Source organism: Lepidothrix coronata, unplaced genomic scaffold (genome assembly GCF_001604755.1).
Source record: "Lepidothrix coronata isolate B3197 unplaced genomic scaffold, Lepidothrix_coronata-1.0 Scaffold48, whole genome shotgun sequence".
Lineage (NCBI taxonomy): Eukaryota > Metazoa > Chordata > Aves > Passeriformes > Pipridae > Lepidothrix > Lepidothrix coronata.
This window is the reverse complement of record NW_016690228.1, coordinates 4,153,055-4,297,233: the sequence shown is the minus strand read 5'-3', so window position 1 is coordinate 4,297,233 and position 144,179 is coordinate 4,153,055. Positions and strand designations below refer to the sequence as shown.

The 144,179-nt window shown below is 41.3% G+C and overlaps 2 protein-coding genes across 2 annotated transcripts in view; both read right to left on the bottom strand.

The window, feature by feature from the left end:
• Positions 1 to 33,051: 33,051 nt before the first annotated feature.
• FOXO1 (forkhead box O1) lies at positions 33,052 to 98,195 on the bottom strand. Its single transcript, XM_017815084.1, has 3 exons — positions 97,581 to 98,195; positions 37,626 to 38,979; positions 33,052 to 37,238 (listed from the first exon to the last, which is right to left on the bottom strand). The coding sequence occupies exons 1-2, from the start codon at positions 98,178 to 98,180 to the stop codon at positions 37,639 to 37,641; spliced, it is 1,941 nt and encodes a 646-aa protein (XP_017670573.1). The 5' UTR covers positions 98,181 to 98,195; the 3' UTR covers positions 33,052 to 37,238; positions 37,626 to 37,638.
• Positions 98,196 to 125,068: 26,873 nt separating this feature from the next.
• Positions 125,069 to 144,179, bottom strand: part of MRPS31 (mitochondrial ribosomal protein S31) — a 22,582-nt gene continuing 3,471 nt past the window's right edge. Inside the window, 6 exon segments of the mRNA XM_017814992.1 lie at positions 125,069 to 125,537; positions 130,411 to 130,554; positions 134,784 to 134,857; positions 137,872 to 138,018; positions 142,500 to 142,658; positions 143,357 to 143,641. Of these exon segments, the coding sequence (XP_017670481.1) occupies positions 125,326 to 125,537; positions 130,411 to 130,554; positions 134,784 to 134,857; positions 137,872 to 138,018; positions 142,500 to 142,658; positions 143,357 to 143,641 (1,021 nt within the window). The 3' untranslated portion in view covers positions 125,069 to 125,325.

Genomic DNA, 144,179 nt, shown 5'->3' with positions numbered 1-144,179 from the left:
CAAGCTCAGAGCTCATTAAATGGAGATGACTGAGGAGGAGAAGAAGCAGAGACCATTAGGTAATTATAGGATGACTTAAGCTACCAGGTGATGCAACTATGAGAAAAAGCAAATGTGATCCTACGATATGTCAGCCAAGATATTTCCAGAGAAGACATACAGTGGTTGTCATGACATAAAGCAGTGGTGCAGCATGGAATGGTAATAACATAGAAATGGCTGTACTAATTCAAATCAAGAGTCCTCCTAGCCCACTACCATTTCTTCAGCTGTGGCCAGAGTAAGAACAGGAAGAATAAGAATAGGACAAGCACGTTTAAGACTTCCTTCTGATACTCTCACAGCCTTGAAACATTTTCAGCTCAGGGGATTTCCTTCGTTAGGAGGGTGGTTTGACTATTAAGCAACCCACAATGGTTTTTAATTCCAAATTATTTTCAATCTACTTGTGAGCCAATGTAAATTACTTGAATATACTGTGTCCTTCTGCAAGGACTTCCTCACATTTACTGCTTATGACATGGAGAATCGCTCCCTTTCTTTTCCTTTTGACCTTAGTTCCAAAGTTTCATAATGTGCCCCCTAATTCTTGTTCAGGATGAAACAAGGAACAGTCAATCCCCATCAACCTTTTCCCAAATTTTTTAATCTTCTCTCATATGTTCCCAAGTGGGCTCTCTTCCAGGCCAAACAGGTCCCATGTCTTCAGTCACTCCATACTCCTGATCATCCCTGCTGCCCTACTCTCAGTTTAAATAGACCCTTTCTGAGCTAAAGAGAGCAGGACAGATTTCGACAGTGTCATAAAGATGTTGTGTTCTCTTTCTGCTCCTAATAGTTCCTATATTTGATATGGATGAGGATTTTTCTTTTGCTTTCTGATGAGTATAAATCTAATGTTTGTATGTCTAGCCCACTCATTCATGCCCAAGAAACGTTAGCTTCACCTTGAAGAGGAACAGAAGTACAAAATCAAGCTAAGATAATGAGTGACATGAAGATTTCATCATATGTGTTGAGTTTAAAAGAAAAGTTATGACTCCTCTCTGTACATATCGCTGAAAGTACCAGGCAAGGAGCAGAGTTATTGGAAACGAAAGGCAGTGTTAGGACAAAGACGTAAACTGGGTTTAGATGTAAATGAAGCTTGGATATAGTCAGATTGGCGATTAGAACAAAGCCTGGAGACTGGGAGATTCTGAAACAGCCTCTCAACAGAAAAGGATGTAAAAAATTAAATTAGTTACAGGATGGGGCAGAGTCAGTTTGTGAAAGGATGGTTACCTACAGTACCGGGAGATTCATAACACAGGAAGGCCCCACCTAGGTATGCATTTAATAACATAGGAGGTACTTCACACCAGCTCTCTCTGTGGCTGTGTTTAGGCCTTCCCAAGGACAATGCTGCTTGCTTGCCTTGTAGGACAGAGTACAATTCTTTGCACACAGATATCCAGAGCTCTACTGAAAGCATTCACAAAGAAGTAAAGGTAGACAAAGGCTGTAGAGCTTGCTGCTGGTTAGGGTTACAAGCCATTACAAGATGAAGAATTAGCATGAGAAGATTCATGAGAGTAAGAAACCTGCATTAATCCTACTGCAGAGCAATGTGGTGGGAGGAGCAGGCTACATAATACCTAACCATTTAAATAATACAGTACTTATTAAACAGTTAAATCATTTAAGCAATTATTTATGGATTGACTAATCCCCTCATTTATTGTTCCTTGTGTAGACAATCTCAGAGTAACCATTACTTCAAATATACGAGTTTATAATGGGTCAGGTAACAGGAGTGTGTAGCTAGGTATTGGATGGACAAAGAAACTGATTTGGTTTGGGATAAGGGGCTTTTTGGTAGGGTTTGGTTTTTTGGGGTTTTTTTTTTGGTTGGTTGGTTGGTTGGTTGGTTGGGGTTTTTTTCACCAACCTCAGCATTTATAAAACCTCAGACTACTACCACATTAAAGAGAAAAAAAAAAAAAAAGACAGAGCTGCCAGATGTCTTCAGGATCACTGTTTTCCTTATCACTTGATATATGATTAAAACACTAGAGGATACATGCTGGAAAGATAACTAGTCGAAGGTGTTATTGTATACACTGGAATAACACAGGCACATTTCAGAGAACTCTAAAGCAATTTTAAGACATTTATTTCTCTTACAAAGTCAGAAAACTTAGAGGATCATTTCCGTATGCTCAAAGAGATCCTGTCTCACAGGCAGGAAGATTAAAAGTCTTCCTTACTAAATTACCAGTAGAGATGGCAACCCTGATTCAAAAGGGTGAGATTAGTCCTGTAAAACTCTCTTTACCTCAGCTGTCAAACAACTGCTCTTTAATGTCAGAAGATTCAGCCTAGTGACATTGGTTGTAATGGTCATAATGCTATGTTTTAGTGCCAAAGTCACCCAGGCAAAACCAGTGACTAGAGGGACAAAGATTTAGAGCTGGTAGGTCTGGTTAAATAATCTTACAACATGAAAATATGAAACGTGAAAAAATAATGTCACTTTTCTATAAGGTACTTGGAAAAAAAGCATGTAAAGGTTGTTGAAAATTATTTATTTCATTACTTGGTGTATATATAGGCAGTGCACAAATTATTCTTTTCCCAACAAAAATACATATTGCCTCTCCCAGAAACACACAAATGTGATTCTAACAATTGCCCTCTCTATTGTTCTTTAAAGAGTAGAGGAGGGGTGTATCACAAAGGCAGCTGCAGAATTTTGGAGGTAAATATTCACTTCACCCAGCTATTGACACCTCACAAAGAAGATCCAGCTTGCACATGCATAGAGATCAGCAGAGCACAATAAAACCTCTCTAAAACACAGTCCCAGTAAATCAAAATTCTTGAAATCTTGTTTGGAAAACAAACAAAACAAAAAAAAAGGGGGGGGGGGAACCAACCAAACAAAACAAAAACCCTCACAATTTCTGTTCTATTCCCACTGGGATTGTGTCATCTCATCATCAAGAATAACAATAAAATCAATTCATTATGTTCCATTGAAGGCAGCCTCAGGAGAGAGATCAAAGAATGACAGGAAATGAAAGATGACCGACTTTATCACCTTTGGAGCCAGTCCCAAAGATCTCAAATTAATTTAGATTGGTGGGGCAGTGCATAAAAGCTGGCAAGCCCTTTACCAGTGCAGAGTCTGTATACAAACCAGTGAAGTGCTGTTGTCTCTGGGGTCTTTCAGCAAGCAAAACCTTTTTGTGAGTGCTAAGTGCTTTTTCCTTTGGTCATTTCAAGTTTATTACTGGATACGGGGGGAATACTTTCACGTTTTCCTCTCGAATTCTGCAGGGAGCCATCTCTCTCTCCTGAAAGACCCAGTTGTAACATTTCTGCGAGAAAACCCTTCCCCTGTGGGAGGCTGCCGGCCGTCGGCCCTTTCTGCTCCCGGCAGCAGCCCTGACTGGCCAGCGACCCTGGGAGAGCATCCCAAGCAGACAACGGCGCCCGCAGGAACTGGGGGCTGCCTGCAACGAGGCTTTCTCTCTGCTCGAGAGAGCAAAGCAACTCCTCAAAGCTGCAAGTCACAGGGAGCTTGCCAGGGTTGCTGCGGTGCAAAAACTCTCTCTGGGACACTGTGACCCGAGGGTGCTGCTCACATGGGGAGTGGGGATCCCCCCTCCGCCGACTACAGTAGGCAGCACAAAACCCCAACCTCCCTTCCCTCATTCACAACAGGTCCTGGAGATCCCTCACCTTGCTCTTTATTTTTGTCACTTTCCCACAAATTTGATTTCAGATGCTTGAGAACAGCCCTCTGAGTACTAGTTTTCCCTCCGGACTTTCCTTCCAATGCCTTGTTGTGTTTCATTTTCAAACCAGGTCACTATTTCCTTTTTAGCCTTTGATTTATTACCCAGGCCTTAGACAACTAGACATGATACCAGCTCTGTGCAACTGCCCTGCCTTATCCCAGGCCAAATTTCACAGCATCTGTGGTACCACATGCCAGAGAGAGAGAGAGAGAAGATCCTGGCAGATACCTTCCCTTCCCTCTCCTCATTTCCTTGGCAAACAGCTGCTTCTTGGAAACACCCAGTTAGTCAGTGGATCCCATTAACCCCAGTGATTCAAAGCAGTGTCATCTGCAGCTGCAGACAGGCACTGCCTTTTCCCCCTCCACTGCCAGCAACTGCCAGCAACTCTCTGAATGGCATGAAAGTATTAAGCATCTCTGACCTGATTTCTTAGCAGCCCGCTACACGGAGTCTGAGCCTACAACGCTGGAGCATCTCCCTCAAAATAAGATGTGTTTGATACCTTAATACATTCTACATGAGCTATAGGATGCTTTGAACTGCATGTTTTAGAGAGCCTTCCAGGTAGCTACACATTCCTCACCATGTGATAGAGCCCCACCACTAAACCCAGGGCCCTATGAAAGGATTCTTTTTCATCTACTCACTGAACATTCAACAAAAGTTGAATTCCTTCATTCAGTCCCAGTTCTACTTTCAGAAGAGGTAAAACCTCATGAAAAAAATGTATTTTATGGAATAGTTCCTGAATTCCAACTTAACTTACCACCTGAGGACTCCCACAAGGAGCCCCACAGAGACCGTACAAAGTTTACACATCCTACTGCATCAGCCAATTTTGAAGACTCAGCCATGAAAGAAAGCCGCTATGAAGAGTTAAGAAAAGATGTATTTATTGCCATCAAAAATCTCTACTCTTCACAACCAGCTTGAAAACCAACACTTTCTTTTGCTAGTCCCCTCACCATGTTGCCTCACTGGAGAGCAGCTAATATTTGTGGAGGGTCTCCTTGCCTGTTATTCCCAAAACATAGTGGAAATACATCATGAATAATCCTTGTCATGAGCTGTGTGCTCCCATAAGAGAAACTCTGTCTTGAGTCCATCTCTTGATCCACAGGCATTCAAATCTGTGTGCAAATAAAAAAAAAAATATTTGAGACTTTTTTTTAACTGTCTGACAGCTGTTCCTTGACTTGAATGCAAGGAGGAGTCACTTGTCTCAGAGTAGCTCCTGATGGATATATGCACATGATCAAAACCAATTCCAAAAGCAAAGGGTACTCAGGCTGCTGGCAAGCTCAGAGGACAGAAGGGAAGAGAGACAGAAGGACTTTTCAGCTGCTTTTCCTGGTGGTCAGCTGAGTGTCAAAGTACAGTGACAGTCTAAGCAGAGATGCTGTCACTGGCGCTTGCCTGCCTTGCCTGTAAATAAATAAAAGGCATCATTTTCCTCTGCAATGAATCTGGCTCTTTTCACCAACACTAAATTGATTTAAAACCTTCCAAAGGAAAAGCCTCAATGTTTAATTTCTCTGGCTAGCCTTAGATTCTTGGCCCTACTTTTATTTTCCGTAACATCCAGTTTATTTCTTTTGACATTTGTTATCCTTCAAAAATGCTATTGTAATTAGATCATGACACTCTACAACTATCTCCAAACTTAAATATTCCCTTTCAAGACACTTCATGTGTAAATTTCATGAGATTTTGAACAATGTTATCTTGAAAGTACACTGTGTTCAGAGCCAGGGCGAAAGGAAAATAAACTCATAGAAAATAAAAAGCAATTCTTTTGATCCTCCAGAATAATTTACTTGATTTTATTTATTTTCCCATTCTTCTTTGCTTCCTCTGTTCAGACTGGGAGGGAAACACTGAAATATGGCATGAAAAAAATTATTTTTTACTGTATTTTCAGCACAGCAGAGACTGGAAAATTAAAGAGAAAGCAGTGTGACCTGAAAGTAATCTCCATTCATTCACCTCAGGAAAGTTGTCCGACTAAGGGCTGTTATGTAATAAATTATCTGAAATATGGATCTGTCCATTTCAAACCGGTGTGATTCCACAGACTCACCTAAGGTCAGTGGCTGGTACTGCCAAACTCATTCCTCCCCAAATTACTTTGAGTTCATCCTCACATACTTCAACATCAAATAGTTCTCTTTTTTTCAGAGTGGCTGTGGCCTAAAACCAGAAGACTGCTTTCTTTTCCCAATTAAATTAATCTGCTAAGGAAACCTCTTCAAAAGCAAGCAAACTAAATTGGCTATGTTTGAAAGATGAAAGATTCATGGTCAGCCTCTGTTTGTCTCCAAGTGCATACAACTGCTTGGAAGTTTGGCTGGAACCTCTCTCTAACTGCTAGCTATCAGCCTTGAGGGCCCCTTTCCACACCATCATCCAGGGGTGCATCCATAAATTCCCCCTTGAGTTTATGTATGGGCCAGAAGCAGGTGCTGGCCTTGACTTGGCAAAGCTGCATGACCAGTCACATAAATACACCCTCAAAACACTGAATACGAATGAATGCAGGGAGAGGAATCTCTGAGCTGCTCTCAGGCCAGGTGAAAGAAGGAAGAGGCAGAAAAGAAAAAAAAAAAAAAGCACGCAAGAAAAAATATTGGAACCGGGTCCAATAATGTTCCCACTGCCTTTGTATGCTACTGGCACCAAATTTCTGCAAACTAGTGATCCACCAAAACAAAGAATGATGTTATGGGTAGGGTTATACAAAGATCCCAAAGCCTCAAGACAAGGAACAGAGTCCTAGAGGTGGCTCCTTTTACCACAGACACATTATGGGATCCAACCACAATAACCAACAGACTATCTGACCTACTTGATCCTGATGCTACACAGCAGCCCACTGTGCTGGACAGGACTCAGATTTTATGTTCATGCTCTGGGTATACAATCTCTACATAATCTGCTCAAACTGCCATTTAAATCACAGGCTTGCCATGTAGGTTTGGTTTCCATGAAGTTTCTGACTACACTCAGGCTCCTAACTCTCCCACCCAAGCCTCGGAAACAAATCCACTCCATGACACGGTATCTAGAAATTAGCATTTCTAGAGCCTGAAAGGATACCAAGCTCCTTTCTTAACATGTTAAGAAGAGAAGAGACCTCTCTTTACCATCGATGTGCTCAGCTTTTAGGAGCCCAAGCTTCTAAAATTTAAGGCGCTTGGCTTTGGAGCAATTGCCGTAGAAATCTGGTAATTTGGTGATTTGTTTCATGTTGATTGGTAGTTTTCAAAGCAGATGAAGATACCTTTCTGGCACATTTTGTATGTGAAAAGCATATTTCTTGGGCCTGCCTGTGAGGTCATCCTTCCCCTTCCAAAGCAGACTGCCTTTAACAGCTGGGCTTTGTTGCCCAGACCATGAGCTGTTCCTCTGAAATTGTTTCTTCTCCCTGTAAAACTTCTTAGAGTATATAAAAAAAAAAAATCCTCAAGCATGTTAAGTAATCAGTTCAGAATCATTAGGATAAAGCTGTCACTGAAACCCACAGGCGTTTTGTCTCAAGGGTCAAAAGGAGTGACTATTACTAGGTTCTTCTGAAGGCTTCCCCTTTAAAACCTCTTTGTCATAGTCCAGTCCAGTCCCTAGGAGCAAACACATGGTAATAGCATTAATCCCCTTCTCTGCCAAACAGGTTTGTTTCCTTCCTTCACTGATATGCAGTACAACTCCTAACATCAATTCACCACTAGAAGGAAAGGTTGTGAATGAGCGGTAGCGTCAGAGGTTTCAGCTCCTCTCACCTTTCAGGGCACTGGGGTACTCTTCAAAACATAGTTCCACACCTCCCAGTTTGAGTGCCATCAGAGGGTATCTTACCTCCTCTCTTACTTCTCCTCTTCTGAAAAAAAAAAAGCAGTTCATACTGGGAGGAAATTCATTCAGGCTTAACGCCCTCAGTATAAAACTTGATAAGACTTTGGGTGTACTACGAACAGATCAGAGGGACTAAAAGTGTACCTTGTACAATTCAACTAAGTGCAATTCAAATTTTAAAAATGTGTGAAAACAATACAAATGCAAGTTCCTGGGATAAAACTGGCCTCCTTCTTCTGCTGTTAAAGGAGTTAAAGGGGCTGTTCTTTCCAATTAACAATGGTAATACACTCGGTGTGTCCTAGGGTCAAAATTCTCCTTCAGTTCCTGCAAGTACAAGATGGAAAGAATTTCATGAGACATTATCAGAAAGAATTCACAGTGAGATAAACACTTACTTCTTCCATTTGTTTTCATTCAGGCTTGACTTGTCACCAGTAATTATGACAGAGGATGTGATAAATGTCCGCTCAACATTCGTAAGAACAATATGCTTTACCCAAACAAGAGAACAGACAGGAAAAAAAGGCTAATCATAAGCTAATTATTTCTTTCACTAATTGTTACTGTTCTGAGTCACTGTTTCTACGAATTGCCTCACTTTTTTTTCCTTCAGGAATGAAGCAAAGGAATATTTCAATCTTGTTGTGTTTCTTACCTTGCATCTTTTTCTTTTAATGATATGTATTTTATTTCTCCTTGTCAAGAGTTTGTTGATGTTCCAAAACCTACATTTGAGTTTTACAGCCTTCAAAAACCTATTTAATGGCCAAGAAAAGCGAAAATACCAAAATGCTGTGTTTTCTTTCATCCAAAATGTCACTCCTGGGAGCTACACTCTTTTCATGGACTTGGATGGAGCTTGAATGACAATTTAGACCTTTAATTCAGATGCTTTACTCCTCTTTCACCTGCCACTTTTCCAGGGGGTGGAAAAGCTCTTTTGGCATAGAGATAAGACCTGTTCTTATTTTGGGCCTCTGCTTTGGATTCATACCTTAACAATAGGTGAAACATCTTGAGCAGGCCACTTTCTCACCATTTCTGAATGAAAAATACATATGATACATTCAAAGTCTTGACACTTCCTGCTTCCAGGAGAATGAAAGTCATACCAACAGCCTTGGAGAGCAGGTGCCATAGGTAGGTGGTGAAGAAAATGACACAGGCTCTGTTGGAAGATTACATTTGTTGAACCAAATGCATTTAGGAAAGTTGACATTTCACTGAGTTGAATATTTCCTTCAGGAACTGTTGTGGTTCTTTCATCAAAGCAACTGTGTAAAATAGCAAAACTGAACAAACATTTTGGGGTCTTGTAATTGCCAAGAGAGTTTTACAGACACTGATACTTGCCCTTCTTCTAGGTACATTCTATGGAGCCTATGTGGACTCTCAAACCCACCATCACGCTGTCCAGAAATGAAACCAGGTATGCTGTTGGACATCTCCAGGGTTTTGTGCTGCTAAACAGGTTTTCTACGTATCTTATTGTTTCTTCTTAAATGACAAAGTCTAGATTCTGCAACTAACTGTATAGCTCCTGTGTTACTGAGTGCTCTCACCTTTTCTTGGCTTCCTAAGAAGTGCAGGATTCGCAGTGCTTTACGGTGGATTCTCAGCAACCCGCTGGATTTACTCCTCAATAAAAATTTAGGAAAGTCAGGTTTGTCGTTTACTTAACATTTGAGAGATGTGAGAAGTTCTGGATAGTCCACAGTCTCCGGGGAAAAGAAAAAAAACACCAACCACCAACAAATGAACTGGGGAAAAATTAACATATTGCTCTTTAGAAGCTGCACAGACTGACAATTACATAGCAATTTGGAGTTATTATCAACAACCCTATCACCTTGGAGACTGGCTGACGCTGCACAGAAATATTAGATGGGAAATTAAGGTTAACAAAGGGTTTCCTACTGTTGTTCCTAGTAATATAAGCACTTTACACAGCAGTTCTAATTCTGTTGAACTGAGAAAAAGGAAATGGGAGAAGACAATTTAAACAAAGACCACCGATTAAAATTAGAGGTACCCTGTCCTCAATAGACTCACTTTCCCACCAGAAAATCACAGCTACAGTCTTACTTTACCTTGGTTGACTTCTTCAGAGGCAGTCTTTTGATTGCAATTGCTTTAAAGTTCTGTGATTTTGCCATTAACCCAAGTTCAATAGCTGTTCTTCAGCAAGGTCTTGATTCTGTACAGGTAGAAACATGATATGGCAATGCCCTCAAAGACAGTACAGATTGTTTATCCAAAAGCTATGTCAGGCCTGATGCTGAGAGGCAATGGCAAGCCTGACAAGCGGTGCCATTGATGCAATGCTGTCTCAGCACTGCTCATCACAGTGTACGTCAGATGTTCCAACTGAATATGAACTCAAGTCTGTTGATAACAGCTGTGTTGTGTTTTGCTTTCCAGCAAGACTCTGGTGTGAATCAAGTGAAAGACAAAAATTCCCATTTCTCTTACATATATGCATCAGCACTAATAAAAATATTTCAAGAGATCTAGGAATTCATTTCCAGTTAGACTGTCTTTTCTGCTGTTTTCTCAAAGTACTGTAATGTTGCCATCTTGCACTGAGAAACCCTCAGGTGTTCAGAGATCATACTGCCAAATCCACATTAATATGAGTGGTTATGGTTCTCCATGTTCTCACATGCTTGGGAAAAAAAGTTGGTTATTTTGAAGTAGAAGTAGCACAGCATGCCTGCTTAGTGCATCTTTCATCAGGACCCTGAGATGGAGCAAACATTTCCCAGGTCAGAATCCTGTCCAAAGAGAAAAGCCTTTCAGCTTTCTCCTCATTTACGTGGAGAAGAACACATCCAACCTTGGACACTGAATGTTCCTAAGGCACCTGGGCCAAATGGACCTCAAACATCAAGTCTTAAGTTCTGCTCTCACTCAAAGACTCATGGCCATCCTGAGAGTGCTGTTAGTTGCACTCTCAGGAATAAAGATGTTTGCAGAAAATCAGGACAGGGAAAAAACAAAACCATATTTGGCCTGTGAAACCTCTGTCATCCCTGGCTGCAGTCGCTGCTGACATGTAGTTTCCTGATCCTTTTTGTTGTATTAGCCTCTCACTTCATTTTACCTTTGGATTGAAAGAAATTTGGAGATGGATCCATCTATTTGTACAGTATAGCATATGCCAGGTAGAGAATTACACACAATAAACTTTCAGATAACATCATTATAATTTAGAATTCATGATACTGGAAGTCTGAAATTTTTTAGAACTTTTACTTCTTTTGAACAGTATAAACCTGCTTTAAAAGAACTGTGACAGAATGGAAATCATGAAGACTGGATAGCACAGAAATGATCTGCCAGTAGCAAGACAGCTAATAAAATTCAGGCATTCTTGATACAGACCTACAGCAGGTTTGTATTCCTTACCCCTTCCTCAAGCTACATCATGTTCAGCTACCTAGTCCATGCCTCTGTAACCTAGTCTATATTCCAGACTTCCTCCCTCCACTTGACTCCAGTTTTCCTTGTTCAGTCAGTCCCAGCCTCCTCTTCTCTTCAGTCACATATCTGATTCTAGCTGCCTTCCCATCTACCTCCCTCTTTGCTAAATCCTTCATCCACTTAAACTGAATTTATCCCCATTTAACCTTTCAACACTGTTTCTCTTCCCTCTTACCACCTTTACCTGCTGAGATCCTTATAAACCTCCCCATAATTGGATAAGACAGCTTTCTCCTTCATGCTACAGGGGCATCAGGAAAAGATCATGTGCAGAAAAGCTGTTCTCCATTTTGTTCTCACTTCCAGCAGCTGCTCACAGCAGTTCAAAACACAGTCACAGGAGTTGCTTTCCAGCCCACCACAGACTCAGATGGGGGATGGAGCACGCACATGAAACAAGAGCATTAAAAAAAAAAGTCACTATAGGTATAATAAATTTTAATTTTTTTTTTATCTTGAATTCTTCTTTGGGGAAAAAAAAATTTAAAAAGCCATTTTGGCATCATCTGCCTGTTATAGTTACCTTATGGCAATATACTGCTTTGAAAATTTCAACCTATGTGGTTGAGAACGTGAGCAATAATTAAAAACAGAATATTGAGCTGCTAGGCATCACATGATAATGATAATATAAGGATAACCAAAGCAACCAGCCCCACCTGTAATCACATTTTTAAAAGAATAGAAATGAACCAGCCATTTCTAACATCTTTTTGTTCATTATTACTACACCTTTATTTTTTTTCCCATCCGCCATTCATCTCCAGCTCCTCCCTCCCAGCCTGAGTACGTTGTGAAAAGACCAGTCACAACCTGCAGGCTATGATTGTTTTCTAGGACATGTACACAAAAGATTTCACTACATCTGGCCATTTAATGCTACAGCACATTGTACAATAACATCATAATATTTTCAAGCAACTGTGTAATACTCTGTTCTTTCTGAATCAGTCAAGAGTTTCATTATCTAAATCCATGTGAGAACACAGGAAGCTGTGTTTCCCCACCTCCTGAAATATCTGCCGCAGGAAGGAAGGTATATTGTCTTTTTGATGCCCCTGTTTTGCCTGTGAGGTGGTTCTGTGTGCCTGTTTTGCAACAGTACTACAAAAGCAAACCAAATCAAATCTGCTATGGAAATGTCATGTTTGCTAGACACAGTTTGCATCCTTATAACTCAAGGGTGACTGGATCTTGAGCATATCTTTAATGTTATCAAAACCTCTATGATTTGGGGAGCTCCAAAGTGTGATCATTTGAACAGCAGTGGGAAATGAAAAATATGAAAATTATACCCTGCATTTCAATCACCGCTTGTTTTTGTTTTAAGAGAAGGAAACATACTTCCTGAAAGTCTTTTGCTAAGTCTATGACAAAAAAAAAATACTTTAATCTTTCCTTTTACTGTGTGAAAAATAATATCTGTGGCAAGGGATGATTTTTATGACCTCTGAAGGCATGAAAGCAGAGCTGAAATAATAATGATTATCCAGACTTCAATCTTCCTCATTCTTTGCCTAAACAAATCCTACTTCAGGATTTTGATCTAACTAATAAAAAATCATTCACCAGGATTTTGATCTAACTAATAAAAAATCATTCATGGCTAGGCTCCGCAAACGAAGATTTAGGAAGGCTCTATAGTGTTGTCTACTCTCTTATATGGTTCCAAATCATGGGTTGTTTACTGCCACCACCTGCGACTCCTAGAACGCTTCCATCAACGCTGCCTCCGAACAATCCTAAACATCCACTGGTCAGATTATGTGACCAATGCATCTGTTCTAGAACAAGCAGCAGTCACAAGTATTGAGGCCATGTTGCTGAGAACACAACTGCACTGGGCAGGACACGTCTCCAGGATGAAGGACCACTGCCTCCCTAAGATCCTGCTCTATGATGAACTTGCCACTGGCTGCTGCAAGAGAGGAGCCCCGAAGAAAAGATATAAGGACTCCCTGAAACAACATCTCAGCCTTGGCCATATTGATCACCATAACTGGTCTACTCTGGCCTCAAATTGGAAGGCCTGGAGACACACCATCTATAACGCTGCTGCTTCCTTTGGGAACGCACGCAGGATCACTCTCGAGGAGAAAAGACAACGCAGAAAGAATTGTGTCTTGCTGAATACACCACCTAAGGAGTCTTTCTGCTGTGCCTTTTGCAATCGGATATGTCTGTCTCGTATTGGCCTCATTAGCCACCAGCATGCTTGTAACAAATGTGGAATAAAAAGTAAAGATATAGAGATTCAGCACAGCGAGGAAAGTTATACTAAGCAAGTGCAAGTCTCTGACATGATAAATCTCAATTTGCAAGTGCAAATCATCAAAATATCTCTGTGAAGTTTAATTTCTTGGACTTAAAAGAAGACTAGCTTTATAAGGCTTCAAAATAGTTTTTGAAAATTATCCTCTTTTTTCTACTCTCTGGTCTTCCCTCCCTATGAACAAGAGACATGATTCAGAGAAGCACTTACACATGCATGTACAATGAGACACCATCAAGCCCCACTATCAAGTCCCACTACTGGGAAATGAATTGGAATTTGCACAACTCTAAACTACCCCTTTGACTGTTTCTCTTGCAGCCTTCTGTCCTTACTGACCATTCATGTCCACTCCTCAGGCCTTGACCTGCAGATGCTTCAGTTTAGCTGCAGGAATAAATGAAGAGAGAGAGAGAGAGAGAGAGAGAGAGATGGATTTATTTCTGCAGCTAAGCTGCAGTAGGGATGGATATAGAAAATATATAAAACAGAAGGCTCACAGGCTGCTATTGGCTGTAGAAGCTGTGGGTTTAGACCTGGGAAGACTACCACAAATGCAGGCAGAGACAAGCAAGCTTTGAGAGAGTTGTCATAAAAGGCTGGCAGCTCCCCTTCTGGGCATCACTTTGGTCACAAGGGAGTAGCAAGAAGAACAGATAAGTGCCCAAGAAATAGGACAGAGCAGGTAACTGAGTCCACCAAAGAGATATCTCCCATGACAAAGTGGGATGTGGTCAGAAAAAAGTCAATAGTCAGAAAGAATCTTTACACAAGGAAAAGGAGCACTGGAGATCCCGAGCCATACTGCAGCCTGCCATACAGATTGGCACTTATTCTTGTGATGAGAACACAAGACAGCTGTAAGCAACAGCTTAGCCTTGTGCTCACCAGTAATTCAGGAAATTTCATACCACATTTACTGTTCTCATATTTATTGGTCTAGGAGAGCTGGCATGTTCTAGCAAGGCTGGTGGGAAAGCATAATGCCTGAAAAAAGGTGAAGAAGGGGGGTTCTCCTTGGGCTAATAAAAGAATTTTTTTAGAAAGGCAAGTTGTTACTTAAATTTACAGGATAACTTTTACCTCCACTATTCATTAGATTGGATAAACATTCCACAGCAAGAAAATAAAGCCTAGAAATTGACCCAGTGGGCTCTGGTAGTCTACACCACTTGTTATTCTCTCTCTCTGTCAGCTTACAGAGACAACTTGATTTTTTTTTCATTTCACATATCCATCTTCATATACACTCAACATTGGTCTACTGGTATAAAATAGGGCAAAAAAAATCTGAAAGTTTAAAAACAGTGCTTTTGGGTCATGTATATTATTGACTCAGAAATCTTCCCCACAACAATCTATAGTAAGAAAGGAAGAACAAAAAAGAACACAAAAGGTTGCTGAATAAGATAAAACACTCATTCAGGACTCGATAATATATTCTCCCATGGATATAGTTGTACTTCATAATTCAGTTTCTCCACTGTCCAATTATCTACAGACAATTTAGTCTTGGGTGGATTATAATAGGTTCTGCTTCAGTTCAGCCAAGACAGAGTCATAGATGGTTGGTACAAGGCCAGCAGCAAAGTAGTAGAAGATTGCAGAAGTATTTTCAGGGTCACTTCTTATTCTGAGCTTCCTACAGTGTGTTCAAGCATATTGTAATATTAGCTTTTTTTGTTCAGCACATATCCAGCTCTGAGGTAGAAGTTTTTACTTTCTTGCTTAATTCAAATGTCTTTGAGATGTGAATAATTACCAGCTCACCTCTTGTGCAGGGCCCAGGTACAGCGTGCCTTCCCACTCTCTGTTCTTCTAACATCACTGTTTCTCTCATTTTTTCAAGATTGAATGCTAAATACAATGCTTTCTACTGACCAACATATCTGATGTACAATTAAGCATAAGAGCTTGGTTTTGATTATTTTGCTTCAACCTTTTTACTGAGGAGGACTGGAACTTGGGGAAAAATTCTCTTTAAGTGCTTTTTAAAATTACAAGTCTACACTCCACAGTTCAACCAGTGTTATACTCTATGTGCCTCTGAATATATTGAAAGAGAGATAAACTGAATGCTATGAGATCTCAGTTATTACACTGCATTAATACCACAGGCCTTAACTTCTCTGTAATTCTCACATGCAGCTTCCTGTAATGTCATAAAGTCCCTATTGTCTTGTACAGAACAGAGTCTGGTACTTTCCTCCTTCTTACAACATTGACATTTATAATACCATCAAAAGCTTTGAGGTTTTCTGACAATAGCTCTCAAACCCTTGCTTCCTGTTCTGATCTACAGGCAGATGTAAAATTCACAACAGAGCAGTATGTGCACAAGCAAGCTCTTGGTTTCAAGTGCTTGTGTGTTTTAGGTTCGGGGTTTTTTTTTCCATTTTGCCTCTCCCAACATGCATTATTGGCTGATACTCTATCTGAAAATCAGCATCAAGGTGGTCTTAAGCCCCTCTGTGAGTGAAGGTAAGCTTTCAAAGTATTATCTGCCAGACATCAACACACACTTCAAAGCAGATTTTTGGAGGCCCTGTATGACCTTTCCATTGCCCGGTTTGCTTTTTCCATTATCTCTTCATCAGAGCTAGAATCTGCTTTGGGGTGTTGATGTGGCAATCAACACTCTACAATGTGAGCTGGAAGAGACCCAGGTGATACAAGTTCTTACCCCAAGCCCATAGGCTCTCCCTGCTAGCCCTCGATCTTTCTGCCAAACCATCGGAGCAGTCCACCTGATTCATGTACACAACACAAGTACGACTTCAGTGGCTTTACTCTAGACTTGGAGTCCCCAGCTGGCAAGAACATCCTGCTGCGTAGGTGTTCGGGGTGACGAGCTTTAGATCCTGCCAGCAGAGACACGCCTGGATCCTCCCACAGAGAGCACCCAAGCTGTTCACAAATAACTATCCTGGAGAGCAAATGTTCCATTCCATCTACAGGTTTCTCAACATTTCTGAATTTCCTATTGTTCCCAGAGAAGCAACTCCTGGATTATAACCCTGTTTGGTGGAGTACCTCTCCCTAGAGGTAGGAATATGTTGATCACATGAATAATAGAAGTACCTTGGCAATAGCTTCCACCATTTCCTCCCACTAAACAACTCTATTTCCATCAAAAAATATCTTTAGAAGGATATTTTTCATTTAGATAGTTGTGCTGCCTCCAAGATCAATCAGTCAGACAGGTCTATAGGTTTATTCCTTTTTCTGAAAAATCTTTTTAACCTGATATATCCTTATAACCCAAAGGCACAACTAAAAAGCCAATATCCACAACATCATTAAATCCTTTGCAAAAGATTTAAGTTCAAGACAATAAACTAATATAGTCAGTGGGCTAGCATAAGCTTGGTTGGTTTCACTATCTAGCTTCTGGCAGCAACTCTGCCAAATTTATTTGAACTGTTTACATTGTAGATGGCCTCTTAATTATGTCTCAAAAAATCTAGTAGCTCATCTTGGTCCACAACTTTTTTTTATAGCAAGCAGCAATGCCTTTCAATGCCCATGAGTGACTGTTCTGTAATAATGAAGCCTGTTTTGCAGGAGGATCTGAGCTGCAAACAGCTAAGGAACCCTCAGCTCATTCCTCTCAAGAGCTCATCCCCAGGTTGGAGGACATCCCCAAGCAGCTCTTCCACATACCTAGGTTCCTGGGCATTTTTTCCTGTGGAGTATTTCATAGCCATGAGAAGTGTAGCAGCAGATTCCATCATATCCAGTGGTCTGAGAAGTACGTCAGAGAAGAAATTACTGTGCTGTGATCCTTTGCACAAGGGGAGATTGTGGTCAAAGGGGTTGAAAAAGTAGGGCTACTCCCAGTGTGCACAGAAGTCGACGCAAGTGGCAAATCTGATGTGCTAGTGAAATACAAAGTGTTCTTACCATGGTCTTACAGATCATTAAGATCCACAAACTGCAGCTTAAAAAACCACTAACAGACAGTCCAAATATGGCTTAAATTTTTGTCAAAACTATTCATCTTTACAGGTCTGCAGACAACTTTTCTTGCCATCATTACTCATGTTCTAAAGCCTGGTTTCCAATGTTCCCATCCAACATTTTCAGGTTACCAAAGGAAGAAAACCTTTAATACTACAACTCTTAAGCAACAACAATATTTGTTGAGTAAGAAAATCAAGATACACCAAATGCTTATATTTCTGATTCCTTTGTACCACAACTTCTATGTGACTACACTCAGAATATTAGTGCTTTGCTAGGCAAAAGCTGAAGACAGCTGAAGACAAGACAAGCTGAAGACAGACATGCATCAGGACTTAAAAAACCCTCAGCATTCAAGGATGGAAGAAAACTGGAAAAGAGGAAGAGCATGGACAAATTGTAATGTCATATTAGGAGCCCAGGCTAATGGATGAATAAATAGGTCAACTCCATTCTATCACTATGACACTGAACCTAGTAAAATGATTGGCAAAAGGATTGAGAACTATGTAGAATTATAAATAGAAAATTATAATCACCATATATTTATGGAAAATAAATCTTATCAAATTAAATTGATGTCCTAACATGACAGTTTTTCATACCAGTAATAGGCATGGTAGAACAGCTTAAATATATAAAAAGGATTTTGGTAGGCACTAACATTTGCACCAGAAAGATAGAAGATGAAGAACTCAATAAAATGTGCAATAAGTTTAATCAAAACTGTATTGGCAAAATGTCAATGGCAATAGTCATCAAGCAACAGTCTTAAGGGATGCTCCATAGGCAGAGATTCCCCTCAGGCATCCATGACTGACCGATCATGGGTCATGATTTGATAGCAAACTTGCAGTGCTGAACTTTGGCCAAAACACAAATGCAATCTTTGGATGTTTGAACAGATCTGTACTAAATCCATTGTGGGAATCATAGGAATAATTCTGTGTCAGTGTACCCATCTTTGATATCAAGGGGAACACTGGAAATCAAAGAGGAGCTCAAAGAATGGCTGAAGAGTTTTAAAGATGTGCCTTATGAAGATTCCAACCAATCACTCTAATTTGTTCCTCAAAAAGATTAAGGGATAAAATTTTATCAGAGAGTAGAAATTCACCCACTCTATCAGAAAACATGAGGACAAGATTCACAGGCTGAAGGCAGAGGTTAGGCAACCAGCACAGCATCTTCAGCAGGGTTGGTTACTTTGGACTCCGTTTATAGTCAACAGACAAAACTAGGGTGTTATGGGGTGCAGTTCATCTACACCCATTTTAAATGCCTAACTTCAGATGAGATACATCATACCCCAAAAGTGCCTATATCTCTTTGCTTACCAGAGAGAGAAACTGGAGTGGAGTGAAACAAGTTTGAATACTCCTTCTGCAGATATCTGAAGCTGGGAGTGAGATAACCCACACAGCCTAACAGATTCACTTTTGACAGCACTGGGACAATGTATCAGTAGTCAGAGTAGATTTCCTTCAGCGATGGCATCTAAGGCAGGGTCAAAAAGTGCATTGCTGTTATGACAAGTCCCCTGGCTTGCATTATGCAGGCGGTCAGGCAGTGCTATTGCAGTGTTTCCTTCTGGCCTTCCATCAATCTACACTAGGCTAATTGCTTGAGAGGTGACTTGAATTCTTCACATGAGCAATTTCATTTATGTAAACCATCAGTCTTTTTTCACTGCATATTGCCAGGTAACAATGGCTATATTATGCAGGCTTAAATAAACATTATGTGTACGCTTGTGTACACCTACATAAATAGATAACACGTGTGTATGCATACAAACACAGAATTTTTACTTTTATGTCTGGATCTTGACCCAGCAACGAGCAAGCTAGATATACCTGTTCACTACAGTATACTTGGATCTAGGCTGTTGGTGCCTTTCTGACATTTTCTTCGGTGACCAGCAGGTCAAGGGAGGTGATTCTCCCCCACTGCTCTTCTGTAGTGAGATCCCACCTGGAGTACTACAACCAAGTCTGGGGCCCCCAACAAAAGAAGAACATGGACCTGCTGGAGCAAGTCCAGAGCAGGGCCATGAAGATGATCAGAGGGACAGAGCACCTCTCCTATGAAGACAGACTGAGATAGTTTTGATACCAAGACCCTCAAGATTTGAATAGTGGTTTGAGTCAAACTTTGCAATTTTTTTTAGTTGTTAGACAGTTATGATTAAGAAATTGCATTGTGGACATCATATGCTTGGCTAATCTTTTGTTTTAAGGGAAAGGGAAGACAATCCCAAGATGAATAAATAGGCTGTCTGGACAAGAGCCACCAGGAGTGAAGTCAGCAGGACTGAGCAGTGACTGGGGAAACTGGCTCATTCAGGCGATGGGAGATCATGACCACCAACTCATTGACCAACTACTCAAAACAGACCCCAGACCCAAATGGAAGGAAGAACTGCACATGTGGGCTAATTAGTGTGAGAAGTGAGAGATACAACAACAAATAGGGGATTGAGTAATAATAATTAACAAGTTATGCAATATGTAAACAATGAATGCTGATACATTTGTTAAAATGTATAAATGGTGTAAAGTTTTGATGATCGGGGAGTCAGCCTTTTGTGGGTTACCACCAGCTCCCTACTTTGCAAAAACTAGGATAAAAAATTGAAATACCTTGCCTCGGTGTGTGAGTCAGCACTGTGCACCAGGTAATGAACCCATGTTCAGGACAACATTTTGGGCTGTTCAGCCTAGAAAAACTCAGGGGAGACCTTACAGCAGACCTTATAGTACCTAAAGGGGGGATAGAAGAAGGCTGGAGAAGGACTTCTGACAAGGGCATGTAGCGATAGAACAAGGGGGAATGCTTTAAACTGAAAGAGGCTATGTTTGGATTCGATATTAAGAAGAAATTTTGTACTTCTGAAGGTGGTGAGACATTGGCACATGTTGCCCAGAGAAGTTATGGATGCCCCATCACTAGAAGAGTTCAAGGCCAGGCTGAATGGGGCTCTGAGCAACCTGGTCCAGTGGAAGGTGTCTCTGCCCATGTCAGGGGGTTTGGAACTTTTATATCTTTAAGGTCCTTTCCAACCTAAACCATTCGATAATTCAATGATTCTATGATTCACCAAGCAGAACTCTGCTTTAGCACAGTAGAAGTTTCCATCTAGACACAGTGGTGAAGTGTCACCACTTTGTCAACATACAGTATAAAAAAAATAGGCAAGGTTAGTTGATACTGTTGATACAGTTGATACTGATCTCCTATGAAGCAGTGACCATTTTCCTCAGTCCAGAGGGAAATGAGCAACAGCAGAAACATACGAAAGAAGACCATTTAAATTGTTTTGCTCAGTAACTAGACATAGTGTCCTGCCAGCAGTTCTTCTTGGTTGGTCCCTGCTACTAGTAAAAATGGAGATTTTTTAAGATACCTAAAAATGCCATCCTAGCATCTCTACTAACAGCATTCACATCTCTCACTTGTTTTTCTGCTCTTCAAGTTCTGCCTTGGTGAGAAGCAGAGGCCAAATGAAAGGCAGGAGTTAGGTAGGCCAGTTCACATCTTGTGTTGCAACTTTGTGGGAAGGAACGCTTTCTCTCCCTATTGTAAATTAGGGAGAATAATTCCCTCATCTCTGTCTGGGGTGGAGCTGCCACAGAATTGCATACCTTTGCTTTCCGAAATCCAGCCAAGGGCTATTATAGTTCCACATGTGACCAGGAAGCAAACAATCAGCTTAACCTGTCCATGCTAGTTTGGGTCTGGGACTCTCCCTGTCCTGACAGCCCTAGGAACAATGATAATAAAGCAATGGGAGAAGAAATAGAAAGTGACATGGCTATTTTCAAACTATCAAGTGAAATCTGTCCTTTAGTACAGCACATAGCTTAGTTTTGTCGGATCACTGTTAAACCAAATAAGAACAGCTGCCTAACAAGAATCCAATCCACTGACAAATGGTCGAGCTAACACATGGAGAGAGGATAGTGTTACTAAGAAAAGTTGCTCAGAGTAGAGGGCATCTGGTCACTTTCTGTAGTACCAGGTGACCAAAAAAAAAAAAAAAGATTGCAAGATGATTTTTTCAGGCACTTTTTAAACCATGTTTGTTCTGAGTCCAAAACTCCAAGTTAGCTCAAACACCTGCTGTTTGTGGAACTGTCAGCTCAGTTCCTCAGAAATGTTAGGGGATGGCCAAAGGGCTCCTCCCATTTTCCTGTGCAAGTCTCTTGTACACACAGACTTTCTCTTTACAGCGTGCACAAAGGTAAGAGGGAAGCTCTAGCCTAAGTAAACAGCCTCTGTAGGAACAACATTTAGGTGTTCATATGTATTTTCATCTGAAGAACTCAAAATATTTATAAACTGTCATTAACTACCTTCCTAAAATCTCCTGTGAAATAGGTAGGTAGCCCCATGGGTTTGGGGACATGGTATAGAAGCTCTGGAGTAAATTTTTCTCTTATTTTTATTAAATTTTACCAGACCATTTCAGCTAAGTGAGATAGCTAGAAGCTAAACAAATACTGAAGCCGAAACCTTAAAACTGGAACACATTTTTGGATTCAGCAGCTTAAATTTTCCAACAAATGCAGGGGTTTTTTTCCAACGCTGAACATCTCAGACATAAAGACATCAGGCTTAACCTATGCTTAAAGGTCCCTCAGCACCTGATAGACTTCACAGCTGCTGAGTTTTATTGCTAGAACCAGACAGTTCAAACTGGGGACATCAGCCAGTTTAATAAAAGCACAGCAAAATATCTCAACAATGACCTGTTCCATGTATCATGTGTTATGGGCATGCTCATGCCTTATCACAAAGTCATGTTTGAACAGAACGTTGGACTGGAAGCAGCAGATTGCTACACCTGGTTGTGGAGCGCTTGTCAATTACGAGGAGAAGCTGAACTCCCTGGAAGTGAAATCCACTGTACACCAACACAGGCTCCGAAGGAACTAACACCACCACATAGTCCAAAAACAAAGGAAAGGAATAGGAGAAGGAAAAAGCCTGTCTCCTCCTCCAGACTTTTTTCTTCAAAATAATTATGAGATGAGAGTAAATTTGAGCACTGGAATATGTACATATAGTCTTTTTTTGCACAGATCCATCCATGTCTAAAAGTAAAGGGCCTCCTGGAAATCCTTCTATACTGCAAATTATGCATATGTCAGTTTCTGCTAGTTTCTCTGGGTGCTTAAACCACGAACGAGAGCCACCAGAGGGTGGGAGAGTGGATGGAGAAGACATGTCAATTGTTCTGAATTCTCTCATATAAGTGGGAATATGGTGGCTAGCACCATAAATGGGGCTAGACTTCTCAACCAGAATTGAAAAAAAACAGCACTGGGGAATTTTCACACCAGAAGTAAGTTTAGACCCCAAGTCAGACAGGCCTTTACTGCATTTGTTGGTAAGTTGCTAAATCCACAACCGTATTCCAGCTTTAAGGTTTCTGTTTCAGCATTTGTTTATCTTCCAGCCAGCTCACTTTCAACTGAAATAGGTTTGTAACAGGATAAAAAGAAGATATTATTCCAGAGTTCTAGGCCAGAAGCACTGTTTAGAGTTCTGTTAATCAAATGGACCTTGCTTTGCAGAGAAAAAAAAATGTAGCTGGCATGAACAAAATAATATTTAAAGCATGGTCCTTCAGGGCTTTCTCAAAAGTGAAAGCTTTCTTGCTTGGCCAGTGCTGTCTGTCACTTGTGTTCACAAGCACAGTCAGTGGTGTAGGTCCCACACTTGCCTTTTAGGCTTGATAGTAATGTCTGGGTTTCCCTGGGCCTTGCTTTGGAGGAAATGGTGACCTAGCATAGTTCCATTTCTTAGCCACAGCTGCTAACTCCTTAATTTCCAAGACCTCTTTTCTGGCAAGTTGTTTTTTGGCTGAATCAGCTCCCTGAGCCGGTTCCTTGAGCAGCCACCCTGCATGGTCAGCAAAAGCATCAGGACAAGTAGCCAGAGTCTCTGAGTCTCTGCAGTCACTAACATGTGGAGTTGCAAATGGTGTTGGGTTTGGCTGGAGCTGAAAGGCGTGTCTCAGCTGTTTGTTTTTGCAGGTGACTGCTGGTTTGCAGAGACAACTATTAGCCCCATCTCAAAACTCAGCACTTGGCTAGATGAATCCCATTTTCGGTTTCCCTAAAGACGGGCAGAAAACCAGCCCTGCATATAGCCTTGGCAACAGGTGTGCATGCATCCACCATTTTCTTGAAGCTGCCTGCCTAGACATCACAAATTCATCACCTTCAGCCCAATCCTGTGACCAAATAGGTGATAGATTTAGAAGCTGATATAGTAACCAAAGATGTATTTAGCAAAACCTGAGAACAGATTGGATGTCTTGGAAACGAAGCCCAAGGTATATCCCCGCTTGTAGCCCTAGGGGTTCAGGCAACATTTTGTCTTTTGAAGATTCCTTTTGGTTCTGAAAAATCTCCATTTCCATTGCCATCTGCCTCATTTTGATTCCACTGCTACCAAGCTTGCACTGACAATGGCTCTATCTGGTGTCAGGCTGTCCCAGTGACTGACAATGTGTTCATTTTATGGGTCACACTTGATCAACCACACAAATTCCACTAACTACTCCTCCTGGAGCTGAAAGTCCATGGTTCCCAGCAGCCTGGTGGCCTAGTCTAGACCATATGTAGTGTAGACTATTAATTTTATACAGGACTTAAAATACACTCCATAATATTACATAGGTATACATTCAGCTATCAATATCTCCATTAAGCTCATTGCTTTGACTTACTTTATCAACTTTGGCAGAAAGAGCATACACTGTCACACAGCACAAATTGGCTGAGAAGCTGCCTGGACACGTGACCGAGAACATGCTCCCCAGCAATGTTTGCTGGCTCTGCACCACAGTGACTCTTAAATCAGGTACATCCTGCCCAGCCGCTGGTTCAAATGACTGGTAACTCCTCCCCGTCTCTCTGCTCTGCACTGAGCAGCAACTGAGTCTTCTCTCTGCCATTTCTTTCTCCACCTGGCCGTCCCCTCTCCTCCCCAGTCCACTTTCATTTACCTCCCTTCCTTTTTGCAACTCCTGTCCTCTAGGTTTTCCTTCCCCTTGCTTCTCTCTTGCTAAACCCATCAAAATCAAATATGAAAGATTTGGATCATAATACTGGTTGCCAGCACGCTATTCAATCCATTTTTTGTTTTTCCTTTTCCCACCCTGCTTCCCTTTTCACAACAAAGACCATAAAGGCTGCAAATCAGAGATGACTTCCTGGAGAAGGTTTTTCCAACACCCAGCCCAATAGGACCCCATTCTGCCATATACAATGCTGATAAATAGGAGTATAAATCTCTTCGAAGAGCGGAAGACCATATAAATGTAATAAAAAACAGCCCAGAAGCCTCTCCCCCCTCGATTTCCATCATCTGTCAAGGAGTATGTTTATCTCTATGCTCCACATTATTGGATTTCTTTCGGACTGTGTCTTCTTGAAACCAAATCATTTATTTCTCCACACAAACCTAGTAACTAAGATATGCCTTGTTCAAATGTATAGATGAAATGTGTTTCAGTATTGTCTATAACCTAAAAGAGCATGAAGGAATAGAGACTATTTTTTTAATTTAAATTCACTGATCAGAGACATGTTTTTGTCTTGCCTTTAAAAAAAAAAAAGTCAAAATAAGTCATTAAACATCCTCCTGTTGGTATATCAGAATCCTTTCTCAACTGAGCAATAAGTAGATAATTTTCAAATATGGTTAATATATCTTAACCTTAAAAAAGTAACACTTAGGAATTTTTAAAACAGTACTGCCCTAAAAAAAATGACAGTCCTCTAGAGAAGCGGGTCACCTTTTCAACAGATAGAAAGCACCCCAAGTAAGCACAGATGCTGTTTTCATATGGTTTGCAGTGTCATTGAAGTTAGAGTCTGCTCTTGCAGCTGCTGAGCGCAATTTATTATGTCTGCACCACTAAAGCCTCTAGGAACCTGAACACACAGAATCAGAGATCACCATCCCTACATCCCTCCCAGATCATCCTGCCTTTGATGAGTGTTTTCCAACTGGGTAAACCAAATCCTTAAAAAAAACCAGAAAATCAGTGCCATTGTGAGCCCCACAAGGACCGCTCCCTTCATGCAGGGGGGGCTCAGGATTCTCAGTGGGCAGCTTAGAAGCACTTGCAACGCAGCAGTGAGTCACCTAAGCAGAGCAGCCTTCAGAGCTGGGGGCAGCCATGGGCTTGGCAATGGGCTAGGCAAGCCTTTCTTGGCCAGGGTTCATGTTCTCCCCTTGTGCCGTGGGTAGGAATCGCATTCCAGCAATTAGCACAGCAGCCCCAGGAACGCAGAGCGTGCAGGGCTGGCTGACTGAGACCCTGTGTCAGCAGATCTGCCAGCTGGATTTCATCCCCTTGGCTGCCAGAAACAGCTTTGTATCATCACTCAGTTAACTAATGCGCAAAAGGCAACTGTGATGTTGGTATGTAATTGCCTCTTAAATTATGGAATTATAAGGCCTTCCTCAGTCAGATTATGAGGATGCACAGTAACACAGTGAATAAAGGAGCTGTCAGGGTCACCTATGTTATGTGTTCTCTTTACCCAGCCAAAGGTGCAACAAGTCATAACTTCTCCACAAAGCTGCAGTAACTGATTGTGTAAGTAGCACCACATCATTGCACGTGAGGGGGGAAAAATAAATAAAAAGAAAAAGGGAGAAAAAGAAGTTAAAGAAAGAAAACAAAAAATTAATAAAAAAAATTGATACAAATCATCTCCAAATTAAGTTTATTCAGAGGGAGTAGGCTTACATGTTTCACTTTGCATTTGTAATAGCTTTAGAGTGTCTGTGCAGCTTCTGGAAAGGGTGGCAGAGAGCTTCCTGAAGTTCTCATAATGACCTTAACATATCTTAATGTTGCTAATGGCTAATGCAGTCAAAATAGGGCTCAGGACAAACTAGGAAACTTTGAGGAGAGACATGGAAGCCTTCAGAACCAGTCATACAAAACTATTGCTTACTACAAATTGTCAGTTGCAAGTTTTTTCAGAAATAGCATTATTTTCATCATGTTTGGAAAGTGCTACACACCTTGAGAACACTCCTAATCAAAGCAGGCAAAAGAAAAGCTGCTAAATAATAGCAGATGCCAATATAAACAGGAAGGAACTCTGGATGCCCAGTTTCGGACATTGCACACATGATTTGAGTGCCACTAAACCACTGCCAAACCTATCACCAATGAGAAGGTGGGTGAGAAAAGACAGGGAAGAGAGAATGGATCTGCTTGATAATAAAGCCTAACCAATGCTTTATAAAATGCATGGTTCTCTATCATCCAATTTAAAATATATTAAAACACCCAGATTTCAGTCAGTTGAGGTACCAAACATTAAGTTAATTTAAACACCTTACAGTTTGCATTTATGGAGATTTAGATATTTCAATTTTTTTTTAATAGTGGAAATTTAGAGAAAATAACCATGCAGTTTTGAAGAGGAACATATAGAGGTGACAGCTTTCTTAAAAATTCTTTTTGAATGTTTTGAGAAGAGTCAGTGTTGATCAGACTTCACATTTCAAAGCTTCACAGAGGAAGCAGCTTTGGACACAGATCTAAGGAAAGAAAGTGACGTTTGCAATGCATACGGTAGTCCATTAGCATTATATTTTCAACACGTGAGTGAAGTCTGTGATTTCCTGCATGTTGACTGGTGAGCTACAGCATAAATTCACTCTCACATGGTATTTATAGCTGCTGGCATTCAAGACTCAGTTGCAATGTCTACTCAGTGTCTCTTCACATGAAGTCCTATAATGGGCTGATTTAAGCTCCAGGCAGGATGACATTTACCTTTCCTTCACCTTTAGGTCAGCATCTCTTAATCAGTTACTGTGAGTTAACAAGCCTGGTGTCATTCTGTTAACATCCAAAGCAAAGAGCTCAAACTATCGATCTGACAAGAAAATGCTGTTTTGTCCTCCACTGGAATTCCATTATACATCATTAAAATATTTAAAAAGCAATAAAACTGTATATCTGACACACATTTCTCTTCTGGCTGACCCTGGCTATCAGCACTGGAGAAGCTCCTAGCACTGGCACACCATTACGTCTGGACCAGTACTGCTAGGCTCACTGTCCAGCATCACTGTTGAGTATCTTTGAAAGGCTTTCACATGCCCACATGAATTAACTTTAACCCCTTATGTAATGGTCTGGTTTTTAGGCCTTCCTTGGTGACCAGCTCGAAACCAAGGAAGTGCCTCTGTCTCAGTATTCCCTCTTATTTTTTATGTAAGTAAGGGTATAAATAAGAAAGAAAGAGGAGGTTCTCCCCTCATCTTTTCCGGTGGACTCGAGAACGGCAGGTCTCTGTAGCTGGTCTTGCTCATCTGGGAGTTGAGGCCCTGCAGGGCCTGTTGTTTTTGCTGATCCAGGAGGTGGACGGTGTTGATTGTGTATTCCTGTTTTTTTTTTTTTGTTGTTGTTTTTGTCCCTTGTTCCCTTTCCCTTTGAGGGGTGTTTGGGGTTCTCTTTTTATATGTACATAGTATTGTAACTGTATATAACTGTGATTTATGTAAATATATATATTTTGCTATAGTTCTGCTATTTCAGGTTTTTCATAGTTTTTTTCCTCTCGCTCTTTGCTGGAGAAGGGGTAGGGGGAAGGAGGTTTTTCGCTGGGTCCTGGGGACTTGGCGGGGAGCCAAACCAAAACTAAGACACCTTATCAGCCAACAAAATTAAAAAAAAAAAGCAGTGCTTTAGTCATGGGTGTGGGAGGAGGCATGGGATTTCTAACACACGGTCTTATCCTTCCCCTGACCACAGCTTCCATATAGCTGCTACAGAAGAGCTGCTTGGGATGAACAGAGATTTTGTTTCTCCGTGCTCTGTCTTCCTCTGACATATTTCTTTGCATTTTTTTCTGCCCTAAAAGCTTAAAAAATCTAACCGGCAATTTTGCATTTGTTACATCATAATTTATTATGGTGAGAACATAATTCCAGTTGATGCCTCCCAGTGAAAGGTATCCAGTAAGACTCTCAACACAATATCCATGATCACTGACAGAGAATTGGAAAGGGACACGTGGATGTTTGAAACCTCTTCATGGATGGGTGTCAGGCAACTGTTTCTGATTGTACCTATTCCCAGCATAACTAAGACTCTGAAGACAACTCTTGTAAGGTCAGATCAAAAGGTCCGCCTACAACAATGTCCAGTCACTGATAGTGGCCAGCAGCGGATGCATAGGAGAAAAGAGCACAAGGGACCGGCCACAAACTGAGTAATGCCTTCCCTGGTATATGCTCCAAGCTTCCAGACTTCCTGAGCTATGGGCCGCATTTGGACCACTGTATTTAACTGGATGGACATATCTTGTATTAACTTTTATAATCTTTTTTTTTTAATCCATTTATACTTTTGGCCTTCACTACATCCCATGGCAACGAGTTCCAAATTTTAATTATGTACTATGTGAAGAAGCAATTCCTCTTGTTCGTTTTAAACCTGCTGCCTGATCATTTCATTGGGTGCCCCCAATTGTGTCACAAGAAATACTGATTAATCACTTCCTATTCACCTTCTCCACAGCATCCACAATTTTACAAACCCCTATCACTTTACTCATCTATACCTACCCTCCCTCATCCTTTCTCCTATTTAGTCTCTGCTATGAACTCTGCTAGTCCTACTATTATTTCTACTGTGGGTTTTTTTGTCCACAGCTAATTGTGAGCTGAGATCTAGAAGAAATACTTTCAACGACTCCAAGATCTTTCTCATGGTGGTAACACCTCATCCAGAGTTCACTCTTCCCTCCTCCCCTGTGCATTATTCCACATTTTTCAACACTTAATCATATCTGCTGGTTTATCAACATATCACAAAACATGCTGAAACCCTTCCGCAGCTCTTGGCACATCCTGACATTTCACTGCTCTGTATAGCTGTGCCCTCAGTGATTTAGGTTATCAACTGCTTTTGCTGACTATTCAAACTCATTGAACAACACAGGTCCTTGAGGAAAGGCAAGGCTCCCTAGCATGGAAAAGCTAAGTATTACTCACATTTGGATGATCAACCCTTTAAATCAGGGTAGGCACTGAGGACTTCCATTATATCCCAGTTGTCTGAGGAACTTAAATGAGGAAAATTCTGAAGCAACTGAAAACCCAAACAGGTCACATTGATCACTCATGTTCCCATGCTTGCTAACTTAGGCACATTTGTGAAGCACAGCTTCCTCCAGCAGGAACATGGCTGCCATTTTCCCCCAGTCACTCCACACAGCTACTGAGTCTGTGTCACATGTTCTTTGAAGTTACCCCACTTGGAAGTCAAGCACAGCTCCTACGATTGTGCTAGCACCCCTTTCGAAGACCATCATCACCATTTTTTTAACTTAATTTATCTGGTATGAAGTCCTATTTAAGTAACAGATCACCTAGTAGTTGTGTTGGAGTCTAGCATATCCAATATCATTATATTATTATTCAATATTATTTTTGGAGTAAATATTAGCCCCATCTGCCTGGCGTTCCTCTCAGTCACCAGCAGGCTCTTGGCATTCTGTACCTACCACACCAGGACCACTGAGATGAGGACAAATAGCTGCTCAAAGAGTCTGTAGGCAAGAGGACCATACTTCCTATTTTTTGCTGAAAATAAACTTCCAGACAGATGTGCTTATACTAGCAGTGTTTGCCCATGGCAGAAGAGGACATGGAAACCCTACTCAGAAAGCCCTCTTCAGAAAGCCTTGCTTTGAAGATCAACAAGGGTATGAGAGTTAAAGGACACTGAGGCTGGGTGAGACAGGGCCAGTAGTGGAACAACTGAATGGCTCCAAGATAAGTCCCTTTCCCAGGGCCTCCCCTGTCATCCCAGGCTATTTTCAATTCAGAAGCCTCCCAGCAGAAGAGTCACAGCAGACAAAACTTCCCACCTCAAAGGGCTCCTGGTGTTATCCACTGAGTGAATCAACTTTGGCTTTGGGGCTCATTTGGGTGTTAAATTGAGAGATCTGTTGTATGGGCTGAGGAAGGAAGAGGCAAAGAACTTCCCTAGCACAGCTCAGCCATTGGCATTGGAGATAAAAGGAGGGCACAGGGCCTTGCCTAGTCCAACTCCTCTGAGCAGAGTGGAAAGATATTTTAAAAAGAAAATACAAAACCCAAACAGGAACACTCCTCTCAAGCGCTGTAAATTGGTGGGGTGCAGGAGGAAGAGAGGGAGGAGCAGGAAGTGGTAACTTATTTGGACTCCTGAAATGAAACTCCAGTTCTCAAAGGGTTTCACAGCTCATCACTTGTTTTCACCTGGTCAAAAACACTCAAGCAACAATTCAGGCCAGGATTTTGTGGCATCTGTGGCTGTTACTGGACACTTCAAAATCCAACAGAAAGGAAGCTCTTTTATTTGCTGCTTTAGCCCTTACCCCCGAGAGGTTCTTCGGCCTTCGAAGCAACCACTTAATGTGCATCGTCATCCCAGAATCTCTCACACATCCCCCTTTCCAATGCACATACGTTTCTATAATGGGCTTTTCCATTAGCTCTTCTCACTTGATTGAAGTTGATTGAATATTTCAGAAACAATTCAGACATTCCTGCCAAACACAATTCTCTGAAAAAATTCTAAAACTCTTGTGCAAGGTCTGGGTAGTTGCCTGCTCAGGTAGTGTCCCTCTAGGGTACTGAGAAGGAAATGTAACCATAGAATCATAGAGTAATTTAGGTTGGAAAAGACCTTTAAGACCATCAAGCCCAACCATTAACCCAGCATTGCAAAGTCCACCACTAAACCGTGTCCCTGAGTGACTCATCTACACAACTTTTAAATACTTCCCAGGATGATGACTCAACCACTTCCCTGGACAGCCTGTTCCAATGCTTGTCAACCCGTTTAGTGAAGAAATTTTTCCTAATAACCAATCTAAGCCTTCCCTGGGGCAACTTGAGGCCATTTCCTCTTTCTTCTTGTTACTTAGGAGAAGAGGCCAACATTCACTCATCTCACATGGAAAGACCTCTTCATTTAAGGGTGGCATGAGCAACTGTAGAGGAGCAGACAGGAAGGATGTAAAATGTTGAGGGTCCAAGTTATGAACAAACTCTTTGTCTGCTTCTTCACTCTACAGCCCTGTTATACCCATCAGAAGCTTCCTGTAATGCTCCTCCAGTTGTACTGCCCGAAGCCCTCATCCATTTTCCCATCACCTCAGTGATAAACACCCACACAAGAAGTTTACTTGCAAAAAATACATGCAAAATTTCTGAATGCCCCAGGGTCCAACAGCAAGTAGAAAAATATAAAATAAGATGAGGCGCTGTCCCTGCCTCCTCATTTTAGCTATCATATTGGCACATGCCAGAACATTACCCAAAGCAAAACATCACCAGGTAACAAACAGAGATTTGCATGCAATCCAGCACTGGGCATGACCCCAGCTCTGATCACTGCAAGTTATTCCTTCCAAGGATCTTCACAAACCACATCTTTGCACACCAGCTGCACAATAAATGGCTGCAAGATTTAATGTCATTTGTAGTTTTAATTGGATTATCAATTGGCATGACATAGTAGTTGATGTTTCTGCACAAAAACATATTTATTACCATGACGTAGAACTCACTCAGAGCACAAGTATGCTTTGAGGTTTCTGTGCTTGATCAGCAAATTCAAATCCCTTGTTGCCAGATTGGCATAAATTGCTAGCCAGTCCCTTCCCAAGAGACAAGCTTTGACTATCTCTCCTGGCAGCAGTAACTAGTCATGTACCAATTAAATGTGCATCCTTTCCAACAACAACTTCACGAACACCCAAATAGAGTCTCTTTAGATGTTACAACCCTCTCATTCCAGAAGTCAGCCTTTTCAAAATGTCAGGGAAGATATCCTCAGCTTCCCCTAAATGAAAAAATACTTCCAAAATGTGCACTGAAGAAAGAAGGGCGAAGCTAAAATAAAGATGGAACTGCAAAGTACAAGTAGAAATTATTTTTTTAGCTATCTTTAAAAATTTCTATTTTTATGTGCAATGCGTTCTTTCATGCTCTTTAGGTCTATCTCTACTCACTTTAAGATCAAACTGGCTTTTTTTGCCAGCAATTCACTTAAAGCCTGCTTTCTGCCACCACTCTCCCTCCCCACCTGCAGGCAAGCAGGAATCTGGGCCTCACAAGACAACTGTGGCGTGGGTGTTATTGGCTGTCTGTTTTGGCAGCCTCTCATCCTTTCTTCCAGCTCTGTTTTGAAATACAATCTAAATTAAAAAAAAAAAAATAGAAAAATTAGACATTCCTGCTCTCTCTACTCACATCAGCAGTGCTCCCACTGCCACAGCATAAAGCATGGCTGCCAAAGGAGCGGCACCGTGCAAGTTGGCCTATGTATCGCAAATGTTTGACAAAGAAAACACATACTCTGAGAAAAGGTACATACTTCAGGAGGGGCAGAGGAAGGCAAGAGGTGAAAACCAGGGCAAAGAGGGTCAAGAGGGCTTTGTGGACTGCCTTGCTTTAACAGGGGGAGTAGAGGGAAGAGAAAAATCTCGCTCCAGAGCTGACTCTCTCCCGCATTTAATAGCATTAGGTTCTAACATGTAATTTGCACTCAAAGACTAATTCTTTCCTGTGGTTTGATGGATGTTAGCATCCCTTTTTTTTCTTCTTTAATAATGTATTACATAACATTCTGATACACTAATTACCATCTCATGTCATAGCAATTTTATTAAGAGCTTATACTTACAAATACCCATTCTGAAAGGATTTCAGGACTTCTTTGTAATTTTCTCTGAACTACGTTTGTTGAAGCATTGGCAACATGGTCTGATGCCACCTAATGCAGCTTCCAGTAACAAATGACACATCTCTACACAAAAATCTCAAGAGCCCTAGGAGTTAGGCATGGATTCTTCTTGCGTTTAGTCTCAAAGACTTGTAAACAAGTTACTTTTAGCACACTAGGTTGTGATAGAACACTGGTAACACAGCCCTGTTAGGTTCCTGTACCTGCTACAGTTCCAATTCCACAAGCAATGCCAAAAGAGAAAAATTCCTTTATACCAAGTAATGGAAAATTTGTTAACTATTCTGCAGTTAGTGTTTGCTCATTAATATGTTATCATCTCACCAGGCAAAACTTGGTACCATGAGGTATTTTTCTGTATAAAATTGCTAATGCCATCAGGATTGTCCAAATGGGATCATCATCATTAAAAAGATTACATGGTAAGGAAAGTGATTACAACAAAGTCTGAGTAGAAGGATTACTAATCACAAGTAGAATACTGGTACAAATCTCATTCTCTGTATACAAGAAAGGACACAAAACCTTTTAAACATAATTTATATACATTTATGGCTTTATACAACAAATTGTCAGGGATTGTTCTCATGTGTCTGTAGAAGTACATCAGGCACTTTTTCTGAAAATATCCACATATGAATTTTAATTTTGCAATGTGACTAAGTCAGAGCAGTGAAGCGTTGAAGAGCTGTCACACCACTCACAAATAGAACTAGCAGTATGTACATGCCAATCTTTCATAATATTGCTGGTTTGTGGAACACCTTCAAAAAAGAGGCCAGTTTTAATGTAGAATAATTTGCTTTTTGCTTGCATAAACCATGCTGCATCTTACATTATGATTACCATAATAATAATAATAATAATAATGAGAATACCTTATTTAAAATCAGTCATAAATTAAGAATTCTAGCAATTTCATAATGAAAATAGGAATTTCAAATCAGTAAAAAAATAAAAAAGTACTAACATACATCCAGTGGTTTAACAAGTGCAAATTTTATACTGTTTTATAATTGGTCCAATTTTAACTTCTCAGGGATGCTCTGTTGATTTAAGCCAATAATAAGCAATACGATTTTTGCTTATAAGTGTAGGCAAACTGTCAGTTTATCAAAGCAGAGCTTTCCAATTAATGCATCTACTACCTAAACATATATCATATAGCTATATTATGGAAACCATACATCTTTATATTTAAAATATCTGAACAGCTCTATAATACAATAAACTTTTAATAACAGTACAAACCAGAGAAAAGTCAAAAACAAGGCTGCATAGATAAGATCATCTGCACAATTCACAAATCAATCATTTACAACAATTCTGACAATTACTCCAGAAACTTGGTACTTTTACTGAAAAAGGATTTATTACTAGAGGTCACATAATGTTTGTTTTCAAGGCAGACAACATGCTCCTTCACCAAACTTCACAGTATTCCAGAATTACAATTGCAAAATAATAGAATGGCACCACCAAAAAAAAAAAAAAATTGATCACACATCCAAACCTCTGATTACCTACAACTGTTTTCTCACAATAATTAAAAGGGCTTCCTACAGACTGTTGTAATTAAGGAACGGCTACATTTACGTTATTCATAGTTATAAAAGGAAATGAATAAAATATATGTTTACAGGAAGTTATACAGTAGCAGTTAATAATAAAAAGGAGGTATATTGTTAAATGTAGCATGTTCAGCTGCATCCCCATAGAGTACTGCTTTCTTTGCATGCAGATGTGAATTTTACGACTATTTTGGCCTATGTGTATCAGTGCCTATTTGGGAGCAAACATTTTTGCACACGCAGCAGAAAGAAGGATCTTCAGAAACCTATGTGAGACTTTTACTTGCTCCACTGCCAGTACTTACTATCACATTTCAGAGATAATGAATTTGATAGCGAAGATCCTACTAGAGATATTTGCCTGTAAAAGCAGGTGGCTTCATTGAGGCTTTGGCACTAAGAACATTTGATTTTGCTCAAAGCAAGTTCAAAGACTGATTTCACGCTGGGGGAGATCCTGTATCACAAGACAGCTTAACATCAGCCTCTGGAACTGCTGACAAGCATAACAGTATATCTAAAAAAGTAGGACCAGCTGTAATTAGTAGCAATTTAAGCCCAGCAGGGAGCTAAATGCTAGCACATCAATAAATACATTGCAGAGCCCTAGGAAAGTCATAACAGGATCATTAAATATATAGCTTGTTACTAAACTTCATTTACTTGGCACATCCTGTTTCTTTCTGCACCATACACCATCACTACAGGGAAGATAAATTTCAATTAGAACGTTTTCCAGTTATGAGCCATTTAGACAAAAGAAAATTCAGTGTAAAAATATTTGATTCTCCCCTTCATAAAAGCCAGGCCTAGCACAAAAGCTGTTCATCCTGTCAGGGCATAAAAAAGCTCCAAGGATTTCTATAACACAAATGTTGTGTAGCAACCAGTGAAAAGACAGGTGAGGCCTGTTATCCACACATCCATAAAAACTGCATCGTGCAATTACAAAAAATCAGAAGTCATGTATTCCAAGACCCACTCCTGAAAATGCTCTGGTAGCTGTCAGTGTGCCTACTCCAACAAGAGCAAGTTTTTCCACAGAAACAAGATGTCTCTCATTAATGCTTTCCCCTACCCTAAAGCTCATGCATTTGTATAAGTTTGCCACTTACTTTATCTTTCTTATTAAAAAAAAAAAAAAAAAGACAACATAATGTTTTGTCTTGCAATAAGGTGGCACGGAAATTTTAGCCTCCCACTCAAAGGTAGCATTCTTTCCTCTTCGAATGTACTACTTTACAAAAGAAACACTGATGAACCCCAAAACTAGTGCTAATTATGACAAATGACAATTTTTTTGTTAATTTTACTACAATTATGAATTTTCCACAAAAAGGTCCTGCTCTTGAGTGCACAAACATTATGAGACCTCCATGAAATAAATATAAATGTGAAGCATTGTACAAGCATCTTAACAATGAATACTTAACACTTTGTGGTAGTCAGAGTGAAAATGATAATAAAAGCAGATGACATTTCTAAAACTGCATATATAAAACTGATTAAATACTTTCTAAACATAAAGTTGTCTATATTTATACATCACACAACAAAAAAAGGGATGTCAAAACAGAAATGTTTTGTATTCAATATCCTTATTAAGCTTTTTCTTTATTAGCACTCCCAAGTGGTATGGAAATTTATAAAAACATGTACTTAATCCAGTTAAAATACTGTACAAAATTGAAAGGTTATGAATGCTGCCAGATCTCAGATTTATTTTTTTTTAAGTTGCCTACGTAACAAAAGTAGATTTTAATTATAAGAAAAATAGCTTGGAAAGTATTCCAAAAATTATCTTAAGCCCAACAATAAAGTCATTAGTCTGACAGTGAAATATATTCTTGCATAAATTTACACGAATACAGATAACTTACCAAATGGCATTTAACCTACTGTTTGCCTTGAAAAGTCAATGAGTTTAGTAGGATCATATTTAACAGGCTATTCTATTCCCATATGAAATGTGTGGCAATTTTGAGTAAAATAATGTAGTTCATACTGCTGCAAGGCAAGTCCACAGTTATCTCAATTCATCAAAACACAGGTAACATCAACAAAGGTTAAACTCACTTAGGGCATGAGATCATCACAGTATTCTTACAAAAGTTTATAAATTTTTCTTGGACCAAAACAGATAGTCTTAGAAAACAATTCTTCTTCTATAGATCACACTGTACAAAACCGAAAGCACGACATGATGTAAGTAAGAGTCTTTGCTGAGATTATATGGTGTAGTGAATTTGGCACTTCAGAGTAATGAAATTTCCAATGGCACAGTTCTTATCTACAGCAGCACATAACCTGCAAACCTTGGGCAAACATCCTGTACAGGAAAACACTCTCTCTGCTGCCAACTCTGACGAAAGGAAGAAAAAAGAAAAAAAAGACCCCCCCAAAAAGTCAGTGCATGCGCACAGCTTTGTCAAGAAAATTAAAAAGAAAGGTGAAGGACATCTTTGTACTGCTTTTCTCAGTTCCTGCTGTCAGACAAGTCTGGAGAATTTAACCATAGCCTAGGAAGAAAGAAAAAACAACAAAAAGAACAAATTAACATTCACACTAGAAGATTAAATCTATTAAAATATGCTCAAACTATATTTAAGATACCTTAAACAGGGGGAAAAAAATTAATCATTACTGGCTAGTTACCAGCAAGTTTTTTGTTTAAAACATCAATGACAAAACGTAAGTGCTCCACAAGAAGTAACAGAAGTTGGTACACAACAATCATAATGCACCAGTGGAAACCTGATTTTCAAACTAACAAAGGACTGGAAAGTGACTGACTGTTATAGAGGCAGTTCACATGCCAACACAGAAGACCTCCTAGATTTTAAGCATTTTGACATCTTTTTTCCCTTTAGCTCTTTTGCAGATTTATCAGAAAAAGCACAGCTTACCTCCTACTACATCCTAGCCTGACACCCAACTGTGTGTGGTTGTCTTTACGCTGTGCTGAAAACTTTGGTTAGGCAATACACTGTCAAAGTTAAAATCTAATGTTTCTCCATCCATAAGGTCATTACGGATAATCGACTCCATGTCACAATCCAACCGTTCAATTAACATGTCATCTAAGTCACTGGGAAGCTTCTCCTGGTGGAGGGAAACAATTCCCACCCTTCCGTAGCCGTTGCAACTGTTAACAGGGGCATACGGATTCATAGCATTCATCTGCATTGGGTGACTCATAGGCACTTGTAACGAAGTCTTCACTGTTGACAAGCGATTTAGACCTGAAGTGTGTGACATGGTGTTCACTGTGTGTGACAAGGCACGGCCATTAACTGCAGGTGTTGGCTGGTTATGTCCTTGGTGAGGGCGGGCATTAGGGTTCATCATTTTGTTGTGGGGTGGTTGGTTGCCATAAGTTGGCATCACCGAGTTAGTGACCATCAGCACACTTTGGCCCAGCACCCTGCCACCAGCCTGGGAAACACCAGTGTCTACTGATGCCAAGATATCATTGTGCGGTGGAGAATCGGAAGTCAGTAACTCCTTCAAAAGTCCAGGATAGTTATATTGGCTCATCGATCCATAGCTTGATTTACTGTCTTGGAGAGTCTGCATAGGAATCTGGGACAAAGAGTTCATGCTAGCTTGAGCGTAAGTAAATTTCCTGTAGTCTGGATTTGGTGAGCCTATACTTGTGGTTGAGGACGCAAATGAGTAACCTGGTGTTTGCTGCATCAGGGTAGCAGATGAAGACTGGGTTGACACAGTCATTGATGTATTAGGTGACAAGAGATTAAGATTATCCAAAAGATTTTCCATGTTCTCAGAATTACTCATCTCTGAAAGGCTGGGTAGAGTAGAAGTCATTTTGGTGGCTGATGATGGGTATACCACAGAGTGCACATCCCCATCTCCAAGATCATCTTGCTCCGGCAAAATAGGAGAAAGTCTTCCACTAATTGTACTAGCATTAGAGCTAGTTCTAGGTCGAAATGTACTCCAGTTATCAAAGTCATCGTTACTGTGAGAGCTGGGACTTGCAGGCCACTTTGAGAATTGTGATCCAGGGCTGTCACCATTTCCCTCTTGACCAGACTGAAGGGATGCTTTTTTCTTGGCAGCTCTGCCTCTGCTCTTGGCAAACTTGCTGTTGTTATCCATGGACGCTGCTCGCCTCCTAGGAGATTTGCCACTCTTTCCTCCTTCAGGATTGAGCATCCACCAGGAACTCTTCCCTGTTCCCTCATTCTGCACTCTGATGAACTTGCTGTGCAGAGACAGGTTGTGACGGATTGAATTCTGAAAAACAGAATGACATGTAAGAAATAGAGAAAATATGCATCTTTTATGGCATACTAATATTTGCTTTTGTAAACATACTATCATTTTGTTAGAAACACAGGAGTACTCATAAAATAAGAAAACATGCCAGTATGGAAACATCTTTTATCAGCTCACCACCTTGAACTGGCTGAAACAAGCTTACAAAGAGTCATCATGTCAATTTGTCTGTCATCTGGCCCGATCACATCTGACATTATAAAAAGTCAAATAAAACACTGAAGGAACTGTTCTGAAATAAAAATTCCTCATAAAGGAGACAAAATAAACCAAAAGACCAAGAAGATGACTGAAGATCTCATTATCAGCTTCACCCTAGCGAATTGAACCTGACTCCATTTATGGATTTTTTTAATTATTATTTTCCACTAAGTTCAGGAATGCTAAATCCTGTTCTATGGTCCTTATTACGGATTCTCATCCTGCACATCACTAAATCCTGCAAACCTGCAACATGCAAACTGTGACTGTTGCCACTGAGCATTAGTGAGGTTTATATTACCTGTGTTATATGAGAAAATACATATAGAAAACCAGTTGAGGCTTAAGTTCTAATTTTTATAAATAAACACAACTTGCCTAAGAAATCATAAGAGAGGAAGGAATGCAAAGAACACAGACATGTAAACATGAAAACCTCAGTCTTCAAACCATCTTTTTCTTTTAAAATCAACATTTTAAATATGCAAAATTGACTCTTCTAATACCTGAGGGCATCAGATACCTGGTGCCAAGAATGACCAGTGGTACTGGAGCTTTTTGTTACCTCCTCAGCTATAAGTAATGTTCCACATTTTGTTCTTAAATACAAAAAAAAAGAATAAAAAAATAAATAATCCAAAATGGAAACCCACAGGTCGACCTGTTAATAAGAGACTAATCTGTGCTTTACCAGGCTGTAGATGAACATATTTTTCCTCATATAATTTTCTGCTGAGCACATGTAAAAAACATTGTATCAACAGAAAAGCTTTCCTATATCTTGACACTGTGGCTAAAAAGGCCACAAGTTCACAGAGTGCTGAAACAGGCAGCCATGGATATTGGTAGAAGGGTGGGACAGTAGCATGGTCTACATGGAGATCCACCTGGATGGTCTGTGCTAGGACAGTGATTTATGCAGAACAAGTACGAGGGAACCACAAAACAACACATGAAATGTATAAACAAGAAATTAGACCTCAATGGCAGAGAAATCAGTGATTCGCTACTCGCCTTCCATCTATAGTAATTTTTAGCAACTTGTCCAAAGAAACTTTTGGGAGAGCCAAAATGGAAAGACTGTGTCTAGAAAGCACTAGAGTAAGGTTGATCTTCACCAAAAACCCAGTTGACCAATTATGACAAAACAACTAAATGGCTGACAGACCTACAAACACCCTGTTCTGTATTTTCTGTTTTCCTATCTATCTATTAACTCCCATCTATCTTCTCCTAAGTTTTTAACCTGACACCCAACGCCCACTACAGCACCAAACCATGAGGATGATACAGCTCATGGACCTTTGTATGCCTTGTGAGGCAAATCAGAGGATGAGGGACACAGCCACTGCTCTGGTCTGTGCTGAATTTGCTGAATTTTACAGCCCAGAGTGCTGCTTCTGACAGTAGCATCTTCAAAAATGTCTTCCTACCCTTTCATTTCTCTACATCTACTTTCTCAAAGATGCACATCTTTCCCCATACATCTCACTGACAGAAGAAAGGAGCAAAGACCATAAGTAAGCATGCAAGATGAGAACAGTTATCTCATGGGCCCTGGTTCAAATCAGAGACAACAGGCTCAAATTCCCTGCAAGAGGCATGACATGTTTTGGACCACAGAAAACCAATCAGCCAAACCAGGACTGGCCACCTGCAGAGCTCAACAGCAGAGATTACTCTAGGGTCAAAGATGAAACCTTCAATAGGTGAGGGCAGCAAGGAGCTCTTACAGTCCTGCAACACCTCACAGGCACCAGTGTCTTGAGACTACCCTCCCAAAACGTGCAGCTTCACCCCAAGCAGGGACACGAGACATTCCCTGACAGCAGATGATGGCAGAGCATGGCCTCAAGGCTAGCTGTTCAACCAGCACAGCAACGAGTCAAATCATGTGCCTAGACTCAGAAGCGTTTCCAACCTCTCCTCCAAAGAACCATCTTTAACAATTTATCCCAGTTAAACAAACACCAGAGACAAGTCCCTTTCCCTGGCAGTGTTCAAGGCCAGGTTGGATGGGGCTTGGAGCAACCTGGTCTAGTGGAAAGTGTGCCTGCCTATGGCAGGAGAATTTGGAACTAGATGATCTTTAAGCTCACCCAAACCATTCTACGACTCCATGATGATTCTATGATTTGAGCGCTTCCTCACTCAATTTCAAAAGGAAGCCATTCTCCTACAAATTATCAAGTAGGACTGAATCTCTTCCCTGCAGGTAACTCTGCAATCAATCCTCAATCTAGCAACAGGGTGTTAGGGAAGGCCTTGGAATTTTATTTGCACCAGGTGCAGCTAACACATGGAGAGGGTAAGCCTGAAAATCCATCTTTGGACTTGCCCACAGCCCCAGGGGCTGGCTGAGAAGCCTTGTGAGGCTGGCCTGGCTCAGCCTGTTGTTTTCACTCAAAGGGCCACAGCCAAATCCCTGGCTGACACAAGTCCAGCTCTAGAAATGTCGCAAGAAAGTTGTTCTGCACGGCTGTTGATTAAAAAACCTCCTGTGCCAGTTCATTTTTTTACTGTATTTTGTAAACATATCCAGTTGGCTAACGATCACTGTTTACTATCAAAATAGGCATATCAAACACACGAAACATCAGGCAGGGAAAACACCATGATGAGGTTCAGCTCCCTTTGCTCTGCAACACAAGTGTTAAATATTTAAGATGCTGTTCCTTAGTCATCAAAAATGTTATAATCTGGTATTATTGTACCGAGGACATTTGAGGTCGCTCTTTGAGTAACAGAGCTGTCTCCTACCTCTGCCAGCAATGAAAAAAAAATTTTCCTAACAGGAAAAGGTTTGCGGCCCAGAGCTTGTTACATAAATTCCTGTTTTTCACGCAGCCAGCAGGACATTAGAGAAGCTATGATTTACTAACTTGGAAAAAGTGTTGAAGAGGTAAATCTTGTGAAAATATGCACTGCTGTTAATGATGTTGTGTCTACAAATCTTTGCCAGATGTAAACACAACCTGATAAAAAAGTATAGTTTCAGCAGTGGATCTTGGCCGCCAGAGGAACAGCGTGGCTGTCAGTGGCTGGGGCACACGGTGGCACCATCAGCCCCAGCACACTGCAAGATGCCCTCAACCATGACTTTCAGTTGGACTTTGAAGCAAAGCCTCCCAAAACCTGGCCTGAATGACTCCAAAAGCAACCATCTGCATTTTGAGGTGGGTCTCTGCGCAGCAGTGATGCATGACAGATCACACTGAGAATAACCATGCTGGAATTTTATCCACATCTGGGTCAGGATGGCAGCAGGGCTGCTGCCGCCTGTGGAGTACTTCCTGGGATTGAGTTTCCGCCTCTGGGATAAAGTGAACCTACTTCATGCCATACTTCAGTATTCAGACCAGAAACTGTGGATATGCTTATTGTTACTCGCTGATTTAAGATTCCAAATATGCAAAACCAGTATCTGCTATGTGAAATGTGATGAGCCCATACCAGCTAATAAAACTTGTGAAGCCAAAAAAATTATTCCTTGAATCTACACATTTATATCATTCATCTCCATTTCCAACATTTCCAACAGCCCTACTGATATCTAATACTGCATTTAAACCCAATATTAATACTAAAACATGCAAATTCAGTTTAACTCAACTAATTGCTGAAAAAAATTATATCCCTATCACAATTGAAGTTAAGGTATTTAATTACTTTTTTAGTAAATTGTTTTGGGTTTTACTAAATATCCAAAAGCTTTTTTACACTTGAAAACATTGTACTTACTGAAGCAAGACCACACAGTCACACTGGCCATCTTTCCTTCACACCAGCCCTTGGAGCACCCAAAGGAGAGGGAAGCAGAGCAATGTTCTGCTGCAGAGCTCCTCTTTAACCCCACTTTAACCCCTGACTCTCATGCAGGATCTAACTGTGAGGATCTGTGGGTATCTGGGGAGCTGCAAGATCCAACATTTATTTGTAAAAGCACCTGTAAGTGCTCATGGTCTCTCCCACCCTCTCACCTGTGGGCATAGGCAGCACCCATTCATCCAGAGTGCCATGATAGCCACCAAAAGGGAGAGTGAAGAATGGATGCATCAGTCAATACACTTTAGAAAAACAAGTGGTTTTTCTATCAAGGTGCATATGCTGACAGCATTGCAATAAAGCATACCATGGTATCTCAGAAAGAGATGCAATAGTAATTAGTAACAAAGGCAGGAGTTGGTCTCCGGAGGCAGATGTAGCCATAACAAACTGGGAGGTCATAGGAGCAACACTGCTTCCGTAACACATAGGTCAAGGATTTCTATTAAAATTAAGTCTAATGACTGCCCACTAAGTTTTCATTTAGAAGACATCACAGCAGTCCACTGCTTTCTACACCCCATCCAAGGGGGTAGTCTACAGAAGTTGCCAGTCAGTTTATTTTACCATCAGCTGAAATGACTTCAAATACAGATTGGGTCACAAGACTTGACTGTAGTTCTCAGATCTCTTCAAACAATATCTGAAACAGATTTGGAGGTTGAAGAGAAACTTTCAGAGAACATGATACTCAAGACTGCTTCTGCAGAAGAGGGGAGGCTGCTTATTTATTTATTTTAACTGATAGCTGGAGGATACTGCAATAGGAACATGCTCAGGAAAGAAAGGGTTGAGGACGGGTAGGAGAGAAGGTCAGAGATCCACCAGCTAACATTATCACTGTTGAGATGTGTCTGCTGTGATCAGTGGTGACTGGCACATGAGCCAGCTGTCCTGATGCTGATGTCCTGATATTGACAGCTTACAGCAGGATTCTGAACCAGCAGAATCTTCCTGTGGAGATACCACCAAAGCAAAAGCTTTGCAGCAGAGAAGTGAAGACCTCAGGATTTCCATATGCTATTACAGAAGACAGCAGACCTGTCTCTAGGTCTTTGTGTGGGGACTCTACAGCAGATCCAAATGCTAAAATCATCCTCCTCTTGGAGCCTCAGTGGCAAGCACCACTCCAAAAAAGAAGTCATTAAAACTTCTAGGAAAGTGTGCAAAGGACAGGAAGTTGTCTAGCACACTTTCTCTGGGTTTGTTCAGCATTAAAAGCCAGATAGCAGCAGCAGGGGCTAACCATGGCAAGTAGCACCATGTAGCATCTATCCAAGGCTAAGTTAGACTGTGCCTGGCAAAACAGGCAGGTCTGCCTGCAACCATTTTACTGTGGTTTCCAACTATTCTGGCAAGTTTGCAGGGGCTAGGTGAAGAGGCCAAGGAGGAAAGAGAACATTGGTAACTCCAGACCTACCAGAATTCCCTTTGGTATAAGAGTCTGATGTAAGGCAGTCCTGTTTGTCTTATCTAATGACAATGAAATACAAGAAGTTCAGATGTAGATGCTGCACATGAAGTTTGGATTTCCCTCAGAGCTGGTGTTGGACACTCAAAATTGATTCGTCAACAGACAGCACAAAATATATTCATAAATCAGCCTTAGTGACATTTTTCTCGAAGAAGGGTTCCTGATACTACAATGTTCACCAACACAACCACACTTTGGCTGCTGTGTCAGAGGCTTCAAACGCTAAGGAAGTAGCTAATTTTGCCACCCAGTTGTGGCATACTTTGATTACCACTCAGAAGCCTTCTCTGTTGTCCAAGAAGAGCATGGACAGAAAGCATGATGCTTAGCCTCAGGTCAAAGAGTTGTATTTAGAAAGATGCTGGAAATTTGCCACCTGCAGCTGCATGCAGGTGGAAGGGCAGGATTTCCTCCCAAACAGGTCATGCTTTTTTGGGTCCTTTGTTCTTGTGGAGGTGCTTTTATTTTTTTTACTTCATTTTTTTTCTCCTGCACTGGTATATGATAAAGAAGTATCAGCTGGAAATGTGAAGAAATACTTCTGTCTTACTAGAGGGACCTTGCACTGTTTCTATGTGTTTTCCATTACAGATGGTGGCATAGTGAGAGTCTTTCCCAGACCACCACCTATGAAACATCATCTCCAAATATAGACATACTTCCATAAACTGTTTCACATGATAAGATTTTGGCAATGCATCCCTTATTTCATGCATGAATGTACAAGAACAGGACAGACTGCATCTTATCACTGTATGGTTGCTATACATATCTCCAGCACAGAGAGAGGCTTCCTATGACCAAATGTCAGTGGCATTAATATAAGTCCTGTACATTCTGCAATCAAGTCCACAAATTTATACTATCCCACATTTCCTTCTCATAGCTGCCAAAGACTAAAAAACTTTGAACATCGAAGGTGCTTGGCCATCCTCCAGGTTGCATCCTGCTGCCACATATGGCACAAGGGACACAATTACTGGAGTTTTCTCCAATGGAGCATGGTATGTAGTAACAGAAAATACATACCCAGCTGCAGACACTGATGTTTAAGAGACTTGGCTATGCATTCCTACATGTCAGAACTGGCAACCCTACTAACATGCATTTGAGTAATTTCCAATTTCTATCCCCAGATATCCTCCTCCTCATTCTAGGTAGACTCCTTGGAAGCACTTTTGCATAATGGCAGTTTGGACATTTCTACTGAGATGGTAACACCTGCCTACTTTCTCTACACAGGCATTTAGAAAGAATGAATGTAAAAAACGTGAACAAGGTTCATAGTATGAGAAGTATGCACACAGGGCAAGCACACTCCTGAATAGTGTTCCACATATGATGACCCCAACCAAAACTTCTTATGATCACTCTTATGTTTTCTGTACCTCCAAAAGAGACAGAGCCACAACCAGGCTAACAATGTCCTATGTCAATGCCAATACTATGTTTTATAACTACATTTATATTTCTGTGACCACAATATAGGTGTGGTATATCATCAACACAGTGTACATCAAATATATAAACATTTGCTAGAATTTCAAAGCCAAGGAAACTAAGTGACATTGACTAAGAAAAACAGCAGATAAAAATGCACACAAATATCTGAGGTTTGTTGGATGGACCTTCCTCCCTCTGGTAAAATCATTTGGGAAGCCAAGACAGCCAACAGGTTTGTCTAAAATCTATCCATTTTCAAGTGAAAGAAGGGAACAATAAGAAGGAAATATAGTGTTATTTTAAAAAAGGTAAATAGCAATCAGGATAAATGATAGCTTCATTTATCAACTTCATTTATCACAACTTTAAAAGTTGTGAAGTGTAAAATATTAGGGAAGAAATAAATATCAGATAAGAAAATTTAAATCTAGCAGGAATAACTGTATTTGGTGATCCAGAAAAATCCTAATGCTGCCTTTACAAAACTGATGCTGCAACCTTTCTATTCCAACAGACGGAAAACAAGTGTTTGATAAATATAGGAGTTTCATATTAGTAAATAAACATTTCTGTTTTCCACAAATATAGAACATATATATATGCATATATACATATATAGCTTATGACAAAGAAGCACTTCCCAAGTTCATTAGTGACACAGGGCCTCACTGAAGAGGAATGTTTCAAAGTCAAGATACCCTTATAACTGGGGCTTCTTCTCCTCTCTCTTTAAGCACTCACAGACCTCCAGCCTTCACAAGCAGCCATCCAATTACGTCAGTAATGCAAAAACAGCAAAGCAGGAGGACATATGCATAACCTGACTGACTGCAGTCCCAGGTCCTATCATAGAAAAGCTGGTAAAGGATTCAATTAATAAAACATCAGAGGTCAGGGAAATAATTACTCTTTCAAAACAGTCCCATGGAATACAGGCCATTGCATGTACAAAAAACTATCTTTTGTTCAAGAAAGGTAAGCGAGGGAACACCTGCAGTTATGCCAATGTCACACTCAATGAATGACAGGGCAGGCAAGATAGGCACCATGCACCGCTGCTAAGGTGTGCTCATCAAAGGAATTAAGAGCATTAGAAGTATCTATAGTGCAGTAAGCCATGAGGAAGGCTGCTGTGATTCATGACAGCCAGGTAGCCCTCTCACAATTATTCACCACGGGCTCTAACACAGCGACCAGGAATGCAACTCTAGAGGGATGCAGGCACCACAGCAGTCATAACAATTTGAGGCAAAGCTGTCCTGGAATGCAGAGTACAAGCAGGTTATTGCAAGGAAAACATTATTCACAATTATAAGTTAAGTTTACTAAAATTATTTGAAAAAAAATTTGGAGGAATAAAGTAGCAGTTCATCCATACAATGTTAGAATGACTAATAGCTTAAAATTTTATTATGGGACTAAAGCAAAGAGAGACTAAGGAGTATTTTTTTTTTTCAACCAGTGGGAATAATTATGATCAGTAGGACAAAAAATGTTAATCACTCATTTCCTGTTTAACAGAAAGCCTGTTTCACCTCTGCCACTCTTCACCGTTACACCCAATCCATCACAAAGACTACAGCACTGTTTATAGATAGCTTCAACCTCCACCCCCCTTTTTGTCTTTCTAAAGCTAAGCTGTCTTTTATTGACTTTCGTTAGCTCTAATGAAGAGGTACAAGTGTGTATACATGCTAAATATATCAATACTAATTAGACCAGCAGATCATCTTAAAACGAGCACTGGAAACACATTTTCACCAGTAAGAAGCAATAACTTGAGAAATAGGCCAAGGTCTCAGTGCAAATCACAGAGGTGAAAAACATCACAGGATTCATTTTTTGCATTGGCCTTTGTGGACACACAGAGACCTTTCAAATGAAAAAAACCCAACCAACCAACCAACCAACCAAACAAAAAACACCAAAAAGAATGGGGAAAAAAACCAAGACACCCAGATATGATTACTCCAAAAGCTTTAACAGGGTAAGTGAAATAACTAGAAAGATCCCTGCCTGAGAAGTCACATAAGCTTTACATGCTAAAAGCCCTGTATAATGACCAAAGCAGTCCTTTGCCACTTGTCTAGGTAAAGGCACAAGCAAACCTAGCCCTAAATGTTTGGTTCCAGTTGGATACTTTACTAGGGAGCCACACATCTCTTCATTTTCATGGATTAAGACTATTTGCTTTCACAACATCACTGATAACCTAAAGGGTTGGAGTGATTGTCATGAGCTGACGGATTTACAAACAGTGTGTTACCCACAACAGCTGAAAATAAGTTAAAACTGAGGCAGGTAAAGCAAAGCAGGGATGTGCTGGAGACATGGGCTATGTCCATGACACTTGCCCATTCACTGTAGTGCCTTATGGGCTAGCTACTATTGAGGACTTATTGACCTGCAACAATGCCTACTGCCTGACCATAGACCTCTCCTTAGAGACATGGTGAAGGAGCAGATGCCAGTTTGCAGTCATGGTTCTGCAGACAGAACCAAGGGTGCCTGCACTGCACCCACAGCTCCTATAACGCACACTCATCTGACAAGGGCAGCAGAGATATGTTTAGGAAAGGCACTAAGCCTGTCTGTATTTCTTACCTCGGGAAGTAATATACCAAGGGTGATGTACAGATCCAATAATATAAAAAGTTGTGTTGACTGAGCCTTTGCATAGATTGAAGAAAAAAAAAACAAGGAAATATATCTCCTTATTATCCTTATTACACCTGTATTGCCTTAAAAGAGGAAGTCTTTTCCTTTAGCAAACAAAGCACTAAAGCACTCAAATTCTCTGGACATGGATGCTACTGAATACTAGCTTTTCAAAAACAAAGAGTCAATGAAAGCAGCAAGCTTACTTTGCAGCAGGGTTAGCTGTGCCCCACAGGAAATCCCTGGCTTGAGGAAACTGCAAGTCTTGTAAAAAGAAGGGCAAAGCCTTTCATTTAGAGGCTGAATGATATCTTACGTACATCTCACTATGCATTTGATCTTTATTTTGACTGCAGCAAGTGAAAGGATAGACTACCAAAATTTTAGTGTAGTCCCCAAAACTACAAAAAGAATACTAAAACAGTTGAGTGGAACTTTTTGTTTGGTTTAGGGCATCTTTAGAAACCGTTTAGTGCATCTAGTGGTTAAGATGCTGAAGGTTTCACATTTGTAAGGGGATAGTGTCAGCTTAAAAATAAGAACCACCCTATGGATTTCACCTAATGGTGTAAATATCTGATATGGATGTAGTAACAAAGAGAAACTTAGGAAAGAAGAGATAGACATTCCTATTTCCTTTAGTTTCTTTTGTATGTGAACACAGTCCAAGTGTATAAGGCACTGTTTTACTATTTATTTTTTCCTCTAGCCAATTCACCCTTTATCTGTCTCATACATAAAAAGAAAATAAAATATAATTTTCTTGTTAACAAAATATTAGCAGGAAAAAATAGATTTCTTAAGTTTTTATTAAAATAGCTTAAACAGGATCATACTTAAGTTCTCTTTAAACTCCTGCATATCTACCAATCTGTAGAGGATGCTGCCTTATGCAGTCAACATTTGTTCATTTTCTTTGTGTTCTATTCTTTTACTTGTTCTTTACTGCAGAGTTACATGAAGCCATTATATATTTTCAATTACTCCTCTTTGTACATCCCAAAGAGGCACCACATAGACTAGGTATTGTGTTTTTTCTCACTTCTTTGAATGCAGTTTGCCTTGGTACTTTTCTCCCCCACCACAGAAGAAAGTCAGACCACCAGCACACTCTCTTTGGGAGAACACTTTTCAATTCAAGTCTGCTCCCACCGCCTAACAGATTTTACATAACATGATTTACTACTCCAATGCCAACAAAAAACCCTGATCCAAATTTCAGCAAAGCCTTGGGCTATATTCTAGTGTGCATTGCCCCTCTCCACTGTCTGGCCAGTTGCAGCCACCCTCTTTCAAAAGGTGTGGTTTACTTAAAGGGATTTTAGTTGATTTTCTAAGGACTCCAAGGACTCGTGACAGGTGGTTGCACTGTTCATGCCAGAGTTTTCCTCTTGAATGCTGCTTTCTGTGACGTTCTTCAGGCTGCAGTTTCAAGAAATGCTGGCGCTCATCACTGGTTTTTAAGACATCTGTTCAGTATTATAAAGCCAGAGTCATCCAATCTTGCAAAACATGTAGCACCAACTCTGAACAATGACCCCTGGACACAGTCACAACTTTCAGCAGCCTGTGGGAGGCAGAGTACTATTTCTCAAAGCAAGATGGGCAAACAGAGAAGGGAAATCTAAAGAGCAATTTCTCCCCTCACACCCATTTTGGAAGCATTCCTATTCCCTCGCTACTGGTAGGCTGTGTTCTGTACTTAACAGACCCTTATTAAATCAAAGGACTATTTACAATCTACATACTGGCAATTCTACATTCCCATAGAATGTCATCTGGCAAGAGTGACTTAAACCATCAGCTTTTTTTATTGCTTTCCTCCTTCCCAAGCAAGAAAAGTAAAAAGGACAAGAAAAGCTATGTTTTTAATGACATGAATGGAATTAAAAGAGTAAAGCCCAAGAGCTCTGGTGCACCAGCCCTCATCACAATACCCAAACGTGAGGGTTTTTTAAGCAGTAAAATATTACAGTGAGGACAATGAAAAGGAAGATTAGCAACACCATTGTGGTTTGAGATCTTTTACATTCACACCTGCTGCTAAAGGTGCAGGACCATGCTGGACACAGAATAGGACAGCTTCCAGAGTGGGACACTGTTATGCAAAAATGAGCTTTTTTTAGGCATTTGGGTCCTAGTTTTCTTGTGACAACTAGGTCTAATTATTCTCCTCTCTTTACTGTTTCCCTCCATTTGATATATGCAAGGAAACTGGCCTCACCATGGCTGCCCAGAGACCAGACCTCATTCATTCATTCATTCTCCCATTCCCCTGAACAGAGACTGTTCAGACACAAGGAAACTCTGGGTTTAAGGTGCCCATTGCCAGGTACAATAGGAGATGTCCCATGAAGGACATTGCTATAACTCTCATCAGTTCAGAAAAGAAAACATTGCTTTTGAAAAGCCTCCCCTCCTCTTTCCTAATCCCTTGAACTCAAAAAGCTCTTATCAATTTCAGATTAGGCTCCCTCCTCCTGGAAATCACAGCCTTCACTTGGTGCAAACTTTGCCATCATTGTTCCCATCCCCCCATCAATGAAAACCCCATGTGTAACCGGACAGCCCGAGCCTGCTGGCCTACTTATTCAAATTTAAGAACTGCAACAGCCAACTTCACAATCACAAAGCCTGCCATAGGCCTCCCATCCCTCCCATTCTTTTGCCCAAAGATGAGGAAGGTGAAGGAGCTTCCCTCCAGTTTTCTCCAGATATGCATTAGACTGCTATGGCAAAAGCACAGCTGACACAGGGAGCTAAAATGTCCTAATCGATTCAAAGGGCTGCAACAAGGAAGTCTGAAGATACTCTACAGGGACTTGCTCAGTATTTGTCTCCTTCTGACAGCTTTTGCTTCTTTCAAGTACTCCATTTTAGTTTTCCCTCCTGCAGACATTCAGAGAGAGAAGCAACACAGCCCCCCGTGCAGCTCCAAAGACACACAAGCTCTTTTCTTGAGTGGGTCAGAATGAGGCACTGATTTCAAAAAACAAAAAATAAAAATTACAGGACATAAACTTACATCAGATTAAAAATAGCAGGAATGTCAGCAGTAGGAGCTGTCATTTGTAACAGCTACCAAGACACAGGGAGTTATTTATTCTGCGGATCACATAAAGACCTCTTTAAAAACAAGGATGAAACAGAAAAAAGAAAGCATGTTTACTGAAGCATGTTTTCCAATACTATTTATCTAGCCAATTTTGTTTATGAAGTTTTATAATAGTTTGTCATTAATACATCTATGAGTTTATGTCCACAGATTTGTTAAACTGCTGGCAAACTCCAGCAGATACTGCAGCCCTTGCTAGTCTTGCTTAAATTTTTAATTATTTTCAATTTTGAAGATATTGCAGGGAATGTTTACACATTTTTGTTTGTTTTTAAAAAGAAATTAAAGTCTTCCCCCAGAAAGTCAGGTGTTTTCAAGTATTTTGTTTGGTGATTATTCATGTAGTCATAAATTATGCAGAATATTTGGCAGGCCATGTCTTTCTCTGTTAAAATATTTGTTTTTACTTTTTCAGTTATTGTTTAGATCCTGGTCATAACACGCTTCAGGTTGTTTTGAACAGCAAAGAGGAAATAAGCAATATTTTAACTTATATCACACTGTAACAACATTAAGTGCCTACGCAGCAATATGCTGCCTATTCAGTATTTTCAACTTTCTTCCTGTCCGCTGCTGACTTACAAGAGCAAGATAATTCACAATTTTACAGTTTTGCAACCTGTAAATACAGACTCGCAAGCATGCTCGGAACAAAACACAAATAAAAAGAAGCAAGAAATAGGACATCAAAAAAAGGGGCAGAATATAAAGTAAACATATTTGCTGAAGGTTGGTTTTGAAATCATAGGAAAACCAACAAAGCTCTTCTGGAGTCAGCTCACATGCACCCAGGCATTGAAGGTAACAGAGTTGGACAAGGCAGAGCCCCAGCAAGGCACTGTTTGCCTACATTCACCCTGACACTATGGCAGAGTTAGAAAAGAGACTTTGAACTACATGCCATCCCTGCTGCTCATTAGGATCACAGTCTGCAGTGTATGTGGTTAATAAACCTGTCACAACTCCTAAGAATACGCCCTATGGATTAGAAAAAAGAGACATCATTCCAAATGCCACACAGTTCATACAAAACAGTCTCTGTGACAAAGTAGAAATTACAGAACTACATTTCAAAAATTTCTCAAGGATTTTTTTTCTGTAGGTTTAAGTTGGACACTATATTTCAAGCATTCGATTCTCATGAAGAAGAATTTCCATCTCTCCTCTGTTAGAGAAGTCTTAGGAATTCCTCATTTACCTAGGAAGGAGAGGGAGGTGAAGAAAAGAACGTAATTTCTTCCAAGATTGGTTTCGTAAAAAGTCAGTTTTGGATCAATGAGTGAAGGAATCTGGACTAGTACCTTGAGGATATCTAAGTACCAATTGCAATTTTAATAAAGTTAGACACTCCTTTTAATGAAATTCTCAAGTCATCAGCTAAGTTCAGGACCTACCACCTAAAAACATATTCCTCAAATAATGGAAACTGGCAAAACAGCCATGGGCTCAATCCTCCTTTTTCCTCCTCAGTCAATTATTCAAGTACCTCTCATTCACTGATCCAATGCTGCCTACTTCTTTCAATGCCAGGCATTTCTGGGGCATCTGATAAGGAAGGCAGAGTTATCTTGCCCAAAGTTTGCCTAACAACAGCAGCCATCCCACACACACATATATATTCAATGTGTTTGACTGATTTTTCAAGGAGAGTAGTAGCTGACAAGAAAAAATACAAATCTCTGTGTTCTATAGCTCTTTTAAAAAAATAAATCATGTTTTAAACTGAAAAGATTATTTTTTTGCAATTCTCACCTATTTCTGTCTGTCTTTGTGTTAAGTTTTTAAATGTGGAAACATTCAAGACTGAGCGTAATCAACCAAAACATTAAGATCCACATTCACCTCAAAGGAGAATTGAAGAGAAGCCTACGATCTGTACAAATCCTCCAGCTGCAGTGATTTCTGTGCAGTATGTTGGCAAACAAACACCACAGAAACACGTTTAAAGCAGATTTAAAGGTCTATGAAAGAACTTGTCAGAGAGCAGCAGTGACAAGGAGCTCACTTTCTGGCACAGCTAAAGGTACACCATCAGCTTGCATGACTCCTCTACACTGCCACAGAGGCTCCCCACTTCTCAAATACCCTTAACCATATAGATTTCTATTTTTTAATTGGGTCTATTGACAAATTCACATGCTTTCTACTGTAGCTGTTCTCAGCCTGTAGTCCACATACTCTTAAGGGCTCCAAAATATTTGTTAAATCCTTCAGAAGGCAGCCAAGGGAGGTAGTGGCAGTCAAATGTCCCCTCTCTGTTTGCATTGGCTTTCCTGTAATCCTGGCTTAAACACACATGCACCACAGGAGGAAAATAGACAATTTTAAATTGCTGACTCTAGAAAATGAGCAAGAACCATCTAAGATTAAATCTGGACCCCAGACTTTGTCAAAAGGCTGACTTAAAGGATAAGGCCAAAGAAGATTAACACAAGTACGATGTCAAAGTACACTCAAATAGCAACAGCTTCTTGACAAACACTGACAGGTTGTAAAAACCAGAACATTTAAGAGGAGAATTCAAAATCCTGCAGTCTGTGTCTGAAGGAAAGCTCCCCCAAACCAGGCTCTGGCACCTTGTAAACTCCAGCAAATAGTTTTGGTTGCAGTGATGCAGCACAACTCACCAAGCCCATAACCAGAAATGCAGACAACCCAGATGATTTCAGAGTAAAAAAATCCTTCAAGAGACACACTGTCCAATGGAGGAGGTGACATTCTCCTTTCAGCTGCCAGTAGTCGAAGAGAGATGTAGTAGTGAAGAAGCGCACAGTTCAGCAGGGGACATCCGCAAACCCATCAGCAACGTTAGTAAAGTACAGGGAAAGAGGTGGATTCTTTGGCTGCCTCCTCTTATTCCTGCTATGAGGGGCACGAGGCTTTTGGATAACTCCTACGGAAAGACCTTTCGTCTCCTCACACAAAGAGACCAAGTAAGAGCAGGTCACAAGTTAAGAAACTGTACCAGTTTGTGGTTGTCTTCCCAAAAGAGTGAAAAGACATGATGGGAATAACCACCACTAACAGCATTAACAGAGATGGTTTTAAAGACCATGACCCGTATTGTACAGCAGTTTCATCATAACTGCTCAATAAGCCACAGTAGATACCAGTCACTCAAGTGACAGTGAGGGAAGGAGTACTGACTCCTGAAACAGGGAATACTTCCCTGAACACTTTGGGTTGTTCAACTGCTCTGAAGCAGTCATAGGATTGCAGGGTGGTAGGACAGATCCCTTCCTCTGGTAGGGATCTGTCACTGAAGTTGTTTCTACTTCAAATGAAATCAGGAACCTGCAACCTCAGCAGCAGCTTCAAAATAAGAAAGCTACTGCTTCAAATACACAACCAGAGAGCACCTCTACAAGAGCTTCAGCCAAACACAATACTGATTCCCAAGCACCACCCACTAAGAAACAAGTTTCTTGTCAATGCAATGAGTTTCCCCATACAGAAGATACTTCTCCACAGCTCAGCTGCCATCCCCTGAATCTGCATGTTACTGAACCCAAGCCTGTCACTAACCAAACTTTTCTTTCTCGTCCTGCCCACACCAAATTTAGCTTATTTCTACTGGAATGATGACATCCCAGCATCAGGACTGAACACTGGCACTTTCCCCAGTAAAAGAACCAATACCCCCACACCAATTCCCAGTAGCAAAAGCTGCCAGTAAACAGGTCTCGGTGATTCAATATACAGACAAAACTTATCCTACTCCAGTCCACAGAAACTTACCATTTATTTCTCTATGCCCAACACGTTTTTCTATTGATGACATTAAAATACTAAAATTAACATTGCTAGTTACAGAAGGCTCCAGGGTGGCCTCATTGCAGTCTTTCAGTACTTAAAGGGAGCTTATAAGAAAAGTGGAGAGTGGCACTTTACAAGGGCTGATAGTGGTAAGACAAGGGGGAACAGTTTTAAACTTAGAGGAGAGATTTAGATTAGATGTTAGGAGGAAATTCTTTACCCAGAGGGTAGTAAGGCTCTACAACAGGTTGCACAGAAAAATTGTGGATGTCCTATCCCTGGAAGTGTTCAAGGCTAGACTGCATGGTGCCCTGGGCAATCAGATCTTGCGGGTGGCATCCCTGCCTATGGCGGGGTGGTTGGACCTATATGATAGTTAAGGATGGTTGGAACTAGATGGTCACTGAGGTCCCTTTCAACTCAAGATATTCCACAATTCTATGATAGTTCTACCAGATGAAGATCTGCTCTGCTTTGGTGCTATTTTTTCTTTGCCTACATTATGTTCATTATACTTAAATCTTGTTGTTTCCTTTTTTTTTAATCCATTTATTATCCATTCCACGACCCCCAAGGTAGGAGAAAAGGCAGTAAAGGCAGTATAAAGAGTGCCTGTGAAGATTAAAGACCATAATGACAATGACAAGTCACACACATAGAAGAGGCTGACACCCTCGCTGGTATTCTGGTTGTTGACTCTCTTAATTGCTTTACAAAAGTCTGACAGACCAATAACAAGCAGCCATGAAAAATAACTTCCCCTCCCAGATGCAGCTCTCCCCAATGGGTTGAGACACAAAAACCTGTGACACACAGTAAGCTGACCTCCCTTATCTACAGCACCACCGCAAAAAGGCACTCCTGCCAGCCTGGTGCCTGCTTGAGTGTGCAAAGGTGGAAGGAGAAGAGGAGAGAGACAAAATGGTGCCTGGCACCTTTGTCAGACATTTTGGAAAACACCATTTTCTCTAGGGCAGAGAAGGAAGCAAACAGGCAAGCACTGCAAGCACCATCCCTCAGCCATGGCAGCACGCACGCACATGCACACGCACTTCCTCCGGCTTCAGGAAAACAATGAAGTGTGGGGAGGCCGGCTCTTATATAAAGTACATGCTGGCTATATATAAAATAAGGAAAGCAGCTGCTTCAAAAGCTCAGTCACCCTTTTATCATCAACAAGGCTTTAATTAGTACCCATCTGCTTCCTGTTTTATACTACAAAACTGACTTTCACCTGTTTCAGCAAAACACCCCTTCCCCCAAATGGAAGTGTGTGTACACACACGAACACGCACAAGATGTTAACAAACACCTTACGCTTAAGTAATTAACATCTGAAATCCTTATTCTGAGTGTGTGGGCTATATATTTGCTTATTTAAAAAAATTAAGCCTTGCACGATCTATCAAATGTCACAGCTCACACCTTTAAATCACGCACATTATATGCTTCACTACTAATATTAATTCATTGGCACTCAGGGACCCAAAGGAGACTGGAGCCCTGTTGTACTGGCACTGTACTACAGAGAGGCTGCCCAGAGTACTCACAATGGAAGTGTGGGTTTTTCCTGAGGTCCGTCACACACATGAAAGGATTTAAATAAACAATGGCAAGGCTGATAGTTTGAATCCATTCTTAACTCACCCCATTGTTTGAAGAGAAGAAACAACACATAGAAGAAAAATATTACTGAGGGAGGAAATAGCTTCACCTTTGAATTTCCTGACATTTTTCCTCCCACGCTTTTCCCCTTCACACGTCAATTATTTATTTATTTTGCAGGGAGAAGACAAGTGAAAGTCAAGTACACCAGCAAAGCTACGTGCTGTCAGACTTGCCCACCTCTCCTGCAAGAAGGAGCTACCAGCACTTGAAAGTTTGCCAGGCACAAGGTAATCAGAGAGCAAAACAAGAGGAAGCAAAGCATTAGGAAAAAGAATTACTTGGCAATGACTGAGCAAGGAGCACCACTTGCCCGCTCCTAGGCCCAGCTGTAGAAATGGGAAGAGGGGCAAGTGTCAAAAGAAGCAGTACTCATAAGGGCTCTATATAAATTTTGTGAGTATGCAAAGCCTTCTAAAACTTAAAGTCACTCATCATGGAAAGGAGCTTTTCTTAGCACACCTTTAGCATCAGCCACCACCTACAATGCCTATTCTGCCAAAATAAACCTGGCAACCACTCCATTCTAGCTCCAGTTTTGGAGTAGGAGGAGATCTTTCTCTCTTTACATTTAGAAACCTCATCTGCAACAGCTTTCCCAGATGCACAAAGCTGACCTAACTCAAATAAGAGTTTTCTTCCATAGCATCTTGGAACTGCTTCCCAAGATTTTGGATCTGCCTGTCTGCAAGGTTTATTAGATTCACATGCAGAAGGATATTTCAGAAAACTGAGATTTTTCTTTTTGTTTTCCATTCATTTGAAATCTTAAATAATTTGCTAGGTTGGGTATTTAACTTTTAAGAGATTGCCAACAAAGCAAGAGAGCCATGAGAACAGGTAAATATATACACTCCAGAATCAACCATGGCAAGTATATTTATTCCTCTTTCTTTCCCCTACAGTAACAAAACCCCAATTCTCCTGACGTCTTCCTTATTAGAGAATTTTTCCATTTCATTTTATGGGGTTGGAAGAAAAAGAGAGGGATAATTCAAACATCCAAAGACTGAAAAAGAAGGAAAAAAATAGTCATTCCAGTAAAGAGAAGCACAGCAGTTACCCCTTTGATGTGGCTACTCATGGTGCTAGCATGAGTAACCAGCATACAATATCCTCCTGTGCCCCCTACATGATCACCCGAGGGGAGATCACATTGTTGGCAACACCAGAAGGGTCAACACTAACAACACAACATTGTTGGTTGTAAGACTCATTTTTCAAGGAAGCCTCCAGGAAAGATGGAGATACACTAAGGGCATGTAGTGGCAGGACAAGGGAGAATGGTTTCAAACTGAATGAAAGTAGGTTTTGATTAGATACTAGAAAACGATTCTTTACTGTAAGGGTGGTGATGCACTGGAACAGGTTGCCCAGAGAAGTTGTGGATGCCCCATCCCTGAAGTGTTTAAGGCCAGGCTGGACGGAGCTCTGAGCAACCTCATCGAGTGAAAGGTATCCTTGCCAGTGGTTGGCAGGGGGGGTGGAACTGGATGATCTTTAGAGTCCCTTCCGACCCAAACCATCCTATGAGTCTATGATTCAGACTAGGAACCCTACAAAATTTATTTGTAGCATACTGCCATTTGTTATTAAAACAGCACGTCAAAGTACCATCTACCTCTGTATACACAGAGAGACTTGTGCAGTATCACACAAATCTCATACAGATTAATAATTGTCATTCCAAAGTAAAGATCGAACCTTGCTTTTAAATCTCCAGCTTCTGAAAGTTCTCAGTAACTCTTCTGCTACATCACTGTCTACCAAAGGTAGGATTTTGTATGCACACTAAGGGAGGTACTAGTAAAGAGAATGAGCTCTGTTGCTAGAGGAAAAAAAAAATCAAATGAAAAACAAACAGGCTTTCAAGCACAATGAATGCTCTGAGCATGTGAAATAGGTGACAAAGGCTGAAGCAAAATGAGCACCACAAGCGAGAACTCCAAATATTTCCTGGAAAAGAAAAGGTGGCTCACTTCTAACTCAATTGCTTCAGAGACAGAAAAAATAGGTGCACTAGTCTCTTGGTGTTTGTTTTGTTTGTTTTTTTTAATGTATAGATTTTATTCACTGGTAAAATTGAATAACTAATTTTTTCCTAAAAAAAAAGAAAAATATTTCTAACCTTGTGTTTTCACCTAGAAAATTACACCACTACTTAGATATTTTTCTGTGATATCTCAAGCAACATATTACAAAACTTCATCCAGGACTGAAACAACAGATTGTCTCAAGAGCAAATGACAAAATATTTGTACCAGAAATCCTGGCAATGTTGCATGCAGATGGGTTTCTGAAAAATGGGGTTCCAAGAATAAGTCACCCATGATTCCAAAAATAAGAGTTAAATTCAAACAAAAACTGGATGTTCACTTTGCACGGTACTGTAGTCCCTCCCCAAGGTCCCACCCTCGCCACACTCGAGACACTTGCTAACCACAAGCCTCTGAAGTCTGAGCTTCAGCTAAACACACAAGACTGGGGAAATGCAACTAAGTCCAACATCCTGGCTGTGTAAACCAGAAAATGGCACACTATGGGGTGGTCAGCCATTTCACTGCCAATAGACTCAAAACTGAGTATCGAGGCAGTCCCAAAATTCATGGCCACCATCTATAGGGGTCTGAGCTACAGCCAGCGTGGGATCATCCTATCAAGCAGAGCCAGGAACATTTCTGCCTGCAGCTGTGGGCATGCTGGTCAGGTCTCTCAGCCTGCCACAGCACAGCTCAGACAATCTCCACAACACTCACCCTCCCCAAAGCACTGGGGCAGGCACCCTGTGAACTGAGGCACAGAGACGTGTCATGCTTTGGTGCGGGGAGCACCGGAGCATGACTGCACCACAGCAGAAACAGATGTCTGACACTACACTTATAAACAGGGGTGGAGAAATTTAAAACGTGTAGGTTACTTCTCCCCCTCCCCTTTTAAAAGGGGAATGAGCAGCAAAGTTCATTGGACAGTACTGACCTTTTTTAAATTATTTCTGGGGTTTGGGACGCACTGCATTCAAAGCTCTGTTTGGTTTTGAGAACCTTACTCAGCCAAACAACCATGTTTACTGTATTTTTTTGTTGTTTTTACTGTCAATAGCTACTGACTTGATAGGGAATTCCAGCATATTTTGAAACAAGAGTAAGAAAAAGGATCCTTGATTTAAAAGACATATTTAGTCAATATGTTTCTGATCCCTATAATCTAGAGCCTTCAACAAACTTTTCACCACTAGCTTGTCTTCCTTAGCAATGGTCAACTTCATATATATAAATACTGTTCATAAAGGCTATGCAAAGCTAGTGATGTTTGGCAGGAGACAGGCACACACTATCAGTTCCAGCCTGATACGAAGAAGCTAATACAAATTTTATGAAATTTGGCACTCATTCGAGACCAAACTTTTCCGTTAAGATGACAAAACAACTGGCTTGATGTATTTTGCATAAAAGACTTAAAAAATGTAATATGGATATGGGGGAAGGAGAAGTGAAACAAGAATGGGATAATGACATTTCAAGATAACAGAGAGCATTACAGTCTGGTGCACATAAGCAGTGTCCTCCCTTTCCTTTCTTCCCCTCCACATTTCTCTCTATATATGAAATTAATGGAACTTTTTCAGCATAAAAATCAGAGCTTTAACTAAAAGTTTCATTGTACTCAAGAGAGTCCAAAGGAATGTGATAAGAGGAATACAAAAAAAATTCAGCATCTCATAACATCAGCAGATACAGTACACATCTATATTTTTTGTTATAATAATTACAAAGCCACACGCTGAATTTTATTCATTCATATGACATAGCATAAATTTTCAACTTAAAATCCTGAATTTTCAAAAAAAATCAAAGCTGTTGGTGTTACCACAGCAGCCATGTAGGTTATGCACAATTCTCAACATATAATTAGTTCAAATGGCAATTAGACCAAAACTTACTTTCTGAACCCCAAAAAGTCAACAATAATCCATCAAGCTGATGACTTTAGAGATTCAACCACTTTCCAACATTTAACTGGCTCTCCATCATATTTGTCTTACTTTGAACAAATACATTTACTCACATTGGATTGTCACATGCTGTGATTGTTGCTTCAACACATTTAAGACTTACTTAGGTCACATTGCAAATTTATCTTAAAAAAAGACACACATAAAGGCTTGAATTAATGTTAATAAATTATATATAAATTCATTTTGAGCAGGTCAAATCAGAGGGCAGATCCTGCAGATGACCATGGAGACTACTGCTACCAAGAGATATGCCTGAATTAAGGCCTATCAGAGCAAGGCACTCTGTCACAAATACTGTGTTTAAATAAGTGTTCATTGGATCTATTAAACAACCTGCTTACTTGGGACAAGCAGTATTACATGCCAATTCAAAGTTTTGGCAAACAAAAGTAGTCAAAACTTTCTATCACAGTTAATTTTATTGTCTTTAAAGATATTCTCTTTTATTTCTTAAAAACTTAGGTTAATGAGAAAAACAAAACATGCAGCACTGCAGAGTTCAAATAAGGAATAAGAGAACTACCTACATGAGCACAAGAAAACTTGCTGGGACTCAAAGACCAGTGATAAACAAACAACACAACTCCACCTGATATTTTTTCTTTAGAAGAGAAGCATGGGAAGGGCCGTTCAGTGACAAAACACAATCAAATGACAAGTCTGCAGTCCAGCTGGACCCCACAGAAATGCAAAGTCTGCTTCAGCAGCTCTGGATTTCAAGGGAAGTGGGAAAAAGGTTCCATGCTAAAGAGCAGAGATGGTAACATGATCAAGTCAGACCTCATTCCATACTGCTCCTTTCATATCGCACCTGGGGCCAAAGTTCAGCAAAACTCGATGAGGTTAAAAACTGGCAAACCTAAGATGATTTCCTTTGGTACAAGGAAAGGCAGAAGACAGACCCCTGAAGCCTGCATGTGAATGCAAATAGCAGCTGTAGGACACCAAGAGTTTCACACTCCTCCTGAAACCTAATGTCCATACAGTGGCGGAAGACAAGTGAGGTCCTATATGCTTGGTTTCTAATAGGAAAAAAATCACTCTCTACCATCTTTTTTAATTTTGCGTCTGGGCATTGCAGTAAGAACGAAAAAATAACAAGAATAAAGAAATTCTTAGAAATTCCTGCCTTCTAAAAATACTAAGTAAATTAAAACTAGCATTTCAGAGCCAGTGTAACATTCAGTAATCTGAATGATAAAGCACTACTAACCCTCGGTCCAGTTATTCCATCATGGAGAGTAACCCTTAAAAAATACCTCAGGTATTCAGAGCCAACATTTAACTGTCGCTGTGTCCCTGTGACTACTAATGTATCCTGCAGTTTGATTTACTGCTAGTAAAACTCTTAAGCACAGTTGTGATGAGACATCTTTCTGCATCCAACTATAAAAATCACATTATTTTTAAATTGATTCATTTAACTTCAGTGTCAGTTACTTCTGTAGTATCTCAATTATGGCAAGAACATGCTACTGCTTTAAGCCACAGATAGATGACACATTATAAGAAGGAAGAGGGAAAAATTAATTTTCTATATTAATGCAACAAGACCTCTCACTTTTTAAATATAGTGATGTTACCTATATTACACCTCTCAAAAGGGGGAAAAAGCATCTTCTAGAAACTATTACAGGAGTCACTGTACTCATAGACACCTAATCTTGCCAACTGGTGATTGCTTTACAAACACAACCACAGACAATATGGTGCCCAAATTCAGCTGGTCATGTCACCAAAGCCAACAGGACCACAAAAACCCATCAGCAGCTACATTACTTCTCCCTGCCTCCAACCCAACCACTGACAGCTTCTTGCCACCACAAATGCAAGGATGATTTGGGTAGTGTATTGCCCAAAAACCAGGGATGGAGTATGCTGAAGTAGAAACACAAGGAGTTATGTCAAAATTCCCAGCAACCAAACCCACTCTATTTTATTTTTTGTGGGTTTCATCTGGCTGATCTTCCTCGATAACCTCAATAACCCTACCTAAACTGATGTTGAGCAGCTTTGCAAAAAATAAATCACCCCACAACTGTTCCCCTCCCACCCAAACCAAGGCCAGGTTGTTTAAAGAGTTCAGACCTCTTCATCTAACAGAGGACAACCTACAAGATTACTTAAGATGTTTCTGTTGTCCCTTTTTATATGTTGTCACTTTAGTACTTAAACCTGACTGTACTCTTTGGACCATGAGACTCCCTGTACAAAGGAGCTGTTCATCCATGTTCACCTAACAAATCAGATCTCTACATCATAGATCCACCATAACTTTCTTTGTTGTGGATTATTCTATCAACACAGGTATTGCATCACATTCTACCAGTCCTTCTGCAGAGGAGGAAAAACAGTAGCCTCTCAGTCAGGATGGTACAACCTGAGACAGGAGAATACAGCCGCAGACAACCAGTGATATGGGAGAAGTGTAACGTTGAACCCGTGAGGAAACACGCATCTGGCAAGGGAACAGCATGAGCACACAAGCAGCCCAGCCTGTCACCAAGGTCTCTAAAACACTACAAATAGTTAAATAGACTTTTGAATAAGAATAATGAAGCAGTTTTGTAGAAAGCTTCTCTCCAACAAGAGACCACCAAAATTTAGGTTTTGTACAGGTGCATCCAGAAGGCAATGGAGACAGATACTGTAGGCAAACTAGAGGCTGGTGTGAACACCACAGGAGTGAGTAAAAGTGGAAGAGAAAACAACAATAAGTTTAATGGGGACCTAAAAGTTAGGAGGAGACACTCAGATCAGATGCGACAGATGCAAGGGAGGAGGAGGTTAGTTTGGCAGGATGCAGCATGGCCTAGTTAGGAATGTGGGGTGTTGACTTTGCAACCACACTGGGAATGGACACAAGTATGGTGCTTTTCTCATAGCTAGAAGCACAGTGCAAATACAGAGCAGCTTCTCACTTCTCAACAGTGATCTCCAATTTGTTTGAAATGTGCTTCAGAGCCTTTAGCAAAATAGAAAGCAGTCATCTGCTTTCATAACAGCACCGCATCTGGCACTATCTCCCCTTTTCCCTAGGGGATCGCCATTTCCCTGTAAAAGGGAAAAAAAACACCTTTACTCTGATGGTAGTCAAACAGTGGTAAAAGTTGCTCAGAGAGGCTGTGGAGTCTCTGCCCTTGGAGATACTAAAAATCTAGCTGGATCTGGTCCTGAGCACAGCCCTAGCAGATCCAGCTGTGGGCAAGGGGCTGAACTAGACAATCTCCCAGAGGTACATTCCTGCCTCAACTGCCCTCTAATTCTGTGGTCTCTCCCTCATTCTGTCTCCACTGATGGTCTTCTCAGAGCCTGGAAACTCTACACTGCCATGGGAGGGATGGCCACATGCACTGTCTTAAACAGCACTTTGATCCATGCTGCCTCTCTGCTCTTTTGACAACTTGGTTCAGAGCAATTCCAAAGGAATTGCACTCTCTGCATTTTATGAAAAGCATAAAAGACTTTCAAATACTTAAATGAAAGATTACAAGGGGCCTCACGTTCCCAAACTATCTTGGACACTGACTCACCACTGTCCGAGCTTTCCAAAACCATGTCACTGCTGCTCCAATGTGCTCTATTTACCCCTTGAAACAGAGCTGGCCCAGCACAGCTTTGATTTACACTGCTTTGGAGCAGGTTTGGGTGAGACAAAGGAATTTCCCTGCAGAATATAGTCATCAAACAATGACTTCTCCCTAAAACACAGGATGGATTGAAGAGCAGATGGGTTAAGGAGATATTACTGTTTCTGTGCTTTGGAGAACAGTGTTCAGATGCAGTCACTGCTGTATTTCAGCTACTGTACGGATAAAGTTTAAATCACCCTTAATAGGCCCAGACAGCCACAAGTGTGCATCTGAGGAGCTCTGCTCAGAACAGCAGAAAGCCTCTCCTCGCTCCCTCTACGCCCCAAAGGATGTCTCGGCTACAAGGCTGCTCTTAGAGGATCTGGGGTGCATTGTCAATGGGGCTGTCCAGCTCTTTTAGCTTCAACCTGCAAGGAAGGTGTTACGAGGCATCTGGCAGCTGGGAAATATTGTTTGTGATACTTTGGAGATGCAGGACAGCTTTATGGTCAGAGGCTCTCGTTCTGGCAAAAGAAAGAGTGTAGAGAAAATAATACACAAGTCAAAAAGATAAGTCATTAGCAAAGCAACTAGTGCTTTAAGTAAAAGAAGGTAACCTAAAGTTGTATCAAAGATTGCAAATATTAATGTTATTGATGTTTATACTTTTAAACTTTTTTTTGCATGTGAATTTCTCCCTCCTGAAGAAATTACAAAGGCAGAAAACGCAGAATGATTACAAAGTAATATCCTTCAAGAAAGACAGCCAAGCAACTTTCTTCAAATTAATTTGCATTAAGCACTCTGAAAGCATTTCTTTTTCTGAAGAAAATGTTCAGAGTAAATTCTAATTCATTTTCAGCTCATTACCTCCCGATACATTCAAGTGTCATCAACAAATAAAGACAAGAGAGAAGAAATATCATCTCCCTCTTCTCTCATTTATCATTATGGAAGCTTGGTACAAAGTCTGTCCTTAAAAAAAAAAAAAAAAGGAGAGGGGAAGAAGGAAGGGAAATCCAATACCACAAGCTGTAGCAGTCCCCCAGATCATAATACAATTCTCAATGAAAAGAATGCAAATAGTTGTCATAGTGGACAGCTTTCACAATGGACTAATTACTTTATTTTTAAAACAAGGCCATAGGATAGAAAAAGAAAATTCAACAGTGAAATGAATCTATATATCATTTTGATGAACCATAACTAAGACTGTAGTATTACTACAAATTTCTGAAAGAAAATTCCAAACATTCACAAAAATCAGACTATTTTGATTTTTTGCCAGACAGGCTACCTTCCAAGAATAAAAGTGTGGGAAAAAATGCTAGTACGGTGACAGAACAACATCCTTACTTCTCACTACTAAAAAAGAGACAAACTGAAGATAAAATGAAAAGGTTGACAACTACTGGTGGATCTTAAAGCTCACGTCTTCCAAGAACCAAAGTGTGATCATAAGTGATGTCATCTGGAGAAAGGGGATGAAAAGATGAAAAAGAGTGTCTAAAAAAGCACTAGGATTTTCCTGAGTGTTTATCAATGGCAAATACTAAAGGTAATGAAATGTATTGATAAAGGCATTTTTCAATTAATTACTAGGGATTTTTTTTAATTTTATTTTTTGGGGGGAGGTGGAGGGAGGGTCTGATTAATTAACTTCTCCCATTTCTTTTTCATGGACAATGAAGAGACATATTTAATATGCAGACTATGTAGGTTCCACCAACCTGCACTAAATGTTTTAAGTGTAATCAAATTAACATGGTCTCAAGCATATTAAGTCCATAAATTTTTAATACGCTATAAAGCAGGAGGCACTTAATGCAACTTTCTGTTTGTAAGGAACTGGGCAGTACTCGATGGTGTAAACACGGCCACCTGTCTCTCTCTAGTCTTCACATACTGCACAAGAGCCGGCTTGAACATTTGTTTGCCTAAAACGCTCGGCATATGGTTGAACTGACAATTTAATAATATCTCGATAAGGATGCTGCCAGATTTTTGGCGGTAGATAAGCATGTTTTATCATTAAATATTTGTACTGCAGTAGCACCCAGAGACCTTGAGCAGAAAGGGTCTCACTGTGCCAGAAGCAGAGGGTAACCGAGTCAGTGACCCACAGAACTGACAGCCCAGGACAACCAGGCTACAAGACTGAGCAGAGCATGTACTACACGTACGACACTGGAAAAAAGTCTTTCTCCCAAATTCACCTTCACTTACCTGTTAAGGCTTCTCCCACCAGTCATAATTGACCTGGAGACAGAAATCGGAAGGATCTACTCCACACCAACTTCCTACCATGCTGAGGAACCACAGTGACATTCATGGGGGAGACGACTTGTTTATCTTTGAAAACTATACCTCAGAGGCAAAATCAACATGTACATTTGTTTTCTGGACCTAACAGCTAGAGTCTTCATTAACAGCACCACACACTGAAGCTTTGCCTCCTACATAGTTTCCTTTAAAGAGCTGCACATGAACATTGCTCAGTTATTGAAGATCATTCTATCTGCAAAATTTATAGCATACTCTTATTCATGTTCCAGCAGAAATATCTCTTCCTACCTTGATTTCCATAAATACTTTTTTTTTTTATCAGAATATCTTCTATCCTTAACAACCAAGTGCAAAGTGAATAGAGGAAATGGATTATGCATGAAATCAGGCCTTGGGATACCTTCGCTCCATTCACACTGCTAAAGCTGACTTTGTGACGTAGACATTACCAGAAGAAGTTTTCCCAGGCTGGGCATTAAATCTAGTGGCAACCCTGTAAGAACAGAAAACAATCCCCTGTATACCACAGCTGTAGAAGTCTTATCCTTCAAACAATATTTCCTACACAGTTACTTCCTACAAAAATGGGCTTCATTAAACCATGTGCCAAGAGATTCAAAATAACTATGACCCGTAGTACAGAGAAAATGAGAGAAACAGAAGTTTCTATTTAAAAAGAAATGGTGTATGTGGAAACTTAGCAGTAAGAGTATAACAATGAAAGACCTCACTAACAGTAGAAATGTCTCACATCTGATTCACCTTAATCTTTAAACAACGGTACAACACATTTGCTCCACCTTTAAAACCACGACATGAAAATAGCTGCTGCAGAAACAGGATTTGAGCACATAAATGATGCATGTCTCCTAAAAGTTCTGTGCAATTAAAGCATCTGCCTTTGCAGCAGCACCAATATTCGTGTATTGGCCATTCTACACAGTTCTGTTTTTTTAAATATACACACATCATACACAAATTAGCAACAGAAACACTACTTTTTAAATATATAAGGTTTATACATAGGTATGTACTATGTATATATATATATGTGTGTGTGTATCTCCTTATATGTGCGTGTATATATATCTATCCTTAGATGTTAAGATGAGACAACTCGCAGTCTAACATTTCACTACAGCTGGTAACACCTCCTTTTCCCGGGCTTCACTCCCAAAGGAATAAGCAGAAACAGATTCAGATAATTTACTTTCATCCAAGGCTCATTCCAACACATGTATTCTTGAATACTTTTGCCTGGCATGTGTTTTTAATTGCTTTTTCTGTATTACATTTGCTCTGACTTCATATTTAACCAAAGGTTTAACTTAAGTGACCCATAGTACTTTAATGTGCCTTTACAAGCCCCGTTCACAGCTGACGAGTGAACTCTGTCCTTATTGCTATTTGCAGACATGTCTGCACGTGCCTCATTCTGCCTTCTTGCTCCTAGGACTTGGGGCAGCATGCAGAAGATATAATTTCTAAGAAAGTAGTAATGGTTTTAGTGGAAGTTATTCTAAAAGATCACAGAACCGCATTGCATTTTTTTAAGGTAGCTGAGGGGATTCACAGTTTTATTTAATATTTTTGTGATTTCTTCTTCTTAACAAGAAATGTGACTGAAAGCTTCAACAGTATCAAGAATCTTCATCAAGAAGATTCTCGGCTTGCAAAACTTAACAAGTATTTTATGCACATAAATAACAGTAATACTACATCATATTTTAGGAGCCCAATGCAACACCATCAGCATTTCTTATTCACTTAATCTAATATGATAAATTAAAAAAAATGAAAATGTGATATTTATGAAGATACATATGTAACTTGAAAATTCAGTGTGCTCCAGTTATCCATCTACTTTAAGTTATAAGTACATGCTTTCAACAAAATACATTCAAAGTCCTTGCTTGAACATGAAGGTGTTTCACTAGATAGATGCATTCCTTGATCTTGAACTCTAAATACAATAAATCCCGGGCAGAGAAAAGACTGGAGCAGAAGGATCTTAGGCCTAATTCCCTAAAGGCCATTTTTATATTCTGAAATTCACTTTTAAAACACCATTTGACTGCGATCAAGTAGTGAACAGAGCCTGTGGGCAGTGATAAGTGCATTCAGACTAATTGGGTTTAATCCTGGCATTAGGCCTGATAGATCAAATATCTCTTGTTTTCCCCAGCTCCATCTCAGGGATCCCCTGCCATGGGGTACCACCTGCCTCCTCCCTGTACATCACTCCTTCCCCCAGCAGGTTAGAAAGCCAGGCACAGCTTTCCCTGGACAGACAGCAGTAGTAAGGGGGGAGAAATCCTTTTACGACTGGACCTCCTCCCCACTCGTTCCTCCCTGCATTTGCTATCATTGTGCTGTAAAACAAACTGGAAGGGAGATGTCAGGATAACAATCACAGGAAGAGAGTTTGTGACAGCCTGGCCTCAGAATTATGGTGCCCCAAGACAGGAGGGCAAAGGTTCATGCAGGAAACGATGCTGAGACCAGGACCCTGCCCTGGCTGGCAAAAGGCCTCTCAGGGCTACAGGGTTTGGGAGGAGGAAATGTATTTTGCTCTTTACCATTTTAAAGACCCACTGTACAGTACAGGATGCAGGATGTTTGCATTTACAAAAGATCTCAAGGATTTGCAGTTAGAAAAGCTCACTGTGCACGGCTCTACGTGGCGACACAGCTCACACCATGCTCTGCTCCTCACCATCTGAGCACCACGCAAGAAATCCAAGCATCTCTCTCACTCGAGTTGTGAAAAATTTCAACATCTCCTCCCAGAGAGGAAGGACTTCTCTGGCTCCCAAGATGACTTCCAACAGTGGCAACAAGTTAGACCATTAAAGAAAAGCATCTGCCAAACCAAAACACAGACTTGTGGTTTCCACAGGACTAGGGTGCATTTGAAAGCTGCTGCAGTTTCCAACACCATTAAACACTGACTATAACAGAAATCATGCAATAAGGAATGCACAAAAAAGTATCTTTGAAAAATAAATACATTTATTTTAGATGACTCAGAGTACTGTGTGCTCTAAGTTAAAAAACTCCTTGTGAGAGGATTTCAGATTACACTAAACCAAGGCATACTAGCTTCTTTCTAGTGACTCTCCCTTCACCTTCTGCTGGAGGAGAAACAACAACATCACATGCTGCGCTGCAGGTCTGGGGTGGGATAGATGTTCATAAACACTCAGTCATGTGTCTCTCCTGTTTTCCACATTTGTAACTTCATGCCATTTATTTATATGTTTTGAAATTCCAATATAAACTTAAGCTTAGGATCCTCTAAAAGCTGCCCTTTCTGGCAATAACAAAGTTTCTAATTTGTTTCCCTAGATATATTTTTATATATATATATATATATATAGGAATAAAAATGCAACTTTCACTCATGTTTCTCTACCCCATTTCAGTCAATACTCCCATGTGGCCATTCACAGCAGAAACACTGGGTTTTGGCTGTGCATACTCTCATACTTCTGGTAACAGCTTCCCTTATATTTCACCGTCCCACTAGTGTGTTACTGCAGCCAGTGACTTCAAGGGTGTTCTTTGAACTCAGCCTGCCCACATAAATGCCTCTTTGAGAAGCTCTACCCTGGCACCACTTTCATGCTGATGCACGTGATAGAGGCTACAGTCTCAAAGCTATAAAACCCAGCAAGTTCAATCACCCACAGGAGCAGGAGGCACAGCATTCTGCCCACACATTGCTGTGGAAAAAAAAGCATACCCAGACGTCCTGATCCGATTAGCAATTCTGGCATCAAATCCTCACCCAGACAAAATATGTGTGTCTGATACTTGCCTAGGACCAGTTCAAGATTTCTCAACAGTGTAGACAAAATTGAATCTGGTGGCATTACCAGGTTCATAGGTGGGAAGTTGAGAACAGCCTCAAAAAAGTGTTGTCCACTCCCTGCAGCATGACCTCCTCCATCCACCTACTTCATATGCATTCATAGGCAGCAGGCCTATCCTCTATCTTCTGAAACCCAGATTCAACTAACCACATCTGTCCAAGTCTCATTCCTTCTACAAAAGCTATTAATCCTCCACCTTGTCCAGCTGCAATCCTTATTCATAGTCAGGCAATTTTCAGGCTGCTGCGGCAGGGAAGGAAGCACCAGCCAGGGGGTTTCTTTGCCTTGGGGAAAGGAGGCAGTGGGATTGGGCAAAACCACACGGACTCAGAGTTGGACATTTTTCTTTTACCACAGTCCTACAAGCTGCAGTGATGACTGATGCTGCTGAAGAGGGCTTCTCTCCCACAAATATGTGGGCTGCTCCTCCCAGTGCAGCAGAGGGTGGTGTGAAAGAGAAGTCAAATAAGCCATCTGGGCACCAGTTCCGTCCTCACAGGCTCTGGTTCAAGCAACACTGGCAGCCATCGCCCTGCCAGCTTCACACATGCCATAGTATGTTCCGACACCCTCCCATGGCACGCACAAGGGCTGCTGTTCAAGGATGCAGGGACATGTCTTCACCCTATGTAGAAACCATCATTAGAAGGTCCATTCCTGATCACTGTAAAGAAAAAGACACTAGATGCAATGGAGAACCTCTTTCTGAGAGCAGCTTTTTCAGGATGCTTATTTTATAACTGAGGGATGGTAAAAGGAATACTCTAACAAGGAAGAACAAGCCAGTATAAAATTTAAAAAACAAAGGGTATGGGACCCTGTTGTACAAAGCAGTGGAGATTAAGAAAAGCTCTGTGTGCAGGTAAATACACTTTAAAAAAAGGGATTGTTTCCATCTCCCAGAAAGGAAGAAGACTCAAAACCACACCTAAATACTTCCTACAATGCAACAGCTTAAAACCTCTTTGCTGCCTTCTCTGGTTTTCCATGGTTATCAGCTTGGGAGGCAGAGGCTTCTTGGCTGCATATTTAGTGGTTGGTTCACAAAGCAAGCAATGGCTTAGAGAAAGGAGATGACCAGAGACCCGGAGGCAATAAGGATCACACTATGGTTTATGACATGCTATGGTATGGGCTTTCTTTGCAACATGAGCTCACCATAATCTTTTTAATTAAATAACACGCTTCCTAGAAAGACCCTTCCTATTAAATATTTAGGATAACTACCACAAATAGGATCTAGCAAAATACTTCTCACAGAATTTGTTCAGTGTTAGTGTAGAACAAATTCAGAAGTGGTCCAATAATAAATACTTGTTCTTAGAGGAAAAATTCAAATTTTTACTATGAATGTTCCCAAGTTTTCCTCAGAAATATACAGTAAAATATACACATATATCCAGCTAGAGTTTCTCAACAAAAATTCTTATCGTAAAGCAAATGATGATGCACACATACTTGAGCTTAATACAAACCCAGCTCGATAAATTGATGGTAATTCATTCTTAGCCTTAAAGTAGTCTTTGATAGTAAGTGTGAAGCTAATAATACTAAATAACTGTAGTAGAAAGATGGTTGGCATATGTAAAGTAGAGTTAATCACCTATACATTCCTGTTTTATGATTACAAAGATGCTAATCATCCAGCACTGTGCATCTAAGGGGAGATGAAACCACTGTATGTTTCTTTACTAACCTGGATTTAAGTACTTAGAATTTAGTCCTGCAACTCTCATTTTTATTTCATCACTTTTTCTCCCAAAACATGTGCTATAACATCTTTGCTATTTCATAAATAATTATTTGCATGAGTCTTTTGAAGTTTAAAGGAAAGTATCAAGCAGAAAACTCTCTCAGCTTGATACAGTTTGCCTAGAAAAAGCCTTGTGGTAACAAACACCTAATGCAGTGCCACATCCAGACCAAGTAACAACAGCAGAGTATGTATTTTGACAACACAGTGATCTTACTTTAAAAACCCACCTTGTAACTCCCAAGGAACAGCTACTTATACTTTCTTTGTTGATACACATACAAAGGTAATTTCTTATTCTAAATTATCAGGCAGCTCTTCCTACTTACAGTCGCATGACCCCAGTGAAAGCACCTACCACCTACAATTCTATCTCCAAATACTCATTAATCCTGTTCTGGGAGAAGCTCTCTAGTTCTGCAAACAGCATAATCAAACTCTGTTCAAAACCTATGTTTTCCAGCTTTCCCTTCAACACAAGTTCAGGCCAAATTAAAAAAAAATATATATAACTGTTAAAGTAAATGACATTACCAACATAGTCCATATGATAAATAAAGGGTTAACAATACAAATTCTCCCTTGAATCTACATCACTTTTGTGTACTTTGTACAACATTTTCACATACTGTGACTTTTCCGATTATATATGTCAGTATTTTAGCCTAGAATCTAGTATTTCCTCTCCATCTTGGAAAACCTGTGCTGACCTGTGGCATTGGTAGCTGATAAGCCTACAGAAAACAGGTACAACTTTGGATCCTTGGACAATTTAAGGAGAACTACACCAGTTACATACTTCAGTTTCTCCTGCGTGCAAATACGGAAAGATTATTCTTACACACACTGGAGCTTCAGCATAGGTAATGAAAATTCCTGGGCTCCTATGATGAACTGTTATACCTCCGATTTTGCCATTGCCAAGGAGCCTGAAGCTATCAGACTCTCTCTGCTAAATTTTAAACCATGTGCTTTCTTGCATCCTGATTTTGGTAACACATTAAGTACCACATACTCCATAAAGATGATTTTAAAACAAAACACACAGCGAAATTTGCTATGGAAACATATCAAGCAGTTTTTGTGATCCCTTGTTCAAATCACTGCACAGCTAAGTGGGCAACCTGCATTGGTTAAGCAATAAATTATTGTTGCTTATTGTTGTTGCAACCAATAAATATCAGATTTTGCATATATCCAATATTGCAAGACAGAAATGCTGCAACACTGGTGTACTTTCTGAGCAACCAGGGAGAAAAGAGACAAAACAGTAAAATATGTATTGAATAGAGGATTTAATGGTTAACTACAGAATTCTGTTAAGAAGCAGTCTTCAAGAAGACAATGATGAGTAGTCCTCTCATGAAGAGAAGGTGGAAATATGCAAATAAAGGGCAGTTTAAGAGTGGGTCACGCAAAGCCTAACTTCTTCAGGAGAATAAATAGCAAAAATTTAGCTTTTATATGCACAGGAAAACTCATTGAATCTTGATTTAGTATTTGTACTCAAACCTGCACTCAGTATCTGGCAACCAAAAGATTATACAATCTCTGTAAGATGAACTCAACAGCACACCTCAGCATAAGCTGAACTTTGAGGTTAACTTCTCCATCTTCCTCATAAAAAAGCAATTCAAACTCTTATGCACATAAGACTCCACATAAAATCAAGGGGCTAGGATCTTCAGCCGTTCTACCTGCAGTTTGTCTTTTGCAAGTAACTTTTGCATGTGCTAAATGTGGAAGGGCACATCTGAATCACACTCCATTTGTTACTCACTGACAAAAACCAAGTCAGTACAAGAGTGTCTCAGCTCTGCAGCTCAGGGAATATATAGCCAGATATCAGATTAAACCAAATGACCAGCAAAAACCAACCTATAGAATCACCAGTCACTTCCTCTCTCAGAAGCACCAGACCTCAAGCCTCTGCTTGTTAGAGGAAAAAGTAACGAAATATTGGCAGAGCTCCTGTATGTGGAAGGAGTTACAGTACCCACCTGCATTCAGGACTGGTCCCTCTCATTGAGCAAACCTTCCTTCCTACCAATGCCCAGAGCAGGGCACTGGCTACACTCTTATTTTTTAAGACACTCTCAAAGTAGACATGATTTTCTGACCTACATTTCTACTTCTCTCATCTACTCTGTATGTCTGTGATTGAGTAGAGACATCCAGCCACAGGTTGTCCACTGTGACACTTATCAAAGAGCAAGAGGCAACCTAATGTGCTTAAATAGCTACATGGGAGGAGTCTTAGCTCATCCACTAATGAAGATCTCTATTCCTTTCCCAGTCATCTTTCAACATTTAGCTATCACAGGGACGTGAATTTCACAGATGCCCTAGTTATCAGTAAATGCGATAAATAGGTTGATACTGAAGGAGTAGAGGACAAGATGATGTCACACACGTCATAGGAAAAGGACCATTTTAGGAGTTGGCTTGGCCAGTCAAACACTTGAATTCTGGTTACTTTTATTCCCAGGCCATATAGTTTGAAGTTATTTATACAAGCATCAAACACAATGGGATAGATACTTTTACAAAAGAATGAAAAGCCAGGACTTAGCATCCACAAATGCACCCAAGCATTTCTCAGGCTACACACAAATGCAAGAATAAAGCCACTCACCCAATGGCAAAATACAGTTACCTCTAAGGTGCGATAAAGCAGCGGCTCCGCTTCAACACTGCAGGATTGTTTACAAGAAGGGAAATGAAGCTCAACTTCTCCAGCTCAAGCTGCAGAGGAATTCAAGGCAGGCAGAAAGTAATTATTCAGCTGGAGTTTGGCCAGGACAGTGGAGTTAGCACTGCTGTTCTCACAAACTGTGTTGGGGGACTATGCAATGACCACCAGCACCGTCTACTGAGTCATCAGTGCCACTTCCCGCAGAACCCAGGTTCTCCTTGGAAATCTCCCACTTCTGGATTGAGCAAGCCTATCCCTGGTCAGTTTGAGAACAACACTGGACAAGGAGAAAGGGTGAGAAGTATAACTATTAGTGTCACTTTCAAGAGCAGTAAATTTTACATGGATTAAAAGGATGAAATCTTTATATATAGTAAAAAAGATAATTATAATGAAGGCATCTGTCTAGCTGGCACCACCTACAGCAAGACCTGCAAGCAGTAATTGTACAATAACAACGTGGTGTTTAGTGTGAGGTTTAGGACATTCTGCCAGAAAACCTAAAGTATCCAGGTTGTAAAACACTGTAATAAGTAGGTAATCCCCAGCCTGGCGTCCAAGTTACTGCCCTAACCTGTTCCTTATGATTATAAAATGTCTCAGTGTCAGCAGGTTCACTGTGAGTCAGAGCTGAAATAATAAATGGCTTATTCTCCATCCTGATGGAGGAAATACATCACGGCTCATTGTGGCTCACTTACTGAGGCTTTTTTTTTAAACAGGAAAATGTAAAAATAACCAAGTCATTCCGCCTTATTGCACTTATTTTTGATTAACAAAGCCCTTATTACAATCAAATTAGAAAAGAAAAAACAGCATGTTTTCAATAAGGTCTGCAAAAACAATATCTTAGGAAAAAATACAGAAGAAAAAATACTGCACAAACAGCCAAAGAATATGAAATTTGTGACAAATAGCCTCTTTGCCAAAGTGATTCCACCACTTGGCTCCTGTAAACAACAGGTTGCCTGATCTGAGGTAAAGGTCTAGACTCTAACCTTGATGCCACTTTTTCTCCCTAAAAGCTGTCTTTAATCATGTCCCAGCGTTCACAACATGCTCACAACTCAAGTCATACACTTGCACACTCAGGCTCTCAAGCTGTAAACTCCAGAGGAAAACTGCTATCTCTTGCTTCCTGCATTGCTAGCAAGCAAACAGTGCCCTACTTCTCTCAGGTCTGCCCCAACACTACACACAAACCATACAAAATGTACCCTTGAAAGCTATTAAGAGACCCATGAAACACCAGCACCCCAAAAATACTCATGCTTTACCTAACACAGAAATATATAATAGCAGGAGTACTGTAAACAAGTTCTGCAATCAGTCCTTAAATCTTTTGTAAACTAAAAGAACAGTAATAAGTAGAAGAAAATAAGCATCATTATTTTATGGACTTAGCCAAAAAGTACAGACAGCTTAAGATGACTATTTCAAGCTCAAATTTGGAGCATATGTATTTTTATACACATACAGAGTGGCCTACATACATAGAACACTTAAAACAACAGAATAGTATAGAAAAAACAGATCAATATAGAAAAATATATGAGCAAGTTATATATAAATGTCTTAAACAACATCCATTTTCAAAAAAGAAATAAAAATACCTAAAATAGTAGAAAATACAAATAGACAGTATTTGCACAAATTATAAACGAAAAAATCTGGGGTGAATATCATGAAGACAGCCCTAGCTGTTTCCAGGGAAATATCTGTTTGAAAGGATTGCAAGTTCTGTGACTGCATATTCAAAAGACACAGTAATTGACATTAGACATACAAAGAATACAAAATTCTTTGAATTACAATAACATGCACTAAGACTATAAATTTTCCCCAATATTTCATGGTAGGAAAAAAAATCCTGACATCTTTTTGCATTATATGTAGAAAAACAAGTTATAAACCAATAATTTAGACTGGAGTATGAAAACCAAATGTTAATTCCCAGACTACTACTGCTAATAAACTGGTAATCAATAACTACTAAGTTATTTATGACCAATACTGTACCAAAAATGCAGATTAAAGTACAAAGTCACTTTTAAAGCACTGTGTCTTGACTGCAAGTTTTTTAAATGTACAGTTTAAATGAATAAATTAACAATTTCCTTCTCTTGCATATCCCTTTCTGCAGCTTCTTATACATGCCTTAGTAACTCAAATTTATCATGACCTTTAAAACCTCAAGATCCTGTGGGTAACAGTGGCCAGGACTCAGAGCTACAGGACAGGCATTTTCATCCTATGCATGTTTGGCCATGCCAGAGTCTGCCTGTGAGACACACTGTAGTGTTGGTTTCCACCCCATGCTGTTTTCTAGCTGAAAACCCTGAATAATTTGAGTTCTGTTCTGGTGCTATCCATCAACCCTAATTCTTGGCAGCTACTTAAAAGGACTAATGGTCTTGCAATGGAGTCATGGGACTTTGACTCATGGTCCCAGATTCAGCTCCTGGTTCCACCACCTGCCCCCACGCTGCTCCAGCCCTCTCCTCTGCCCTGTGCTCCTCCTCAGCTGCCCCACCAGTACCAGTGAGGATGCCAAACCTCCTCTCCTCTTGGGCCTCTTCCTAGGCTTTAGATGATGTTTTGAAGGTTCTTGATACGTTCAAGGTTGCCTTTGCTTGCAGTTGCTCCTCTCAGTTGCCTTTGATAGAAATGCATGTCAAAATATGTGAAAATACTGTTGTGTGAAAGGTTGATACACTAAATCTATGCAAGCACAACAAACCATGTCATAGTTTCCTGCAGATTTACCCACATCACACCCCACACCACCATGTTCCCCACAGCTTCCCATGGGCATAACCTCAACCCCACAATCTGCACCCCTCTTCCAACTTCGCTACTTTCAATACTCTATCTTTAACAACCCCCAAATACTGCAAGCCTCCAGTGAAAGGCCCCCAAACTCCACAGCATCCTTAAGCCCCTCCTAAACAACACCCCTTGGCGGGGTCCACCATGTCCAGAGTTTGGACTAGCCAGCAAGTTGCTATCCACCAGGAGGAAAACAGGAGATCCCAAGCATGGTTACTTAACTCTTGAACTGAACCTTTTTTTTTTTAATTATGTTTTATGACATTCATAATAATGAATATTCCAATGATGAGCACAGAAGGAGGATTCATTACTGCCTTGTGACTCATTAAAGGTTTTTTCTAAACTGAGTAAAGTTTCCATATTTTTTGGGCCACATCTCATATTAGAGCTACACTTGAAAAAAGTGTTACAAATCAAACAACTTCAGTGACAACACTACAAAGAACAAAACACCCAGCATTTGGAATGGCAAGAAATTAGGATTTATAAATATCCCCCAGATACATTTAGAATTTTTAATGCCTTTCACACTTTGGACTTCAACCCTTAAACATACAGGAAGAATGTTTCATTTTAAGCTTCTGGACTTTTTAATTTATTTCCGTTTTGGTTTGTGATGTGAACAGATCTGTTCAGTGACATTACACAGCACTGCTTCTGAAAGCAAAAGTCTGCTCTTTTCTATCCTACACCAGTAAGAGAAAAAAACCTCTTCCTTCTGACCCAAAGATCACAGAAAAGAATACATGTATCTAAAGACAAGACTTGCAGACAGTTGTCATAGCTTGTATTGAACAACAGAGTCAGAAAAAGCACATAAGTCTTGAATTACAGAAGCTTCTCCTTTAACTCTTTTCATTATTTTAATTTATTAATGGGAATATTTATTTTCTTAAATACCATTCATAACAAGTTTTCTTCCTTATTAATTGTTTGTAACACTCATTTAATACTGTATCTTTATCTTTTATTCTTATCTGCATTTACCATGTTAGTGAAGAATTGATGCTTCCAGGTAAAGATTGCGTTTTTGAACTGATAGGAAATCCTATAAGGTCTTACGGTTGTAGTTTTTCTCCATAACAAACCCTCCATTACGTAGCAGATTACCTACCTTTAAGATATTCCTTTTCTTTGTGACACACATTGTCTTCTCTTTAGAAAGTAAAACTTTCCTAACTAAGCCTCAGCAAGAGAAAGCAGGATTTTACAAAGCAAAAAACCAGAAAAACACAACTCATGGCACTTACGATTTAACTCACATTTCAAAGAGTTCTCATTTCCTCTCTTGCCTTTTCTTATAAACACCACAACCAAAACACATTTGTTTGCTTTGGTTTTCAAAACTCTTCTACTCCAAAATATGAGAAAATTTCTCTGCAACCCACTGAGCTTACTGGCAAGTTATAGCTTTTATTCCATATCAAGATCTTTCAGCCTTTACAGACTTTCTAGACAGTACAAAACTTGCAGTTCAGATACACCTTACATCTGTCCTGGGAGTTGGTAAGCCCAAGGCTGATGGATGTCATGACAATCTCTGGCTCAAAGAACATATTTCACCACACAGAACTGGGACACATGGCATACTGCTGTGTATCCCTGGTCTTGCTTTCAAAATGGAAAAGGGTGACGACCTTCTGGGGCTCCATAGGCATGGAAGTTATGCTATTTATTAGAAAAAACCCACACCTGTGCTGTGCGTGAATTGTGCGGTTGTGCTCAGCCTTTAAGAGCCCAGACTTCCCAGTGCTGGCAAGCAGGGAGTTAAGTGTGGGTTAAACCCCATGTATGACCATCACCTTTCTACCTCCTTGGAAGAGTAGACTGTTGCAACCACAAGTGAAACTCATGATTTCTCTAGTGACTAGAAGATAGTTGCTTTTTAATCCTTCTTGCAGAACCTTCTTCCCAGTCCTTTAGTGGCCACTGTGGTATGAACAAGATGTCCAGAGCTTGGTTGCCAAATCAGTTTGTCAAACTATAGCCTGTACAGAGAGAAACCCAGACGTTTCAATGTCTGCACAACATGGCAAACTGGGCCAGTCCCCTATGGAGTCAAAATGCAAAGTCCTGAGGTACCATTTTAGTCCCATGTACTCAGGACTATACTTAAACTCATCGTGTCTCCTAATTTGAGTCTAAAAGGAACTCCAGGGATGTGCAAAAGGGCTGTCTCCTTTCTTGGCAGTTATTCACTGTGCCTGATGAAGTTTCTCCTTGTGAACATTTAGAACAGGAACCTATTCTTGTTCATTGACTACCAATCTCAAATAGACCAGCCTCCTAAGCTAAAAGTAGACTACGTAACCCTCTTCATATCCACCTATTTTCTTCCCCTTTTACAGTTACCCAAGGGCTTTTTTTGCACGACCAACAGGTTCACTTTGAATCACAAAAGTCAACAAATGGATAGGAACCACGAGACATAAATAAAGGCAACTATTAATTCTACAGTTAGGAAGGAACCTGCAGGCAACCTCACCTGTTTGTTGTTCAGAAGAGGACTCTGGTGTCCACACCAGCTATTCACTCAGGGGCAAAGGAGAAACCTGTATTTCCTACTTTAAAGCTTCAATACTGCAGAGGAACCTCAGAACCTTATTGGACTCTCAAACAACTGGTTTCCATAGCAGTTACACACATGATCTTTAGGTTGCCAGTACAAAATGAAAAGTCAAATCTTAAACAATAAGCAAGATCTGTTTTTCTTATTGGTGCAAACTATGTGAACATTAACACAAGATTTACATGGAAGGGGAAAACAGGTGTTAATGGGAAGAGAAAATACTCAGTATAGATGTGTTTTGCTACTCTATTTCTATTCCTCATGTAATAAAATCCAGTGTAAGTGCCACTTAAGCAGATCAGCAGCACTAGCAATGAACTTGGTCAGAAGTTTCTGACAATAAAAGCATATTCTAGCCTCTGGGTTTTTTTCCTTAAATTTGGAAGGAAGTTTAACATTTCAGTGTAACTCAGTCCATGTTACAGACATTTCTGTGAAAAGGCACATGTCCTACAGAAAAGCTCATTTAACAGTCACTTCCCAGCAACAAACTTAAAGCCTTTGTTGGCAATTTCAATTTCTGCTCTGCATGATTCATTTATCCCTGGGATAGGCCTGAGCAAGGGATTCTCCCAGCAAAAGACAGACTAATCAAATTATTTCAACTCAGTCAGGTATTCACTTTATGCCATCCAGCCCTGATGGCAAAATTACTTGCCATCTACTTAATAGCAGATCTCCCAACGTTAGAGGAAAAAAAATTATCTTCACAGGCTAAACACTGGCTTAATCAGAGCCAAGAGGCAAAGCTCCTACAGTCAGAAAGAAGTAAATGTTACCTCTTTCTCATTCTCATTCCTAATCTTTTATGCTGCTGGAAAGTGGCTTATATACATATACACAAAGGTCTTTTCCAACCTAAACAATTCCATGTTTCTACAACATGCACCCTCATTTCAGACATGCACTAGACAGAACACAAAACTACCCTACATGCAAGGCAGCACTGCTACATTGCATTCCAGTGGCTGGCATGGAGAGGACAGACTTTTATAAGATGCTGAAAGATCCCAGCACAGTGGCCAGGAGTGAGCAAAAAACCTGAAAAGGCTTGAGGCTTTCCACCCCTCTTTCTGAGCAAATGGGCCATCCACGTGTATCCAAACATACGTACTCCAGAAGAGCAAAATTCTCCTTTCCATTTTCCTTGGCCTCCAGCAGGGAAGGGAGGTAGAACTCAAGTTGGTCACCCCAAAATTTTATAGAGGACAGCACAGTAAGGTCTCTCATGCCCATGTCCCCTGCCTTGTGTGCTGCCATTAGGCAGGGACACCAGCCACTGGGCCACCACAGGGATGCTGACTCAAGAGCCGGCTCACGAAAACAAAGCACCGCCCTGGGCCACAGCTGCGAGTTCAGATGGTGTGTTACTAAACCCTGTTGTTCAGGAGAACAATTGGAACAGTTTGGAAACTTCTGCCTCAGAAGAAATCTCCACAGCCACAGCACTGCCTTGGCTACCAGGTAGGTTAATGCAAAAGGCCTGAAGACCCTGGTGTAGTTATATTTCATATCTCCATCATTTGTTGCTACTTTTATACATCATGCCTCGCTAAAGGCACCTAACCTGGTGATTTTTTGTGTAAATTATCTCTTACCTCTGTCTCACCCTAAAAGATAATCTGAAAATTAAGAGGTTTAATGTACTTTCCCTTTAGCCTGGTTACTGAAGGACAAGCTGCAGCATTAGTTCATCTGCTGAGCACCTGCACAGCACGGCATGGCGGCTGGCTAGCAATGAAAAGCAAAGGAAAAACCAGCTCTTGCCCCAGGAGTAGACAGGAAACAGGGGCAAAAGATCAAGCAATGGTGCCAATAACTATGGTGGGTTATTCTCTTCCTCCACTCCCACCAACCCCTCTAAGCACCAACAGCTTTCATCTGTCTCCCTGAGGAGATCCATTCAGGCCTCCACCTCCCCTGGTGCCCCTTCTCTACATCTGCCAACAATGTTCTTGCTCTCATCATCTTTGAAAATGGAAATATTTCTTCTCAGCTATACAGGTTTTGATGTTGACAGCTTTTATTTCACACATGAAGAACCTCCTGCATGCCTGAAATCTTGCCAGCCTTTTCCCATGGTTCCCTTAGCCCTAAGAAAAGGCACTGCCTCCTATAAGAGCATCATGACGCCACCATCACCACTATTTCCAATGTTCTCAAATCCAATGCAGAAGGCAGTCACATGCTCCTGTTTATACATCCCATAATACAAGGCCGCTATTTATCAATAAATGCCTTGAGGTGCAGAGCAAAGCTCAAGCTAATAAAAATCTGCTGGGATAATCTGCTAGTGTTTCACATCAGCAACAGCAGTGGACAGGGAAAACTGAAGGGAAATTGTGGATGTAGCAGAGAGTGTCCAAAAAGTAAAGAGCAAAAGAAAGGGCTGCTGCAGGTATTTGAAGAGTTGGGGAACGCTATAGCAGGGGCACCGATTATTAGTGGGACTAATCAGTTTCCAAATCCTCCGATTATAATTGGTATAACTACAAAAAAGATTATTACAAAAGCATGAGCGGTAATGATCATGTTGTAGATTTGGTCACCTCCTAAGAGAGTTCCTGGTTGTCCAAGTTCTGCTCGAATGAGAAGGCTGAGGGTGGTACCAATCATGCCAGCTGGAGGAAAAGGCAGCAGAAGTAGAGGCCCAACTTTTTTTTCCCTTTTTTTTTTAAACTTAAATCCAAGGCATTAAAGAATGACTTAAAAAATACACAGCCAAACAGATATACACTATATTTTGCTCAGTAAATAACTAACCATTGGAACCAATGGCTGCAGGATAACTGCTGGAAAAATGACTTGCAGTGATTAAAAAAGGATTAAATGGGTTTTATAAGCAACAGTATCTGTTGTTAAACATGCTAAAATAAAATTACAAGAGTTAATAATCCGTTTGCTTCAGGGCATAAACTAATCCTCATCTAAGGGTAGCAGAGATCTGCTTGTATGTCAGCTCGATATCTGGTGCAACAACTCCCTTCCACAGGCAAGCAATCCTTGCTTTTAATTCCTGGCATTTAAAAATTGTCTTTCTTGCCTCAAAAAGAGAGCACACTATTGCTCAGGCCTTCAACTGACCTCACATGATTAAGTGGCGTTTACTAGATAAACCATTTCCTTGAGGGGTGGGGGTGAAGTGCATGAAAAGGGAGGAAAACAGTTTAATTGCTCCACATTTCAATATTCTGCTCTCAGTTGCTTTAAATACAGTTGTCAGGGCACTAAAACCAAGCACAAGAGCTAAAATTATTGTAAAAAGCTTAAAAACATGAACAAAGCATTAGTACTTTCTATCAGTACTTTTCAGTGCAAACAGTTCATCAGCCAAATCATTTTGTGAGAAAATTAGATGTTTGAGACAGGCAGCAAGGGAAGATTTTTAATGTCTTAGAACAGAAGAATTTACTCTGCCTGGTAATAATTAAAGCATTATCTAACATCATAGCTTGGTTCTCAAAGATGGAATAGGGTTGACGTACAAAGTCCTTGAGATTATGATTCCAGCCCTCTCCAAACCCAAATCTAAATTCATGAACCTTACTAACAGATTGGCTAGTCTCCCAGATAATTGCTTCTGGACAAAACACAAGATGGGACATGACGCGCCCAATGCTCCAGTGTGGTTATGAATTTTTGGTTTCAAATACCAGTTTGCACTTTCCCACAGGTAGGATGGCTGCACGCTGGGGACACTGCTCCCCTAGCTCAGGACAGCTCCTAGTAAAACAAGTCTTGAACATCAGCCCCACTGAACTCATCCCACAACTGACCTTTCCCTCTACACTGTCAGGCTACACCCAGCAGTTTTATCTCTCTGCAAATGTTTTATTATCATCTTTGATTGTTAGGGGGGGTGCAAATTATAGCTGGCTCGGTTTGATAACCCAAAAGATCAACATTTGAACTGTGATTTCAAAAAAGGACTTTGCAATTAATCACTTCGAGTCACTAGCAAGTCAGATCAAGCATGTCCAGTGTGCTTCTGCAAAGTTTGGCACTGATCACCCAAGAGAGCAGTATCAGTACTAGAGCCCCATGTTAAACTGATAACTAATGCAAGAAATATAAAATGCCTGGGGGGGGAACTAAAAACAAACAAACAAACAAAAAAACAACAACAACAAAAAACAAACTCTCTGAAACTTAAATTAGTTTTACAAAGAATGCAAACATACCATTTCATACCACTGTATGTATATATTCCCTCTCCTCCCCTACTGCTGAAGCAGCAAAGCATGCATGGCAGATGGCATGATTCATCTGAAAATTACTCTAGCAGCACTCTCTTAGCCTCTAAGGAGTAAACTAGGATAAAAATATTCTGAATGTTAACTGAAAGTAGGCAGTTGTCATGAGGAGTCGTCAGGTCAGTCTTCTTGCTTAGTTTGCAGAATTTTCCTTTCAATCAGCAACAAGCACTACACATGAAGATAACATCACTTATTTGTTCTACCTATCAGGAATTAATACAAAAGCAAGAGAAGCAACTGCAGGACAAAAAGGTTTGTTTTCCCACACATAAATAAAAATGTACCAGCCACAGTCAGGCCAAGAGCCTCAGAACATAATGCTAACCATGGCCCCAGCCATTTCTGGGGTGAGATGGGATAGATTCGGTTTCTAGAGTCTGCACATCTTAGCTAGGGGAGCAACTTTCCACAAGCCCAGTAGCTGAATGCAAATCTGCTCAGTTGAAAACATGGAAGGGACCTCGGGAAGTCTGTCCCTGCCCCAAGACATCAACAATTATGCCCACCACCCCATATGACACACAGAGTAACCTGCCACGGAAGTGACAAAAGGCCTGCATCACATTCAGTGTCAAGGCAGTCTTACCAAGCAGCCTGCCTTAAAAATTCAGTTAGAGCACTATAGTATCAGTCCCCCTGCTTCACACAAAAGACAGGAGTCAGCCGTACTGCATGTCTTCTCCCAGAGGAATTAAAAACCATAGGAAGTAAGTTATTGGGTTTCCAGATGCAAGGAATACTGAGCACTCACTCACTGACCTGTTGGACTAGCACAGGTTGCCTCCAACTGGAACAATATCACTCATTTGAAAAAGAGAAAGAAAAAACACACTTAGGTGGTTCAGATTATGCTGACAATAAAAAACTCATTACAGTGCAGGATACTGCCCCAGGACTGACCACTGTAATTGCCTGGACTCTGGGCCCCAAGCTAAAAATCTCCTTCCCATATAAACAGTCCAAAAGAACTGATTTATTTTTCTGCTCCATCAACAATAATCCTCAGTCAACAGAAACAGAGTATTTGGTGGGTTTTAATATGCAGGTTAACCAACCAGGGGGTGAAGCCAGTAACAGCTGCCCTCATCTTTGGAGCGAAGGTGGTGAAACTGTGCTTAATGTCATCTCTTCAAAAAGGTGTTTTCTACATATGTATACGCTACCACGTCAGCCTTGTTGCATAACCAAGTTGTGCAATCATTGCAAATTCATTTACATCTTCATTTTTGTTCCAGAGCTCCAGAAAGGGGAAGGAGAGATCTCTCTCAAGGGATGGTGTGGACTTTGCAGCAGTCCTTGGTCACAGGAGGATAGTCTGAAGAGGGGTCAGAGGCAGTGGGAGGACACCAGGACACCTTCACTAATGCCTCTACTGCTCACCCAGAGCAGATGTTTGGAACAGAGTTTTAGTTAGAAACCTCAAAGCAAAGAATGACTTCATAGCATCAGGGGATGACTAGCGTTGGCTTGGGCTGCAAGCAGAGAAGATTATGGTTTCTCCTTTTAATGCTTATTACTATGTCATTGCCACAGAATTGTAAAGAAGAAAATGGCAAGAGTGCAGTATCAAGTTTTCATAGACTGAACAAACTGGATTATTCAAGAGTGACTCAAGTTTCCTAACGAGCACAGAAAAGTCGGCATTAAGATAGTATCTCTTGATTTTCCCAAAATCAATTGCAACAGGCTGCACTTTTAAATTCTGCTTTAAACTCCTACCCTTGTTTGTATTTCAAGAAGGTATTTACTGGGTTTGCTACATTTGTATATAAGGAGGAGACAGTACATCAAAAGTACCAGAGACCAGACCCTAGATCAGCACTAAAACTCCATCAGCTAGAATATATATTCACACAATGTTGACTTTACCTTGTAGTAAAGGTAAACCCTCAGCCAGAAAGATCTGACACCACAGTTTTACTTGGAGGTTGTGTATATTCATCAAGGAAAAAGGAGAAATAAGGCAAAAAAATTAATCCCCCAACTTGACCCAAAAGTGAAAGCTCCTGGTTCAACCCTATCCATCCAACTCAGAGGTTTACAGACATCGTGCCACCTGCATTTAAAATGCGGAACTGCCTTCCAGCTCTGCCTTAATTTCCAATTGAATGACAGCAGGGACAAGATACTATAACAGTTGTGAGAAAGTAAAGCTGCTCTGAGTTAAGCATGCAGTCACACTCTGGGTTTTCACATCTAACAAAAAAAAGTATACTTTTTTGGTATTGCTTCCTTCACTATAGATTTCTCAATATTAATCAAGATCTAAATATATCTAGCTAGATAAAAATATATAGTGCATTTTTATTTATGTCTAAATTATATAACACAATTTGATCAGATCACATATGAGGCTGCATCCTCATCCTGAATTTCAAATACCTTCTGGTTAGAGCTGCAGACCTGTCTGCCGAGCAGAGCTCAGCTCAAAGAGTCCGGGCTGAAGCAGGACAAGCGTAGCAGTGTCAACAGGCAAACAGCAACTGCAAATACCTTAGGAGCCTCACCTGGCTCTGGCAACTGAACCTTCCTAAAGGTCACTACAAAGTTCATTCAAAAAAAAATAACAGTAATAATAATGAATCTAAAAAAACCTAGTAGTAATAACGAATCTACTCAATAAACATTTACCTGGGAACAACATTTCATAGAATCACGGAATCATAGAATGGTTTGTGTTGGAAGAGACCTTAAAGACCATCAAGTTCCAACTCCACTACCACAGGCAGGGACATCTTCCACTAGACTGGGCTGCTCAAAGTCCCATCCAACCTGGCCTTGAACACTGCCAGTGATGGGTCATCCACAACTTCTCTGGGCAACCTGTGCCAGTTTCTCATCACCACCGCCGTAAAGAATTTCTTCCTAATATCTAATATAAACCTACTCTCTTTCAGTTTAAATCTTTCACTTTAGCACAGGCATTGGTTTCCTCACCTGAACCTCCAGAGACATTGAAAGACATTACTGAGGAATAAAGCCAGCAGCACAGTATCCTCCAGAGAGGCCAAGGGATATACCTTAACTGATTTAAGTAGTGAGGTATCTATTTAGTGAATCACTACAAACTTCTCTGGTAAGTGCAAAGAGGAAATGCGATTCCTTTCCTTGACCTCCTCTACACACCTGAGCAGCAAGCAGAAAAGTACCCACAAATGCACCTGGAAGACAGAAGCATTTCAGCAGGACTCTGCTGGCAGGCTTGACTCCTGCACGAGGCAGCTGCCAGGTCACAACTCACTGAAATCTGCACAGCAGCACCCTGCCAGCATCGAGGCAAAACCCAGGCTCTAGGCTTTCCCAAAAAGCCTCCTGCTCACACCTCCCCACACCTCCCAGTGCTCGCACATGAGAGGACGGCTGCTAGGGGCAGTTGGGAGCCCTCAGCCCCACAGTCCTTGGATGCTGGAGCTTCATAGGGCAGTCCTGCAGGGGAAGGAGGGTGCGAAGCGACAAGGAAAGAAGAGAGGGACTAACCAAACAGTTGCAAGTTACACCTGCTTAATTACACTTTTCCAGGTATAGACAACAACAGCAGGTATAATTCGTCTTCCCTCAGAGCACCACCAGGATGCCTTCAGAGAGCCAGGTTTTCTGGAAGAAGGGACTTGGGGGGTGGCAAATAATTATATTTAATTTGAAGGTTCACATTTGAAGAGAATATTTTTGGAAAGAGAAATCAACACATTAACAGTGAGCAGGAGCACAGAGCACATAATCCTTTCACATCGTGACAGGAGAGAACTGCGGAGGCCTGCTATGAAGCATGTCTGAATAACAGCATCTTCATTTTTTGAATATCTAATTAGGAGTTTCTATATATTGCAAAGCATTGCTATAAGATATAATTTAGTTGGCAAACATTAAAGATCTCTTAGTCTGTAAGTATGCTTTTGGCAATCAAAATTCAAATCTGGATATATATCCAAGATATGTATGGCACTGGTACCTTTTTTTTTTTTAATTCTAACAATTACAATCAAATTAGCAGATTAGTTCAAATCAGTTTTAAGCATATACAAGCTACAAGCAAATGAGCCTACACCACCGCCACAACAGTATATTTTTGGATTATTAGTATCCTTACTCCTGTTAGCAGCTCCAAATACATTTAACACATATTAAAGGGCAGTAAAAATCTAAGAAGGTTACAGATGCCAGAACTTAGCACCAACTTGAAACTCACATATGCCAAAAAAACATTTGCAATTGCACTAATTCCCACTGTGGGAACCGAAAGGCAGATTCATATAACACAATGGGCAACAAATCCATTCCTTTAATTTCAGTCGCCAAATTTTAATTAATTTCCATCCAGGCAAACATTTCTGCTGATCTTGCAGGATGTAAGCTCATTTGCACAATAAATGCGGTCTAACAAGTCACCACATTTATAGCAAGTTGCTTCAGTCTTATCTAACTGCATAGTTTGAAAAGTCAGTGATGGGTAAGTGAAACCCCACCCACGTCACAGTTTCTGGAGTTAAGCACAAGAAAACTGAAGAAGTTGCTACCTTCCCATTGCTAGTGAGACCGCCAACAGTATATTGAAAATTAGAGTCCATATTCTGAATTATGTGTATACTCCTTATTCAGGACGGGAAAAAAACATGCACTTTGATTTTCTCCTACAAAATTAATGTCCATATTCCAATGCCCCAGAGCTCCCTTTTCAATAAATCAATCAAAATCAAAGACCCTCTGCTGTATAAACTTAAATAGGTCAGCATATAAGCAAAATGGCCACAAGTTCTGCCTGTGTCAGGAGGCACATATCACTACAGCACTAAAGCAGACACCACCAGGAGGTGGATCTGCCAGCAGAATGGGTAAGTGGGGCAGCTCAGGACACAGCCTGTGCATAGCAGCTGCTGCCCATCCACACGTGGCCAGCTCCAACACGGAAACTTACGGCCAGGTCCAGGCAACCAGGAGTGGTGTGGAGACCTCCCTGACACAGTACTTTTGCTCACTTGCTGCCCTCCTCCTCTGCAGCATCAACAGTGGAACAAGAGAGCAGTGCCAATAGTGCACGGTTACCAAGCTTGCAGGTCAGCCTCACCAGCAAGCGGCTGCTCTCTGCATCTCCTGTCCTTATGAACCTTCAACTTTGCCCAAAACTACAGTTTCCATGGAGAGCACAAAGGCTGCTCACACATATCGCTCCATATATACACACCATTCATTTCATCACAAAAGGTTTTAATTTCCTGATTTCCATGCATGATGAACATTTCATTCTGGTAGTAGCTAAATTACAGGAGGGGTGTCTCTAACATTTTCAGAGGGAGACACCAACACGCAAGAAGCAGAGAACAGCCCACTTCAACATTTCACATCCTGGCACAGAAGCATGGAGGCCTGGCACTAAGCAGCCTCTAAACAATAATTATTTAAAAAAAAATTAAGATGCTAATTAAATAAGAAAACTTATATATTACAAAGCACAGCTAGAAGATGTAATTTAGTCAGCAAATACTATGGGTTAAAGGCATCTCTGCTTTCAAGCACTTTTTTGGTAATCAGTCCAAATTTAAATCTGAATATGTACTATTTCAGAGACCATATCCCCAGTACGTTCTCTCAAGTACGCATGTGCCAGGCCTCAGAACCTACACCTCTTAGACCTCTGTAACAACAGCCTTGACAAAATTAAAAAGGAGCCCCTCATGCTCACATCAACACAAGCCTAGATTGCACACATCAGTAAAGCACTTGGAGAAACATAGGCTATTTAGAAATGCAATCACAGCCATCCCTGGCATGCTGTCTTGAAGCAGCAACAGGACTGAATGCAATTCCAGCTGCATGGATTCCTAGCATTCCCAAAAACTAGATTTCTAAGATTAGAACAAGAGAAGACTTGTACCTTTAAGTTTAATTAACTCTAGAATAAGATGTCTTTTCAAACAGAACTATAACATCATTGATACTATGCAGTGATGCAAGATGCCTTTAACAAAAGTAAGTTGTCTAAACAAACCTAGTGTTGCCCTCTGCTACTCCAGCGATTCCTAATCTCTGTCTGACACGGCAGCTGTCCCAGGAGGTTTTAAGTGACTACATTTTTAAAGCTAGAGACACTTCTGGTCTCAGCATTGCTAAACCTTTACCATTCGTTACAGAAGTGCTTCAAAACTTAACACATTTGCCTCCTTAGATATCACTTTAAGCAATCTAGTAAAGACCAGTATCCACTACTGAAATCTAGAACAAGTATGAGGCCTAATGAAGTTCTTAGAAGATAATCATCAACCCAGTAAAAGCAGCTGACTTAGTTCTTTTTATTCCTCCACCTTCTACGTTAAGAATGAAGACCTACCAAGAAACCTCATGATACAGCTGCTGCACTGCTCACTTAAGACATCTGCATATTACAAACTACACAACAGGAATAAAGCACCTTTGTTGGACGAACACAAGTGATTAATGTTTACTAAGTATATTTAGAAATAATAGTTAAATGTGAATAGCACGTGTCCTCAGATCAATTCAATTCATGCTGAAGCTCTCTACAGAACAGCAGAGATGCTGTTCTTCTAAATGTGAGTCTTCCCGGTGCACTTTATTTCTGAAGTACAACCTGTCATCATGAAGAGCAGTGTTTCCCCAATATTTAAAACCCATTTTTGCAACCAGACTTACAAATAAAATGCTAAAAAATTCATTAAAATATTAGTATGCACTACCATATGCTTGACTATGACTAGCTGCAGCCAGCATTCGTGAATTTGAAGTTCCTTCCTCACAGGAGTTGACAATAAAGTAAATATATCCATCTTCTATATATTTCTGAAAGAGGAAAACAGTAAACTATTTATCAGGTTATCTTCATTATGTCTTACTTTATTATTCATTACTCAAGGTTATAAAATCATTTCCATTAGGAATCCTTGTTTCATATATGAACTTTCTCCCAAAACAGAAGGTGTTGAGGGTTGAATCTCTGTAGCCACAGCCTTACATATTTCACAAACCTGTGGCTGCAAAACGTATCTGCATTTTTACTCCTAAAGCCAAGCACTCATTTTACAATATATTCACCAGTTGAGTAAACAGAGATCAACATATTTAGATAGCATTATGCTTTGAAACTGAAAAAAGCCTAAGTAGACATCTCAAGACTACGTAATTTCAGGAGCCTTATTAAAAAACCCAAAAATTTTATTGTTGATCATTGTATTTAAAAAAAAAAAACCCCAACAAACAAACAAAAAACAAACCACCTCACATACCTCACCTAAACATTTTGTATCTTGTACCACACTGCTTCCCCTTTCCATCCCAGGCAACAAAAGCCCCAGTTCCTGAAACCACCAACTTCACCAATAACTTGTAAAACCATGTAAGTGAAGCAAAAATAATGTTAATAAGGAAACAGCTGACTGTGCCACAAAGAATACATGGTAAAGAGAGCAGTTACCCCATTTTTGTATTGAAGTTCTTTAAAGTCAGGCACTTCAAGAAAATTTAGTTCATTATGTCAGTATACGAAGCCACTTGCATGTTTTGTTTTGTTTTGGTGTTTAGTCTTACTTATAATCTTACAAGTAAATGAACAGATATCACAGCAAATAGAAAATGGGCAAAGAAAATTAAAAGACAATTAACACATAATTCAAGGCCCTGATGGGAAGCTCAAAACCACTGATGAACGCTGGGGCACATTGGACCAGATGGCACAAGCCACTGGCAATGGGCGTATCTTGAGCATCCCAGCTGCTGAGAGGTGGCTCAGTCTGTCCTGGCCTCGGCCTGCCTGCAGGACAGGGCCAGGGAAGCCCACCCCCTGCCCCCAAAACCAGGGCAGCATCATATAGGTTTGAGGCCAGAAAAGACTTTTTCCTTCAAGCAAGAGCTGAGGTCAAAAGGACAAATGTAACAGAAGAAACAAAATTTAAGTTTAAAAGGAACAAACAGTTTGTTTCAATAAACGTTGTGATATAGCTTTGCCATGAGTTACTCAGGCACAAGCAAGGAGATCACCTTGCACCTGCAAAGACTAAGTTGAACTTTCATATCTGAAACTAAGCAAAGTGCAAGCTGGTGACTCACAGACAACGTAGGTTGCTACAAGAGACATTTTGTTGGCAGCAAGCAGGTATGCAGGACACGAAATAGTTTTCTCCCAACAGGGTCGGCAGAGGTTGGAACTGGCGTGGCCATTTCTCTGAGCATGCCCCAGCTGAGGCCAGGTGTCATGGCAGAGCAAACTCAACTACAGCTTCCAGCTGTCGAGGCTATTACTAGCACCACATGTAAAAAGGTATGACTGTAATAGCATTTACCTTGACAGAATCCATAAACAGAAAACCAAACATACACACTTGTATCTGCATATGCATGGTGCTGGGGGGGGCACAAATCACCTAGGGAAACATCTAAAGGGACAGAGGTAAATGACTACAGGTATGCAACCAGTACTGAGGGAAAACACAGCAATTAAATGCAAACTTCAATTCAGTTGAGCACAATTCAATTGTGTTATTTCCACCTAAAAAAAAAAAAGCATAATAAAAACCTCACAAAGATGATAGTTAAGTTAATCCAAACTACTCTATGACTCTGTGATTCTATATAGTCACTTTAAATAAATCATACAAATTTTCACAATATAAATTGTTCATTATCTAAATTCAAAAGCTTCAAACAGCTTCATCGAAGATTATTCTTGATTTCTCAGCCTTTCTAACATTTTTTACTATATGTGGCTTTCAAATCAAATACACCGCAACCCAAAATTCATTTTGCATAGAGACCCATACACTACAGAAGAGAGTGCTGACCACCAAGTACTCCTATGGAAAGGCCATGTCCCATGCCTGTTTTGTCCTCAGGCTTTGCAGCTTACATACACTCATCCTTCTGCAGCTAGATATCTATTCTCATTCCTTCAGTAATGGCAACAAATGCATTTAGGTGATCAAGTTTCCTTGGGACTAGAAGTCGAGGAGGTGTACATGCTCGTGTGACCTTAGCACCTGCCACTGTGAAAAATCAACAACACATCCACCAACAGATGAGTGACATCAAAACTCCATGTTTTCTGTTTAAGAAAGTTACAGGTTTTTATTTGAACCCATTTTCAAAAGCAGGCTAAAAGGATGAGACCATTCAAGGAAGCTTAACTGTGACAAGACCTTCACAATAAATCCCCACACCTGCCATAAAGCAAAGACATCATGAAATATGCACATCACAGAGATGTTTTATATATGATGATTAGCCAAAAAGCTATCAGATTTAAGTAAAGGAAGAGTTATCTACAGCTGCATTGAAGTTCTTCTCTCTCGTGTGTCTCCCACTATCACAGGAAAGGAAAAATGTTGCTTTCACCTGACTACTACTAGGAGAAAAGTTTCATTCTTCTGTGCAACTTTCACAACAATTTCTTTGTTCTTGGCTTCTGCTTTCTCTGAGCAACACCAGTCACTATCGGTACTCATTCACAACCAATAACGAAGCAGGTCTGGCAGAGCACATCTCAAGTGCTTCATTCAAGGCAGCTACACCATGGGAGTTCATGGGGACTTTGCTCCCTTAGAGTTCATAAAGCAGAGTTTGTGACAAGAAAGTCTGGAATAAACTACTTTGTATGTATAAATGAGAACAATTTTACCTACTTAAATAAGCTACTAATAATTTTATGTTAATACCTTTAGCTTATACTCTTACTTTAAAAGTCATTTTTTAATGTTTTTATTTGGAATAAATTGGATGCTATTTCAAGCTCCTAACAGATAATGTTGACACTTTTGAACTTCTTTATTCAGTAAAAAATGAAAAAGTAGCTCAGCATCAGGTATTAAATCAGGACAGTACATACTCACAAGCATTTAGCCCTCATCTTCTAGGTGAAAGAAACACAGCCTTGCCACTGTGCAGAAAGTATACATTCTTTTTAAGTTCTTGTGTGTTCCATATATTTTTTGTATAATTAGAAAGGTGCCTTATTGCACTCATAAATATGCAAACCCCAACAAGACCAAGTATCTCGAAGTTTTACTTAAGGGGAAAAAAAATACCGCCTCTTTCTCAGACTGCGTCACACCAGTGCACAGTGTACTCCCAGCCCTAAGTCAGTGCCAGGCTCTAACGCGAACCCGCGCTCCCTCTGTCAGCAGAAAAGTCGGTTGCTAATCTGTGCTCATCTGCTGAGCGATGTTCCTCCTCTGCGGGGCCCTCCGCTGACTCAGGCTTTGCTCCCAGCCCTACGCCTGCACCTACACCAGGTCCCCAGACCACGAGCAAACCAACAGCTCCCAAACTGCAAAAAATAAAAATAATCGTTTCTCAAGATGAGCTGTGGAGAAGCGGTGATAAACAAGGCAAACGGGCTGCACGCCTCAACCAGATCGGTTATAGCATTGACACCCAGTGGCTGCTGGTAACTAAACCTGAAAGTGTGTTTCAGAAATGCCACGCTTACTTAGCTTAAGTGGTAAAATCTGCAAGTATGTAACTTTCAGGGCAGCCTGGCAGTGATGCAGCCAAAGGAAGGGATGAGAGCAACATGAATCCGATGCATGAAACAGTGACTGTTTAATTATAGAAGGAGAGTACATTTGTATTTACCTGCCAGCAGTGGCAGGGTACGTACTGCACTGTACCAGAGGGTACTACAGCTAAAAAACATACCAGTAACAGCTCTCCCTGTAGTAGCAGAGGTATGTGAGCATAGGAAGAGCTCTATCAGAGGGAGGTGTGCAAGACTTCTTCCTTTCTGAAGCACCACAGGACGAGCAGCAATACAAATAGGAAGAGCCTAACAAATTATACAGCTATCAGTGTTTCTTATTTGCTCGCTTGAATTTGGGAGTTCTTTTATTTTGGTTTGTTTGGCTTTTAGTTCTCTTCTACTCCTTCTGAAAAAGCACTTAAGGAGACTAAAATACCACTGGAAAAAAACCCCAGCATTTCCAAGTGACAAGTTACCTTATTTAAAAGTTGTCAGCTATCAATCACTTCACTCCTATTAAAGTTTTTCGTGACAGATGTCTTCAGACAATTATCTTTAAAATTTTTTTAGTCAAACACATCGATAGAAACTAACAAACGACTTTTACGAGCCTTAAAAGCCTTCAGCTAAAATGAGTTACAGATCAATCTGCATTGCCTTAGCACGATGTTGCTTACCTCTAAAAAAACCCCAGGAATTTACAAAAATCGGATGTAACAGACATTCCTAGTGATGCAATTAAAAACACATAAATAAAGGATTTGAGTTGACGCTTTCTTTTTTTTAAAAAAGGCAAATAATACAAATACTTCAAAGCGAAGCAAAGAGTTTGGCTGGCCCTAACTGGAACTAAGGAACACAGCAGAACGCGCCGATGCCGTGCTGGGTGCGTGCACCTCACGCATTTACTGCCATCATTTAATCCCTCGCAGGGCGGAGGAGGCTCTGCCTGTACGCAGACGGCAAAAACTCGCTCTGACACTCTCATGCAACAGTGTCACGAAACCCGGCATGCTTCTGCTGCACATAGGGGCATGGGTGGGTGACACGTTCTCGACAGAGGCCTCGGAGGAAGAGGATTCGTTCACAGCAGCGTTAAGACTTTATCACCCACTGGGAATACAAAGCTGGAGGGTACCACGGGCCTGGCACTGCCACACAGCCCCACTGGAAGCTTCGTCTGGCTCGCCCTCCAACCGTATGGGGGCAGCCGGTGCCCACGGGGCCACAAGGGACCTGGCAAACGGGTCCCCCGGGAGCCAGGGGTGGCAGCGCCGCAGCCGGCCCCACCGCCAGGCTCTGGGCAGCACCGGCCGCTCGGCTCCGGCCGGCGCGGGACTGAGCACAAATCCCGGCCGCCAACAGGTTGCTCCCACTGGTCTGCTGCGACGGCAGGAACTGCGCTGCGGGAGGGAGGGAGAAGCTCCGTCTCACCACGTAACACGAGAAAGACGCACCCCCACAATCCAAGTTTAACAAAGCCATCACGACAAATATTGCGGCTTACTCATTAAACACACGGTATTTCTGCAACCCTTGTCCTGCCTCCGCTCTTTCCCCATCCCTGTTTGCCTCTGTCCCGCTCCGCCGCCCGACGGCAAACCCCTGCCGCGCCGGCACGGACTGGGGCCGGGCAGCCCCAGGGGCCGCGGCGGTGCTCCCACGGCCACCCTCAGCACACGAGTGTTGAACCCCGGCCCCGCCGGCCGCCCCAGGGGAGCAGGAGGCGGCGGCGATCCCGCCGGGTTTGCCCGGGGACTGCGCCGTGACACCGCGTGAACTTTTGCTTTCGGCGGGGCAGGGCTGGCGGGGGGAGGAGGGCGGAGAGCGGGGGGGCGGCTCTGGCCCCTCCAGCGCCCCACCGGCGGGAGGGCTAGGACGCTTTTTTTCCCTTAAGAGTTTTCCCTCTGGAAAGGTGGAAAAAGAAGTAAAAATTTAAGGTTAAAAGCAAAGCGTGGAGCCGGACCACTGCAGGCTGCGCGGCGGGCAGCTTGCAGCCGGGCAGAGCGGCGTGCCCGGCCGCCTGCAGCGCTGCGGCTCCTGCCTGCGCGGCAGCGGAGCCTCCCGGGACCCCCCTCCGACGGGGCGTCCACCACCACCCGCTTCTCACCTTCCAGCCGGCCGAGCTGTTGCTGTCGCCCTTATCCTTGAAGTAGGGGACGCTCTTGACCATCCACTCGTAGATCTGGGAGAGGGTGAGCCGCTTCTCGGGGGAACTCTCGATGGCCTTGGTGATGAGGTCCGCGTAGGACAGGTTGCCCCAGGCGTTGCGACGCGACGAGCTGCTCTTGCGGGGCTGCCCGGCCACGGGGCCCGGTGATAGACCGGCCACGGGCGGCGGCACCGGCGGCACCGGCGGCGGTCCCGGCGGGTGGAGGCGGCAGCCGGCCTCGGGCGCCGGGAAGTCCCCGCAGCGGCAGGCGGCCGCCTCCGGGGGGGCAGTGGCGGGGGGCAGCGACGCGAAGTCCTCGCTCTCCTCTAGCAGGCTGAGGTTGCTGATGAAGTCGGCGCTCAGCGCTCCAGAGGCGGTGGCCCCGGCCGCGGCCCCGGCCGCCCCCTCGGGCTGCCCGCCGCACGACGGCGCCGGGCTGGAAGTGGCCGAGCTGGGCGGGTTGAACTCCGGCCGCGGCAGAGGCCAGGTGCAGGAGCGGGGCCGCGGCAGCGGCTCGAAGTCGGGGTCGATGTCCACCAGCTGCGGTGCTTCGGCCATGGCGGGGCCGGGGCGGGAGCGCGGCAGCAGCAGCGGCAGTGGGGTGGCTGGGGCTCAGCGTCGCCGCCCCATGCAGGCTCCGGGCGTGGATCGGCGCGGCCCCGACGGCGCGGCCGCCAACTCTCCTGGCCCCGCCGCCCTAAACCTCCGGCCTGACCTCCTGGCCCTGCCGCTCTAAGCGCTGCCCCTGCCCGGTTCCCGGATCCCTGCCCTCCGCGGCAACTGCAAACAGAAGCGACCCGGCCGCCCGGCGCACACCGACTGGAGCGACCGCCCCGCGCGGGCCCGCCTCCAGCCTTCCTCCTCCTCCTCCTCCTTCTCCCGGCGGGGAGGGACGGCCCGCGCCGCGCCAATGGCAGCGCCGCACCGCCCGCCCGCCTCCCGCCGCGGGGCCGGTTTGGCAGGAGGGTGTCGGTGCCCCCGTGCTGTGTCTGGGTGGTTTTTGTTTTCCGGCGGCGGAGGGGGGTGAGAAGCGGCGGGCGGCGGTGCCCCCCGCGGCCGGGGCTGCCCGAAGGCAGTAACTGCCTGCACGGCGAACCGCGGGGGATTGCCGCGGAAAATGCACCCGCGAGTGTTTCTACCTCAGCCGCTGCCGGCGGGGTCCTGCCGCCCGCATCGACGGGCCCGGTGCCTGACGCCTCCGGGGATCAGCGGGGGCCGGGGAGCATCCCTCGGATGCAGCGGGGCGGCTGGAGCAGTGCGCGGAAGCGGGGAGGGGATGTTCCCACCAGCGTCCCGGCAGTGCAGGCTCCGAGCGGAGCGCTCCTACTCCCCGTCCGCCCGCCCGCCCGCCCCGCGGGGGCCCTGGCAGCCCCCGCGCACGGGACCGGGGGCTGAGACAGCTGCCCTGGCTCCCTCCTTCGCTCCCTCCCTCCTTCCCAGGCGGGCTCCTTGCCAGAAAGTGTCTGCGCCTCACGAAGTGATAAACCTCCCCTTCGTCTGAGCGTGTTTTCATACCGTGAGTTGGTGTTTTATTCCATGCGCAGCCGCGGGAGCGCGGGATAATTTCATTTTAAGTCAACTATTAAACATACTTTATATTTTTCCCGGCAAACCCCAAGGGCACACAATTTATTAAAGCTTGTATTCCTCTCTTTCAAAAAGGCAGAAGTTACAGGACACATCACCTCTACCTCCCCAGCCCATCGGCATACAAAGATATACAGAGAAATATATATATACATACATACATACATACATACATACATAACTCAGAGGTGTTACTCTTTTTAAACTTAAAAAGAAGACATTTGCTTGAGCTAGGGAAATGATCCCAGGGATGAGGCACGACTCAACACCTTGTTCGAATTGGCAAACCCTACTTTTCAGAAAATCTGTTTTGTTCTCAGTAGGAGGAGTGCTTTAAAAAAACATATTTCAGACATGGTTTAGTAAGTGACAAAATTCACAACCAGCCACGGCATTTGATGTTGCTTGTCAAAGAACCACCGGAGCTGGGTAACTGTCAAAGCTGAGCCAGAAAACCTGTTACTCTTCTTCCCTCCTCTATGCATCAAGGCAGAGAGTGTTAATGTTATTTAAATGCAGTTCATTGTTCATATAAAAATATTTTCTGAAAATGAGTAACAATAATGAAGGGGAGAGAGTACAAGACTGGATTTAGGCCCACAGCACGTAATTTAGTGGCAGATCATACATCTAGATACACACGCTGTCTATTATGAAAACACTCTTTAAGACATACACAATGACACCCAACTATATAGTTTGTGCAAAATATGCATGAGTGCATATTAAGTGCTCACATTTTAAAGCACTTTTTTTGTCATGTTTATTTTACCAAATGCCAAAGGTGATTATACCTTATTATAGGTTGGCTGCTTGTCAGATTTCAGAGTTGCTTTGCCTCTAAGTCACTTCTATGTTTTGTAAATCCTTTAAAGAATTCAACCCACAAGTTTATATTGTTTAGCCCACAGATTTTAGAAAACACCTAAACACCTTTTTTTTCCAGGTTTTTTTTTCAGTTAAAAAAAAAAAAGGCAAGAAAAATAGTCACAGTTCAAGCTAATAACTTGCATGCCATGTTCAACTTGGAACAGCTTTATGTGGCAGTGTTACACAACTCAGCTGCAGTAGTTGCCCTGCAATAGGGGAGAGCACCCTGCCTAGGAGAAGCAGAGGTTATATAATGGTGAGAAGCAGCCAGGGACGTGCAGCGAATGGATGTGTTTAAATGGGAGCCAAAACAAAAGAAGTGCTCAAGAACACAGAGCACTTTTTCTTTCCTGGGTTCCTAAAAAAAAGAGATCTAAGAGCCAGACTGGCACCCATCCTTCTAAAGGAAATGGATTTATTACCCAGGCTTTCTTCTAAGGACTTTTTTTTAGTCTTGTAGTCCTTGCTCTTTTATTTTGTCAAAAGTAGAGATGTTATTCCCTGAACTCAATTAGTATACATAGATGTTGAAAAAAAAAACTTTCATTTTTTCAGATGCCAACTGTGAAAACTGGGAAGAAAGCTACTGCTGGGGGATTTTTAGGAAGCCCTGGTGTGTCCATGGTTCAGCCCAACTCATTCTGCAGGACAGTGGTTATACTCCCCCTTTCTTGGCCCTACATGACATTACTGTTGCTCACCTCACCTTCTTGGTGGGGCTCTGCCACATTTGTGCCTGATATCACTGATGTTCTTGCAGCTCAAAAGTTAGCAGTGTATACAGTGAGTACAGACAGCAGTTTGCAGTGAAGGGTGAAGGACATGGAGGTAGAGAGGGTAAAACCAGAATCTTCCAAATGCTGCATTTGCTCAGCAAGTGGGTCCCCATGACTCACAACACAACAGGCACGGCTGAGCTCTGCTGCAGGGATTTTGACTAGTGCTTGCTAATGGCTGGGACCAGGTCTGCTGAGGTTTGGAGGAAGGATGAAGGCCGATGAGACCTTTCCTGGGATGAGTAATGCTGGCAGTTTACTCTGACTTTGGCAGAACTGCCCAGGTGAGTTCTTCTTTAAGGCCCCAGTCCATGCATGCATGATTCTCCACTTTTCTTTAGGATTTCTTCTCTCCGTCGAGTATTTGGGGATCAAATTAACAGATTTTAGAGTCAAAGCAACAAAGTGACATGCATGCAATGCACAATACAAATGTCTAACCCTGTCTACACTGCTCTCCCAGTGCACTCCAACACTGTTGACCACACTTAGGAGATGCCACAGTGAACAAACCCACCCATTCTGCTGCTGAAGGGGAGCTTCCAGCTCCTAAAACAGCTCAGCACAGTCATGGCTCAGTACAAGAAATTTTTCTGCATCTACAAATGACAGCATTAGGTTTATCTCGTCTCCCACAATGCTGAAATGCTGATGGATGCACCACAATTCATTTTCTACTCCCACCCTCCTCCTCCTACACTCCACCTTTTTATTTCTCTACTCCTACTCCTGCTCCTGTTTTCCACTCCTCTACAATACAATGTCTCCTATCAACCTTAGCATCAACTTGTATTTTTTTTTCAAATTTAAGACCTGAAGATTGCCTTTTATCATCACTGGAATAAAGTGGAGCCTTCTATTCATATTCTGGGTCTAAGGAAGCCAAAATAAAGGATCTGTGCTGTCTTTTTACTACTGTCTGTATAATTCACTTCCTGAGGTTTTGATCAAATTCAGCAGGAGATTACATAAAGTTGAAAGCACTCATACTCTATGTACAGCTCTTTTTTTCTACATGAGTGTGCGTGGTGAGAGAGTACAAATGTTTTAACAGAATAAAAAGCAACAATGAAATACCAATTTTTGTGTGGTATCATAAGAGCTGGGAGAAAGCTCATTTTCTGGGAAGGATGGGGAAGTTCAGCCCCTCCAGTTTCCTCCCATGTCTCTCAAGAAGGGACTGACTTTGATTGGAAATGCATGTTTCCAAGGAGCCTAGGTTATTGGAAGGGTGCTGCGGGACCTCAGTCACATCTGCTCCCAGCCCAGGGTAGCTGAGTGCTGCCCCACACAGGAGGGTTTGGACATGTCCTGGTTGAATAAGGCATTTACGTTGCCCTGCTAAGAGAGTTCAAAGTGTTTGAAGCTCTCCTAACCCATCTGAGGCTTCTTACTGAGCCACTGGAGAAAGGCAGTCCCTCTGCATAGCATTTCAGAGCAGGAGCTTCACTGCTGTGAGTTTCCTCCTGGCACTACTCATCTCTCCCCACCAACCAAACGGACCGCAAATGGAATTTAAAGATCTGCTAAACCCTCACCACAATTTGGTAGTGCTGAGCTCCCACTCCCTTTCCACCTGCCCTCTGCCTCCTGTCTCACACAGCAGCACCCACAGGCAGGGCAGGGCCCATCTGGGAGAGGTGGAGGTCACGTTTAGGATCACTCTGTGGTCAATGGAGAGAAACCATTCTCCCTGTGAGTGATTCACCACCCCAGATAGTGGAGCTGACTGGCCATTGAGAAGCCAGGCACTTACTCACAGTCGTTACCACTCACTTTTAGCTAGCTGCCTTCAGGCCAGCAAATCCCACTGTCCCACTTTATAGTGCACAGAAAACACATAATCTCTGATCCCTCTGTCATTGCATCAACAGTAAGAAAAAGGCTATGCCACACAAAGTCAGGCTTACGGGCTAACTGGGCACTGCAGAGAGACAGCAAAAGAAAGGTAAGATGACTAGTCCTGCTTTTCAGGGGGAAATCTGGCCACCATGAACACTTATAATGTGCAGAGGGCCTCAGAGAGGATGCATGGGCAGACACCAACTTGGAAGCCAGGTCTACCAAGATCCAGTCCTTAGGCTTAAAAAAATTCATGTCACCAAAGAGTTGTCAGGTACTTGTTGTTGAGGGTTTTGAAATTACCTTGGTTTAGGTCCATCTCTGCCTACACACAGGCAAAAATCTTGAACACTCCCCATAGAGGCAGCAAGGCCCTTCTGGATTTACATCTGTATGGTTAGAACTGGGGCCATGTGCTGACTGCACTGGTTGCCCACCTCACTGGACATATTTCAGACTTGAGAACTGACAGATCCTCAATGTGGTGCAACTCCAGCCCCCCAAAAGCCTTCAAGGAGCCCACTTCTTCTTCTCAGAGGAGATGGGGAACTGTGGCTGGTGATGGGAGAGCTGCCCAAACAACCAAATACTATCTCCTTCACCTCCTCACAGCCTGTTGCAGGGAGCTGGACTGCTGTGATGGAGGTTTGCACAGCAGCTGCTGCATCCTTCTCCTTCTCTCCAATCTCCTATTCTTCACCACCAGCAACTGACAACAAGCCTTCAAACCAGACAGCAGCAACCCAAGCCAGCCCCTTCCTCCTTCACCAATTTCTCTGTAGCAGCTTTAGTGGTAGAGAGCAGTCAGAGGGCTTGGCAGGCACTGCTGCCAGGAGGAAGGGTGAAAGGGAGTTGTCGAGAGGGACAAAGGTGGGGTCATGCTTCCCAGACGGGGAGATGGAGCTGCTGGATGCTGGGCTACCAAAATCTTGGTGCAGACCTAATGGCTGATGATGTTGGACCACCCTGGCTTAAAAGAAGTGCCACAATAAATATTTAGTTACAAAAGTTAAAAAATAATTTAGTATTAAAAATATTTTTTACTAAAAATAGATAGCAAAAATATTTACTATGTGTTTTGGGACAGTTTCCTTTGATGTTGCTCATACTTCATTTTTTCTCAGCATCTGCAAAAATGTAAACAGTTAAGATTTGAGGGCAAGATTTCATGGAACCATTTCTAAGTTGCACTATTATAAGGAATCAGAATTTAATTTTACATTTTCTTGTGCAAAAGCTCGTGCTATGAGCACTTGTATGTTTTTTCAATCAAAGAAAAGAAATAATAATAAGACAACTTTACCGGTTGGTGTGATTTATGCAGCTCAAATTCCTATTAAGCATGGCTCTTAACATTTGGACAAAACCATATTCACTGAATGAGCTCAAATGAGGCATAAGTTACTGGGAACCAGAATCTGCTGCCACAGCTTGTAAACAGAAGCTAAACAGAAGAAAATATTTGACACAAACTCTGCTCTCAATTCTGTCACAACCTAGGCTCAAGACCTCCCATTTAAACACGTGCACCCACACGCGTAAGTGAAAGATTGAGGTACAGTATGACCAAGAAATGGTCCTTACCAGGATAAATACAATAAATAAATACCAAAGGTAGTGTCAGCATAGAGGTATCTGGTTTTAATGTGTCATGTGCAATCACTGGCTGTGATGAAAAAACAGAAGGCAAGAGTTTATCAGGCTTCAGATTCAGCTGAATCACCTGGCCCACCCCTATGCAAAGGCCAATGTGCCTGGAAGTAAACATAGTTCAAGTGCTGTGTGTGTTTTCCAGGGTGTTGAGTTTCTGTTTTGTTGTAAATATAATCTATTACAATATTCTCCCACATCCTACTGTCAATGTTTAAACATTTTCAGGTGCATTTCTCATTTCTTGGTTTCCTTTATATATCACTGAAGGAAAAACTGACTGGCTTCGCATGATAGCTTTTGTATATTAAATAATCTTATTGTGTTTGAGCAACAAGCTAAAAACAGGACACTTGACAGTTATGATATAATTCAGTGATTTCCCTTCAGCCCTTAGAAAGGAAAATTCATGGCACAGTACAATGCAATGCTTGGCAACTATTTCATCTTCTTTTCCCTTGTTTCCCTGGAAAACTGATAGCTACCTGTTATCAAGGAGAAAAATAATTTATAGCCAGAATCAGCAGGAAGGCTGGTAAAACAAATATTTTTTCCATTGTTGAATTTGTGCTTGAAAAGCATATTTATATATGTATATAACTGGATTTGCATACAAAGAGGTCATTATGTATATGCCACACAAATACATATGCATGATAACATTATATGCATTTTTTGCTAAATTTATATAGATGCAAATATGCTCAGACAATAATAGTAAAACAGTATTTTGGCATATATGCATATATTCCTATGCTGCTGGTGACTAACACACTGCAGAAGGCAATGTTTGAGCAGGACACTCAGTAGGTAAAGTCTGTAGTTAAAAAATATCATCCATAGGGTAAATGTCCACAGTAGAAGGACAGCAACCCTAGGCAACCCTAGCAGAAGGACAGCAACCCTACACTCTTTTATCTCTCTGCAAAATGGGTATAATAATGTCTATCCATTGCAAACCTGATGTTTGCAATGTTAACTGGTAACTGTTGTAAGTGCTTTGAGATCTGGTGCTGCAAATGCAAACCTTGCTCATGCCTGGGCTGTGAGGAGAATATACTGATGAAACTGAAACCAGCACGGTTCTACCTAAAGGCAGAGGCACACCACATACCAGCCTGGAAACAGATAAGAGCAGCAACCAGTAGTTTCAATTTTACAATTGCATCTGCCAAGCCCCAAATAGTGAACCTCAACCACGATCAGACAAGTTTGTGCCATGTGATCAGTAGTGGGAAGACACATGTTGGGCAGCAGTTTGGTGGCTTCTCTTTATGCAAAAAGGAGATGGGGATCGCCAATGAGATTTAGGAGGGGGATTGAGGCAGACAAAGGCATGGGCTGCAAAGGGGTAAATGGTGGGGCTATTCAGATCCATCCACCTACACATTAGAGAAATGCTGCTGCAGCTGCACAGAACTCAGCAGTGGCTCCCTGAGAGACACCCACTTTCACTCTTTGCTGCTGTTGTGGCTGATAAAGCAGCTTGCAACAACAACAACAAAAAAATCCAAAACCTCAAAAAAGACCCAAACAAACAAAAACTGAATCTGACAGCAACTGGACTCTGGTATCTCTTCGCTGTGGTGCGGACCTGTTCATTGAGGCATAAACCCACAGGAGATATTCTGTCCTCTCCAACAGGTGCCAAAGCCACTGGAGGATGGGAAATACAATGAAGGGGAAGAGGGGAAAGAGTGAGAACAAAGGAAAAAATTAGAAGAAAGAAAGGATAGGGGGAGATAAGGGAATCACAAAAAGAAGCCACAATGAGGGAAAGACCCTAAAGAAAGGAAAGGAAAAAATAGAAAGGAGGAAAAGAAACATGGAACAAAGAGAGGAATGACCAGTGTATGAAGAAAAAGGATGTGTATCAGAGCACTCGAAATTGAAAATTTTGCAAAACAAAGAACCCTCAAAGATACTTAAAAGACACTGAAGGACTGTCATTCCAGAGCTGTGCCTCCAAGGGTCAGTGGGCAACCTCCACAGGGGTCCAGAGCAGGTCTGCATGGGTTACTCCTAGAGAGCTCACCCAGGCCACATTAACATCCCCACCACAATGTGCATTGTGGAGATTTAATGGGCAAATGGATCCAGAGTTTCTGCCCTTGGTGCAGTTAGAAGTAATATTGCTTTTCAAAACTGCACTGTGGTGAAGTTCACACGGTCGAGTGTGTGCTGGAAAGCTGGACCTGCACCTTGGTTTCTGCCATGCATGAACCAGTCAGCATTTCCTTTCCCTGTGATCCTGGGGCATGACTGACGTTGCCCTGCAGCACTCACAAGTCTAGAGTAACTACCCCAGGCTACAATTCCCTGTGATGTTTCCAGCAAAATCAGGCAGTGCTGCAAAAAGATGGAACATCTGGAGTTGACAAAGGAGTCCTTGTCCAGTGGTGCTCCATCCTGAGCAGCTGGGCACAACGCATTGACTGACAGGCTTGGGGATGCCAGGGACTGACAGCTCCTCATGAAGTGGGATATTAGGCAGCCAGCTGCTCTCACACCTTGACCCACCTGAACAAACAGCAAGGCACCCTCAGCAATTCTTGCAAGCCATCTACCCAGGAGGACCCAGCAGTGATAGCCACTGGGTGTTTGGATACACACTTGAAGAAGCACTCAAGAGTCAAAATAAAATGGACAATGGATAAAATTGAATTTTAAAGAATTCCTTAACATATATGGGTTTGTAAAAAACTTGAACATTTCATAGTTTTGTTGTAAAACCGCATTTTTACATTACAGGAAATTCAGTGCAGAAAAGCAGGAATCCTTGTTTATTTTCCAGATCTGTCAGATGTATTTTCCTTTCAGTTGATATCTTCTTGTAATGTTTTTTTTAATGAAACCTTTTCCTTTTATTTACACACCTCATCCTACTCTCTGTAAAATATCTGCCGTGTGGTCACTTTGCAAACAAGCAAGAAGCACCCTGTTCTCACAAGACTCAAAAAGCACTACTATCCCTAAACATGAAACTTCCTGCAAAATAAGACTTCTTTAATGAAAAACAAGTAATGCAATTCTAGATGCTGAAAGTGTTAAGGCTTTAACACAACCAGGCAGAGTTGCCTTCTCTGTTGTTCCTGAACAAGCCTTTCCAACCACTCGTGATGTCAGGAGGCGCCATTCGGACAAACAGCAGCAACCCACATCTCTGTGGATTTTCCTCAGCCTCCATAAATAGACACTTTCTTTGCTGCTCCATCATGTGAATCTAATGAGTGAGGTTTTTTAAACACTGAAACTAAATCAGCAGTGCAGATACAGGCACCAGTCTGAGCCTGTCTAGATCCTTTCTCCTCAAGGCCCTGTTAGCAGAGGGGCACCCAGGTTGTGAAGCAGATGTACAACCTCCTCCAGAGCAACATCCAAAATCCTGCACAGCAGTATGTAACCATTCAAAGTCAGTTCCCCAAACCAATAAAACTCCATGCCTCACACTTCTGAAAAGCACAGAGGCAAGGAAAGGACTTTCTCCAGAGCCACAAGGCTGTGGAGAAGGAAACTACAGAGGCAGAAGCCCAAGGCCAGGAGATGACTTGGTTTGTCACCAGCAGTCTCTAGGTTTGTCACTGACCAATGGACAATAACTGTGTTTTACACCTCTTGTCTTATGGGGTTGGCACCTACATAATTCAGACCCCTCCAGGGCAGCAACTTCAACCAATGATGAACATCTGGAAGCTTGAAGAGAGGTAGAAAGGGTGAAGAAGGTGGTATTCAGTCATCTGTGGTCTCTGTGAAGAGTGGGAAGGATAAGAAAAGGAGAAGACAAGAAAGAGAGAGAACAAAGAAGCCCAAAATGATGTCATCATATTCCTAAAAAGCTATCAAAATCTGGTAGCTGAGAGAGGAAATTGTAAAACTCACTGCTGAGTACACAGAATTTCTCAGCAACTGGCTGGTTATCAAGGGTCGTAGTTTGCAGATAGTGATGACCAAGTATTTCTGACTCACCAGAACAGCTCTCAGTTTTATTTTCTTTTCTGACAGATCTTCAGGAATATGTCTTGTCCTCCTGCAGTTTTTGAGCATTACAGGTTGGCACTATAACCTTTCACTTCAATTCTTGTTTCTCCAGGGACAAGACAGTACTTTGTGGCCCAACATAGCCTAGAAGAAAGTCCTTACAGAAACAGTAACCCAGATCAGCCCCTCTTTGGTCTTCAGCTTGATCCAGCTGCAGGTGAGAGAGGAGACTCAGTGGTTGCTGGTGATATGACAGCAGCAGCCAGAGTAGCTTAGAGGCCAGATGGGTGGTTAGCAAAACATCAGCTGTGGATCATTGACACATCAGTTACACAACTCTTCATCCCAAACACCACTGTTACACCATGGGTAACACTCCTCCTCCATGATCAAACCCAAGATTTTCTTACAGTGGTCAGAAAAAAAACATCCATTTAAGCAACATCTATGAAGTCGTGCAAACAGGTCTACAAAAACACCTACATCAATAGATTCTTTTTTTGATAATTTAATCAAATTCATGTGCCAATGTCAGATGAAATCAGCATATCTCTTCCTCAGTGGGGCTACGGTCTAGCTGACAGATTGCTGTGTGTGCAGCACTGTTTTAGCCAGCCAACAGGATCTGCAGATGAGCGAGGAAGTGGGTAAGTGCCACGGAGGTAAACACAAGGTCAAGAAGATGGCTAGAGAGAGAGTGCAAAGTGCTAAGCAGAGCAGTGACAGGCATCCAGAAGGGATTTTTCACAAGCATGCTGGCATGCTCTGTTGCACAGCTTGCTCTGCTCCGTAGGTTTCAAGCAAAAGCAGACTGTGACAAATATTTAGAGAGTGCTTCACAGGAATCGAAGTTGAGAGATGTGGAATCTGCACTGGCAGAGCCAAGCAAAAAAAGTGGCGAGTGAACTTTTTCCTACACAGACTGCACAGCAGAATAAGTTCTCTGATTTCCAAATACTTTTTTTCACTTCTTGTCATAGGCAACCCTGCTGTGAAAAAGTTTCTGGAAACCTCTTTTGGAAAACCGTAGTGGCATATCTTGTTGAATCAACTGGGATGAAAAAATGGCCAAAAATTTTTGAAAGTCCTATTAACGACCCACAAAAGCTGTTGAATGCTCATGTTGGGCATCGTCTTGCAGCAGACGAGGAGAGCAGCCTGGCAGCTGCTACGCTCAGCACGGTAGCGGCGTTGTGTTGTTCCCTTGTGGATGATTCACAAGGGCTTGGTGGGGGAAGCAGACAAATCGTGAAGGGGATTTCTTATGATGCAGTGAGTTTAGTTAGAAACCAAAAGAGCAACCCAGGCCGTTGGAAACAATTCAGAAATATGATTTTCCTTTTCAGAAGACAACAGCTTTTGTTAGCCATATCACTGTGGGCACAGTGAGAATGTGGGAGAAAAGCCCTGTTTCACAATATAGTGCATGTGGCTTACATAAAACCTTTGCTCAGCTAAGTTGGGGGAAAATAGAGTTAATTAATTTGTTATGGTGGTAAAATGGGCCTCTGCTCCCTTCTAACAATATCTTCAGGCAAAGGGGAAAGTACCTGCAATATTCCCAGTCATAAGGTAGAAGAGCAGCTTTCAAGTCCTTTTTCCCCTGTCCAAGGCTTCTGGGGAGATGGGCGTTTAAGAATCTGTGTGTGGCTTCATTTAGCAGTTCAACATGTGTGTAAGATTCACCTGCCATGACTCAGACATCTTGGTCCTTGCCAATCACCTTTACCTCCATTTGTAGTTGAGGAAGAAAAACAGGCAGAGAAAATTCACTTATCCAAAACCTGGCCTGAGAGACAGAAGAGCTGAGCAATTCTCTGTTTTGACTTCATAGAATCATGGAATGGTCTGGGTTGGAAGGGACCTTAGAGATCATCTTGTTCCAATCCCCCTGCCAGGGGCAGGGACACCTTCCAACTGACCAGGGTGCTCTAAACCCCATCTAACCTTTGTCTGGAACACTGCCTGTGATGGGGCATCCACAGCTTCTCTAGGCAACCTGTTCCAGTACCTCACCACCCTCATCAAAAAAGAATTTCTTCCTGGTATCTAATCCAAATCTACCTTCTCTCATTTTAAAACCATTATGTCTTGTCCTACCACTACATGCCCTCTCCAGCTCTGTTGTAGCCCCCTTTACGTTATGGAAGGCAGCTATAAGGTCTTCCTTCTCCAGGCTGAATAACTCTCACACTCTCTCAGCTTGTAGGCAAGGTGCTCCTGCTCTGATCCTCTTCATGGTCATCCTCTGGACTCTTACCAAAAGATCTACATTGGACTTGTGCTGAGGACCCCAGAGCTGGACACAGTACTCCAGATAGGGTCTCATGAGAGGTGAGTAGAAGGGCAGAATCACCTCCCTTGACCTGTAATAAAAGTCTAATAATAGTATCTTATTAATACCATTATTACTATTATTACACAGTACTATCAAGCATACAAATTTATATTCGGCTGTGAGTCTAAGAGATCTTTAAGGTCCCTTCCAACCCAAACCATTCTATGAATCTATTATTTAAAACCATCTTTATGCTTCACTTTGATAAAAGCTACACAAATTAGTAATCTGTGAGTGTTGTTCAATCTTTGCTACTAAATTTACTTTAAAATGCCATGCTGGTGTTGTAGACTTAATAGCAATTTAAAAATGAGTATGTTGACTGAAAATGGGTTGGTGTCAGACAAGAGGGAGAGAAGATTGATAACAACTTTAAAGTCTGCATGGACTATAATCAGAATTACCAATGGCCTTTAGAATACCAGAATATACTTGTTTGGAAGAACCACAGATGGAGTCAGCTGTTACTGGTACTATGGGGTAAGGTAGATTTCCCCCCTCTCAGATTGCTCCCTTCACCTGTTAACCTGTTATTATAACAAAGACTTGTTTTCATCAGCCAGTCTTCTGCAGGGCTCACCTTATCTACCAGCAGAGAATGCTGGTTTCGTATCAGAAGTGGGGGCAGGGCAAAGAGCGATGGTGAGGCAGGGCAACGAGTGGAGAGGGAACCTTGTGCCAGCAACCAGGGATTCCAGGGTGTTGATGTATCTTGGGAATGCAAGGGATTTTTTTGTCTTTTCATGAAGGTAGGAAAAACTACTTTAAAGCAAACTGATACAAAATGAGGGCCCATGGAGACACTGGCAAGAAGCACCGAGGATGAACTTACAGAAAACGGCATGGAAGTCTGTCAACAGCATGGAAAGAAGCACATACTATCAGTTCTGGCTCTCCAAAGATCTTTTTCACTTAAAATAAACAAAACTTCCTAGTACTTACTGAGAAGCAAAGCATGCACAACCTGCACAGTAAAATAGAGAAAGATCACAGAGCAGCAGGAGAGACCTTTCAGAAGACAGTATGTCCAGTGCCAGAAACATCATCTTCACTATAGATAGGACTCTTCACCATTGAAGTTAGACACTGATTCACAAATTGACAGTGCACTAAGAAACAGCATGAAAGGTTTTGAAGAGCAGACCTGTGTTTGCTGAACACGGCATCTCATGGTCTGCTGAGAGGTAAAGGATTTAATTTCATTTCAGCAGTGACTATTTGATAGAAAAGCAGAACACAGCCTCAGACATGCAAACCATAGAAACGTTCACAGGAATGGAGAAGCAGTGCTAGGGTCAGGTGCCAGGTTTTATCCCTATATGATGGGACAAGATGAAGGTAAGAATGAACCTGAAGGCTCTCAGGCAGCCATCCAGGTAACCTCAGATGAAAGCCAAGGGTGAATATGCTCTGAAGTACATACCTTTAGCTTAGTAAGTAACAGCTAAGGGTAAAAATAGGGAAATCTTACAAAGACTGTGAAAAAAAATGGAGCAGAAAACGCTCTGTGATACCCCATGAGCTGTAGCTCTGGCACACACAGAACCATGTGCACATTTGTAGGGATGGATGTAGGCTTATGGAAGCATTAAGTGCTTGTGGAGGCACTCCTGAGTCCTTTAGGGAGAGTGTTAAATCAAAGCAGACCTACCAGGGAGATAACCTTTCAACTTTTACAATAGGAGGAAGATGATTGGCCTCCATGACCAGCTGACCCTGTTGCCCTGTTAAAATGTGCTGGTTTGAATCAGCTGCAGTTCACATCAGCCTGTTAGCCAAGCACAAGTATCCTGACACCATGAGAAATCACCATGTTTTAACCCCAACTGAAACTAGGAGAGAAATACAGATTCTTTTTCTCCCCTCATTATTTTCTTCCTCCTCAAATGTTTGCGTAGCTATTGTTCTGCAGAAAATACAACTATCAGTCCACCTCATCACCTCCTTCACCAACACCAGCACCACTAGCAAGGAGATATTTCACGTGACTTTTGGCCAGAGCCAGACGGGTGGTCCTGCAGCGCCTGGGGCCACTGGGCATGTGGAGGAGCAGGGTGAACCCACCCACAGCACTGACCTACAGCAGAGCAATCTTACCACATAGGGACTCCTGATGAAGCTAAAGCCACTCTTCATTAAAACACACCTACCTCATTCCTGTCACTAAGAAGCAATTGCATCAAGAAGTGCCACTTTGCAGCAACACCCTTTGGGGAGATGTGATGCACCAGATCTGGGTCACCTCCTCTTGCCTTTGAGGTACATCTGTGCTGTGTTGGGATATGGGAACATCCTAAAGCAACTGTTGACATCTCTTCCCAGCAGTGCCTCTTTCAGCAGCTGCAAACCCCACCAGAGCTGATGCTGCTCTCAGTGCTGCTGACACAGTGTGAACAACCTTTATTGCAGCACAGTGGCTGGAGGAGATGACCTCAAAAAGACACTTAGTAGAAGAGCAGTCTGGAGGACATCTCCTATGGTGCACAGGTTTCCTCCTTACATTGGGTATCCTCACCGTCACTTCTGCCACATGAAGGAGAGCCACACAAAGCTATCTTGCTACAGGGGTGTTTATGGGCTGAGAGAATCTCTCCACTAAACAGGGAAAAAAGCACATAAAGTAGGTGTACACGGGCAAGGAGTCCAGAACATGACAAACTGGTATTCAGCACTCAGTAATTACACTGCTGATCTGCCAGGTGCCCACACTGGTGTCTGTAGACACATCTGCCTCCCTCCTAGACCAGGTGGCAGATATTCACATCTGTCTCATGAGGGCCATGGACAAGTGAGTGATTGGTCATCTGGGACTTTTTTTTTGTTTGCTTTGGCTGGTTTGNATAAAACACAGGGACATTATAAAAGTCTTCTATTGTGCAGGCCAAGTTCACACCAGTGCAGTAGGCATGGAAGGGGTTGTGTTCTGTCTTTGAAGGGCTCAAATTCTCTCACATCTCATCAACTACATGAGCCTTTCTGGGCTCCCAAGGAGATGGATTAAGGATTACATTTTACAAGGCCTTCCTCAGATGCTGTCAGCATCATATGTCAGCAACATACTTAGGGTCATTCATCACCCTTTGATCCCAGAAAGCACTGGTGACAGTGGGCTTCTGGCACAGCCACATATTGCCACCTCACTCTGCAGTCCCAGAAGAGCAGTCTCCACCCTCTATCTGGAAAGCATCCTCTGGGGTGTAATTCCTCATCTTCTCCCAGCTAAGAGAGCAAGTAACCTCTGGAAATGATGCATTTCAGTGCCATGGTGTTATGACCTTAATCAGCATGAAGCAAACATTGAGTTAAGGAACAAGCAAAATATCATGGACGAGGAAGAAGAATTAGCCTTTGTGAGCATTTTCACAGGAGGTTATTGAAACACTGAATAAACATAGTCCAAGAGACTTTTTAAGCTTCAAAACATTTCTGTGATGTATGTAAAAAAAAAAGATAAATATATGCTGGAGATCCCTGTTCACATCTGGGGTGGGAAATTGTAGCTTCTTTGCCGTGTACAGCAACCATAGCCCCAGCAGTTAAGCACAGGAAGTTAAGAAGAATACCACAGACATTTCTCATGTGAAGAGGTAAGTTAGCTAGTCTGAAAATATTTTACCTGAGTAAGGGTGTGACTAGTATACAGGGCTTAAAATCTTTTTAGGGTGTAACAAACTACAGTGTTCCTTCTTTCTCTGGGATAAAGGTCTTCAGTCCTCTCCCAGAAATTTCATCCAAGATGGAAAAGCCATTAACCAGGACATAGTCTCAAGGGAAAACCTTCCAACACATTGGGTGAGAGGGGTGACGAGACATAACATTTGGCTGGGACTAAGAACCGCAGTGCCATTTGCACACAATTTCATATTTATTAATGCAACTTCAGGAGAGATTTCAGAGCTTTAATCACTCCGATTGATTGTGATTAGTAATGATTTGTTGCGGTGATTTGCAGTGTATTTCCTTATAATGCAGTTTAAGTATAAATCTGCCTTGACTGGTTCTGGATAATTCAGATAGTCTGTAAGAATTGTTCCTCTGGGAGCAAAAGCCTGGATGTTATAACACCAATTTCCATCATAAGATGCTTTTTAAATAAATCAAAACAATTGTTTTCACTCAGGTCTTTGCACTAAAGTGACAAATATTTCTTGCCCAGCTGCTACAAACTCTGAACCCATTTTTAGAAAGCCTATTGTGACAATAAAATTGATACATAAGCTTTAAAGGAATGAGTGTTGACCAGCTTGTCATACCACAACATTCATAACACCTTCAGGGAGCAGAACAAACGGTTAAAAGGAAAGTTAGCTGACTCATTTCGTGAGTAGCCGGTGTTACTCGCAGTAGCTTGGAAGTTAACAGATAAAAATGTTATCACAGCCAGCAGCAATATAGCCCTAACGACAACAGACAGACTGATGTATAAAATAAGTCCAATTAACTGTCTTAAGCATAGGTGCAACTTGGATTTTTGTATTAATATTCCAGTATACTGGAGACAACTGACTGCTGTAGTATGCTTTAGACAAAAAGTCCTGCATTTCTGCATCTTCCGCTGGAGAATAACTTTATTTAAAGACATATAGAGACTTCAAAGTGCTGCTCCTTTCGGGTAACTAGGCCAAATTTTTTATTCAGTTACACTGATATAACTTCAGTTTACAGTAACTCCATTGACTTCATCAGCACAATTAACCACTGCAACAATTTACTCAGTGATGCTGTGGGTTCCCTGTTGCTGGAAATCATTAAGTCACAATTTTTTGGTTCATTTGCTTGTTTTTTTCTGAAAGAAGGGGAAAAAATGCTCTAGTTGAAATTAATAAGTCACACAGCTTGCACTGCACATTATATCAGATTAGAGGGTTGTGTTGCCTCACTTTGACTTCACAATACATGAACTAGACTCCCAGGTCTTGTTCACCTGGGAGATTCAGGAGTTCTAGGATGGCATGGATAGCCATACATGGGATGGCATGGATAGCCTTACCCCAAAGCAAGCATCTTGGTTCAACACAGCTATCTCCATTTAGGACCATTTTGATGGGGAGGGATACACATTGATCCCAGAGACAAACCCTTTTAAGGGACCTTTGAACTGACTTAGCCCTGAATATCCTGGATTCAAATCTTTATCTCCATTCCTGCAAAAAGCCGGACCATGCACCCTGATACTCACAGCTCATTTTTCACCATCAAAAACCCAGCATGAGAGTGTCTTCCTGTAAGTTTCTAGGCAATTAATCACCTACGTCACTTGGATTATCAGATACCACGAGTTATTTGTTGATTTGTTACACTGGCTTCTGTGCAGTAAAGTCATGTGTCACTGTTAGTGGAGGTGAGCAGGTCTAGCAAATGGTTCAGAAAAGGGCAATGTCTTTCCATAGCCCAATTAAAATCAGAGAGTGCTGCTAAAAAGACTGTCAGAGGGGAGCCACAGAAACTACTCAAATTAACAGCTGCTCTATCTGGCCTAATTATGAGAATCAGAGTGGGGAGAGGTGTGTTAACAGCAACAATAATTTTTTTATTGCATTTACTTGACAGCCACCACAGTCATTTACTCCTGGGCAGGGTCACACTGCCAAGGCAGAGGAGGCACTGTTCATCCCACACCGCAGTTACTGTTCATCCCCAGACCACAGCGAAGTAAGGAGTTTATGATCTAAATAGGGTAGGTTTAGAGCCCACATCCCAAGGCGAATGCTTGTGGAAGGCCCCAAGCCTCTCAACTTCTTCTTTTTAAGTATGGGGAGAGCAAAAAATGTAGGGGAAACTTGCCACAGGATTTTAACTTCTTCCCATTTTATGCCTGATTTTGCATCCTTTTGCAGCAGTAACAACTCCTTCCAGCTTGAGTACATGAGGCTGACAACCTCAGGCAACACAGCAGTTGGACACACATGGGGTGCTCTTTCAGTGCCGGTGACTGTTCCCATACACCACAGAGGCAAGCCACAGCCATAACCCTAGAGCTGCCCCCATACCTGCTGCCACAAGTGACCCCCTCCAGGATCAGCATATCCTGTATGGTGTCCAGATCCACCCTGTCTGGATGGAAGGGTTGTTTTTCCTTCTCCAAAAGGCTCTCACCCTGCACCAGGGATCCCACAGAAACAAGTAGGGGCAGCAGGGGGCTGCGCTCCCTTTGCCAGCTTCCCTTTGCCTGCTCCCTCCTGCAGTCCCAGCACCCACAACTGTGGCACATACCTGTGGTGCTTGTTACCAAGAAATTTTTTTAATATTTCTTTTTTTATTTGCCAAGCATTAACACAGACTCACCTCCATATCTCTGTGTCACTCCACCCTTCCTTGTCTTTTTAAATGTCATGCTTAACTGTCATTCAGGTGAGGTGTGTAGGAAATCTCAGTGATCAGCAAAGTGAGAATGCCAGAATAATTAAAAAAAAAAAAAAGAAAACAAACAAAAAATAAACCCATAAGAGTTTAGCTCTATTTTACCAGTTTAAGATCATGTTCTTTCCTGAGCAATGGCTTGAGTGACCTTCTCTGTCTGGGAAGAATTGGGACAAGTAAAAATAATAATTAAATGTTATAAATAACATCCAGCAACACCCCTGACACAACCGCAGATGGGACAGATTTTTCTCTGGGTCGCCTTCCCAGTTTGCCCTGCACTGTTACTGTATGACTCAGTAAATGCTTTGTCTACAAGTGGGGGTGCCACACTGTAGACTGCCCACCTTGTGTGCCCATTTCAGGTTTCAGCAGACCCCAGTGTGGTCATTGATGGGCTTCTCCACACCCCAAGCCTCTCCTTTCTCCCTTTCCAAATTCTCTTTTCTCCTCCTCCTTCCAGCTACGAGGCAGTGGAAAGTAAATACAACTTCTCTTTCCCATTGTGGCCAGGAGAAGAAGGATGGAAGTTTTTCCTTCCCCATTTCCCCCTGGTGAGAGGAGAGAGGAAGTCTCAGGGCTTTTCCCAGCACTCATCCCTCTGCTCTGGATGATGGCCAGAGAGGTCATGATGCTGAGTCTCAAGGCACTGGGTATCCTGGAGAAGAGCAGGGACATCCTCTGTACCCTCCTGATCAGGCACTAGCTCCATCTTTGGCCTCCTTGGCCATGCCCAAGTCTGCTCCTGTCACCAACACAGTGCTTTGGCAACTGAAGGAGACATAAAATGACTCAGGGAGGGATGCAGTGAACCCTCCCCTGCACTGCAGTGTGGTTGAAACACTTCAGTGCTGGTGATAAGATGGGTGAAATCTGTCTACTTCTGTCTACTTCCTACCTTGGATTCTGATTAAACACCCATTTGGAGGATGTGCTGCAGAAGAAGAGACAAAGAATAAGTTAATGCCAATGTCCACGGGGAATTGGGAATAATCCTTGCGCAGTCTCAATCAAACTCTAATGTTACTGTTGGGACAGAAACCCAGGTTTCTTTTAAAATTCTGGGAAATTTGGGGCTCAAGGACCTGCAGGAGCTACAGCCCTGAGCCAGTGGAAGTGCAGCTGGGTACACCAGTGCTCAGGGACTAGGGGCCTGCAGGCCAAGCATCAGCCAACCCAAGCCCACTTCCCTTGCTCTCTGCTGCCAAACTAAAATGTGTCCCTTCAATAGCGCAAGGCCTGCTCCCCTCCCCTCTTAGCCATCACTTTTCTGTGAAGAAAATGACCCACCATGCAGCGCAGCACAGAGTGAGGCTTTGGAAAGCCAGCCGTTCCCAGCCTCTTGGTTCACAGAGGCAAAATGTCAGGGTTGGGTGTTTTAGCTACAGTTCTGGTGAGTCCTATTATCATCATGTTGCAGAAAAACTGCCTCGGGTGTGTCGGTTAGGTTCACACCAAACCTACATATTACATGGTACACACGTACCCAGGGATTCGATGCCTCCTGGAAGAAGGTGCATCCCCTCCAACATTTCTCCTTGTCAGATGCACAGCCCCAAAGTCTCTTCCAGTAGGGACCTGACCACAGGGGGGCCCCAGCCTGACTTTCCAAACAAGGCTATATGTCTTATCTCACATGGGAATTGACACTGGAAGCAATAGCACTAACAGCAAAACTGCCATGGAAGACAACACACAGGGTCAGGCCTCCATGGCTTCTATGAGTAAGCGACAAAAGGCAGCTCTGGACAAGCATGGCAGGCACCTGGAAAGACAGCCAAGCTTGTTTCACCAAATTTTTGGAATTATTAGATAGGGAAAGGAGCCTTAGCTTCATTTTTCATATTTGCAAACACCCATCAGATTAGGATCTTTTCTCTATGGACGGGGAGGATAGAAGCTGGGCAGCCCCCACAGCAGGGAAGCTTAACAGTCACTTTTAAAACATCTGCAGAAGGCACTTACTAAGGAGCAGGAGATGTTTCAAGTTTGGGAGAAAGGGAAGCGGATGATTGTCCTCTGCAGAGCACTGAGGAATTCCTCTTCTCCCTGCTGCATCCTGGCAGTGGGGATGCAGCCATGGTGGTGCCCTGAGTGGCTTTAGGCAACCTCCATCCCTCTCTGGTTAGTAAATCACACAGCCTGCAATGACAGAGGAACCAGTTTGACTGCAGTTCTGAATTCAGGCAAGCAACCTTTCATGTGCCTGGCAGCTGCTCCTGATTTTGAAGCAATCGGAAACTCGGATTTACACCCTCATGATACCGGCACAATCTGTGTCTGGATATTGCTGCTCAGTATCGCTGCCAATCTGATATAGCACTGCCACACTGAGGCCTGTATATCTTGTGACTGTCCTAAAACAACCCTTTTTTAAAAACAGCAATATTAAGTTGCTTTCAGAAGAGAGGGGGGAAAATAACTTTTTATAATTTCATTAGAACAATGTTTGCCAGGGTATGAAACAGGGCCTTTTTAGCTGATCACATTGAGACCAAGACTGCAGAAACGTTCATTTTCATCTTAAAATTAGGCTAAATTTGAAGTATGCCTTATGTTTTATTTTTAACCTTTTCCTTTTATTTCCCCACTTTTTGTCTTACAACTTGTGGGGTTTTAAATCCACCTTTTAAAATAATCTACATCCATTTTAAAATAATTTTGCACTTGCTGCTATCATATCTTACATATATATATATAAATATATAGAATATAATAAACCCTGGTCTAAGAAACCGGGAGGTTTTCAGGAGCAGTTGTTGGTATGTGCCTTCGGTTCGGGTTTTCCCCTTGGAAACCTCTAAGCAAACATCTCCTCACCAGGTAAGCTTAGGTTTAGTTCACAGTAAAATCTTAGATTCAAAATGGCAACTTGCTTGAGCAATCCCATTGATTTTAGGAGGTAATCACTAACATAAGGAACAAGATCACAGCTTTGCCCTTAAATCTCGGTGGCAGCTTTTTTCACACCTTTTCCCTTATCCAATGTGGTCGTGGTGTGCTGAGCAACAGGATCCATTCTATTTAAAAATTGTCTTTAAAGATAAGATTATCCCATCTTCAAAAACTGCCCAGCTTTGCAGAGCACCCTGGGCAGCCCAGGAGCACATCCCAGCCTCTGGCCCATTCCAGGGGCAAGCTGCGGGCAGAGTCCTTGAACAGGCAAAATCCCTTCACTAGCAAGAAAATAAGAATCATTCTCCAATGTGGTCACCAGTCAAGTGGAGTCCAGCAGCTGCTGTGGCATAGAGAGCAGGAAAACACAAGTGCCTTCTTAGGGAATTTCCCTTTACCCCAGAAAGTCATCTCAGCTGTCTGCAGGGTGAGCTGACACGACACAGCAAGGGGAGAGGGAGTTTGTATCCTACTCTCTAGCTGATCTGCACAATGCAGATGCTAGGAGTGGTTCGGATACCCTCAAATTTAGGTGGGCAAATGCTTGCCCATAAGGAAAATAGGGCACTGCTTTCCCCCCCCCCACCTGGCTACGAGGCAGTCTGAGAACGGGGCTGAGCATCACACTGGTCTTGATCTCCCTCTCTGCCTCCCCACCTCCCCAGTGAAATCTGAAACGTGGCTATTTCTGCCAGCGCTGACAAATACCGTCACCTTTCGCTCCCTCCCTCCCTCCTCCCTCGCGGGTGGCAGGGTGCAGCGCCCGGGACCACAAATGAATCATCGGTCCCGCGGCTCCCGAGCACAGCGATGGGAACGGGGCCACCCACGCCACGCCAGCGCCGTCGGGCCGCAGCCCCAGCTGCAAGGAGAGGCGCCGGGGTCTGGATTGCATTTGGCTTTTATTGGGAAAATGGGAATAAATACCAGGGGCTGCAGGGGAAAAAAGAGGAAAGCTGGCTCTGAAACATCCCTCTGGCTGCTGGCCATGCTGCCTCTTTTCCTTGCCGTGGTCGCAGCAGCTGGGAGTTGGCAGCCTGGGGGAACCTTAGCTGTCCCAGCAGTGCCCAGGGTAGGGTAGTCCCAGGAAAGGCTGGGCAGTGCAAGGGCACGGAGCGGCAGAAGCTCAGCCGGGCTGGAGAAGCTCCCTCCCACATGTGGCCATAGCCAGGCTTTGGTCATCATCTCCACCAAAACGGCCCACTGCCAGCACATCAGGGGATTTTCTGCCATGAAAAAACTCCTCTTTTGTTGACATCCATCTCAGTTCACCTCTACAGGCATTAAAAAGTCTCTCTGATAGGCAGGGACTGCTATGCGAAAGAGCTAAAAGATGAAGGGGAACTCCCTTGGGCTAGATATTATGTCCCAGTTTCTTTGCAGGATCACAGCTCACTGGACATTGCAAGACTATTTTTCTATGTAAAGAAACCAAACAACCTTTGGATACCACATGCCAGCTTCCCCAATACATGACTTGATCCAACCACCTTCACATCCTTCCTGCCACCCAGGCTGGCCCTTCCAGTTTTAATTCAGGCTTCCAGCTTTTCTTTGAGTAAATTGTAGAGCACTTTATCACACAAGTGCATATGCAGCTTGTCCCCAAGGGAATAAGGGCACCCTGATATGAGCAAAGCATTGCATGTTTTAGCCAGGAGCTGTGCTCCCATTTCAGGGTGTCACTCGCTCTCCTCCCTGGATGCCAACCCTCGCCACCTCGCTCCTCCATGGGCAACACATTCCAGAGCACAATCAAACCTATTGTGCAGCTCTAAAACAGTTTTTGCTTTAATCTGCTGGAGGGAACAGCACAAGGATTTTTTATATCTAATCCAATAAATCTACACTGACATCTTGTGGAGATCATGAGATGAAAATGCCACAGCCACTGGGCAGGGTTGGATTTACACCCTCACCATGTCGTGCTGGACACCACTGCAGTGGTGGCCTGACTTCCCAAAGCACCTGTAACTGTGTCTGTGGTGAAAACCTGGCAGAGGGGCTAAAATGAATGGAGTGGATACAGAGGAAAATCTTGCCTTTGTCCCAAACTGCAGGCTCCTCGTCATCTAGAAATACATGGTTTAAGCAAAAACTGCCTGCATTTTAGCCCTTCTGCCAGGTCCAAAGAGTTAAATTAAGCCACTGCCATCTTTCTTCCAGTGCTCAGATAAGTGTTTCTACAAGCCTCCAGTTAGGCACAAGCCACAGCAATGCTGCAGCATAATTGCTTTCTAGGGGTTAACATCCTGAAATCTCAGCACGGATAATCTCTAACTCCAACCATACAATCATTCCTCCAGCTTCTTAATACCTCAGTGGGGAGCAAATGCTCTGTCTCCTCCAAGATGACCAGAGACCCTCTGGAACCGCTGTGGTAGCACTAGACAGGTGGAAAATGGAGACTACCCAGATGTAATAGAAAGTGAGGGAAATGGAACTTGCAGTCAAGCTGGGAAGCCATAACCATCATTCACAGCACTAACAACAGCTACCACTGTCTCCAACAGCAAGTCTCTAAGCCTTTGCATGCAACTTTGCAGTAGTTCAGCCACCTCCACTCAACATGAAATTCTCCTTTTGCTACGTACCCACTGTAGTCACCTCAGAGGAAAAACTGTCACCTGAAAGTCGCACATGGACAACATTCCCTGCAATTATGGCTCTGGGTCAGTCTGCTCCATCTTCTTGCTCTCCCAGGGCAGCATCAACCCTAGCTCCCCCCAAAGCCAGATGACTTTCCAGTGTGGGTGTCTGGGAGGTACAGCACTAGCAGTGCATTGCAAGACCTCAGCTTCATGCATAAAGATGGAAATGTAAGAGTGCAGAACACAACAAATACTGTTTTGCCTCGGAGAGATTCTAATGCTGAGTCCATTGAGTTACCATGTAATACCACCTAACCAGTTACAAGACATGGAAAACCAACCATCTGAAGAAAAGCCCAAATGATTCCCAGAGGGGAATCAATAGCTGCAGCACTAGCTCCACTCTGAACAACAGTAGACAGCTTTTATCCTTTGTGCTTCAAAAGAAAAGGGGGGATTTTTATGCTTTAAGTGACTAATCTGTAAGCAATGCTTTAAAAGGTAGTAAAGCCTACCACCAGGTAGTGTACACCCCAAAAAATCCACACACATAAAAGCTCTGCCACTAGGGCTCTCTTAATGTGCCATGAGCGTTCCCAGTAAGCATCCGTACATATGGGCAGCTAGGTCTGATTATTCAAATCCTGTTGCCTAGTATTAACTCTCAAATCTATATTTAAGCACCTAAGTAGGAATTACTACAGCTTTCCAAAGATCGTAAGCATCAAGAGCTCTTGTTAAGAGCTTGCCAGAGGACTGACCTCCTAATGAATCTGTTTAAACAATAATATTCACCTCACTCCCAGTGCTGGGAAACTCAGTACTTTCATATACAGCTTATGCTCCTGAACCTCTTCCAGCAAGAGCCAAGTTTCTGAGTATCTTGTCTTTCCTATCAAAACACAGACTAGATGCAAATACATAGAGGCTATTTCTAGAATCCTGCACTGACTTCAAAGTTACTGTACCTTGTTTTAGCAAAGGCTTGAATACAGCAGAACGCAGGCTGTGTGTTATAGTTTGGTAGAAATTTGGGAAGAATGATATTTTTTAAGCAAAACATATCTGGGCATTGAACCAAAATCTATTTGAACCAAACTATCACAGTACCAAATACAGATATTTTGATGTAATTACTCTCTCCATTCCATATCCAGAAAACCTCTAAAAATTTCTGCAGAACTTGAACCTTTCTGTTCTTACAGACAGAAAGTTAAAAAAGTTGCTTCTCCTTTCCACAGCCTGAGTCTTTCCTTTGCCAGACATGCAAACAAATGTCTTGGAGATGAGTGGATCACAGCAACAGTATTCCAACTCATAGAAAAAGGCCGACTCTCTATTTTTCATTCACTTTCTTGTAATTCTTATTTTAAAAACAATTTGCATATGAAGCTAGTGATTTACCTTCCTTCTATAATGAATTCTATATACATCTTCCTTCCTGCTTGATTACGAGGAAATGTGAGAAACAGACAGAAATGCATTTTATAGGGCCAATAGTTGCTAACATGGTTGGAGAGAACAAGGAAGAACACAATATGCAAGACTGGAAATGTTCTGGAAAGTTAAGCAGCAAGATGGTCATTCAGAATCCCGGATTATGAGTGAGTAGTTCTGGATGGACAGAACTGAAGTAAAATATGTTGCAACGGCTTAATAGATGCAAAGGACCATACACATTTAATTAGAAGAAAGTATTATCTAGAAAATATGAAGTTGCTTCACCAGCATCAAAGAACTAGACAGAAACCAGCAGTGGCATCATGAGACAGCAAATTGTAGGCAACAACCCTCCTTGTCAGGAATGCCAAGTTCTCTTCCTAGCCCTGCAGATGCAGGAGATAAGTCTCAGCTCCAAACACTGCAGTAATGGGTGAAACAGAATTTTATGTATTACTTGACATCCAGACCCATTTTTAAACAACAAATACCAATGGGAAGTTAGTCAAAAGCTTCAGAGTGGATGTATAGATGGTAAGAGAGATTTCATAGAATCAGAGAATCATAGAATGCTTTGGGTTCAAAGGGACCTACCTTTGAGATCACCTAGTTCAAAGCCTTCTGCCATGGACAGGGACACCTTCCACTAGACCAGGTTGCTCAAAGCCCCATCCAGTCTGGCCTTGAGCACTTCCAGAGATGGGACATCCACAACTTCTCTGGGCAACCTGTGACAGTGCCTCACCACCCTCACAGTAAAGAATTTCTTCCTAACATCTAATCTAAACTTGCCCTTTTACAGTTTAAAGCCATTGGTACCGGTCCCAATATCAACCACTCCCTTATTATTTTCTATAACTTACCAGTGTTATGCTGTTCACACATCTCATGAATGCAACAGCCTTTCACTGAGCAGATGAACCAACAAGCATATAATTCAAATGACTTGATCTTTACCAAAAACTTTAAAAATGAACCAGTAAAGATAATTAGTGAAAGGAGGAGAGAAAGGATTAATACTATCCAAATATCAGTGTGGTTAATGAATTAGCAAAATGAACCCTTACTATCTCAGTACAGTTTTTCAAAATTAGATCTGTATCAGAAGTTTCAAATTTAAAAGACAACAATTTTAATAAACTAAATTTTAAATGCACATTCTACAAAAGCCTTACTTTTCAGTTCCTTCTTTTGTTGTCAGAAGTATCTACATATACATGGACACGCAATTAAGAAAGTATGACCTTTCAGTTTATTATTTAAAATACAACTTTCAGGTCACAGGATTACTATGCACTGACGGTATTTCCATTACAACAAATCATCATTCGTGACACAATGATTCTTCATTTCAAGGGTAAGCACTTTCCCAAGTCTCAAATCTCTTGAAGAAATTCCTTCTTTTCCTCAAAATACTTCTCAAACCACTCAATATGTTCAATCTTCTGCTTAACACTGAGGTATGGGTTTTTTGAGAGCCCACAGATGACTAGTTCCATGAAGTGGCGAATAGGTCCTTCCTTGGGAAAGCCTTCGAGGTGTTTGTCCAGAAAGATATGTTCATGAAATTCAGCATCATCATCCATCCCTAGTAGAAAACACAAAAAAAGACAAAGTTATTTTCATAACATAACAGAACAAAATAAAAAAAATATATAGTTTGCAAATAATCTTAAATTAGTAAAATTAATGGTTCTGCTCACATTTATAGAATATGTAATATTTAAATCAACTTTCTGGCCGGTAATCTCACTAAAAGCTGACGTCGGAATAGGAGTAGGAATAATTATAACCATAATCAATCTTCTTGCCAAAATCCGGTTTGTTCAACACCTGAAAATTTTCATTCACCGGTGGTAGCTGGTTGGGGGCACTTTCTTAATAAATTCTTAAAGAAAACACTGATTGCCTAAATTCTGCAGAGGATTAAAGAATACAAGTCAGCCTTGAACAAATGAGGCAACCTCATACTGAACAGCTAACACACACTTACTTGCATGTCTGTTCTGAGTCACAGTTTTAACATCCTATTGCTATCAAATGGGCAGAGAAATTGCTTTTTCTGACATCTTCTGAATCTGTGAGTATATGCTGATGTAAAAATGTTGTGTCTCTCACCAGCTGCTACTTTTAAGTCACAACCATCACTGAAGATGATATATTCAGAAGTACCCACAGAACAGGGCATAAGGGATTACTGGAGATCTCTAATCAAGCACAGCTCAGATCCTACACCAAATTTTTGTTCTCTGTCCTGTGAATTTCTTTTGCCATTGTTCATACCATGATGCTACAGACAAAGACTCAGAACACAAATTCCTACATGCAGAAAAAAGGCCGCTTTTGCCGTTCCCAATTCCAAGAAAAAAAAATAACGAGGCAAACTGGGATTTGCAAAGAAAGATTTTTCTTCAGTTAGATATACATGAAAATTTTTATTTGATCCCCATTTGCTTGCACCTTTAAATAAAAATCTGGTATTAGAGAAAAACATTGTACCACTTTCAGATGACAAAAATGTGAAGTCTACACCAGAGACATAAGTGTACATGTTTTCCTAAATTAGCTAGTTTCATGGTTTTCTATACTACTTGACAAAAATCATGAGTATTAAAATGGAGGTAATTAAGCCATGTTAGCTCTAGGCTTCCTCCTCTGTTAGAGCTTCTACAGTTTTAAAAGAGATGATGCACATCTCTGGGTTGGAGAAGTCTCTCAACTTGTTAAGTTCGTATTCTTTCCTGGTTTAAGCTTTAGATACTGCAATATCTGAAGGAGCTGGGAAATACTTCCATTTTTCCCACAGATTTTTCCTAGAAATGTGTGAGTGTATCCATACCAGTTACATATCACATTTATCTCCCTTGTTCTTGGAAAAAGAAAGCACATTTCCTTCTTCAGAAGCTCTCTCCTTTTTCCTTTATGTTGAAAGTTAAAATAAAAAAAAACAGGCAATGTCAGCTTCAGAAGGTGTATTTCTGCTGTGCTTGGAAACCTATGTCCTCTTACAGAAGCACAGTGATGATCGGAAGGTGGAATCTCATTGTATCTAGATGCTACTGGTTGCTTTCTCAAACTAACAACCTTTCCAGACTTCCATACTTTTGCTGGTCTCAGAAATCCAAGAAAACTAAACCAACAAACTCACTACTGAAAAAATCTGAGTAATGCTGACAGTAAAATCTGGCCTCCTGGATGCTCTTCTTTTGGGGATAGATAGAGGGTGTCAGGAGAGATTGTGCCTAATAAATAATTTCACCATTTTCCTCTCTAAGCCAAAAGAAATTAAACTATTTATAGTCTAAAAAAAATGCAGGTCAGATGGAAATATAACATCATGTATTCTCATCTCCTTTTTGTTGAAGACATGATACACGGTTTGGGGAGGAAGTGTTAAATCCAAATATTTCAGTTAGACCACATATTTCAGTCCTCAAAAAAGTAAACAAAAGTGCGTGACAGAAAATGAGACCACAACTACCCAAAGCATCAGAGACTGAAACTTCTGGTGGGAACTGATCAGATGAGATATGCTTGCATGATTCCCCTCGCCCCACCCTCCCCCAGCAAACCCTGACTCCCGCTGCAAACCTGTCCCTCAGCCTCTCTTGCGCTATCCTCAGAAACCTAATTTGAAATAACACGCATAGTAGGAAATCTAAAGTAGAGGATTTTCTTTTTCAACCTCAAAGCAAAAAGTCATCTACTCTCAATATCCTATTTCCAACCCCCAACATATTACAAAACAGAAAGTCTGGGGAATTTCTCTACCTACAACATTAATCCTTCCAAGACATGACCAACCTTGCCTTAAAGATGTCATCTCAAACACAGATGTCCACCCCTTACAAGGAGTGTTGCTGACATGCTACAAAGATGACTATTTTGATCCAGTGAAAAGATGTCCCTGTCCTTGGCAGGGGGTTTGGACTAGATGATCCCTAAAGGTCCCTTTCAGCACAAAGCATTCTATCCTTTTAGGATTTTTAGAATGAGACAAATCATGCTCTTCAGTAGGTCCCTAGAACAGATCCGGAATTACTAAAGCAACCCTGACAGAATGGTTGTGTAACTTTGCCACTTCTCTTGGCAAGCTGATCCAACATTTCTCTTCTGGGAACAGCATCTCAGCAAAACAGACAGAACAGGACTTGGTGAACTTTTGCCTACAGAGAAACCTTCCTATCACTTGTGCAGTAACAATCTCTGGCCCACCAAAGGCATTTGCTCCTCATAATGAGGTGTTAAGGCAAAGTAGCACCTGTAACCTGCGCTGTAATTTTTAGCTCCTCGGGTTTTGAGTCATCAATATGAACAGAAATAATAAAAGAGGCACGAATCAATGTTTTTCCCAACTTTTTGCCATGGCAATCATGGAGGAGAGTTAAAGCTACTAGAAACAGGAGAGGCAAGCAGAAAGAAGGAGGAATGAGAATGGTGTTATGCAAGCTGTACTAATGGTTTGCTAATCTGGTAAAAATTAATCGGAGGCTGGAGAGACAGGGAGGAGAAAAAAAAAAGGTAATTTTCTGCCTAACGGTGATTTCAACTGCATCAGACAAGGGAAAGGACATGCAGGGAGGAGCAGACGACAGGGCACTAGGGGTGTGTGGGGGAAGACTGCTGCTGGCTGCTGCAGCAAGACAGTATGTCTAGCCACATCTTCAGATGTTCACACCAAAATCATTTTAAAAATCATGACCTTGTCGTGATGCCACAAAGCACAGCATAGTGCCTTGGTAAAGCACTCTAACGAGATCCCCAGAAATGCTCTGGAGCCAAGAAAAAGAGGCATAAGCAGTCATCTTCCTTTTTATATTTAGTTTAAAACTTTAAAGGCTATCGTAATGCTAAAAGTTGAGTATATATGCTTCCTCAACAGAAAATTTAATTGCACTTACATTTTTAAATCCACATGCTTGTGGCATAACAGAAAAATCACACCTTTCTTGATACAAGCTGAAGTAATGTCCTCCCATTGAGGGAAATGGCTGTTACAAAAATGCAAAATTGACAGCAGAAAGGGGCATCTTTCTTTTGCAGAGACACTGAAATTACAGTATGTTGATATAACTGGAGTGAGGTTCTCAAGCTTTTTAACCATGCTTTGACATACCTGACATGATTAATAGCCTGTGGCTGGCAGTTTGATAGGATGGAATTTACTGACTTGGTATTTCAACCTGAGAGGTGATAGATTTTGGAACGCTCCACTGGAATTTTCCCCATGACTAGTCTTTGAGGACAAATCAATAAAGATTCTTGTTTAAGAATATGTAAAGACTCTTTGTCCGTCCACCACCCCATCCCAGACAGCGCAGCTCCAGCCACATTGCTGCAACAGAGAAACCACCGGCCGCCAAAGACACTTTGTCAACGGCCGGCCCCAGACAGCAGGGTTCCAGCCACATTACAGCAACAGCAAAACCATCGGCCACAATGGTTTTAAGCTTGCAAAAACATGATTGGAGTATACTTGGATTTCTACATGATGGAACAGATCAATTCTGGGAGCAGTGATTAAATTCTGTGAAGAAACTGCCAAATAGGATGAGAATAAACACTAAGAAACAATGAACCATGTTATTCAACTTGCAACTCAGTATAGCACAGATTTTCAAAGACTCCCAGCTTCAGATACTAACCTGTTTTGCTCTCAGTGACTGAATCACTACAGAGCAGTTCTGTTTGATGTCTTTAAAGTCTTTAAAAAAACCCCAAACCCACAGCCAAGCTCTCCCTGAAGTTATGAAGTCCCCTTTCCTATACTGTAGACTTTGAGTAGTTGCTCTTGCTTCCTTTGCATTCATTCTCTCTCTTTGCTGGCTTAACTTCACATGAAGCTTTTTTTTTTTTTATGGTAATAGAAGAAAATAAAGTGCACAAAGATGCCTAATTAACATAGATGCCCAGAGTGAGTGAATATTGTGACTGTTTATTCTTATGAAACGGACAGAACAAAGGGGGCAAACAACTGTTTAACACTCAGCCTGGGCAGATATGGAACTGGCAGACAGCAATTTGAGATCCAGCTAGACACCTGTCCGAGACCCGCACCAAAGAACAGAACCAGCATTATAAAACACAAACAGTAGTTTTAAGATTCCCCAACTTCTGCCAGGAGCTTAATTTAAAGAAGTTGCATAGTAAAAGGTATTACATAATAGACTTGAATGGACTGTTGGTGTTGAAAGCATCAGGGAGGGAGAGAGTTCTCCCCTTTTTGGCAGCAGCCAGTCATCAGATCAGCCAAACCACCTGCAGGACTTCACCTGAAGAGTGCCAGAATGAGTTCATCTGAAGTATCTCTGATCTGGGACAGTCAGGGAGTTATATTTGTTTACTATCAAATGCATGACTCATAGCTGAAATGCTATGTTGAAACAGTCAAAGGTCAAATATGCTCTAATTTTAAAAAAAGATAAATTGAGACAGATAATAAAAGTTAACAGTGCACATACCGACTTCATTGTCAATTGGGAACTCCCACAGTATTCCCTCTTTTGTCCACTCGATCATCTCCTCAAAACCATTTCGGGGAGGCTGTGCAGTTATTGCTGCAATCTCCTTTGCAAACTCCAGATCCCAAATTGTTGGTGAAGGTACTAAAAAATAAATTTTGTAAAGATCTGTCAGCAGCCAAAGACTTTTCACTAGCTATAACAAAGTCCTTTAACATTAATCTTTACAGAGACTAATTTTTTCTACTTCAGATGCCAGCATCACCTTTCTCAAATGAGAATTCTCTGTTGACATGAAAGCCCATTAAATTCTCAAATGTATGATGAAAATGCATTCTGAACTGCTACGGAACAGTTTATTTTTAAGCCTTCCACAGAGCAGGAATTTAATTTTTCCACAATCTGTTTTCTTTTTTGTCTTTCACAAAATTGTGGATATGACAAACTCCGAATTCGACTGGTGCACTCTGCTAAAAGAATCTTACTTCTCCAGGAGTTTTCAGGTACTTCATAACGATACTCTCCTTCAGGGAAACAACTCAATCTACAAATGGTGGCAATTCCTTCCCCAACACTCCCAAGTGTCCCAGTTTTTGTCTCCTGGGCTTGAGAAATTGTGATTTCCTATACTTTTCACAAATACACAAATTGTATTTTCCTATACAATTTTCACAAAATTGTGATTTCCTATACTTTCACAAAGGAACAGTTTCTTCAGGGATGCATCTTTCCTGATGCATATAATTATTTCATTTTTTTTAAATCAAACTTTACTCATATGGCAGTAGTTACTCTTAAGGAGTTCCTGCCCCTCCACCCAGGAGAACTGGTCATGAGCCCAGACTGAGCCTCTTCGCTGAACTGAAGGGAACAATCTGTTACCACAGGACAGGGAGAAATCACTGGGAGTGCCTTGGGCTGCTGTCTCATGAGCTGGCCTAAGTTGCACTCCCCTTTGGTTTTTTGCTTCCCCTGTTATCAGTTCACCCTAATCTCCTTGGAACAGAGATCTTCATGTGAATTCAAATGTAAGAGTCGCTTGAAGTGGATCAGGGCCAATCAGCTATTATTTTACTACTCACAAGTGTAAGTAGTTGAAGCCAAGATATCATTTCATCTTTAGCTCAGCGGCTTACAATGCAAATGAATTAAAAAAAAAAATCTTCCTCCCCCGCTTTAAGAGAAAACACAATGAAAGGGCAAACAGTAGTTTTACATACTGAAAAGTGTTTTCAGGTTTTTTTGTGTTAAATCAGAAGATATTAAAATTGTTCCTTAAGAGGGAAATTTCCAGAACTCTACTTCCAGAACCTGACTACTTTGATGTGAGGGCTGGAGGCAAGAATAAAATACAGCTAGAAGACAACATGAGAAACCATACCAAAATGAAATTATTGTCCACATCTTTAAGAAACTAGTACATCTAATAGAGGAAAGCAGAAACTCATTTTTTCAAGCTTGCAGTAAGGGTGATAAAGATTATATTTTCACCTCTGTGAAACAGAAAATAATACTGACATTTTATGTTAACAGTTATGAAGAATATTTTCAGGATGCCAATTTACTTTCCAGTTAACATGCAGGTTTTCAAAACCAATACTTAACAGGAAACTTGCTTTTCTGTCATGTATAAGCGATATTTTAACTCATTATCTCCATTAATATGAGCCAAGACAATGAAAACAAATGAATCAAGGTATCAAGTACCACACCAGTATTTCCCAAGATTAACACAAAAAAAATGTCATCAGGCTTAGTCAGTAAGCCAAGTAATCAGCTTCCTGGCTTAGAATATATTGTAGATTTCCTCAAGGCTACCTGGAACCAAACAAGGAAATACCACATAAAAAGCTGAAAGAAGCTTACTTCTTAATATCTAATTACAAATCCAATAAAGTCCACTCACTCTCTTACACAATTGTGTACATTCCAGTTTTGTGTTTAAAAAAAAAGTGCATCTCAGCTTTTTATCTAGTGACTACTATGAGCCATTGTGTCTGCATTCTGCTCATGAGAAAAAGAAAGCTTAAGTTCTCACCATTTTACCTGAGTAAATTTGAATCAAGTCAAAAGCCAGCTTCTTCAACACCACACTTAACATGACTAAAAACAAACACTGCACAATTTGTTGTTTTTATATGTAAAATACAGACTTTAAAGATATTGGCAGTCTTAAAAAAATTGAATTCCAGTATAATAAGCAAATTTCAGAGGTAGCTGAATTCCAAAACCTCACAGCTGCTTGAAAATATGCAAACAGCACTATTTTACATTTTACTAAAGAAATTAAATAAACAAATTAATTTCTCCCTGCAGTTTCAAGTGTAAAAAAAAAAGATAAAAGTACTCATCTAGAATCTGGCAAAAACTAAGAGTCCTACTCTTGAAACAAACAAATATGCATCATTTTCTAAGATATCAGAGAGGAGTACTATTTCTTCTGCCACTGCTGGCTTTACACAAAGTTCTAAGTCACCACAGTGGAATAAAGTCTTTTTTTGAAAGGGTCTCAGAATACTTGAGGGAAAACAGCACATTAAAGATCAACACTAACAATGCAGTTTCATTGTTTAGAAAGAAAAGGGAGAGAAGGAGTTCTTTACACAACTTGACCATATTCACACACTCTTAGCCAAACCCAGTCTGCAGTAAAGCTGAGCCTTCAGGCGTGAAAGCTATCCCTGTCATGCGTCATGAAGACTGTTCCTGCAGAGCTATGCCATTCACTGAACATGAAGGTGGGTCATACCTGTTTTGACTTTGTGTTTTGTTGGGGTGTTTTTTATCCCACAGGACTTTTGGCATGTATAGTTGGTGGATGAGGAATTGGTTGGGTGGTCGCATCCAGAGAGTAGTGACGAAGGGCTCAGTGTCTGGATGGGGATCAGTGACAAAGTGGTGTTGCTCAGGAATCTGTAATGGGACTGGTATTGTTCAGTGTCTTCATCAACACCACGGACAGAGGGATTGAGTGCACCCTCAGCAAATTTGCACATGACAGCAAGCTGAGCAGTGTAGTTGACACACTTGAAGGATGGGATGCCATCCAGAGAGACCTGGACAAGCTCAAGAAGAGGTCCCACAGGAATCTCATGAGGTTCAACAAGGTCAAGTGCAAGGTGTTGCACCTGGGTCAGGGCAATCCCCAATATCAATACAGGCTGGGAGATCAAGGGACTGAGGGCAGCCCTGCCAAGAACAATTTAGGCATATTGGTGGATAAAAACTGGACATGAACCAGCCACATGCATTTACAGCCCAGAAAGCCAACTGGAATCATAAAATGAAGTATGGCAAACAAGTTGAGAGAGGAGATTCTGCCCCTCTACTCTGCTCTCACGAGACCCCACCTGGAACATTCCATCCAGTTCTGGGGTCCTCAGAACAGGAAGGACATCAATCAACCTGTTAGAGCAGGTCCAGAGGAGGGCCATGAAGATGACTAAAAGGATGCGCTGAGAGAGCTGGGATGGTTTCTCGTGGAGAAGAGACGGCTCCAGGGTGACCTTATTACAATCCTTTCAATATTTAAGGGGAACTTGTAAGTAAGATAAGGACAGAATTTTTAGTAGGCCTGTTGCAACAGGACAAGGGAGTAATGGTTTTAAACTAAAAGAGGGTAGATTCAGAGTAGATAAAAAGGAAGAAATTTTTTCCAGTGAGGGTGGTAAAACACTGGAAATGGTTGTATAGAGGGCTGGTAGATGCCCCATCCCTGGAAACATTCAAGGTCAGGTTGGACGGGGCTCTGAGCAACCTGATCTAGTGGAAGACATATCTGCTCACTGCAGGGGTGTTTGAACTAGACGACCTTTAAAGGTCCCTTCCAACCCAAACTACTCTATGATTCTAAACATATATGAAGAGCCTTACAACACGTAAAGCAAGGTGTCGTTTGTCAGTCACTGACGGGATCTTTCAAGCTGAAACTGGGACACTAAACAAAAGAAGGCCACAGAGCAATCCAGTGTGTAATCGTGGTTTTATACTACCCTGCTTATGCTTAGCCACCTGTAGAGTTTGTTTTCCTGCAATCACAGCCTCACATTTCTTTGCAACTTGACAAATAAGCTGGAGCCAACATACCCATTCTCCAGGCTGGCTTTACACTCACAGGAGTACGACTGACATTTGTGACAAAAAGCCGGTTATACCGTTCAAGTTCAGTAACAGAATGCCCTGAACACTACAGAAAACAATCTGTATGGAAGTTTTGCTTGGTAAAAATCAGAGTTACATTAAAGTAGTCATTTATCAGTCTGAAAGCAGAAAGTGAACAGGTCATAAGTCTCCTCACAGCAATGAATCTCTTGATATTCTAAAAATGCAGAACTTGGCCTCGTTGGGTTTTTCATTATTGAATTTCCACTAACCTGTTTTCAGTGCGTGTTCTGGTTCTGTAGAAGCCTTAGTGAATATATTAAGTCTCTTTCCTACTTTGAGACTTCTATAAACAAAAAAGAAAACCGATATTTAGTATTTCACAACACCTCACAACATTGCCAGCTAGCAAATTAAAAAGTACAAAATATTTTCATGAACTAACAGATCTCTGGAGAAAAAAAAAAAAAAGGAGATAGTGCCTCTCAGTAAATTCTCAGGCTTTAAACCAGAGGAAGTGTTTATGACTTTATTATTCGTCTGTAACAGAGCCTCTCAAAACATTTCCATGCAAAAGAATGAGCATAAATCAAACATTACATTTGTAGTTACTTTTTACTGGAGTATTTAGGAATCTGAAGAAAGGTAAACAGTATCAAACCACAGTACTTAAGTGATTTTACAAAGTTGCAACTATCTGAAGACTTGGGTTTTTTCCCTGTAAAAAATATTGCACAATTCAGGAACAGAAAAGGCAACAGCTAAATCAAATAATTCCTGCTTTATGACATAAATAGCCTTTTTGGAAGATTACAAAGCCACCTTCTCTGTCATATGGCAAACAGTCAAGAGTATATCCCTATGATATGTTTTAAGTAGCTCTCTCTTCTGAATATAAAAATATTTCGCTCTGACCATCTATTTTCAATCACATTTAACATTAGTATAAGCTTACACTAAAAAAAAAAATTTGGAAATACAAGAGTTCAAGAAGCAGTCAAAGTAAATTCTTATAAATGAAAACAAAGAAAAAACAATGTCTTTAGTTTAGAAACAATTATGCTTTTAATCATACTATCTTCCAGGTTTCCACTGAAATTCTAACAGTTACTACTTTTTGTTATTGCATACCCACTGTTACTCTTTCTGACCTTAAAATTCCACCTATCTGGATTTACTGGAGATTTCTAATGGCCTCAACTACTTCTGCAAACCTGCTCTTGTCATATTATATTTCAGTGATGAAACTACCCCTGATCTGTTTCAGCACAGAGCAATCTAGTTACAGAGCCTTAAAAGAATGTTGATTTAGGATTATATTTTCCTATCTCTGTGTAACTCCCACTCACATTGGCCAAAGATACAAGCATGACTTGGAAGAACATTTATTTTAAAATTACAAGTTTAAATTACTATATGCAACATCACTCATTTCATTGAAACCTACTAACTCGACTTAAACTAAGATATTCTTCCTAATCCATCCTTTTCATACTGTCAATTGATATGTAAATCCATCAGATTTTCAGGCATGCAGAAGGAAACCCAGGCCTGAAACTGGATAGTTTACTCATTATAGGGATTTTAAAAACAATTTTAAAGTACTGATCCTGAAGTTATATACCAAGCATAGTTTCTTCACACAAAGAGGGCAAGACAGCTTCTCAGATATCATAAATTTAATAAATTTTTTCAAACATAAGTGAAATTCACTTTGCAGTATGTTATTAAATGAGAAGTTTAGCAAAGGTAAATAATATACACTGTATGAGCATGTAAAAGCTCAGGTTTCCAGTTTATACTTCTAGATCATATTATTTCTGTTCTTTCATACTTTGAAAAACTTTTAATCCAACACCTTAAATAAAGTATTTCTCACAGTCAGTCAAGAATTGCAGCATAATAATAAAATTACTTTCATGTGACTACTACCTCTGTCTGAGAATTATCCAAAGAATAAAAATATCTACAGAGGTATTGTTCATCTGATAATTAAATCAGTTTCTTTGCTCCTCAAACCAGCAGCCTGTGGCTGAATGAAAAACCTGCAACAGAAATATCTAAGTCGGGAGGGCTTGGTCAAAACCTTTGTTCCGCTTCTTCTCCCTTCAACTTTCATTACAAAAAGCCCCTCTTGCACCTCCTACCAGCTCTGCACCAGAACAGAAAACACTGCACACTTATAGCACTGAAGAGGCCCAAGAGATGCTTCCCTAACACACCACTGCAGTTTAGCAGTTCAAGAACAAAGAAGTTACTCAGAAACATTTCAGCAGGCTGTTTTAAGTTCTTCTGATGACTTCTAATGGCCATAAGCCACTTTGATGTTTTTGCATGATCTACATGGCCAGTCGCTGTGTTCCAATTTGTTCCTTATGGGAAGTCACAATTCTCTGTTCATGATATACTGAAATAGATGTCTTAGATAACCAAAGAGAGCAGAATACTCTACATCTACTCACCCACAAACTTATGCTTTTTTTTCTCTTAGTTATCCAAAGTCTGCCTTCAACACAATCTATCTAAACACAAATGATTCACTCAACTTCCAGCCCCTAGCCCCAAGAAGAGGGGATTAACTTGTAAAGTAAATTAATGACAAGAGAAGTTAATATTACTAAAAACTGCTAGAGAAAGAATATACTGAGAAGGAATGTGATTATGAGCTGCCACTGAAAAATCAAAAGACTGCAGGTAAGAAAGCACAGCTTACAGGAGTAAACCAAAAATGTAAGAGCATTCCTTAATTCATTAAAAAATAGACTGGCCACATAATACAAGATAACAGCAATAACAGCGAGATAAGGTTAAGGAGTTTACAATGTAAATTATAAAGTTAATTTCATGGACAATTATAATGCCACAGACAATAGAGAAATAAATTACAGAATGACTTATTAATTGCAATGAGGTGGTAAAATTAAATAAATAAACTTTATCATCTCTTAAAAACCCCAACAGAATGGACGAAACTTTTCTCAACATGGAACATTATCAAAGTTTTCCAGTAGAGGAAATCAAACCTTCAAAATTTCATTTCCCAAAAATTTAAGGAAGTGACATGAAAGTGTATTAAGCATAAGTGAGAAAAATTTAAACTAGTTAAAACAAACACAATTACATTTCAGCACCAAGTATTTTTAATTATCTAAAATGTAACATTAAAAAAACCGCACATTATTTGATTGTTGGTTAACATTAACTACTATGTTCTCATGGTTTATTTCAATGCTAACAGTACTTTTCTTGAAAAATAGTTAAGTGATTTCCTTAAGCTCTCACGTATGGCAAGTAAATTTAAAATCTTATCCATTAGTAATTGCATGCTCCTTCTGTTCAAGTGGAACACAACAAACATACCTTCTGGAGTCAAAAGACTGAGACAAAAATCTTTCAGGCCTTATTCTTTGACCATCATCATCCAACTCCAAGGAAATGCGACTAGATATCCTCACACCCCTCTGAGCTGGGGACTGCCTTTTGACTGTCATTTCTGAAATCACGTTGCTGAAATTAAAAACATGAAAAGTAAAACCTCAACAAATTGACAAAGCAAGGGAGTTTGTCATATGTATTAACCAGAAACTCTACTCTCAATTGGTTTCATGAGCCTCTATGAGACAGACTTATACATTCCTCATAAAATACATCCATCTTTAAACCATCAAACACTCAATTCTACCTTTTCAACCATTTAGTTGTTACATGCTATATAGGAAAAGTGCTATTTTAACCTATTAAATCTACAATGAACGCTTTCTTTGAAATTATTTAGTTTCCAACTTAAAAAAAATCATATATCTGCATACCAATATTCACAGAGTGTACTAGATATGTTTTGCTTAAGCAAATGAGGAACTTCTCTGGATACAAGAAATAGGCTGAAACAGGGAGGTAAAAATCACCAGTTTTTTGGACAGGAACCAACACTGCCCAGGGACAGAGCTGTGCTGCTGCAGACCAAAAGGAAGCTTGACTTCACACATCAGCTGACATGGGCCAATCATGCCACCCTAATAAGTAGGTCACCTTTCCTGATCCACTGCAATCTGTTGCATTGCATAATCATATTACAGCATTAACAGACCACATCTTCCTTCGTAATTCTGTAGTCAAAATCATATGTGAGGAGTAAATGCTCCGATCTCTTCCAGCACCGTGTGCAGCTCATTCTGAACTCAAAGGGCAAAACACACCACCTTTCTGCCTCCCTTAACTGGCAAGTCTGTTGGTTGGTAAGGGCCAAGCTGGTAATTCTTCCTCACAGCTGTCCTCTCCACCCAATGGCTGCCAGTCACATGCAGGCATCCAAAATTGCAGCACTCAAGTTTTAAGACATAAATATGGTCTCAAAAAAGTAAAAATAGGCCGAGTCAAAAATATTGCACATCCATTTTATGACAATTTGAACGAAATTCAAACTATGCTTTTGGCAGTTTAATTCAAAGGAGATTTTACTGACGAGAAAGAAATACTTCTGGAAAATTGTAAAAGCTAATTGCCACAGCAACACAGCAGGATTTCTCTTCAGACTTAGATGTGGTTTCAAATGGCAGAACAAGAACAGCATAGCTCTTCTAGTACCTACTCTGAAAGGTATCTAAAGGCAAGTTTTAAAGAATTTCATTTTAATCTTAAATAAAAAACAATCTCAGATTAGTCACATATCTCACGTTAGAAATTATTCTCTAAAGTGGCTACTGGCATTAGTAAGTTGGTGTTGGGTCAGAGGCTTGACACACTTAAGAGGGTCAAAGGGACATAATTTCTAAGGTCAGACACACACAGCCCAGCCCACTGGCTTGACTCGGCTGTGACCTAGAAGGCTGGAGCGTTCCTGTGCTTCAGGGGAGGCAGGATTGCTCAGAGAACCTCTCCTTAATTTACTTGCAGTTTTGCACAGTAGGTTTGGACAGACTACACTACAAATCCATCAGAACATGCAGTCAATGGTATCGTATTTCTCACTGGGAAATCCTAGTGTCACCCCATCACTGGCATATCAATGTTTCTGGCAGCAACACTCATCACTCTATCATTAAAAGTCCCCCTGCATCATCAAAAGTACCCCTGTATTAACAAAAATAAAACTACAAAGATTCTTTAAATGCCTTTTGTAACAAGAAAAGTCAATTTACAAAGTCAGACTCCGACCCCAGTGTACCGATAGCGGTCAGATATTACATATTACCTCATGTCCCAACACAACATTTTAAACCTACGTTCCTAGGTACTTCTGCCATTCAGAAATAGGAAGAGGTAGGACTTTTGTAACAACCACAGATTCTCTCTCCTTCCTGATTACCAGGCAATAATTATCATACTAAAAATGAAGACCTACAGAGCTTTGGATATATTTTAGTCAAAGCTCCGAACTACTTTTCCTCTTCTTCACCCAAAACAGGAGCTGAAATTTCAACTTGTAGATTGAAACCGCAGATTTTATTTTGGTGTAGTGCTGTTGTGATTTCCATGGAGTGAAACTTTATACCACATTGAGAAAAATAAATTCTGGTATCATTAATATTTTCCCCTCCTCGCAAACACACTGCCCTCATGCTGTCTACAAAACAAGGTGATGAGATGACTGCATACAACAGTGACCTCTGGAGGTCATGCCACTATCCTGGTAAAAATATTTGGTACAGAAGATCTGGAAAACGTACAATTTATTACATATTATGAATCACAATAGCACCATTTTTTACAGTTCAGCTCTATATGGTCTACTGCTTGTGAAAGTATCTCATTTTTAAATATTTTAAATAACTGAGGAATATATATTGGTTTTTAAAATGTGTCAGCATATTGAATGCAAAACCTTTATAGAAAAAAATTGAAAGTTAAATTGCCCGTATTCCCCTGTCAAAATAAAATTCAACACAAAATAATAATGTATAAACGAAAGTAAATGCTTTCTAATATATTAAAAGTATTTTAGTGTGCTGTGTGGATTGAGATATTGTGGAGTATAAATCATGCTGAATCAAGTCTGAGGGCTGCTGGGCTTTGTAAAATCAACATTTTTAACACTAGTCAGAAACCGGAAAGTACTACATTGATCTAAAAGAAATGAAAGGTCACTACTAACACTGAAAGGTTACAATAACCAAATTTTCTGTCATGAAAATCAGCAGGAGTTGCTGATCTTTCTTTAAAACTCATCCACTGATAAGAGTTGTAAACTGTTACTCAACTATTAAGGAAGAAAACTAAAACTTTTCAGCAGACAGTGGGGCGGGGCTGGGGGTGGGGAGTGTATTCCCTGGAGGAAACAAACTAGGTCACAAAGCTGCCTCAGGGAATAGAATTTGCCAACTCAAATCACGCCAAGCCAGCCGTGACATTCTGGTTGAGGAAAATGCATTTTTCTAACGGTAGCGATTCATCCACAAGCATGACATAAAATACTGTAATACCACATTTCAATCCACCCATCAACAGCATAGAGGCACTATATAGCTGCAGCTTTTAAATTTTTGAAGAATTTCAACTCACTTTCAAGAGAAAAAAACCCTTTTTGCTTAGACTACAAGCTCCTTAGTCATCATTTTTCTTTCACTGCAGCCAGAGCTGGGTCAGTGCTTCAGGAAAAGTGCAGTAGGTGACAAGACAGTGAGCCCTTGATGCCAGCAGTCAGACCAACCACACCTAGACAAGGGCATGTACACCTCAGGGAAGGGAGACAGCACATATGACGTTAGCCCCTGCACATATTAGCTCAGTGAGTATCCCTGCGGTCCTCCACTAGGTAGTCAAGTAGGTTCTAACTACATTTAAGTTGGCCACCCACAGCCAATGCCACTATGGAGATGTTTGTGTACTCTGCTCTTCTAAAAAGCACAGTGACAGAAAGGACACAAGCCCACTGGTAATAAACAGTTTAATGAACATATGCTTTATATAAATAGTCCTTATGACTGAAGAACAGGTATTTTGCTTAACAAAGTTATCACTGAGCACTGTATACCCCACTCTCTGGGCAATCATTTAACTCAACCTGATTGCAAAGCATCTGTCATGTTCTTCCTTAATTTCCACTCACTTTGAAGGCAGACATCAGCCACAAACATCATTAGCTTGTTGGCTGCTCTGTTTGCAGTACATTGATAACCATACCAAGCAGATCCTTTACTGATCCCTATAAACAATAATACATGTAAACGACGAAAAATAATAGATGGGTCAAACTTAGATCCTCATTTGGGACAAATTCATTTTCACAGAATAAATTAAAACTAAGATAAGCAGCTTGCAGTTCACACTGCAAACAGATGAAAAGAAAGGTTTCACATTCATTTTCTGCTGAAGATGCAGTTTTCTGTTTGGTTCAGCATTTCACCTGGATTTAATGCCTTATTTTCTGAGTAGTTATCTGAATACTAGCTGAAAAAAACAGAATGAAAAACCTGTCTTCAGCCATCATCCAAAAGAGCAATATGCACAACTGTGTCCGTTTCCAAACAAATGTTTCTCATCTGTTTGAAAGCCGCACTGGAAACAGAGTTAAGCCAAGAGATGAGTTTCTTGGGTTGACTGGAAAGTTTTGAAAGGAAGGGTGGGACTATAAACAGAGCTGCTCTAGTTCATTTCTGCAGAGCTGTCATGAAAATTCACCAGTCCAGACAGAACGTCTGAAACGTCTACAAATCCATCCATTGTGTGAGAATTTTGGAAGCTTGTGACAAAAAAACCCCAAACAAACTCACAAAAAGAGCTGTTATTTTGCTAGCCTGTCCAAGAAAGCAATGATCCTGGGCAGGAAAACAATTCTGTTTCTGCAAAACCATTTTAGAAAGACGACGGCAAAATTTAGAGCTTGGTATAACCAGACCAACCGTGTTACTAATATACATTAATCCCAAGGATAAACTGTCCAAATGTATCTTTTAGGGCCATCTTTCCAACACAGAACCCAGTCACCTTCAGGATGACATTGCAAAATTAGAATTTTGAACATAATTGAGAATAAAACTCAATAAACAGACCGTATGTTAATAGTTTCCCCCTTCTTCTGTCTATCTGTGGTTTCTTCATGTCTTCTTAGTTGCGCAAGTAGTTCTGATTCTGTCTGTTTCTTGTTGAGTGGAAGGGAAGATGCGACTGCAGAAGCAGCCTTCACCAGTTCTGGATTTAAAGGCTTTCCTCTGTAAGAGTCACAAGAGATACGAAATTTAAAAAAAAAACAACAAAAACCTTTAATATCTTTAAATTGTCATTTCTGTACTGCCATTTTATGTCTTAATAACTCGGAAGTTAGTCAGATATTTTCCCAAGGGGTGGCCACTGGGACAGGCAGGTTTGCCCTGTATTGCACTAATCATTAAATGCTGAATGACTGTGACAAGCTCTTGTTTTCAAACCTGGGGAAATGGCAGCCCCATGCCACTGCACAGTCCCTCGGACATACAGCCTGAAAAACACTGGCAGCATAGACCTGTGGGGTAATAAATATTATATAACACATTGTGGAGAGAAGCCAGTCCAAAGACCTGACAATCATGATGCCATTCTTAAATTTTTTTTTTCTTTTTTCTCAGTTTCATTGTATTTTATCTGAACAGTATTTTCCCTCTCCCATTAAAATAACTTTCCACGAGCAGATGCTAATGTTACCTTTCCAGAATCTCAGTGCAGAAGAAGGTAGCATGTCATAGAAAGCAACTGGCATCTTTTGTCCAGAAGCTCTCCTATGATTTACTCCAAGCTACATCTGTACACCACACTCCCTTACAAGATTCTTTTCGATAGGTGGAAATGGCATTTGATGGTTTGTTTTGTCCTGAATAATGAAAAAAAATGAAAAAAGGATAAAACAGGGCAAGAAAAGTTTGTTACACTTTACCGTTGGATGCTTTCTGCAGTTCTCTGAGGACCTTCACTGTCTGGGCCTTCCAGCCTGTTCGTGGCTTGCTTTTTGTTCTCACTGCCTTTTAACTCTTGGAGTTTCTTTCTGTAGCTCACTTCCACTTTCATATTACCAATAATGTCTAACAGCTTCTGCTTTGGTGTTTCTGCTGTAGCCTCCTGCCTCTTTGATGCCCCCTCAGTGGTGCTGCCTTTGGAAGTGGTACATTCATCTTTCTCAGTAGAAAGCATGCTGCTTGTGCTGAAGGGTTTCTGTACTTTGCTAGATGATACACAAAGTTAAAAAACAGAAGTTACGAATAGGGTCCAAGACTGAATTTTGTAAGCCTACAAAAAAAACCCCCAAAACATCAATTACAACTGTCTAGGTTTAACTGAGTGCATTCTGAGTATGTTAAGTATATGCCAAACATGTACCATTTGACTTTTGAGAAGGACTGGGACACCATTTCAAACCCTTGATTATTTACAGTTTCCTCATCACAAAAATCAAGTAAACAACTTTAAAACACTGTTTATTTGTGGAGAAAATAATCTATGAACTTAAAACTTCCAAAGTATTTCTGCATTAGGTAGTAGAGCAAGTTTGAATCTATTGGTACCTTATACTTAAATTCGTTGGTAGTGAGAAAACTCAACAAAACTCTTAAAAATAAGTCAATAAAGACAATACTCTCAGCCATCTGAAAAAAGACTGTACACACACATGTAGCTTCACATGTTTTCACTCTTGTGGCACTACCACAGATCACATTCCACTACCCTGCAATATAGCAGCCAAGTGGGGAAATGGATTCTGC

Coding starts and splice junctions, on each gene's coding strand:
- FOXO1 (XM_017815084.1), bottom strand. CDS start 98,180: ATGGCCGAAGCACCGCAGCTGGTGGACATCGACCCCGACTTCGAGCCG. Junction 38,980..97,580: donor ACAGCTCGGCCGGCTGGAAG/GTGAGAAGCGGG, acceptor TCTGTTTTTCAG/AATTCAATCCGTCACAACCT.